This window comes from Cibotium barometz, chromosome 58 (assembly GCF_041138505.1).
Source record: "Cibotium barometz isolate CiBa-2024 chromosome 58, ASM4113850v1, whole genome shotgun sequence".
Taxonomy (NCBI): Eukaryota; Viridiplantae; Streptophyta; class Polypodiopsida; order Cyatheales; family Cibotiaceae; genus Cibotium; species Cibotium barometz.
Window position 1 is genome coordinate 16,391,780 of NC_141103.1, and position 119,235 is coordinate 16,511,014.

General features: G+C 41.6%; 3 protein-coding genes across 8 annotated transcripts; all 3 read left to right on the forward strand.

Moving 5' to 3' along the window:
* Window positions 1-49,399: 49,399 nt before the first annotated feature.
* On the forward strand, window positions 49,400-70,976 carry LOC147605965 (phosphoinositide binding protein). 5 transcript variants are annotated; one of them, XM_086792989.1, is made up of 4 exons: window positions 49,400-49,662; window positions 60,956-61,124; window positions 66,813-68,927; window positions 69,460-70,976. In XM_086792989.1, exons 1-4 carry the CDS (start codon window positions 49,432-49,434, stop codon window positions 70,746-70,748), a joined length of 3,804 nt encoding a protein of 1,267 aa, XP_086649115.1. In that variant the 5' UTR covers window positions 49,400-49,431; the 3' UTR covers window positions 70,749-70,976. The 5 variants fall into 5 exon arrangements, with proteins under 5 accessions (XP_086649115.1, XP_086649116.1, XP_086649113.1 ...); XM_086792990.1 differs by having other exon boundaries at window positions 49,430-49,662; window positions 69,463-70,976; XM_086792987.1 differs by having other exon boundaries at window positions 49,431-49,662; window positions 66,807-68,927.
* A 15,689-nt stretch (window positions 70,977-86,665) lies between these two features.
* LOC147605966 (uncharacterized) lies at window positions 86,666-115,102 on the forward strand. 2 transcript variants are annotated; one of them, XM_086792334.1, is made up of 9 exons: window positions 86,666-86,864; window positions 87,346-87,731; window positions 97,860-98,058; window positions 98,153-98,332; window positions 103,612-103,692; window positions 103,810-103,973; window positions 113,642-113,778; window positions 113,916-114,031; window positions 114,419-115,102. In XM_086792334.1, exons 2-9 carry the CDS (start codon window positions 87,376-87,378, stop codon window positions 114,488-114,490), a joined length of 1,305 nt encoding a protein of 434 aa, XP_086648460.1. In that variant the 5' UTR covers window positions 86,666-86,864; window positions 87,346-87,375; the 3' UTR covers window positions 114,491-115,102. The 2 variants fall into 2 exon arrangements, with proteins under 2 accessions (XP_086648460.1, XP_086648459.1); XM_086792333.1 differs by having other exon boundaries at window positions 86,668-86,864; window positions 114,385-115,102.
* On the forward strand, window positions 103,997-110,330 carry LOC147605967 (uncharacterized). Its single transcript, XM_086792332.1, has 2 exons — window positions 103,997-107,337; window positions 107,423-110,330. The coding sequence occupies exons 1-2, from the start codon at window positions 106,303-106,305 to the stop codon at window positions 109,226-109,228; spliced, it is 2,841 nt and encodes a 946-aa protein (XP_086648458.1). The 5' UTR covers window positions 103,997-106,302; the 3' UTR covers window positions 109,229-110,330.
* Window positions 115,103-119,235: the final 4,133 nt, after the last annotated feature.

Genomic DNA, 119,235 nt, shown 5'->3' on the forward strand with positions numbered 1-119,235 from the left:
GCGCTTGTTGATGACAGGCCCGTACCTGCAAATTGTGCTTTATCTTTTGTGCCATGTTAGAGACCAACAAATCCCCTGGCCATATCAAAGATTCTGCTGGATCTCGCAAGAGAAGAGGGTTTTTCTTCCTATCGAAGGCCAGAGAATCTTAGCCCTTCTTCCATGGATTCCTCACTACTTATTTCTATGGTGGTCGGATTCCTCCAATCTAAAACACTCAATTGAGTACTCGCCAAGTGGCCAGAGCCAAATACTTTTTTGGTAAGAAGAACCTGGGTGATTTGATACACTATCGTCTGGGGGTGAGGTCGTCTCCAATGAGTTTCTCGAACCTCAAGTGCATGAGAATGTGTTTCAACGAGCGAAATCACTACTCCAACCGTTTCACTTGGTTTTTTGCCGAGCTGTCTTTTCTAGCAGATCTCTATGAAACAGCAGACAGTGTTTCACATTGCGACAACTTATGTTTCATGTTTCGAATTTTCAGCTTAGAATTACTTTAATTCGAGTCGGATAGACTCCAATGGTCCAATTAGGTACTCTCTTATCTCTGGTATGACAACCCTTAAAATCGTGAACTAGCAGTCCATTGAAAGGTTATTTTGTGAACTGTTAATACGTGAAGTGTTAGTATGTGAAGGATTAAATTGTGAAGTGTTAACTCGTGAAGTAGTAGGTTATGGTTCACGTCATAAAGTAGACTATGCTTCACGCCGTGAAACATAATGTTGTTCATCGTGAAATGGCTCGTTGCTATTTCATGAGACAAGATTTTTCAATTCATTGCGTCAGATGTGTCAGGATAAGATGCCCTAATTTTAGTAAAGTAATCCTAAGATTCCCGACGCTGATTATGGAAAGTGTTTCACGCCGTGAAGTAGCAAGTTATGGTTCACACCATGAACGATTTCCTGCACTTTCATGTGTTTACAGCCGTGTCGATAGAATGATGATTAGAGGGTGATTTCCCTACCCAAATGATCCCTGGAGAAAGGTTGTGCCAAGGATTAGGAATGCAATACAAGACATGAACACAACCAATGGCTCCTTGTTTTTGTAGTTTTCATGATTTTTTTTAAAAAAAATACAATGCGTGTCACCAACTACTAGCTCATGCTATAGGAGTTAGTGACGAAAAACATCAAAACTGAAGGTAAAACTAAGTGTGGATTTCCTCTAGGTACTACCAAGTACTCAGCCACACTTCTAACACACGATTTTCCAGAACTACTGTAATTCCTTCTCTACCACTCAAACCTTATCTACACAATTTCTTCACAACGCACCTTCCAAAGGCAAAGGCAATATTGAATCTTACATAATGGGAGCTAAATCCCTAAGAGGATGGAAGAAACAATGGTGTTTCCCTAGGTAGCGGTGCCAGAAATGTTATGGACTACCGTACCTCCCACGAGGGAACTCTACCCATTCACAATCAGAAGAAGTAATAGACAACAACTATCGTTGGGTACTTACCAATGCTTCAAGCTCACATCCCTTGTTGAGACTCCCCAAGCTCGCTTTTGGAAGCTCCACTCCTCCAATCTCCACCTCCACTCCTCCAATCTCCACCTCCACGTTGTCACTGTGCAATGGAGTTGCTCTCACCACAATGCAAGGCAATCTACCTCTCACTCTCCCACACACATTGTTGACCCATTCCTAAGGTTAACAAGAGCTACCTTGTGATGTGCCTATCCCCACCGCGCAATGAATTTAGGGGTTCTAGCAGACAGCAGAAGTAGCACTTCTTGCGCAGGGCAGGGTCTCACAATCGGGGCCTCCTAGCGCTTCACTCATAGGCCGCTTCCTTGGTCCCTCATCCACTGTACCGGAAGGTCACCATTTAAATCAAACCGAGGCTGGTGAAGACCTCGACCAACCTTGTTACGTGAGACGTCATCCGTTGACTCTCCGTCATCAGCAGTTGCAACTTTAACAGATAGGTCTCCACGACCTCATTCACAAGACAATCAAAATGCTTCCCCAGCATTCTTGACATAAAACAGTCATTTAAAACGGATTTCACATATAAATATAGTTCCAACAATATTTTCATTTTTTCTCATCACTCCACATCCTTTCACATTAGTCCCCATCTTTTCTCATCTTCCCACAAATTTTTTTTCCATCGATCCCTATCACATCATATCATTCCCACATCAAATCACATTCAATCGCATCATCCACACATCAATCCACATCATCCATACATCCATCCATATCATCCACACCAATCCACATTATCCATACATCCATCCACATCAATCCACATTATCCACACATCCATCCACATCTTCCATACATCCATTCATGTCAATCCACATTACCCACACATTAATCCATATCATCCATACATCCATCCACATCATCCACATCAATCCACACGTCAATCCACATTACCCACACATCTATCCACATCATCCATACATCCATCCACATCAATCCACATTATCCACTCATCCATCCACAGCAATCCACACGTCAATCCACATTACCCACACATCAATCCACATTCATTTGATAAGTATTCCCATTCTCATCTAATCAGATCTTTTTCTAACTCATCTAATCACATCTTTTTCTAACTCATCACTTATTTTCTCATTTATCCTCATCAGATCACATCTACTTGCATCTATCCATACATCTCATCACTTCACATACATTAACATCTATCCAGTTTACATCGCATCTTATCACATCTATTTCACATCACATCTCATTCATTCACATCCCGATTTACATGCTAACACATTCATTCACGTCCCTTATCATTCATTCACATCCCGATTCACATGTTATCACATTCATTCACATCCCTTATTGTCCATTCACATCTCGATTCACATGTTATCACATTCATTCACATCCTATATCATTCATTTACATCCTGATTCACATGACATCACATCTCATCTATTCATTCACATTTATTTGATTCGCATCACATATCATCACATCTATTTACCTTTCATTCTCATCACTTCTATTCTCATCACATCCATCCATCTATCTATCTGATTCGCATTACATCTCATCACATCTATTTATCTCTCATTCTCATCACTTCTATTCTCATCACATTCATCCATCCAGTCATTCCCATCTATCTGATTCGCATCCCATCTCATGACATCTATTTACCTCTCATTCTCATCACATCCATTTACCTCTCATTCTCATCACTTCTATTCTCATCACATCCATCCATCCATCCATCCATTATTCATTCCCATCTATCTGATTCGCATCCCATCTCATCACATCTATTTACCTCTCATTCTCATCACTTCTATTCTCATCACATCCATCCTTTATTCATCCTCTATTCATTCTCATCACTTCTATTCTCATCACATCCATCCTCTATTCTCATCACATCCATCCTCTATTCATTCTCATCACATCCATCCTCTATTCATTCTCATCTATTTACCTCTCATTCTCATCACTTCTATTCTCATCACATCCATCCTCTATTCTCATCACATCCATCCTCTATTCATTCTCATCTATTTGATTCATATCACATCTTATCACATCTATTTATAGAATGTAAGAGAATTCTTATTTTTGATATAAAGATTCTTTACGCATCTATTTATGCATAAGAACAACTTCAGTGGGAAATAACACTTTTATAAAAATCCGTTTATACATCTATTTATGCATAAATTCAATTTTAAGGAGAATAACACTTTCGAAATAAAAATAAATCTTTTATGCATCTTTCTATGCATAAAATCAAAATTGATGAGAATAACTCTTTTGAAATTAAAATAAATTTCTTTATGCATCTTTCTATGCATAAAATCAAAACTGATGAGAATAACTCTTTTGAAATAAAAATAAATTTCTTTATACATCTTTCTATGCATAAAATCAAAATTGATGAGAATAACTCTTTTGAAATAAAGTAAATTTCTTTATGCATCTTTCTATGCATAAAATCAAAATTTGATGAAAGTAACGCTTTTATAAAAAAAATCTTTTATGCATCTATTTATGCATAAATTTAATTTTAATGAAAGTAACACTTTTATAATTAAAAATTTTCTTTTATGCATCTATTTATGCATAAAAATCAATTTTGATGAAAGTAACACTTTTATAATCAAAATATTTCCAATATGCATCTTTCTATGCATAGAAATTAATTCTAATAAAAATAACACTTTTATTATAGAAATATTTCTAATATGCATTTTTCTATGCATAGAATAAAAATAACACTTTTAGAATACACAAGCGGTGGGGATTACTCATTTTGAATAATAAAAGATAAAATTTATTTCACAAAATTTAAGAAAATTTTGCCATAACCTCCTTTGTATGGCTCACCATTTTTCAATTTTTTTCATTATCAAGTTACTTAGAAATTATCCCAAATGATTTAAAGCATTCTAAACTAATCAAATTTTAATTTTTCAAGAGAAACAATATGAAAAGTTTAATTCTAATAATTTGATTACACATCTAGGATAAAGAAAGGCTGAATTCAAGAATGAAGAGAGGGGGAAAGCCTTTCCAACAAGGCATAGCATCATTTTTCATTATAAAGAAAACAAAAATTAGAAAACCATTAAATGGAATAAAGAAAAAGTAGGATTTCTAGCTTACATGAATTTTTATGAGCTTTCCTTTGGCTTGATGGTTTGAGGGATCTACTCTTGTTTGCAACAAGAGTGGCCACCGATTCTTTTGAAGAGGAAATGGTCAAAAACTAATGAATTATCAATAAATTCACTGTTTTTGGCTCTGGGGGAGGAGTAGAGTAACAGTGCATAAAACACTATTGACAATTTACAAAGGGAGAGGCTTCATTTATAGGAAAAGGTGAGCCTCTAACCAAGCAAACTGATTCTCGAATTTTCCGGATCAGTTTGTTCAATTTTTGACCATTTTTAGGCGAGTTTAGCTTACTTTTTGGACTAGTTGAAGCAGGAGAGAGGAGAGATGAAAATATCTCATTATTTGTGAGTTTAAAACTCAACCACACATGTGAAATAGGCGCCTCCTTCATGACGGAAATTCCCCCACACTGAGGTGTCAAAAATGCATCATTTCTTCTAAATATCTCTTCTTTTTTAACTAATAACCTTGTCCTTAGTTAACTCTTCATCTTATGTGAGTATTTACTCATTTTTGGGAGGATTTCCTTTTATTCTTCAATTTATCTCCTCCCTACATTTGGATTAATCTAATTGGTCCATAGGAACCTTAATTCAAAAATTTCAGAAAATCTAGACCCTTAGGCTAAGGTCCTTTTTACCTGATTGGCAATTTATTCCAATTGCACATTGGAAATTTCTTTTTGAATATCTGTTTTAGGAAAAACCATTTTAGACACTAGGAGGATTTTTATATCCAAAAATATCTCAATTTTGAATTATCTCTCTCTAGACATTTTCTCTCTCTAGACCAAAATAGGGTAAAACAAGATCTTTCTTTTATTTCAAAGAGGGGAATAATTATAAGATCAGAAGGGGAGGTTTTTACACCTGCACACCTCAAAAGCCGGAGGGAGAAATCTTACATCCTATCCCACTTAAAAAACGCGAGATATCTTCATTTCGCAAAATTAGAGAAGAACTCTTTTCCTTAAGATCCAACTGATTCTGGGGTTCCTTATAGTCTGGTGAACCCAACAGAATCCTGGGATAAAGATCCCTTATATAAAACTCATCATCAGATAATAATTCACTCAGATCGTATCATTCAAATCCTTATCACAATAATGGTCCATTAGACCGAATTTTCTATCTGAACAGTCCTTCATGGAAATTTTCAGTTATACAGATTTTTAATTTGACATCCCTTAACTTGATCCACTAGGTCAAGTGTTAACAACAGCAATCCGCCAGCACAATCCACTAATCTCATAGTGATTTGCTAAAGTCATTAACGTCATTCCAGACAAACATCATCACAGGGACTCGTCCCATTCATCCTCATTATGGTTTTGCTTAGTTTATTACATTTCAACCAAAATTTAGGAATCTTCATTTTTCAATCAAAATCCAAATCAACTCATCAGTTCTCAACCAGAATTTAAAATCATATCAACCACATTCGAATTCATCATCTGGATAGTATTAATGCTTATAATTTCAAGTCTTAGATTTACTCGTATATACTACCAATAAAGAGCTGCAGTTATACCCTCGGTATATACGGGTAGTCACTCACGGTCCTTGGAACTATAAGGTAAATACCATCATGTCTAGGCTTGAAGCAAGTCAGGGATTTCATACAATTGCGGTACTTCCATCTGAAGACCCAATTACCAATTTACGAATTTCAGTTTGAATATCAATTCGTATGAATTTTTTCACAAAATTACAACCTTTTACTGCTTCTTCATAAATTTTTGACATTTTTGGCTTCTCGGTTGATCCTCATTAGCCAATTCGCTCTGATACTAGCTGTGATGTCCCTATCCCCACCGCGCAACGAATTCAGGGGTTCTAGCAGTGGAAGTAGCACTTCTTGCGCGGCGCATGGTCTCACACTCGGGGCCTCGCCCCACGGATATCTGGACAAGAGACTAATCCATCGGTTCTTCCAAAACCGATTCTGGAAAAACTTCCCTTGCCCGGAAAGCACGGGCGATTCCTCCAGGATAACTTTTCTCTAACGTAATCAAAAACCTTAACTAACTGAACTGATCTGACCGAACCCGTAAGTTCCAAGTCAGATCAGATAGGTCTCCACGACCTCATTCACAAGACGGTCAAAATGCTTCCCCAGCATTCTTGACATAAAACAGTCATTTAAAAACAGATTTCACATACAAATACAGTTCCAACAATATTTCCATTTTTTCTCATCACTCCACATCCTTTCACATTAGTCCCCATCTTTTCTCATCTTCCCATTTTTTTTAAAAAAAAATCCATCGATCCCTATCACAATCATATCATTCCCACATCCAATCGCATCATCCACACATCAATCCACATCATCCATACATCCATCCACATCATCCACACCAATCCACATCATCCATACATCCATCCACATCATCCACACCAATCCACATCATCCATACATCCATCCACATCAATCCACATTATCCACACATCCATCCACATCTTCCATACATCCATTCACGTCAATCCACATTACCCACACATCAATCCATATCATCCATACATCTATCCACATCATCCACATCAATCCACATGTCAATCCACATTACCCATACATCAATCCACATCATCCATACATCCATCCACATCATCCATATCAATCCACATCATCCATACATCCATCCTTATCCATCCACATCATCCACAACATCAATCCACATTATCCACTCATCCATCCACATCAATCCACATTACCCACACATCAATCCACATTCATTTCATAAGTATTCCCATTCTCATCTAATCACATCTTTTTCTAACTCATCACTTATTTCCTCATTTATCCTCATCAGATCACATCTACTTGCATCTACCCATACATCTCATCACTTCACATACATTAACATCTATCCAGTTTACATCGCATCTTATCACATCCATTTCACATCACATCCGATTCACATGCTAACAAATTCATTCACGTCCCTTATCGTTCATTCACATCCCGATTCACATATTATCACATTCATTCACGTCCCTTATCATTCATTCACATCCCGATTCACATGTTATCACATTCATTCACGTCCCTTATCGTTCATTCACATCCCGATTCACATATTATCACATTCATTCACGTCCCTTATCATTCATTCACATCCCGATTCACATGTTATCACATTCATTCACATCCTATATCATTCATTTACATCCTGAATCACATGACATCTCATCTCATCTATTCATTCACATTTATTTGATTCGCATCACATATCATCACATCTATTTACCTTTCATTCTCATCACTTCTATTCTCATCACTTCTATTCTCATCACATCCATCCATCCATCTATCTGATTCGCATTACATCTCATCACATCTATTTATCTCTCATTCTCATCACTTCTATTCTCATCACATTCATCCATCCATTCATTCCCATCTATCCAATTCGCATCCCATCTCATCACATCTATTTACCTCTCATTCTCATTACTTCTATTCTCATCACATCCATCCATCCATTCATTCCCATCTATCTGATTCGCATCCCATCTCATCACATCTATTTACCTCTGATTCTAATCACTTCTATTCTCATCACATCTATCCTCTATTCATTCTCATCTATCTGATTCATATCACATCTATTTATAGAATGTAAGAGAATTCTTATTTTTGATATAAAGATTCTTTACGCATCTCTTTATGCATAAGAACAACTTCATTGGGAAATAACACTTTTATAGAACTCTGTTTATACATCTATTTATGCATAAATTCAATTTTAAGGAGAATAACACTTTCGAAATAAAAATAAATCTTTTATGCATCTTTCTATGCATAAAATCAAAAAATAAATTTCTTTATACATCTTTCTATGCATAAAATCAAAATTTGATGAAAGTAACGCTTTTATTTTAAAAAAATCTTTTTTTATTTTAAAAAAATCTTTTATGCATAAATTCAATTTAAATGAAAGTAACACTTTTATAATTAAAAAAATTCTTTTATGCATCTATTTATGCATAAAAATCAATTTTGATGAAAGTAACACTTTTATAATCAAAATATTTCCAATATGCATCTTTTTATGCATAGAAATTAAATCTAGTGAAAATAACACTTTTATTATAAAAATATTTCTAATATGCATTTTTCTATGCATAGAATAAAAATAACACTTTTAGAATACACAAGCGGTGGGGATTACTCTTTCTGAATAATAAAAGATAAAACTTATTTCACAAAATTTAAGAAAGTTTTGCCATAACCTCTTTTGTATGGCTGACCATTTTTTAATTTTTTTCATTCTCAAGTTACTTAGAAATTATCTCAAATGGTTTAAAGCATTCTAAACTAATCAAATTCTACTTTTTAAAGAGAAACAATATGAAAAGTTTAATTCTAACAATTTGATTACACATCTAGGATAAAGAAAGGCTGAATTCAAGAATGAAAAGAGGGGGAAAGCGTTTCCAACAAGGCATAGCATCATTTTTCATTATAAAGAAAACAAAAATTAGAAAACCATTAAATGGAATAAAGAAAAAGTAGGATTTCTAGCTTACATGAATTTTTGTGAGCTTTCCTTCGGCTTGATGGTTTGAGGGATCTACTCTTGTTTGCAACAAGAGTGGCCACCAATTCTTTTGAAGAGGAAATGGTCAAAAACTAATGAATTATCAATAAATTCACTATTTTTGGCTCTGAGGAGGGAGGAGTAGAGTAACAGTGCATAAAACACTATTAACCATTTACAAAGGGGGGAGGCTTCATTTATAGGAAAAAGTGAGCCTCTAACCAAGCAAACTGATTCTCGAATTTTCCGGATCAGTTTGTTCAATTTTTGACCATTTTTAGGTGAGTTTAGCTTACTTTTTGGATCTAGTTGAAGCAGGAGAGAGGAGAGATGAAAATATCTCATTATTTGTGAACTCAACCACACATGTGAAATAGGTGCCTCCTTCATGAGGGGAGTTCCCCCACATTGAGGTGTCAAAAATGCATCATTTCTTCTAAATATCTCTTCTTTTTTAACTAATAGCCTTGTCCTTATAGTCAACTCTTCATCTTATGTGAGTATTTACTCATTTTTGGGGGGATTTTCTTTTATTCTTCAATTTATCTCCTCCCTACATTTGGATTAATCTAATTAGTCCATAGGAATCTTAATTCAAAAATTTTAAAAAATCTGAACCCTTAGGCTAAGGTCCTTTTTACCTGATTTAAATTTATTCCAATTGCACATTGGAAATTTCTTTTTGAATATCTATTTCAGAAGAAACCATTTTAGACACTAGGAGGATTTTTATATCCAAAAATATCTCAATTTTGAATTACCTGCCTCTAGACATTTTCTCTCTCTAAGCCAAAATAGGGTAAAACAAGATCTTTCTTTTATTTCAGAGAGGGGAATAATTATAAGATTAGAAGGGGAGTTTTTTACACCTGCACATCTCAAAAGCCGGAGGGAGTAATCTTACATACCCCCATTACCTTATATCAAGGAGTCAATGTAGATACACCAAAATGTCATACAATCAAGATATGAAGCAATGGTGTCCAAATCTACAACTTGGACGAGCACCCATAATGGTCCAATGGAATATCTATTGTAATTCTCGCTTCAAGAGTGTGTGGTAGCAAGTTAGTAAGGGATGAAATCCCAAGTGATGTACTTCATGGATATATTATGAAAGTGGTCATTGTGATAGCATTAGGCCTCTTATGAGCATAAAGTGCCCGGCCAGCCTGAACACTTATGGCCATGTATATAAGTGGTAGCAAGTTAGGATGAAGTCCCAAGTGATGTACTTCATGGATATATTATGAAAGTCATTGTAATAGCATTAGGCCTCTTATGAGCCTAAAGTGCCCGGCCGGCCAGCCTGAACACTTATGGCCATGTATATAAGTGAATTTCTCTACGAGTGTGTGTGAGTGAAGTGAGGTGAGAGGAGAGACGAGTACCCGTAGTGCAACACGGCGGTGTGACAATGCTCGTGGGAGGCACGGTAAAATTACTTCTCAAGGAGTTGTAGAGCTCGGTCATTTGGAAAGATCATCACAACAATTAATCTCCTTCAAGGGGAGTTAGGGCTCGGTTAGGGTGAGCCATAACATTTTTAGCATCGTTGGCCAAGGAGCCATCCGTTAGCTTTTTCCATCGTTTTTCTCTAATCTATACATTAATCATTACCCATTTTCTTTATTAATGGTCTTCCATTAAAAAAAATATGTGGATTTGATGGAGATTTGTGTGTGATTTGGTGTAAAATAGCTCTCTTTTTTGTTTTGTAAAGAATGCATTTTTGTTTAATTTTTAGGTTAAATTGTTGTTTTTGTTGTTTGTTAATGTGGTTTTTAATGTTCCTAGGGCTTGCACATAGAGTGTATTAGGTTTAGTTTGCATCCATTGCATCAAACAATGCAATAGAATGTAATTTTTAGTGAATGTTAGCTCTCTTTTGAGTTAAACATAGAACTAGAATCATTAATTTTAGCTTAAATTATGTGTTTCTCATTTTGGGATTCTATGCATTAGAGTATTAGCAAGCATTAGGAGTAGCTTAACACTTTAAAAAATTTCTCAAAACCATAAAAAACCCTTGAAATCGACTAATTTCTCTTAATTGACTGGTTTTTGTCATTAAGAGTAATTAATCCACTTCAAGAGGCAAAAAGATTAGAGAATGTGTTTTTTGGGGTCCAATTTGATCATGTAAGAGGTCGAAATTAGTGTTGGGTGTTTTGGGAGCATCTAAATGCATCAAAACATCTAATTGCATCAATTTCTTCATCAATTGGAGGAATTTGACTCTCTTTTGGCTTAATTTTGCCTTAAAAGAAGAGATCAAAATTAAAAGTCTGATTAATCTCTAATCATACATTAATTTACATATTATTGATACACATAGCTTAGAAATTCCTTACTCTATCCAATGATGTGCTCAATTGTGTGAATTCACTAGTGATTAAGGGTTGATTAGAGCCCTTGATTAGTCTAAAAGAAGGAAAGCTTAGTGAAAGGATTAATCCTTAATTGATTTTTAATCATTTTTTACATAACTAATTAAGGCTAATGAGCATTGAACGAGTAGATACCCATGAGTTGTCAAATTGTCCATTTTAGGGATCATGTAACAAAGGGTGTAAGGGGGTGTCATAAAAAGGTTGCTTTTTTTATTCCCACTTGCCTTTTTGAGAAAATGCCCATATCTCCTTAATTTAAAATTCAAAAATATTCCCCCCCCAAAATAAGGAAATTTGAATTTCCCTCTAAAATCCCAAAAAAAAATTCGATTCACGTCCTAAGCATTTCACACCGTGAACCCCTACTATTTCACGACGTGAAACAGTAGAGGTTCACAGCATGAAACTGCTTAGGATGTGAATTGATTATTTTTTTGGTCGATACATATATATATATATGGCCGACGGGGACTGTTTCATGACGCATCAAAATCGACACGGACAACAAACTATCAAAACCAAGGTCAAAAGAAAGGAACGCGAAAGGAAACCTGTGGAGGACATACAAAAGAGCCAAAAGCTACACATGATGCAGAAGCATCCACCTCAAAGGCTACCACACAAACCACAACACCCAAATGTGCAACACAGAAGATAAAAGCCCAAAAGAAAGTTCGTTCTCGTCGCATGGGCAAACATAATGAAAACCTGGCAATTCAAAGAAAGTCAGAAGATGAAACAAGTTCTAGTACGTCACTAAGTGAGGATGAAACAAGTTCTGACTCAGTGCACTTCCCCAACCACCCCAAATTGAAAAACATGATCACATGATATATGCAGAACGCAAAAAGCAAGCTCAAGATAGCATGCTTAGCATGGTTGAGTGTCTTACAAGATCACCGGTTGTGATTGAACCTCATAATTCTAATCCTAAAAAAGCAAACAAAATATAAAATATGGAGGAGTACCGGTTCCCCTTTCAAGATAGACATACTCTCTATAGAAGAGTCATTAGAGACAGATTACACGAATTATGTGGTTGAAAAAGCACGTGAGGAATTCGATGAATCCCTTACAAAATTTAAGTAGTCTCTCAAATCCTCAATTGGAGGAGTGCTCTTCTCTCATGGGGTGAAGCTAGCATAGCGTCAACACTTGCACCTTTAAATGCTAAACATGAGTTATACAAAGACATCAAGAGCTACATAGAACAAGACTGTGATGATTCACAAGTTTCCAACCAGGCCCAAATTAAAGTTGTCTGAGAACCAAGTGTGCCATTGTACACATTAAGTACTCTTGAAAAAGCTGAAAGCCAAAAAGAGAATGAAAGTGAATGGGAATATGAAACAAAAACAGGATCTGAAAACGGAAACAAAAACTGAAACATCAATGTTCCACTTGAAGATTCTATCATGGTATGGTTGGATTTCCCTACAGGCAATGATGTTAAATGCAAATATGCGTTGATTAGCCCTCGAGGTAGTCATAATATCTTGACAATAGACATTTGGGTGTCATTGGGGCAACCTAAACTCATCCCTAAAGACAATGGTCTTGCAAGAGGAGCCAATGGAAAAAACATTGAAGTTCCAAGTTACTTTAGCTATGCTACTCAAACAACCGGTGGAGATGTGGAATTTATATTCCATGTTACCACAGATCCCCTTGAGTATCATGTCATCCTTGGTGGAACTTGGATACGTGACTTGTTGTATTCATTTGATGAATCCATGCAAACAGTCACCATGAACACTCCTACAGGCATTGTGCAATTGCTCTTACGGGAGGACGAGACCTTGGAGGAGTTGGAACTTCCAACATATCTTACTAAGAATATCCCAAGAATTATGGTTGGATTAGAACTTTCCAATAAAATCACCATAATTCAAGCACAACTTTATCCAACACGAGAGCAGAATCTCATAAACCCTCGAGTTATGGGATTTATTAGGTCAACCAACACTCACAGCTCATCCTAAAAGAATTCCATTTACATAAGATTTGAACATGCCATGTCTGGGGTACTATGAACATACAATGTATATTGAAACTAACCCCCTTACTTGCAAGTTTTTTATGGTTATGTGTTGGAAGCATATTTGATCTTGGGGCATAAATGGTTGAGTATGTGTTGGAAGCAGATTTGATCTTGGGGCATAAATGGACTATTTGTATCCAAGCACCACTGTGCTTTGATAGCGATAGGGTCATCATGGTTGTCAACGACACAAAGTTGACAATACCATATTGCCAGGAAGAGGATCCAACACACTAATGGATTTCTATGATGCTGAACGCAAAAATTTACAAGCCTCTTCCACGAAAGCCCCTCTACACAATGACCAACCATCTACCTCAATGACCGACTCCAATAAAGCATCTACTCCTTCAACTCCATCCTCACCAACAAATTCTAATGCCAAAACCACACAATCAATCGCTATTCCTAAAGAAGATTCCCAAATGAAACCATCTATCTCAAAGAAGGAACTCAAGGGAAAAGCCCCAGAGCAAACACCTCTTCATCAACCAACCTCGCCAAAAGAGGGAGCTGCATGCTCAAAAGCCTCCATATCAACAACCACCACTCTACAAGAGACTCAAGCTTCATCAACAACAACACCCATGAGTCTCAAACCCGTAACCTCAGTGCAAACCAATGTGATGGAGGGTCCCAAACCTTCCACTTCAATTAAAAAGAAAAATCCACCAAGACAACCAAAATCCAGGTATCTTAATGGTGTCAAAATATGTGTGGAGAAGCAACTACTTATAGCTCAAGGCTACTGTGAAGGTGCCAATCAAAATTGGGTGCCTTGATAGTCAAAGCCTCTTCCTCAATGCAGTACTCAGAGGCCAAGGAAAAAGAAAAGTACTCCATTACACCGTCCACAAAAGCCTACGTGAGTTCCTCAAAGAACTCCAACATATCAACAAATGCAGTACTCAGAGGCCAAGGAAAAAGAAAAGTACTCCACTACACTGTCCACAAAAGCCTACGTGAGTTCCTCAAAGAACTCCAACATATCAACAAATGTGGGTACCGAAAAGATTACTGCAAGCACAAGGGTACTACCAAGGCGATACTAAAGCTTAGATTCTCAAGCACATCAAAAAGTCCTCTAAGCCTGCAAAAAGAAAGAAACCTCACCATCAATAACATCAGCCACCAAATTATAATGTTCATCAAAGATGGGTGCCAAAATCGAACCAAGTGAAGACAACCTCACCACCGACTTTAATCCCAATAGCTTCATCTAAAGTTTGATAAGAATGGAGGCCCATAAACACCAAGAAAGTCACTCAACCCCTCTCGTGCATTTAGCACCTACACAAGAGCTTGTGTGCTCATTCAAACCCACCAATGGCAACCAACTATATACCGCTTGGACAACACTTGCACCAAAAGTTCAAGATTCAATTCCCACATTTGCAATGGAGACTTATGTGCGTATCAAAGACAAACTCACGATGCTCTTTTCTCCCCTCTGGAAATGAAGCGTATGTGTAGAAGCTACGCAACAGACATAAGAATCTATTCTCTTAAAAAGGAGAGTAGCCACAAGAACCTATTGCTCGCAAGGTGGTAACTTAAAAAAAAACACACATAGACACAAGGGAGTCACACATATGGCCTACCTACTAGAAGTGGTAGAATATCACAAACAACTCCCAAGGATCTTAAATAGCCATTCCATTTTTGTTAAGCTTATAGCTTACTATTCTTTTGGCTAAGTTAATGTAGCAGTTGCTCCATGAGTATGTATCCATACTCATGCACTGGAAGACATTTGCACCAAACCCTCACCATAAACAATGTTCTAGGTACATCTCTGGTGGATGGGGTGGCCATGGTGGGCAAAATTCTGATCAATGGTACAACCCATCGCTTAGAACTTTCCTTCAAATTGCAAACCTCTATAAACACAAGTCTTCACAACGCATGGGTCTCAAATCCTTAGTGAATAAAACTTAGCCTCGCAAGACGACATAATTCTTTCATGCCTCACCAACAAGTGGCGACATATCAAGCAGTAGCTCCATAAGAGTCTATGTGGCTCAATTCTTATACTTCATGTATATCTACTTTATTAGAGCACTTACATATACATAAAATCAAAAATAGCACTTACATATACATAAAATCAAAAATAGCACATGGGAAGAAGCATGGGAAGAAGCATGTAGGAATAGGTCCTACTCAACAACATTTTACAAGAATGCTGCCTCAAAAAGGGACTTCATCGAAGGCATATTCAAATGATGAATGTCGCTTCAATGAATCAAATGAGGATGAGAATCACCATCTCATTCTCATGCATCATCAAAAAGGGACTTCATCGAAGGCATATTCAAATGATGAATGTCGCTTCAATGAATCAAATGAGGAATTGAGAATCACCATCTCATTCTCATGATTATGTCTATGTTCCTCTGGATTCTTCCCTCTCCTCTCTCCCATTATTAACATCTCTTAGCATCCCCATTAACACAAATCACATGTAACCTTGCTTATGATTGCTAAAAACAAAGTGAGAAAAAACCCCAAAAAAAAAACCATGCTCACAAAAATATAAAAATGCAATCATTTGCAAAAACCCCACTCCTCGAACCCATTAGGAATTCCCAATAAACCACTAACCTTTCATATACTAACTAGCCCTTCTTATTCCTTCTGGAGGAACAAAAGACCATTGAACATCAATCAACATCAAAGCCATCTACAAGCATGTCAAATCTCCCCACACAAAGGTCATCAACGTGATCATCACAGCGAGGACACTATCGCCATCAGGAAGAAGGAGGGAATGTTAACCCATTCCTAGGGTTAACAAGAGCTACCGCCATTACCTTATATCAAGGAGTCAAGATAGATACACCAAAAGGTCATACAATCAAGATATGACAATGGTGTCCAAATATACAACTTGGATAGGCGCCCGTAATGGTCCGACGGAATATCTATGGTGATTACTGCTTCAAGAGTGTATGGTAGCAAGTTAGGATGAAGTCCCAAGTGATGTACTTCATGGATATATTATGAGAGTAGTCATTGTAATAGCATTAGGCCTCTTATGAGCCTAAAGTTCCCGACCAGCCATAGTTAAGTGAGTGTGAACAGTTATGGCCATGTTTATAAGTGAATTTCTCTCATAATACAATAGACTCTCCTATTGTGCAATAGAGTCTTGCTCTTGCTAATCTCTCTCCCTAATGCATGCTAGTGAGTGTGTGTGAGTGAAGTGAGGTGAGAGGAGGGACGAGTACCCGTAGTGCAACGTGACGATGTGACAACGCTCGCGCAAGAGGCGCGGTGGAATTGCTTCTCATCAAGGAGTTGTAAAGCTTGGAGACCTCAAGGGTTATGAGCTCGGCCATTGGAAAGATCCTCATGACAGTTGCGGTTCACCAGCAGGTAATCTCTTGTTGCAAGGGGGGTTAGGGGGTGAGCCATAACACACATGCATAGAAGAGAAACATGTACTAGAGTACTCTCTCTCTCTCTCTCTCTCTCTCTCTCTCTCTCTCTCTCTCTCGACAAAGCAAGAGCTCTCATAGGACAAAGGGGGATTGTGTTCTTTTCAATATGAGAAATTGCCTTTTATACATCTGGCCCTTATTCACACTTGAGCACCCAAAACTTACTAACTAAGGCCTTGGGTGGCCAATATCTCAAAATGTATAACTTTTATAGTGCCTTTACATAACACTTATTAATGTCCTCAATTGGAGGAGCATCTTTGTTAATCCAAAATGGAATTAACAAATGAAAGCAAGGAAGGGGTGTAGTAAGCAAGGTTGTAGAGAGTAGAGGTAGCTAGCAAGCACAAAGTGACAATGACGGGGATGGGGTTGTTCACCTAGACTAAGAGAGGTTCCTCAGTGTGCTGCTGACTATTTGTCCTTGGACCGTGTAGCAACACAATCTTTATGATAGCCCACAATATTTGCTTTCCTCTCATGATGGCTAAATAAATAGCATAAAAAGTATGGAAATGATGAGTGGATAGGGATAGGAATTTAATGATAAAACCATAACTGAAGAAATCACTTCAAAAGCCCCAGTAGGCTAAGCACAAATACTAATCAGAAGCTTGAAACAACAAATAATCAAAGAGGTCGAGGTGAGTCAAATAAAGGAGTAGAAGGCTGAAAATTACCGAGAATAAAAAAGAAGATTCTAAGCAAAAAAGAGACCCTACAAGAATTGACGCAAGTGGCTCAATAGAAGGCATAAGAAAAAGAAGCAAAGCAAAAAGCATACGAAGAACAAATGCTACATAGAGAAAAAGCACAAGTAGAAGCCAAAGTCGAGAGAGCAAGAAAAGTAGAGGAAGAGGCCAGAACAAGAACTAAGGAAAACTCAGAGTTCTAGGAGTCATCACCACACCCTAAGTCAAGCAGGAGACTAAAAGATAGTTTGTAGACCACCTATTTAGACCTTGGAGATATTCCGCTTGCGAGAGAATCCCACAACTTCAACCATCACATAGTGATTAGAATTGTTCTTGAAATGTTATTAAATCACAAATACTTGCAATTTATCATAGATGGATCTCTTTGCAGGGTTCATTGAGGTTGGAAACCCTTCTCACACCACTTCTTTTGAAAAAGGAAGGGTATGCATTATCTTATAGTTTTATAAGATTATTTTCTTAAATCATCCACAATATAAGATTATTTTCATAAATCATCCACAGTGGATCTCTTCTACAGGATTGATTAAGGTTGGAAACCCTTCTCACACCACTTCTTTTGAAAAAGGAAGGGTATGCATTATCTTATAGTTTTATAAGATTATTTTTTAAATCATCCACAAGATACCTTTCTTGAATAAAATTAGGGGATTCTTCCCCTTGATTCTTATGAATAATTCTCCCAACATTAGTCTTCCTTGAATCAGAAGTATAGGTCATATATTACTTTTTTAAGAGTTGAACTTTTGCATGATTTATTCATATAATCTTATGTGCATAACAAGTGACTCTCCTTTCCAATATGTGGGCTAAGTTTCCTTACCGTTAGGTATAAACAACATTTGAATACTCATATTAGCAAATCTAACATCTTATTTAACCATGAAAGGAAATGAACCTATCCATTCTAACTAAGAATTTAGGTTAGCGTCATTGTGTATGTAAATATCATCTTAGCATCATAAACTTAACATTATGTAGTAGGGTTAGCTCCACAAAGATCAATAAATGTAAGATTAGTAGTGTCCTTTAGTTTATGACATATGCTTATTCTATGTATTAACTTTAAAGAATTAGTCTTAACCATAGCTTGTGAATCACATAAATGGCCATTAGTAAACTTTTATGTAAATCCCTCATAAAGAAGCGTGCTTATGACTACTTGCTTTCTCTTAACATCAATAAAACTTAATGAAACCTAAGTTTATTCTTTGTAAACTCTCCTTCACCATCATTGTGGGTCACTAGGTTTCAAGAATAGATCATCTACCAGTAAGAGTAGCCTTATGCAAGTTCTTTGTGAACCAAAAGAGGGCCCTTATCTTAGGGGACAATATAATTTTTCCTTTTCTCCTATGAAAATAAATCAAAAGTACTCTTTCCTGCAATGGCCCCATATACAAGGGAATGTAAAAAGTATCGTTCCTTCCTTTGTTCATTGACATTTATCTATAATATGCAACCTATAGTTCTACTTGATCAACCCAACTTACTCCTTAAAAAGGAGAGATTAAGCTCTTTAAGCTTAAGGACTAAAGCATATTGTAAAAGAGGGAATGCTTAGGATATCATTACCCTAATCTCATGGGGAAGAATTAGAGTAGGCTCCCATTGACTAATTCTCTCTCCTCCAAAGGAGAGACTCAAGCTCCAATACTTATTTGAAAAATGATTATGACTAAGTCTTTTAAGTTTAACAGTTTATGAAAACTTTAAAGAAGGGAGGCCTAGGTTAGCTTTACCCTAGTCTCATGGTGTGGTAAAGAGACAAGGTAGGCTCCCCTATTTGGCAACCTTTTTGATTTTGAAAAAATTTGCCATAACTTAGTTACTATGCCATGATTATCTCCCCTATTTGGCAACTTTTCTTATCGGATGGATTTTTGCTTTGAATTCTGACTGGACACTTAAGTTCTTAAGATCAAGAAAAAGAATCTTGCTTAGGAATACTATCAAAACTCACATTCTCTCTCTATAATGTTTTTCTCTTTCTAGCTTTTTTATAGGGTAAATATAATGTTTTTGGCCAAAAAGCTTCAAACTCACATTCTCTCTCTATAATATTTCTCTCTCTAGATATTTTATAGGGTAAATATAATGTCTTTTGGCCAAAAAGCTTCAAACATTTCTTAATTATATTGGTAATTACAATGTTTTCTGGATAGAAGACTTTGAATATTTCTTAATTACATCAGTAAAGAGTTTAATAGCTTACAAAACTTCAAAGTGATTTTTAAGTAGTCTAATAAAGAAACTATTCCTTATAGGTGGTACTTGTGAGCATAGTCTTCAAGATACGCCTAATTCATCCCTGGTTCTCTATAATTTTCTTGCCGTCCTTTGATTTCCTAGTATCAAAGGGAAACTTTCTATTTAGATAGAAAAAAAACATTTTTCTCTATCTAAGTTACTACTCTCTCTCTATAAAATTGATTATTTTTAGAAGAATTTGGCCATACCTATTGAGGGATTAGGGAGGGATCTTACATCCTCCTCTGCCACAAAAAAATTTGAGATGGCCTCATCTTGCAAACTGAGGATAATTCCTTAATATTTCTTCTTCTTTTTTCCAAGTGACATCCTCTACTATGTAAAATTTCTACTTTACAAGGTATTCTCTTATGATTTTATTCCTACGAGTCTTTTCTTGAACATCTTGAACTATTTTGAGTTGCAATTCCAACTATCCTTGACTGGGGGAGATAAGTTGGTCGTCTTCTAAAATGTGATTAGGGTTGGGACATACCTTTTTAGTAAGCTAACATGGAATACATTATGGACCTTCAAAATGTGATTAGGGTTGGGACATACCTTTTTAGTAAGCTAACATGGAATACATTATGGACCTTCAAATGAGGGGGAACAACTCATATGCTTGGTTTCCTATTTTTCTAGTGATGACCTAGGGTACAAAGTATCTAGGAGAGGGCTTCTTATACTTTCTTAAGGAAATGGAACTCCTCTTAGGTTGTACACAAAGGAAGACCATATCCCCTTCAGTGAATTGTCAGTACAACCTTTTTGGATCTACATATTGCTTTTGTCTATCATGGGCTACTTTGATATATTTTTTAATGACTTGCATTCGGTGGTCCATTTCATCTAGCATTATCTTTGACACCTTGACCTTGATCATTGTATCCAACCATGCCAATGGAGTAAGGAAATCTTGTCCATAGAGTTCCTTAAATGGGCTCATCCCAATGTTGTTTGATGATGCAAAGCATTGTATGCAAAATTCCACTATGTAAGTAACTTATCCACTTCTTAGGTTCTTTCCCATAGTAGGATTAAAGTATATCTTCAATCTCTTGGTTTACCCTCTCGATTTGGCTGCTGTCACAAATGTAGGTAGTATTGAGATCTAGAGAAGTCCCTACTACTTCAAAGAAGGTGGTCCAAAACCTAGAGGTGAACTTGGAATCCTTATTGCTAACACCGCAACAAGTACAGTCTTAGGGAGAGATGGAAGCACGCATCCCCCCATGCTATTTTGCAAATAAGGACATAAGTGTCCATGTTGGCTTGATTACCCATTAGCCAACATGGACATAAGTGTCCATGTTGGCTTGATTACCCATTAGGCAAACATCCCATTGAAGATATCATTGGCTTACCATACTCTTATCTCCTCTCTATGCATTATAATTTTGTTGTCGTTATAATAATCCTTGCTTATGTGCTTTGTTAAAGGGTTCTTAGAGTTCTCAACACCTTGAGACATAAAGAGGTCCATGAAGAGAGGGAGGAAGAGACACTTGTAAGTCTAGGATTGTCACTTGAGGAGAGATCTACATTAAAGAGACAACATGTGGCAGAGTCATCAAATGAAAGAGAAGTGTAAAGTAGACAATCACACTAGATTTCAACTAGTGAGATGAGCGACGTAAAAAATGACCAAATGGTATACATATATATTCACTTTTGATTTGTTGGGGCAAGGGCTTGGGGATGGGCATGGGCATGGAAATGGAAATGGGAATAGGCATGTGTGGGTTAAGCAAGGATTTTGTGCTATATGGACTAAGTAGATTGTTTGCTTGAGGGAAAGGGCATGTGAGCAAGGGCAAGGGCATGGGCATGGCTATGAAGGCTTGGGGATGGGGATGGTAATGTACATAGGAATGCCCACGTGTGGGTTATGCAAAGAGATCGTACTATGGTTTGAGTAGATGATTTTTTTTCTTTCTACATCTTGTAGATGTTAGAGAGTGCACGTTTGTGGATGTGATGGTTGATAGTGTACTAGCCTTACAAGATGAGCCATATATGTAAGTTTTGATAGTGTACTAGCCTTACAAGACGAGCCAAGCATGTAAGTTTTGTCCCAATATTAGTTATTATCATGATGTACTCTTAATACATGTTTCACCTTCAACTTGGTGTACATGTTGTAGGATCAATAAATTTCTATGCAAGGTGAAAACAAATGAGCCAAGCATGTAAGTTTTGTCCTGATATTAGTTATTCTCATGATTTTGTTAACCTATGATGACGGACATTGAGACGTACTATGTTTTACGTCATGTAATTAAATTAAGTATTCTGAGTCATGGGCCAGGCTTGTCGGCACCATATGTAAAGGGATTGGGTGATCGCCGATGAGAGACGCACCTTGAATATCAGCAGGATAAGGGTTAGGATCGGTCGGCCATGTATGGGCGCCCATGTGTGAACGGCTAAGTCACCTATAAGAGTCAAATGTAACCCTAAAACTCTCATTCTCAATGTGTGAATACAAGTGTGCTCTTGCCTTATCTTCTCGGTCCCCTTCTCCTGCGTATGTGTGTGTGTGTGTGTGTGTGTGTGTGTGTGAGAGAGAGAGAGAGAGAGAGAGATCGAGCAGCACTGTGTGGTGGCGAGGCGGTAGAGCGGCGAGACGGCGGCTCCTTCTTCACTGCGATGCGAGAATCCTTCACGACAGTGGTTTGAGTGACACGCCTTTGCTTTCTGTTTGAGCTTGCTAGTTTCTGGTTGTATGCTTGCAGCCATTCGTGGCTCGTATACGGTGTTTGGCAAGTCCCCAGCTCTGACTCGTATGGTAAAAGCGTACATTTTTGGCGCCGTTGCCGGGAAAATGCCCTGCACCAAGCTCCAGTTTATAGCTCGGACTGCTGCATGAAGCGAAATTTACACTGTAGGAAAGGCGATTGTGTGTATGGTGTTGATGTTTTTTGTTTTCTGCAATTTTGTTTATCCCGGTTATTTCTCTGTTCTACGCTGTTTCTGGTTTCTGTGCTATGCGCGTGTGCGTGAACACAAACGAGAGAAATTATGAATCCCCAGGCCTGCGCGCCGCGGCCAAGACCAAACCCTAGAAAACTTTTTCTTTTTTTAAAAAAACATAAATCAAAGGAAAAAAAATAAAAAATTTTGAAAAGAAAAAAAAAACCCGTGTGAAGAAAGAAATTTTGTACTTGAGAAAAAAAATTTAAAAAGAAAAAACCCCCAACCGACCCCGGCCTCGGTCTCCGTCTTTTGATATATATATATATAGGAGAGTGAGCCTCCATAGCTTTCTTTCAAGGGAAAGCTTAAGGGAAGTGGAGCTCTATATGTAGCCCACCCCCCAAGGAGTGGAGTGAGCATCTGGGATAAAACCTTCACCCTTCCCCCATAAACAAATAGACTATTCTGAGGACCACAGGAGCTCCGGATAGGCGAACACTGTGCTGTAAAGCACGCTAGGACCCTTAAAATGATACGCTCGTCTCGAGCTATCACACGCCCTAGTCCAAGTTCGACCATAAGTAAGGGGGTTAAAAACAGGTTGAAAACAATACAAAAATAAGTAAAACGGGGTGCGAAACACCCGAGAAACCACTTGGGTGGGCTTCAAGGGTAGTTACCAACGCCCGTAGGGTACCCACGTCACATGCATCTACGCTCTGGTCGGGTGCTAGAGTCTGAGAAACTAGAAAGCGTTTCAGTTTACGCAGGCTCACACCATCCCTCCACGTTAGCATCTTGGCCTTCACCAAGGAAGTGCGACCCAAGATCCAAGAATAGCGGATAGTGACTCGTCCTCTAACTCAGAAGCCATGGAGGGGCACCCTACCAAGAACCCTGAGGAGGCAAGCCAAAACATGCCAGATTGGGCCCCACAACCCGGATCTAGCATGTTTAGTCGTCTAATAGAGACCTTTAGTAGCGCTACACGCTCTGAACATGCGACAAGCGAAGTAAACGAAGAAGGAGGGGTGGTAGATTCACCATTCACATCTCATGTAGACCCTACCCTCCCAAAGAGTGTCCATGTGGATATTCTACCCACTTCGTTTAATGAAGGCCCTACTGAGCTACCACCTTCTGACGCGCTTCCTGAAGTAGAGGTCCCTAGAAGCCAATCCATAAGAAGTGACATTGCGTCCACTTCAAGAGAACCATTTGGCACTCCAAGTCTAGATGGGATATTTCTCAATGAAATTTGGGAATATGATCTACACACGGAGACTCTGACTGACCTATACACGGGTTACACATACCATGTAGGTTGGTTAGAAGTCATACAATCTACATCTAGGTTGGTTAGAAGTCATACAATCTACATCTAGTGCCACTAATCTAGAGGAGCAACAACAAATGATATGTGAGGTTATTCATAGAATTATCCAATTCGAGAGGCAAAATAGGGGAATGAACCTAGTTTCCACTGGCCTTATGAAATTTTTGGATACGGGAAAGGCCAAACAAACCCTGTCACAATTGAAGACTCCCTCGGTGAGTCCCATAGACCCTTCGTATGTTGTTTCTCCTGGAGTCTCAATGCAGGTTAAGCCCACGAGCAGTAACTTTAGCTTTCCAACCTTGGCTCAACTTTCCATTAGGGAATCCACAATGCCTACTCCGATGATGAGCATGACAGAAAGTGCACCTATTACCACTGTAGTTAGTACGACACCGCTACCTAGTGGAATAGTAGCTACAACAGTGCGTGCAAGTGCCTATCGACCATATGTACCTATCGCTAGTCATGCTCATGTAGCTCCCATGCCTCTTGTTATGCCAATGGCATATGCTCCCATGCCTCTTGTTATGCCAATGGCATATGCTCATGTAGCTCCCATGCCTCTTGTTATGCCAATGGCATATGCTCCACAACCACCTTATCATGACCCTTATCCAAGAGAGCTAGGCCTAGTCACATATCATACCCTACGTCAGCTGCATACATACCAAGACAAACGCCAACTCCTATTAACCAGGCTATCCCAGGCGATCTTGCAACGTTTGCTCAGACAATCGGACGATCTATTGCAGAAAACATGCGGGGCATGCCTGAGAGAGAACCTAGAAGCAAGGCGGTACAAGTGGCCAAGTTCACTCAGAACTTCAGTGGTAACGAAGATGTCAGGAAGCACATTGAAGTTTTTGAACACGTGTGTGATTCCTTGGAAGAGCACAATGAGCTACATAAGTGTAAAGCCTTAGGCTTAACCTTGAGTGGAAAAGCCAGAGATTGGTATCGAACTTTAAGGGTTGAAGAGCGTACTCACTATCCCACTCTCAAGAGATTATTCTTGAAAGAATACATACGTGAGGGTGTGCTTTGGGGAGTAGCATCTCAACTCCAAAAAGCTGAACGTAAGGAAGGGGAGTCAGTGAGAGACTTTATTAGTCGATTAAAGCATCTAAATTCTCGCTGCACTCCCGATGAGCACTTCAATAACAACCAACTGCTTGATAGATTCATCCGAGGATTGCGCCACGAAGACATATACAATGGCCTAGTCATTAGAGGTCTTACGACGTGGGAAGCAGTCACTGCCAATGCAATCCAGTTAGAAGACAACTTGATGATTGCAGGTAAAAAGGTGTCTTCGGAGATAAAATCTGTTAGTTCGCAAGTATCTGGGCACGAGCCAATGACGGTAAAACCTATTGCTAAGGAGCCCACGATATCCAAAATGTCTGTCTGACCTTACTAAGGCTCTCCAAGAATACTTTAGGGGTAATCGAGCTCCTCAAAATAGCCATATGTACCCAAGAAGAGAGCAACAATGGTGTTCGGTTTGCTTAGGACCACATAGTACGAGTGAATGTCCCACATTCAGAGTTGAATTCAATGGGAATTGCAATGCATGTGGTAAGTATGGCCATCAATCTAAGGATTGCCTAGTACTTAAGCGTATGTTGGCAAATCAGGCGCCACTAGCCTGGTCAAACGCACCTCAAGTACCCACGCTGATGCCTGCACCACCTGTCGAGCAACCGTCACAGCACATAGTTCCAAGGAACCCGAATGTAGTCCAGTTTGTGCCGTTACCATCGCCAGTGCTAGAACCATAACCTCCACATCCAAGGATTATCCCTATAAACCAGATGGGTTGTGAGACACATAGTGCGTGTGGGGATTATGAAGAGGAGATAGACCCCACTGTTTCATATGGGATTGATACGTTTGAAATGACTCCCCAGTACTACATGGAGGATCATTTTGGGCAAGTCAAGCCTGTATACCAAGCGGCTGCTCTTGCCCCCACAAGGGGACAAAACCTTAATACCTTGGCGAGGAGACCACCTCTTCAATGCTACGATTGTGGTGGACCGTATCGTGTAGCGGAGTGCCCTAATAGGCTGCAGAAGATCGCTACTCAAATGCAACCAAATCAAGGGAGCACATCGGGAATGCCGGTACTTACATGTAATCGTTGTGGCATAGATCATTTGATTGCTCAATGTCTACATAATCCTAGTGCACCCAAGATTACGCCATTGAATTTGGTTGAGGTCACCAACCAGGCACGAGGAACCACACCCGTTGTACCCGCGAATGTAGTTACACAGTCAATGCTTCAAAATTAAAACTACATTCTTGAAGAGAGAGATACTGCATCAATTGCTCGAGCAAAGAAAAAGAAAACGCGACGGAAGAGATCGCTTAATGCCACGAGCTCCAAGCCTAGTTCAAAGACTAACATAGGGACATGAGACGACCCCGTGTTTATGAATGATCCTGAAGATGATTCCGATTCAATAGAAACCATGGGGACCAAAGCCACTACCTTAAGGGAGGAACCCACTTGAGAACGAAGGAGAATCAAGCGAATACATAAATCAGGGAAAACAGAAGGAAACTTCCTCGGCCCCACAACCAAGTCAGCTAATGCCCTCTCGGCCATGCCCTCTGGGCCACCCAAACTGACTGAGACTCCCCAAGACAAGCCACGTGGGCCAAAAACCCTCAAGAAAAAGATTGGAACTTACCCAAACCCAGTTGAGGAGATTGAACAAGTGCAACACTTAAGGGGTTTGGTGGAAGAAACACAAAGAGAACTGGAGCCAATAGACCCTAGAAGAATCAAAATTCCAGACACAGTGTTTCCTACACAAGTTCAGCCTCACAGGAGCCATAAACCGTTAGCTATACCTAGTATCATTTGGGAAGAAAGTGAGGATAGGACATCCGAAAGTGGGCAAACACCCTTCTTGCTTGAAAGAATGTTTAGTGAGGGAATGCGTGACCCCATCGAAGAGGAAGTGATTCCAACTTCACCAGTCCCTAGTCAAGGGGCGATGTCTCGAAAAGTACCGTTGAATGTGTCCAAGCTAATGGATTTCATGTCCTCTGAAATCAGAACCATGATCATATCCAAGTTATACGGAGATCCTGAGCTATTCTTAGCTCTTTAGGCATTTCTCAATGGAGAACTAAAGGCGAGGTTACCACAATTTGCAAATATGGATAGACCCGACACGCTTCAAGATGAAGGGGAACATTGGGATCTACAACCCAACCTAGATGAAGACTCGGTCGTTGAAATACCTGTTAATAAGTTGGGACAGTACTTTGAAGGTGACAAATCTAATGCAACCCTCCCCATTACTACCAAGGGATTAACTCTAAAGGGAATCCTCGATGGTGGTGCTGGAGTGAGCATTTTGACTAAAAACTATTGGGAATCTATGGGGAGACCTCACCTCGAAGTCACAAACATAGTGGTTAAGATGGCAAACGGAACTATTACTAAACCTATTGGAATGTTAAGGGACCTTAAGATCAAGGTTCTGGGATACAAGATAAGACATACCTTCATTGTAATGGATTTCTCCAAGCATCCTATGTCATATCAAATGATCTTAGGACGTCCTTTCATGAGGGAAGCACAAATGGTACATGACTGGTCAAAAAACCATGTCTACCTACAATTCCAGGACTCTGTCATTCGAGTTGATCTTGAGAATGGTCGCGCGCATCCTTTAGGAAGCAAGGTTATCATCAATAATCGATCGAATACCACTATTCACTCTGCCCCATTAAGGTATTGCTATACATGCAAAAAAGAGACTGATGATGGGAAAGATTCTCCTTATATGGATGTCCTACCGGGTATGACTGAGTCAGATAACGTGGATTGGGTACACGTAGCGGCAACCATAGACACATGGGGAAATAGCGGCACAAGTTGGGTAATGCCTGAGGGGGCAAGATATGCCACTGTTAGTGCCAATAAACATGATAGGTGTTATGCACTTGACTCCTGATGGTGGCGAGAAAGCAGCAAACTCCCTTGATACTGACAGTAATAACGAAGACTCTGACCAATGCAACTCTGAGTCATCTGAATCTCAAGAAGAAACTGACTGAGCCTAATGGGGGAGATAAATCAAATATTTACCTAAGTGTGTAAGCAAGGTGCTCAAGGCCTAGGACAGTGACCTCCTGCAGTTCATCCGAGAGTGAGGGGGACACAAGTGAAGATCGACCAAGTGAGTCTAAATCTGATAGAAACAAAAATCAAAAACTTGGTAAGAAGCAAACGAGACATAAGCGCCAACGCTATCGAGCTAATGTATGAACTGCAATAAACAAAGAGAGATCCACTACAGAATGGCTTAGTTATGTAGGAGCCATTGACGCTCATCAGAAGTTAGCGAATAATTGGGGACAATACCTCCAAAGTGTCATGTGGTATATTCCGCAACCTCATGACGTCGCCTAATTAGAAATCGAAGAGAAACCAAAACTAAGTCGTACTACGAGAAGGCGGCAAAACCAAGAGTTAGCTCAGCAACAAAAAGGAGGCGGAATTAAAAGAAAAAAGCCTGGCACAACAAGAACCAGTAGACTTACACCTTGCACCCGAGCATTTCAAATCATTTACCACAGGGGAACGTAAAGTCATCTACACAAAAGCCCAACGAACGCCTACCAATGGGAGTAGCGGTGTCTACGATGGCTCGCCGATGGTAGTTCAGGAGATAGAACTAGCAGATCCAGGTGAGGAGTCTAACCCAGTTTTTATTGCTCAAGACCTCACCCAGACAGAGGAAGCTACACTCAAGAAGCTTCTTAAGGAATTCAAAGACATATTTGCTTGGACATATCATGATATGAAGGGTTTTCGACCCTCGGTGGTGCAACACACGATTCCAATGATTAGCACGGCTAAACCAGTCCAGCAACATCCCTACCCAATAAATCCTAAGTATGCAAAGATTGTACATTGAAAAGCTTGTAAAATGTGGATTCATATACCCTATTGAGCACTCAGAATGGGTTTCTCCGATAGTCATCGTACCAAAGAAGAATGGAAAACTCAGAGTGTGCGTTGATCTCAAAAAGGTTAATGCAACCACACCAGAAGGGATCATTACCCCTTGCCATATTCTGAACATGTGCTTGAAAGACTTGCGGGCAAGGAGGCATATAGCTTTTTAGATGGGTACTTTGGTTACAATCAGATCACAATTGCAGTAGAGAACCAAGCTAAAACAGCATTTATCATGGAGTTTGGAGTGTTTGCCTTTCGTGTCATGGCTTTTGGCTTGACCAATGCGCCTGCAACATTCCAACGATTCATAAACACAGCCTTTAAGGGATATCTAAGGGACTTTTGTGAAGCTTTCTTAGATGATCTTTGTGCTCATTCCTCTTGGGACGAGCACTTGATGTGTTTACGAAAAATATTCGAAAGGTGTAGATTATATCGAATCTCCTTGAATCCTTTCAAATGCCAATTCTGGGTTAAACACGGAGTTATCTTAGGGTATATAGTGTCCAAAAATGGGATTTCTACCGACGAGAGTAAAATCAAGGTCATTCTAGAATTTCCCCCACCCACTAACTATAAGGGAGTCCAACGCTTTATGGACCATGTTGGTTATTATCTAAGGTTTATTCTATTCTTCGCCGAGATAGCTCGACCATTGTATAAGCTTCTCATCGAGTTTATTTGGACCGAAGATTGTGACCGTGCCTGCATCAAACTTTGCTATTGGATGTGTGTTAACTCAACCTAGAGAACACAAACTAGAGAAGGGTTGGCAATGATATATGCAGTAAGGAAATTTCGTTATTACCTCCTTGCCACCAAGTTTGTTTTCTATGTGGATCATCAAGCATTGTTGTATCTGGTAAACAAACCATGCTCCACAGGAAGAATCACACGATGGTTATTGATTCTTCTTGAGTTTGATTTCACTGTTGTTGTGAGACCTAGTAAAAAACATGTCATGGCTGATCATTTGTCTCGCATACCTAATGGTGAGGCTCCTACGGGAGTTGATGATGACTTACCTGACACTTCCCTGTTCATGGTGGAGACAATGCCTGAATGGAGTGAGAAGATTGTTAATTTTTTGGTTAATGACTTTCTACCCAAGGAGCTTCGTAAAGATCTAACGCGAAAGCTGATCAAGGAATGCGAACCCTATTGCCTGCTCTGCTGATAGCCGGGACTCTTTATTAAAGAGGAAAGGATGACGTTCTTAGGCGTTGTGCCCGAGAGGATGAGTATCTATATGCAAGAGGCACATATGGGCGTAGCTGGTGGTCACTTCTCAGGAGACTTAACTGCGCAAAAGATCTTACAATCAGGGTATTGGTGGCCCACTATGTTCCAAGATGCATCACTTTTTGTGAAGGGTTGCGATGAATGCCAACGATACAAGAAACCCCAGCGGGGAAAGATCAGATGCCCCTACACCCAATTAAAGTAAACCAACCATTTGAAAAGTGGGGTTTAGACTTTGTAGGTCTGATTAGCCCAGCGGCCCGCAACACACAATCTCACTATATTATTGTGGCCACCCACCACTGACTATATGACCAAATGGGCTGAAGCGAAAGTGACACGTAAGGCAGATGCAAGGACAACAACCAAGTTTCTCTTTGAAAATATTGTCCTTTTGAACTTATGAGCGACAATGGTACGCATTTTATAAATGAAGTGATTAAGAAGCTCACAACAAATTTCATGATATCCCATCATAAATCTACCCCTTATTATCCGCAAGCGAATGGCCAAGCCGAGAGTACCAACAAGACCTTAATATCTGTTCTGACAAAAACTGTTGAGGCTCATCGCACGGATTGGGATCTAAAGCTTACAACAGCTCTATGGGCCTATCGCACTGCGTACAAAGTGGCTATTAATTGCACACCATTCAAAATGGTATATGGCCAAGAAGCAGTCATGCCGTGGGAATTCATCATTCCTAGTCTTCGTGTTGCTACTCAAGAGGGTTGGGATGGTAATCCCTTAGTAGAGCGTCTGTATATCCTTGAGCGGCTAAACGAAGAAAGACAATTGGCTGTGTGTACAATGCCCTTGTGGAGAAGGATAGAAGGAAAAAATGGTTTGATCGCCACCTGAAAGACAAGGACATCAAGGTTGGGGATAAAGTCCTGATGTATGGAGTGCGTAATGAAAAGAAGAAGCTCAAATATGCTGGTAAGGGACCGTATAGAGTGTGAAATTACCCCGCAAGGTACCATCCGAGTGGAGACTCTCGACGGAGTTGAAACCATTGGATTCCTTAATGGGAGTAAATTCAAAAGATATTATGACCCCCTGAGCCAAGAGGAGTTACATGCAGTCCATCAGAAGAAGGCAGCTAAAGAACAAGCTGAGCTTAAGAAGATACAAGCAAGAATTGAAGCCAAACAACGTCAACTACGTGCTAGGCGCCAACGAGAAGCCAACTTGGGGATTACGAGAAGCCAACTTGGGGATTACGCAAGTATTTTTTGAGGAGGCAGAGGAGGATTCACTGGAATCTGACCCGCCTCTAAGATACCCAATTGAGTTACAGAGTCCTTATGGGGAGGTGCTGTATAATGCATTATTGGATACAGGAGCTCAACACAATTTGCTATCATATGGCGTGTGGTGTCAAATTGGAAAACCACCTTTATCCAAGAGTGCTATCCAAGTTAAAGGAATCAACAAGAAGAAAATCCCTGTCTCAGGAATTCTTCACACTCTGGTTGCCTATGACAAGGGGACCGTAATTCAAAGCTTTTTGGTTATGCCTGCTGGTACCATGGAGGGGACTGTAAACTTAGGGCGCAAATGGATGTTAGCCACCAAGTGCAATATTGATTGAGCAACCAGGCGAGTTACAACGCAAGAACCCGCTCACGATCTGCTGACCGCTCAAAATCCCGCACCTAAGTCATCAACTCTGGACAAAATGCTAGATAACGAAAAATCACAAAGTCCAGTTGGCAAAACCATCTTTGATTGTTTGCCACCCCTCTAACGCTTTAACGCCAAGAGTGGAAACAGGTAGTGTGGTCTCCAAGGCTCCGCTTACTATGCCAAAGAGTACATACAAATGGGTCCCAAAAGCTTCGTTTAACAGCTACTTCCCCTGCCAATCTCGTTCAGACAAGAAGCCTCATAGAAGGAAAGCAGCTACCCACCCGAGAAAGGGCAATGTAACATCACGATGGATCCCTAAAAAATTATTAGTAGCCCAAGGGTACTACGAGGGGAATGACCAAATTTGGGTCCCTAAACATAAGCTGAATCCCTCTACATCACCTGTAAAACCTTGCAAACCAAATGTTGCCCCCAACGACAATTCAAGACTATGGTAAGGGAAAGGTAACAGTGTGCTCCGCACCACTTCTTCCAGAGCTAGTTTGGATTCCCAAACGATATCGATCAATACCACCTAGCTTAGGAAGCAGGGAGCAACATTAAGCTTCTAGCTCCTCATGCCAGGCACACGTTGATATAGAAGTTTCTTCATGCTCTACACCTACTCTTGTCAATACCCAACAAGAGACCAATGAGTCTATGTCTCCCTTTGTAAAAGTATCGTCGGAAACCATTTCCTCCATTCGTCAATGGGAGCGTACACTACCATCTTTGCAATTTGATGTGGCCACAAGGGTCATAAAAAGCTATCTGCCCATATCACCACCTATGACCCGATGGACAAATTGGTTCCAAGAGGCTACAACATCATTGCAAAAAATATGATCTACCCAAGGAAAGGGGGAGCATGTACTCACGCTCGACATTCTAATGCTTCCTCCCTAACCTTCTCCCCTGACCATGTAATTGCCAAATTCAAGGGGATGTATATATATAGCTTCATACATAAAAAAGAAAAGAAAAGAAAAATAAAAAATAGTAAAAAGAGCAAGAGCACATTAAGAGGAGAAATATCCGTATACAAACAGGAACTAGATTGACCTGTCATAAACCTACTGATGCTATATCTGTGTTTGCGATATGGCAAATGCAAGAGCATCACACACTTCATCCACCTTTGGTGAGAGGTATCATCTGTACCTTTCTCAGATATTTCACATGTGCTATCCTATGATTAAAACCGAATTAGATCATATAGATGTACTAGCCAGAGAGGAAAATGTTGAGGAATTAGAATGGCTAAGTCGCCTATTGACCATGACTGACCCCTACTCCGTAGAGGACATATCCCGGATAGCCCAAAACTTTCCTTTTCCACAAGATGACTATCCTCGCATGGTTACATTCTTGATGAGTTTATGTGGATGGGAAACCGAAAAAGATATATCTGACGACGATGAATGGACGGATGAAACTCATGGCACTACCGAGGCTGACTTTATTTATTTGGATGATGCGGATAGAGGCTTAGCCTTAGGGCTAGAGCCAGGATTCTACAATATCCTCTTATCATATCCTCAGTAGTAGTGTGGTGACTGGTAGGTAGGTTAGTGTTTTCAAGTTTTTTCTAGTTTGGAGTCCTTAAACGAGTCTTTAATTTTTCAGACTGATGTGCCTCTCGAGGTATAGTGCTTGTTAGTTGGTTGTACAGGTTGAAAAGTTTGAGGTGGGTTCGCTTTCAAGTCCTGACATAGCCACAACGCTCATACATAAATATCTCATCAAATTGCGGGCATTTCTCTCACCGAATCAAGGAGATCTCCAAAATACAGGTGTAATTCTTCCATGCCCACTCTCTTTCATTTTTACTGTTCAATTAATTGCATGAACTGAAGGCATGACCACATGGAACTTGTCAAAGTACTACTTAGTTTTTGAAGTTGCCTGACGTGCTAGTGTAAATCATTAATGAGCTTAACCTTATTGGATATATTCTTGAGAATGCATGAAGTCTTTAGTTAACCTGGGAATATGGTTGTCTTAAGTCTAGGGTTATAACCATCTTAATGTTTGAACAACCTGGCTGTGTGTGTGTTGACCTCTAGGACATAGCTTTTACCCCTTTGTCGAAAGGATGTAAGAACACATTATAGTTCAGGAGCGAAGATCAAAATAAATAAATTTAAAAAAAACCTACAATGAATGGCAATGCAAGTCTATTATGTGCTCTAATGTTGGCCTATTGCCTTATTGACACTTGGTAGGTGAGGAGTATTCTACTCCAGACCGATGCCCTGGGTTGGTAGGGGGTAGCCTTGCCTAAGGTGAACTAATAGATTCCTAGAGAATGCCTTGTATTAAAGATGGTACCAGGATCGATGTTAGTTTTACCTTAGGGAGGTCGCCATTACGTGTAAAAATGTCACGTGCATAAAGAAATAAAGGCAAAAGACTCCTGTAACTCTAATGTTTCTTATGTCCCTAGGCTCGTGGTATTAACTTGTTCTTAGAGCAGACACATTGTGGTCATCTGTTTATTTATTAAGCTGGGTAATTTTCCTTGACTTAGGCCAGTTATTATAGACCTTGATTAACCTTCGACACCTTGCTAACTCTTGATTTACTTTCAAAACTCCTATTAATTTGCTATGCTAGCTCATTCATGTGACCCCTTAAACTAAGTTCTCATGGCAACATCCATTGTAGTCTAACATGCTTGAATTGATTACACTTTATATCTTTTGAATTCCAACATACTTTCACTCTACTTCCCTATTTTGCAGACGGTCTACCACAACAAACCCTATCGAGCTTACCATACCATAGATTCCGAGGACGGAATCTACATCAGGAAAGGGGGCATGTTAACCTATGACGGACATTGAGACGTACTATGTTTCACGTCATGTAATTAATCTAAGTATTCTGAGTCATGGGCCGGGCTTGTCGGCACCATATGTAAAGGATAAAGGGATTGGGTGATCACCGATGAGAGGCGCACCTTGAATATCAGCAGGATAAGGGTTAGGATCGGTCGGCCATGTATGGGCGCCCATGTGTGAACGGCTAAGTCACCTATAAGAGTTAAATGTAACCCTAAAACTCTCATTCTCAATGTGTGAATACAAGTGTGCTCTTGCCTTATCTTCTCGGTCCCCTTCTCCTACGTATGTGTGTGTGTGTGTGTGTGTGTGTGTGTGTGAGAGAGAGAGAGAGAGAGAGAGAGAGCGCGCACGATCGAGCACTGTGTGGCGGCACGGCGATGGCGAGGCGGTAGAGCAGCGACAGCGGCTCCTTCTTTATTGCGACGCGAGAATCCTTCACGACGGTGGTTTGAGCGGTGAGTGGCACACCTTTGCTTTCTGTTTGAGCTTGCTAGTTTCTGGTTGTATGCTTGCAGCCATTCGTGGCTCGCATACGGTGTTCCCAGCTCCGATTCGTGCGGCAAAAGCGTACAGATGTACTCTTAATACATGTTTCATCTTCAACTTGGTGTACATGTTGTAGGTGCCCCCCCCCATTTGCGGAGACTTAAGCATACTTTGGCTCTTAGAGGTGGTTCCCACACGAGAGAGTTTTATGCTCATAAAGTGAGCATACGAACTCCGAATTGCAATCCGACTGAAGCATTGTGTTTGCAGCGGTGACGTGAGCTACGAGAAGGTGGATAGTATGGCTCCTCCTTGAAGATGCTGAAATGCTACCTCAAGAAGCGTGCATGACAATAACCTTAGAGGGAATGTCCCCGACGACGCAGTCCCAGCTCTTCCCGTGGGAGCCCGCCGACATGGAGCCAATGGCAAGGTTAGCTTAATAATCATTTACAAAGATGTTTTTTTAATTAATCTTTAAGAATTAGCATTAACTAAGCAAGAAAGAGGGTGCTAATTTTCCTTGTTTTGAATTTACCAAATTTCTTATAAAGTTGTCGCTTTCTTGAAAAGATAATGTGGTTTCTTGTATCCCATGATTTTAGTTAAACAATGGTGTTGCTATCTTCATTAAGTTAAAGTATAGGTACATCTTCTCCCTGCCTTGATGCTAATCCCATTCCTGTGCTTATGTAGTCGGGCGGCAACGTTAGCAAGGTATCCCTCCTACCATTGGGAAGTTGGAACTCGCCGGTTTAGGCGAGTGTTATGAATGCTACCTAGTTCTGTGGGCCCATGCTAGTGTGGTAAATAAGCTCACCCGAGCACGTAAACATTCCTCTGAGGAGCATGAGGATCAAGCGACGGAGCCTCAGAGGGGGAAATAGGCCAACTTGAGTCCTCACCGGCTAACACCAACGACGAGGTATATGGTCCCATATGGATTGCCTAGTCTATGGAGACTGGAAGGCCGAATTCTAGATAATCGGTGGAATAAAATAAGCCTTAATCTAGCTATGGGTAGATTTGAACATTGTATCTATTTTTAATTAATCCCTTGTTTTCTAGTATTGTTGTATCATTGTTAAGTGGTTGTTTTAATAAACGATGTGTAAGGTCTCTAATTAAGGAACTTGTTTATGTATGTCACACAGCCTGGTAGGACTAATTAGAAAACAAAATTGATGCATGCGTTGGGTGGAAAGTGGAAGGATGGAATACCCTAACGACACCATCCTATGGACGAGTGGACCCAATTAGTCGGGTAGCTTTCCAACAAAATTAATTAAAATCTCTACTTTAGGTAAGTAGGTCTCTGGGAAACCTTACTCTAGAGGATTACGCCATCACCTGTGCCTTGCGTAGATGGGAAAAAAAGCGTTATTTGTGGGAATCAAGAATAGAGGTTGCCCAAGTTAAGGTCAATCACTCTATGGGGAATCAAGAATAGAGGTTGGCCAAGTTAAGGTCAATCACTCTATGGGGAATCAAGAATAGAGGTTGGCCAAGTTAAGGTCAATCACTCTATAGGGGATTTGATTTTAAGAGTCATTTAGGAGACCATGCTCCCCTTGTGGGGTAGAACTAGGTCTTACCTCCTCACATCTTTACAAAGTAGAGGTGTCGATGAGTAGGAAGTTTTTCTTTTGTTAGACTTAGTAGACTATCTTAAGGTTTCCCCATTTTAGGTTGGGAGACCTTATAATCGGTATCAGAACCGAGCTTAGTTCCTAGGATTTTTTATTTAAGATTGTGTTGGAATGTATGTTTTACCTAAAATAAATGTTGATTAAAAAAATACCTTTCTAATTGGTGATTGAATGATCGTAGTAGGAAGAGGGAGACACTTACTCAAGGTTCCTAGTCTTCCAGTGCGTCTTTCAGACAGCTTGTCGCTCTTCGAATTTCGAATTCCACGATACGATGGTGCAGATACTTGAGAAGTTATCCCTCCCTCATCGCTCTCGTATCCAAAGAGGGTGGGTTAGAGATCACTTTTGGAATCATGGGCCGAGTTAATTCAACATCCAAGTAGACCAAATTAGGAACCTCACCATCGATTTAAAGTGGGTTCGTTGGATTGAGAAGCTGAAGATGGTCCGCCTATTCTGGTTCATGGGTACTCCCAGACCCGACAGCTATGTAACCATAGAGGGAAGTAGACCGAATTAGGAACCTGACCATCGATTTAAAGTGGGTTCGTTGGATTGAGAAGCTGAAGATGGTCTGCCTATTCTGGTTCATGGGTACACAGCTATGTAACCATAGAGGGAAGCCGTATACCACAAAACTGTTGGGTATATGACCAAGTAATGCAAGTCTTATCCGCCAACAACAAGGTAGCTGTTATGGAACAAAACACAATCCAAAGTCTACCTTCCCTACCATCACTCTTTTGTATCTTAGAAAACACGGCGAAACCCCCAGATTTCACCTACGTGGAACAAAACACAATCCAAAGTCTACCTTCCCTACCATCACTCTTTTGTATCTTAGAAAACACGGCGAAACCCCCAGATTTCACCTACGCGGACCGCTCGAGTCTTATGCCTTAGTTAAGCCTAGGAGTCTCTTTTATAATGAATAAAGACTAAATATATTAGTCTCAAATCTTTGTAATCAATCTTGTCACTTGTAAACATTTAAATTGAGAAATAAAGTGATTTCAAGGTTTTACTTTTAAATCATGAGTGTAGTGTAAAGTATAAATCTCGTGATCCTAAATTTAATCTTGTGATGATGGCCATGACGATCAGCCTCCTCTCCCCAATGTGCTATACATAGATACCCAGAAAAAGAAGCTTCTACTCAAACGGATGCAACCTCCCTTCTTTAAGGGTTCAAAAATTGAGAAGGATGCCAAAGTATAGACTAAAGCAATGGACTATTACTTCTCACTACCGGTACTGGAGCTACGAACCAATCCATGCTTGCACGATTTCGCCTCATTGGGGATGCTAAACTCTGGTGGAAGCAATGGTGCCGTGATAAGGGAGTCATTGAACACTCCCAAACCTGCATGAGATCAAACAAGCTATGAAAAGGAGCGGTATCTCCCCCCATCTCACGAATCTATCATGATGAATGAGTTCTTTAGCCTCAAGCAGCTCAGCTTAACCTTAGAAGAATACCACTCTAAGTTCATCACTCTCTAGAAGTATGCCCCATCCACGACTACCTCCCAGCAAAAGTGGCCCGCTTTTGCCAAGGCTTGAATGAACCTTTGAATTCCCACCTTGAAGTAATGAGGCTGAGTACATTGCAAGATGCTCTCATACGAGCCAAACCTCTTGTGAAGGAGCTAAAGTCTAGAAAAGCTAGGCCCCAAAAGACATCTCACCTTGAATAAGGATCATTCTTACAAGAAGCCCCAACAAAATGCTCCCTACTACAATGGAGTTCAACAAACCAACTCCTTTGTTCCTCGCTCGTATCCTGTTTCTTCTAGAGAGGCCCTTGTGTGTTTTCATTGCAATGAGCCAAGACACTTTAAGGCCAATTGCCCCAAGCTAGCAACATCCTTTCCTCAAAGTGGTCGAGCAAATCAGGGCTATGGAATCCCCATCCACCACCAAGGTGCAAGAGGTGGTGGACGTGGTAGAGGTCACGACTAGCTTTTAACTGCAGCAATACCCATTCATTTCCTTCTCCAAGGTGTTTACAAAAATTAAACCTCGGTCAAAAACCAACTAAGAAAATGGTTGTAGAGCTAGCTAGTGGGAAGGAAGTAGTATCTTACCACTCTGTAAGGAACCTTGACTTTGAATTGGGTAGTGAACAAACTCATAGCCATTTTAGGGTCTTACCATTCGGTATTTATGATGGGATCCTTGGGATGGACTGGTAAATCGCAAACAATGCTAGTATTCATTGTAACCAGAGGAGTATCACTTTTCAAAATGAGCACGGCCAAGTAGTAATAGTTCAGGGAATACAGGCAAACCCAAGTCTAGGGTAGTCAAAGCAAAACATCTTCTCAAGGGAGCACGTAAGGGACATCAATTTTTTCGTGTTAAGCTCAACAAAGCCGCTGAACCTAGTAAAGAATCAGAACCCTCTTTGCTCCAAGAATTCTCTGACATCTTTCCTAATGAGCTTACAGGGCTACCACCTCCTCGAGAAGTCGATCATGAAATTGAGCTAAATCCTGGTGCTCAACAACCCGACTCAAAAACACTCTATAAGATGTCTCTCCCTAAAGCCATTGAGATCAAGGAGAAACTTTTCCAACTCATTGAACAAGGATTTGTACACCCCAATAACTCTCCTCAGGGAGCACCCGTACTTTTCCAAAAGAAGAAGGATGGCACTCTTCATCTCTACATTGATTTATCGGGGGCTAAATCAAGTCACTCTCAAGAACAAGTATCCTATCCCTCACATCGACGAGCTTCTTGACATGCTTCATAGGGCCAAGTTTCTCTTAAAAATAGACTTGAGGTCAAAGTCAAGGAAGCAGACATACCCAAGATATCTTTCAACACCCGTTATGGCCACTATGAGTTTACTGTAATGTCATTCGGGTCCACTACTAGCCTAATCGATTAAGCATCGATTGAGTAAATTTTTTGCCAACTCATCCATGCTCTAGGACTCTCATTGATGCTAGATGGGCACCCTTAGCATTGAGGCTTTGGATGATGCATCACCCATCTTCTGGTTTTAGTGGGGACAACTTCTATATCCTTGTCTTGTAGGTTTTCTCCTAGATCTATAACCTTGCACATTAACACTCATCGAAAGATGTAATGTCTAGAACTATAGAGATGTTCATGAAGCTTCTTGCTCTTGAGGCTGACCATAAATCGTCAATGAGTGATAATTCATCTAGGCTCTCATGGGGACTACATCTCATGTGTGTCGAGATAATTGGTTCTAGCAATGTAGTCTCGTGTTGTCTCTACCTCCTCTTTCTCTTGAGGTTATAGATAGGTGCAATGGGACTCTATCTGGCTCCACTAGATGAGAATACCGTAGTGAGTGTGTTGGCCTTTTCAAGTGGTCTAAGAGACCTAAACCACTGTCTTACTTTACCTTCATGGAAAAGTTCAAATGAAGAGATCTTGGTGGGATTATCAATCCTTCCCATGGCCTTGCAAATTTGATCAAACCTTTCTATGTACTGAATGGGATCTCCAATTTCAACAAATTTGTTCATCATCCTTGAGATGTAGATTGGGTTGGTTTTTTGCCCAACTTTGAGCCCCCTTCAAACACCATCATATCTTTTGCATACTCACATGGCAGTGGAACATAAGGGAGGGGTTGCACCTTTTCAAGTGGTTTTAGAGACCTAAACCACTGTCGTGCTTTACCTTCACGGAAAAGTTCAAAATGAAGAGATCTTGGTGGGATTATCAGTCATTCCCATGGCCTTGAAAATTTGATCAAACCTTTCTATGTACCGAATGGGATCTCCAATTTCAACAAATTTGTTCATCATCCTTGAGATGTGGATTGCGTTGGTTTTTTGCCCAACTTTGAGCCCCCTTCAAACACCATCATATCTTTTGCATACTCACATGGTAGTGGAACGTAAGGAAGGGGTTGCACAAAAACCTTTATTCTCAAGTTTGGGATTTCTTGCCCCATAGGGTTGGGCTGTTGGATTGCCAATGACACTTATCCTATGCTAGCCTAGCTTTGAAGTTATAGGCTCATTTTTCGGTTGAGGACACTATGTGAATGCCCTTGTGGGTCCCTTGGGTTTGGTGTAGTCCCAAACATTGGCACTTTACCCTTCCTAGTTTTCCCTATTCTTTATCCAAACAGATAGGAATTGGAACTTTGTTCCATGGTAAAGAAGCTTCTATAATGGACTCCTTGATGAGAAGGTGCAACTCCTACTCACACTCTCTTACTTGCATGAAAATTTATGAAATACATAAACATAAATTAACTATCCCAATCTAATCCACACCTAATGGAGCTCAATGCTTATGTTTCTAGAGTGGATTCAACTCCTAATCATAATTGCTATGGTATTTCTTGATTCAAACACAATGAAATCTAAGCCTTGTGGGGACCAAAAATATGTAAATCACCAAGAAACCTATGTTTTTCCCTTATAGGATATGAAAATAGAATGCCCTAATCTAACAAGTTTTGAAATCAAATAAAAAACAATAAACTAAACACATCCAAGGCTCTAAAACCATTTGCCTTTTTGGAGTGTGACCCCCTAATCAATATCGAGTAATATTCGATAGTCCCAATAGCTTGGAATGAATGGATGAACAAAGCTAAGACCTAGGCTAGTCCCCGTCTCGGCGGTGCTAAATATGTTTAAGTCAAGAACCTTTCTTGGCCTTTGCTGAATCATGTGTTGTTAGGTCTTTCCTTTGAGCTACAATGCAACTCCCCAATGTGGGTTTGCATGCTCATCCGTACCGTCTTGCGTCCTCACTCCATTGTCACATTAGAATGCTCCTTGCTAAGGGGATGAAATAAGATCTCTATGTGCCTAGATGGAGGCAAATAGAGATTGGCATGTGGTGGTTATCTCTTACAAAAGGTGAGGGAAGAAGTAGCTAACTAAAGAGGGAAAACTATAAACAAACCTATCTAGCATGTATCCATGAAGCAAGCAAGATTTAATAGCACACATGCAAGCTTACGGTGGTAGATCGGGCAAGTGAATATTAACCTATGAATTGGTTAACATAAGGTTTGTAAAACATTCAAATCTTCCATGTTTAAATCCACAATATTCTACATTAGGATTTTCATGGCAAGGTCTAATCCTACAATGTTTAGAAAGTTATTTTTCATAAACTTTACTTAAAGCCTTCTCACAATGGATTGAAAATGAAATTTTTATCAAGCAAGCATTTTCTCTAGATTTTTATTCCATTTTATGAAAATTCTGATGAGTTATTTTTTTTCTCACACACCAACTCGAGATGGATATTTTGAAAGAAATGGGTATGTCCAATGGTGGGCGACTTTATGCCTTGTCCAAAGCCTCATTGCAATAATGTAGTCACCTTTTAACAATAAATATTAGAAAAAACACACTTGTGTGATTATACTTAATCTACCTTGTTGGATGTAATTTTGCACAAAATTCTCACAATGATCTATAACACTTTCTTTATTTGAAATCATGTGGAGCAACTCAATATACATCCTTTAAAAAAGATTATTTTAAATATAACCCAACAAGGCCATCATCAAGATTTTGATTCGGCAAACAATGTGTGCAAGAAATATGTAACTCTATATAGATCACTCCAATCGCACAAGGATTTACCACAAGTGTAAAGAGACACTAAACTCACATCTTAACTACTAATTTTTAACTTTACCTTGGTTATTTAAATATAAATAAAAAACTTGAACATTGATAATCTCATAATATCGAGAATGGATAATATCCAAAATAGTTTATTTTTTATTATTTAAAAAGTTATAAACATCCAAATTTGGAGATTCTAACCACATAAATAGGCACTAAATGTCCAAGCCGTTTATAATTTCACCCAATTCATACATCATACATAGAAGTTATGAATTTTTCATTTGACCTCTTGTGGTAAAAAGCGAGCATGCTAGGGTAAAAAAGTGAGCGCTCTAGCATGCTCGCTTTTTTACCACAAAAGGAAAAAAATAAACAATTCATAACTTCTATGTATGATGTGGGAATCCATTGAAATTTGCACTCAAATTGAATGGTTTGGAAGCTATGAGGCTTGCTTATGTGGTTAGATTCTCTAAATTTTGCTATTCACAAGTCTTACGTAAAAGTTAATACAAAAATAAGTATTTAAGGTTGTATGCTTACATTTATATGCATTAATGCTTAAGAAACACATTCATCATAAAAATAACATATTAACTAGCCTTGATGATCTTGTAAAAAACATTTATTGGTTGTATCTTATGGTTCAAATTTTCTTTAATTAATAAGCTTGAATTTTATCTTAATAACGCATCATACCTTTAACCTTCTAAGTGGTGTTTGAGTTTTATTAATTGAGATAGAGCCTCGAATACTTAGAATAACTTTCATGAATTGAATGAGAGAGAGAGAGAGAGAGAGAGAGAGAGAGAGAGAGAGAGAGAGAGAGAGAGAGAGAGAGAATTTGGCATCCACCTAAGCTAGTACTTCAACTTCTCTCTGTGTGTCTAGTGGCCACTTAGCATAGCAAAACCTTAAACAAATTTTACCTTTGTAAAGCATTAATGAAACCTATCAGCAAAATGAAGCAAACATCACATGTATTTAAAGCCAAAAGTGGCCAATATTTTGGCAAATCGATGCTTTTATCTCTTCTAAGCTCAGTTTGTTTTCTATAATTTTTACTATGTGTAGATGCATGCTTACCAAGCATACTCAAGGAGTGTGATTTTGATTTTATTCATCTTTCCATTTTTTTTCCAAAATTTATAAATCACCCTTTAACCATTTTTCTAACTGAAGCCACTATTATGGCTCAATTACAAGAAGTGTAAAATTCATAATTAAATTTTAGCAAATTGAACAAAATAAAAACTTAAAACATTAAGGTAATTTCATTATAATCACTACTAATGAGTGGAAGAGAGTACATTAGTTCATAGCTCAAGAGAGCACTCCATTGCATAATCTCCAAGTGACACCTAGTGTACCACCTCAAAGTATTAAGGTAATTGCATGTAATTACTACACTAATGAGTGAAAGAGAGTACATTAATTCATAGCTCAAGAGAGCACTCCATTATATAATCTCCAAGTGACACCTAGCATGCCACCTCAACTACCCATGTGCCCATCACATCGCCAAATTTACATAATTTATGACCTTGGGTATCAATATTCTTTTTCACTTTTTTCTCACAAGCTTTTATTCACTAAATTTTCAACCAAGTAACCTTTTACTTTAGGCATCTTTGATCTTTAAGTACATACAATCAAACTCAAGGGTTATGCTTCCCCTCAGAACACTCTTTTTATGATGGTGTTCCCTGACACTCCATCTATTTGTCAAACTCTTGGTTTGTTGTCTCTAGTTTCATAACTTTTCAGATCTCAACCACCCTTATTGACAATGGGACACCCCTAGACTCCAAGTGAGATCAAATTAGATACAGTGAGCCATGCCTTTACATCGCTCACTTGTTCATCGTAACCATTGGAGCACACACCTACTCACCACATAGATAATCATTCAAGATTTTTACATCCATCTCATAGAAAGTGCCTATTACTAACTGCTAAACCTTGTGATTAAGAGTTTAGAAATTGGAATATTGATAGAACCCATTTTGGCGTGATTTTTACATCCATCACATAAAAAAGTGCCTCTTACTAACTCCCAACATGTTTGGAATAGGTCAATTGCTAAACCTTGTGATTGAGAGTTAAGCAATTGAAATATTGATAGAACCCATTCTAGCACGCTTCCAATTATATAAGGGCTATGATGCTACGCATTAGTTGTTTGCTACTATAAGTTATAGTTTCCCTTGCTACTATACGACAAGGAGAATCAACAAGTATTTAGCATCTATTGCAACTACTAGAAAGGGGAATTTAGAGCCAAAGAGAACATTATGAGATTAGAGCCCAAAATCTATCTAAGCCTAAAGGTGGATTTTTGGAGATTATATAATAATCTAGATATTGTATTCATCCTTGATCTAATTGAGCAATTAGCTTTTCTGCAAACAAAAGCAACATGACTCGTTGCTTTGTCTAGACCCACTAATTAGGAAACACACTTGGAGGTGTTTACTACATTCCACTTACTCCATTAAGTGATGTCATTTCCTTGGATTGTTGAACTTTTCACAATTCTTTATAATAAAAAGAGGTATTTGTGAGCTACTAAGTGGACTTATCTAATTTAAAAAAAATAAAACTACTACTTCATTAAAGGTATAAGGGATATCATTCAAACACTTACTAGGATCTGTATAAAGCTCATTGCTCCCAATTAGAGTCAAACAAGAAATCATGGTGTAAATAACTTGAATAAAAACATAATTTACAATTGTCAAGTTTCTTAAAATAATAGGCTCAAAGAAACACATGATATGTGTGTGTGTGTGTGTGTGTGTGTGTATATATATATATGCATGCATGCATGCATGTATGTATGTATGTGTATATGTGTGTGTGTGTGTGTGTGTGTGTGTGTGTGTATATATATATATGCATGCATATATATATATATATGTGTGTGTGTGTGTGTGTGTGTGTGTATATATATATATATATATATATATATATGTATATCACACACGTATGTATGTATATATATATATATATACATACATACGTGTGTGATATGCATATATATATATATATATATGCATGCATATATATATATGTGTGTGTGTGTGTGTGTGTGTGTGTGTGTGTGTGTGTGTGTGTGTATGTATACGTGTGTGATATATTATATATACATACATACGTGTGTGATATACATATATATATATCACACATGTATGCATGTATGTATATATATATATATATATATATATATATATATATATATATATATATACATACATACACACACACACATATACATACATACATACATACATGTGTGTGTATATATATAGACATAGCTCTCTCTCTCTCTCTCTCTCTCTCTCTCTCTCTCTCTCTCTCTCTCTCTGTTGCTCTATACACACACACACACCACACATGTGTGTGTGTGTGTGTGTGTGTATGTATATGTATTTATACTCTGTGAGCCTAGCCCGATAGTACACCTTGGCATGCTTGAGGCCTTACACGCCTTGGAGACCTCTTTCTCCAGGTGGATCCCTAGGTGAAACATAAGTCTTGATTTTTGCACATCACTTGGCAACGATTAATAGTTGCTTTAAAATCTACTTTATAATTTTATGCATGTTATGGATTTGGTGGATGTACCATTTTCTATGAGCTTAGCCCTAAAGCTTTTAAAGGGCTACGAGTTTATGTTACAAAGCTGAGGGCTGCTCTCAATGGCATGCTAGCTACTGTGAGTGTATGCAAGATGTGATTGTGAAGCCCATGGTGCTAATCAACGAGGGACAACAAGAGATAATAGATCTTCTTAGGTGTCTCGAGCATTGCAATTCACCAAAGTGTTGTGAACCTTTGGGAATTTTAGTCAAGGTGATTTTTTGAACTAGTAAGTGCTTTGAGAGCACTGGATTCACATAACCTCTCTCGTGATGGGCAAATTGATGTAAAAGCCTATACCTCAACTACAAAGAGACATTGTCGGTTGTGCAAGAGAGAAGCGAGAAGTACTTCTAGGTTTGTGGCCAGGTACTATCTAAGACCATTTGGTTATGCCCTTAGATGACTCTTGGGACTATAATGATTTCGTGTCTTTGTAATGCGTAAGGTACCCACAAATGTAAGAGGTGCTCTGGCTGTGGACTTGGTTCCATAAAAATCAAATGCTCCAAGGTATGAATTCAATTCCACAGAGGCATGTTATCCCTTGATTTTGGTAATCAAAGTGGGCTTTTGCCTATGTCGCCTATCTCTAATGGGCTACAAATCATAGACTAAAAATGGGAACATAATTTGAACGTTCTAGTTTAGGGGAAGTGTTCTTCCAGTGGTGGAAGAAATGTGTATTTCCATTCTCTTAGAAAGTTGAGAATATAGATAATCTAGGTGCAAAGCTATGATGCCAGGAACATATTGATTAGCTAAATTGTTAGTCAGTTTGCTAGCTTTCGGAAATTAAAATTTCCACACCCATCTCATGAGGGTTTGGTTGGATAATTTCAATCAATTAGTTGTATCTTTGGGGAAGCAACAATCTAAATTGGTTGATATGATTTATTTGACAAGAGAGCTTGTAGTCTTGGAACCCGTTTTGTCACAAGGAGGAATCTCCATGCATCATTGAGCTTTTAGTGACCCATTAACTGAAGGGAGCTTATGAGAGAAGCTTACATCTAGGATTTATAGTGACACAGTGACCTAAGGTAGCTTACCTCTAGGATTCACCCAATTTGGTGGGCCAAAAAAACTTAAAACCCGATTGATCATAATAGTTGGGTTTAATTGGAGAGTTTTCTTGTGGTGCAACAATTGGGTTTTTTTAGTTTGGAGAGGAACCAACTTGTTACAGGGTTGTCTAGGGGAAATTGTGACCATAATAGTTTTGACTTTGGAGGTAATGCTTTATTGGATATGTAGCCCCCTTTAGTTGTCTAGGAAAAATTTCCTTTATGATAGTTCTAGTAACCATAATAGTTTTGACTTTGGAGGTAATTCTTTATTAAGAGGATGTAGGAAAAGTGGTAGAATCTATAAACTCTTAAAGTGATTGACTCTTAAACTTATCTTTAGTTCTAGTCACCATAATAGTTTTGACTTTGGAGGTAATTCTTTATTAAGGGGATGTAGGAAAAGTGGTAGAATCTATAAACTCTTAAAGTGATTGACTCTTAAACTTGACTTGGCTTGTTGATAGAGGGGAGATATTATGATCGGGATTTTGCACCTGCTGCTTGTGGAGAACTAAGGGTCTCTTTCATGTGGTTACTAGATTGTGCTAGAGGACTTTCCTCATGGATGGATGCATGTACCACATGGATTTTAGAGTGAGGCATTGGTAGGTTGTGTAAAGGTCTATGGAAGAGGCATGAAAGTTGGTACGACTTGCTATATATGGGTTGATTTAGTTAGCTCGTGATTGCACATGCATGAAATCTAGGCGCTATTGTGCTTGAAACAAAGTATGAATGGGAGGCATTGACAACGGGAGCATAGAGTTAGATAGTGACTAGCACTGGTATATATAGCTTGGTGTGAGTGTTGAACTATGTAGTGAATTGGTACTAGGGTTGTCCTTGGTGGGACTTGTTACATTTGTAGTTTTTTCTTTGTATCCAACTCCGAACTTTGTGTTAATATGGAATTGAGTTACCGTATAGGGACCCTGTAATTCTAGTAGCAGAGGGATCCATTGGAGGAGTTCCATTCTAGCTTAGGGAAGTCATGTGGATGCCATGGTGGAATAAGAGAATTCAAGATTAGGCTTATAGATGATTGTCTCCTACTTGAATTCATGAGAACATGAATTTAATAGAACCCTTTAACCCCAAGTTGGGATAGTTTGGGGTTAAAGGGATGTGCTAAGCCAGGGATAGGGTTAGGGCTTGGTCGGACATAGGGGGTCATAGGATCCACCCAAGAGCCTAACAACTGGCTTGAATTAGCTTTAGGTTAAAAAAAAGCTAGCTAGAGGCTTATGATGGCTAGAAAAAGAGTAACGGGTAGCTTGGTTGTTATTATATGAGTATTGGGCTGATGTATGATTATTATAAGGAATCCTTGTGGTGGAGGTATCTACCAAGGAAAGAGACCTTAGGGCCAAGGGCAGTCGAAGGCAGGTAGGCAGTTTGGTGGTATGGGACATTAGGACGTGCTGTTGGGGCTTGGTTGACTCAAGACAATTTGAACCTTAGGCTTGGGGTTGGTTTTGGAATGGAACTTATGGTGTGGGAGGAGTGTCGCTAGTCAAATTCTAACGTGATCATCTTCTCAGATTTATTGCTTGGATCTTGAATCCTGTTAAGGGTTTCCAGGTGCGAGGGTCTTACACTTATGGTGGGGGAGGTGGAGTTAAGGGGGACATATTCTTAATGATGGTTGGGGGAAGCTGTACATGCCTCATGGACCCTCATCATTTAAATTCCCATGGCAAAAGTCATCATACTAACCTTGTAAGTTAAAAAAATGAAATTAATGCTATTTACTATACTTATTCTAATCGTGCTAACAAAAAGCTAATGACTTACAACTTACATTATACTAACCTATAGAGTTCTTAGAAGTTCCATCTTAGTAACACTAACCCAGCTAACACTTTGTTCAACCCAGTGGACATCTCACTTCTTCAATCTCTCAAGGACACGCATCTACCAATGGACTCAAATTTGCTCCCTTTCCTTGGTATAAAGATGTGTATGTGTGTCACATATATATATATATATATACGAATGTGATGCTGTATGATTCCTACGAAATCAAAACTCTTTCGTTCAGGCTTTGGACACTCGTTCTCCTGTGCTGATTGGATCGATCTATGCCTTTTGGGCGTGTGTGTGAGAGAAGGTCTGCGCGTGAGGATGCTGGAGAAGATTGGGTTACCGCCAAAGCCAGCACTCAAAGGCAACGAGTGGGTGCTGGATGCCTCCCATTGCCAAGGCTGCAGCTCCGCCTTCTCCTTATTCAATCGCAAGGTATGCTCTTTGCCCCTTTTTATGCTTCTGACGGTTGGGCTCTTTCTAGCTGTTAAGTCGTCGTTGTTTTGTGTGTGTGTGTGTGTGTGTGTGTGTGTGTGTGTGTTTTAAACGCTTACCTAATCATAAACACATACCTCCGTGCATCATCTGATCATATATCCATCATAAGACCATGCTGGGCCAAAAGAAAAACATTGTTATCCCTACCAACTGTTTCTGAGAATGCAAGAGGCTCAGTTGAACTCACTCACAGTTGAAGGGTAAGCCTCCATGTGCTAACGATAGAAGCCCTTTGTGCTGCGTTTTCAACATTGGCTCTCCAATCATATTTTAAAGGGCTGCGGTAATATGTGGAGATGTGCATGACTTTGATTTTACCTTTGGATGACTTGTCTTGTTTGCCTGGACAATGCTTGAGATTTCTGCCTGCGTTGTCCATGGGGCCGGGGACGCCTGGGCACCCTGTGGACGTGTATGTGCACGCCTGTGTGGGACTGACAGGTGGTCTACATGTGTTTTGCAAGTGTGTATGGCCCAATTTACAGCTTTATGATTTCACGTACTAATAATTATGGGTGCAGGTTCACACACACTTATAAGTGACCAGACAACTTATAAGTTGTACACACTGGACAGGACTTATTTAATATAGTGGCGGGCAAAAGACGGGCTCTGGACAATATTTGGGCTCTGGACAATATTTGGGCCATCTTCAAGTAGCATCCCCCCCTCCCTCCCCCCCCCCCCCCTTCCTTCTGGACCTAAAAAGCACACTTTACAGCTATTATTGGCGGTGGAGCTCTATTCTTGAGAAAGACTCCAGATTTATTGTAGGCGCTTGCTTTTTTGGGTGCTTGGGAGCTGGTGGACTGGTTCTACAGGCTGTTTACAGCCATCTACCGCGACGAAAACCCAACAGGTGTATGGGAGATGTTGGACAACTCCTTCTGGATGTTCCGTACTGCTGGCCGACTGGTTTACAGCCCTGAAAAGTGGCTGGTCAGGTCATAAAATAGGGGACAAGAGCTGGTCGAATCATTTGGACAGGTTTCCTATCGATCGGAGACTTCCAGCTTTGTGTACAGCTGCTAGTCACTTCCTTTTGTGGCTACTGAGGGCTGGTCAACTGTTGTAAACAGCCTTTCAAGGCTGGTTGACTTGTTCTGTGAGCCATACAGGAGGAAGGTGAAGAAGTAGGGTTATTCTGGGCTGATGTGGGAGTGCTATGGGCTGTCCATAGTTGTCCTGCATGTGCTTGATGCCGGAAGTGCCCTCTTGTGTTGAGGATTCGTCAGCCTATCTTCTGGTCCCTAGTGTGGTGTACTGTGAAGAGTTGTCATCTCCTTTTATCTGGCATGCTTATGTGTATTTTCAGTTTTCATGATTGATAAGATTTCCGTGTTACAGTTGTCCTTCCGTTTATAGCATCATTTGCATGATGCAAAATGTTCTTTGGGCATCTATCTGAAGGAGTTATTGGTTTTAACTCGTGCCTTGATTGTTTGGAAACACTACCTTCTTGGGGCTGTTTTTATGGTCAAGATTGATCATCAAACCTAAGGTACTGTTTGACGCAAACATAGCTTTCGGAGAAGCATATGAGGATGGCAAACTTCTTGTCTTTGTTTCATTTTCAGATTATGCACGCTCTAGGAAAGAAGAATGTGGTGGCAGATGCATTGTCCAGAAAGCCATATGTAGTTGCAGTGTCAATTGCCTTACATGGGGACTTGTCTGCCATGTGTGAATTGCACCATACAGATGCTGATTTTAGGCATATATGGACTGATTTAGTGGCTGGACATCACATGCCTCTTATGTGATCAAAGAGGGGTATCTCATGAAGGATAATTGTCTATGTGTTGCCTCAAATATGAGGCAAAAGGTCATCATTGAGTGCCATGCTTCTCTGTATGTAGGACATAGAGGTATCATACCTACTACGCGCATGATTGAGCACTATTTCTTTTGGCCAAGCATGTGCAAGAATATTGAGGCATACGTACGTGCATGTATCACATGCCGAAAGGTCAAGTTTGATAGGCAAAAGGCTCCAGGTTTGCTTCAGTTGTTGCCTATTCAAAGTGAGGTTGCAAATTCAGCTGTGTTGGATCTCCTCAAATGTTATGTTGCAAATCAAAAAACAGCTTGGGAGAAGTATCTACCGCTGGTAGAGTTTGCATATAACAACTATCACCATTTGGCCATGCAAATGGTCCACTTGTACTTTCTCATCATGTATGTACATTGGACTGGCATCCATGGCAGTTGTATATGCCGGGGATTAATGCCACTCATGTGATATCGTAGAATTGGCTTTGTGTCTTTGTGTACATGCCCAGAAATGCCTGGTGGATTGATGTTCCATTGGGTTTGGTACCTCGTGTACTTGCTTGGAGCACGTCTATTTTTGTATAGTCTCACGAACGGGGATTGTCCATACCAATGCTGCATTGCATAGCATCTTTATGTGCTTACTTGCAATTGAAATTGCATGCTGTTTTCATGCTTGCTTGACCAATGTGTAGTTTCAGGTAGGGGACGCCCGCTCGTGAATCGTGCATGTGAAACTGTCTGTTGACATGGTTATGTGGTATGTGACAGGTGGTAAGTACTGGTCATAAACCTAGCCTTAGGAATTAGCACTAATTTATAAGTGGGTGTATACACACTTCATTAAGTTTTGGGTGACCAAAACTCATTTATAAATTATGACCAACCTTGTGTACACACACACTGATGTCCCGAGGTGGATAAAACCCAATGTCCACCGCCTAGACCTTATTCCCTTTGTACAAAGGGAGTAACCAGCCATGTGTCCGTTCTAGCTTGCATCACAAAGCACCTATCTTACACCTAGAGTGGACAACTCACCACCTCACTCTTCTCTCTCTCTAGAAGTAGGTGCCTCCTTTATGAGGCCGTCTATATTTTTTGCACTTTCTTCTTCCCAACTCCATATCCAAGCTTGCTAGAGTGTTTCCAATCTTCCAAGAGTGTTTCCGGGTGCTATACACTCTTCCACACACCTAATAACTGAAATCTAGCAAAACAGCTCTCTCATTTTTTGCTGTAACTTCTGGTCTTTTTGTTGAAAACCCTAATTTCAGCTTTCCTAGGGTTCCCTTCATCCTCTTGAAGACTTTTGTCGTGAAGGATTGCGACAAAACGAAGATTTCAACACTCCAAGCACTTCCATCGTGAAGACTTTCGCTGTTATCGACTCTACTTGCAATTGGTAAGCGTTTATGCTTAAATATGGAAGCAAGTAGCAGGAGGGAGGAACCGGACTCCAAGATCATATGTCACCATTTGGTCACCCAATTGGTCCACCCGTGCTTTCTCATCATGTATGTACATTGGACTGGTGTCCATGGCAGTTGTGTATATACCGGGGATTGATGCTACTCATGTGATACTGTGGACTTGGCTTTCCGTTGGGACTTGTGCCTCTGTGTACATGCCCGGAAATGCCTGGTGGATTGGTGTTCCATTGGGTCTAGTACTTCGTGTACTTGCCTGGAGCACGTCTGTTTTGGTATAGTCTCATGAACGGGGATTGTTCATACCAATGCTGCATTGCATAGTATCTTTATGTGCTTGCTTGCAATTGAAATTGCATGCTGTTTTCATGCTTGCTTGACCAATGTGTAGTTCCGAGTAAGGGGACGCCTGTCCGCGAACCGTGCGTGTGAAACTATCTGCTGACATGGTTATGTGGCATGTGACAGGTGGTAAGTATTGGTCATAAACCTAGCCTTACGAGTTAGCACCAATTTATAAGTGAGTGTGTACACACTTCGTTAAGTTTTGGGCGACCAAAACTCACTTATAAATTATGACCAGCCCGGTGTTCACACACACTGATGTCCCGAGATGGACATAACCCAATGTCCACCGCCCAGACCTTATCCCCTTTGTACTAAGGGAGTAACCAGCCATGTGTCCACTCTAGCTTGCTCCACAAAGCACCTGCCTGCCACCTAGACTGGACAACTCACCACCTCACTCCTCCTCCTCTCTCTAGAGAGTGGCACCTCCTTCATGAGGGCTGTTGGGGTGCATTTTTTGCACTTTTCTCCTTCCCAACTCCATTTCCAAGCTTGCTAAGGTGTTTCTCAAGCTTCCAAGAGTGTTTCCGGATGCTAATCACTCTTCTATACACTCCCAATGACTGAAATTCAGCAAAACAGCTCTCTTTATTGCTGTAATTTTTGGTCTTTTTGTTGAAAACCCTAATTTCAGCCCTCCTTTCTCAAGTTGAACCATAGGGGAAGCTTTCCCAAGGTTCCCTTCATCCTCTTGAAGACTTTTGTCGCGAAGAAATGCGACAAATCGAAGATCTCTTCACTCCAAGGACTTCCATCGTGAAGACTTCGGTTGTCATCGACTCTACTTGCAATTGGTAAGCTTTAATGCTTAAATATGGAAGCAAGTAGCAGGAGGGAGGAACTGGATTACAAGATCACATACCTTGTGTAGTGTTCTCTTGTCCTACGTGCTCTCTTGCAGATTGTTACTACCATGTGTTGGTGGAACAATAGAGAGCAGATGGGAACATGGGCACTCGAGAGGGTATTTTGGATTGCAAGTCTACATCGACAACCACTTGTTTGCAATACTGTATTCATATGCATTAGTATGGAAATCTGGTCAGAAATGCCCATGACACTATGTACTTGATTCTCCCAAGATCAATATACTTTATTTGAGGGAGGGGTCGGCCGTTCCGGCTCATTGTGTGTCTCTTGTCAATTTAGCAAATTAGTTCTTGTATTTGAGCAAGTGTCCATCAAATCTTAGTATATTTAAGTGTATTGATTAGCATTGTGTTCAACCAAGTTACATTGGTATCAGAGCATACGGTTCTCTTTCACTTCCATCGTGAGAGACGATCACCGTTAGCACTAGCTATCTCTACACTTAGAACATTATGGACAGCCATACAATGAATGTTGGAGATGCTAACACAAGAGGCAGGGACAATGAAATGCATGCCTCCAATGCTTTATAGGATGAGCAAACTCATGTGGTGCACACAATAGGGAACATGAATATGTGGGACAGCCGTCCCGTGGCAAAGAGAAGATGTAGGAAGAAGAGTCCATAGTCTTGAGGGCTGAACTTACTCGAATGCAGGCTCTTCTCCATGCGCAACAAGAAGAATTGAATCTCTACTGCCGCAAGGATCCATTGGTACATGACCGTTTGAAGGCCAAGAAAGCTGAATCTTATATGGATCATGCAATGGCAATGATTGCTCAAGAGTTGCATATGCAACCGAGGGATACAACACGTGCATACTTGGCTCGATGCCTATGCAGAAAAGGCAACCATCCCACATGTCTTGGAATCCCCACAGGTGCTCGAATAAGAACTTATGTCTAAGAGGATGAATCTCCATGCAATGGGAGAGGAACAATCAGTGACTTCACGCCATGCAGGAATACCTTATGTAGCCCGTGAAGGATACAATCTTTATTGTAGTGGTCAAAATGTATGTGAAATGCCATTGCCGGTTGAAAATGTGCATGTGGTAGCGAGTACTATAATTTATTAAGACAGGTACGTATATGGAGTCCATGGCGATAGAAGAGGTTTATTGAAAATGTGCATGTACAACACATGCAACATGGGCTGCAATTTTCTGTTGGTGCAGGTATTCCACGTATCTCTCATGCCACTCATGCCTTCGAGTGTGCTCGTGAGGGAGAAGCTATGACTGAAAATGTATCAATGCATGTTGAGGGGCCAGCCATGCCTCATGCTTACAGGGCACATGTATCTATATCTTATGCATCACCTTTTGGTCCTGAAATGATGCCAGTCATCACAGGGGTTGTCCCAATGGACAAACATGGGGAAAAACATGTTGAGATGAAGGCACAAGCATGAAAGTCTTGTGACTTCAAAGCCGGAGACAAATCTGTGAAGTTTGACGCATATCATGGGAAATATGATACATCAAAGACACTTACTTTTATTGCCTAGTTTGATGAGGATTTCACTCTGAAATCCATGATCCGGTATGTAAGCATGTTCATGAAAGGCACTGCTGCCCATTGGTGGCTCACGGAGAAGCTCTCACTGAATCCTGTTAGATCATGGGAAGAGTTCAAGGAGAGGTTCTATCTTCAATTCTTGCCTCCCGATGCATTGAATGAGATAACAATGAAGTGGGATTGGGTGAAGCGAAATGAGTGGGAATCAGTGAATGCATATGTACAAAAGTTTTGGAAAGTACTTTTGGAGGTGTCTCCATTTATGCATGTCACTGAGGCGGAAATGAAGAGAAGGTTTCAATCGGGATTGCAACCCATGTACAAAGCGGGACTACAAATGTATCCTGGTCACACCTTACACCAATTAATCGCAACCGCCACTGCCACCGAGCAATTGGAACTCAAATTGAGTCGATCCAATAAGGCTGAACCCTCATTTCAAGGCAAAGAGAGGGTTGTCCAAAACCTGCAAAATAATGGACAGCTACCTAAAAAGGACCAAAACCAAGATAAAAATGGTCCAAAGGTTTAAAATAACACTACCAAGAAGCGTCTCTTTAAACTGAGAGACTATGGTCTCACTCCGGAGCAGAAAAAGCAATATATGAGTGAGGGGAAATGCTTTACTTGTGGTAGCACCGAGCATATTGCAAAGGCATGCCCAAACAAGAAGAAGCGTGATAATGCAAATGCATCAAAGCCTTATGTGCATATGGTTCCGGATGTCCACATGATAGCAAAGACAGGGTTGTACACTTCACATGATAGCAAAGACAGGGTTGTATGTAAAGCTTGGGGACAGCTCAAGGATCAGCCCGCTTTGTTCATGTTTGATGATTGTGCATCTGAGAATTTCATATCTACACAGATGGCAGCTGCCTTGGGTATTGAAGTGGAGGACATGGGTCCTCAAATTGAAGGAGGGGTTATGCCACGTAGACATATTTGTACAGAAGGTGCAGGACCTGGGATGGTGAACTGGTCCCATGTGCGCCCAGTCCAGGACGAGTCAGCCAGGGATCCATCTCAGTCGTCCGAGGTCAGGTGTGCATTGTCCTGCACATGGTCAGGTGTGCACTGTCCTGCACATGAAACAATGCCAGTCCGCGCTGTGAGTCTCCCTCTAGAATGATGTCAGTGGTTCTGTGTATCTGGTTTGGTACTGGATGCCAGATCACTGAGTAGATTAGGTTTAGGACAAGGGGCCAGCCCATAGGGCTACCCCGGATCTGAGTGTGGGCACGGGAATGGTGTAGAACCACCCCCATGAGGGCTAGGAAGGCCCAGGCTGAACCCACCAGCCATGGAGGGGCTGTAGGACAGCCCTAGGGCACAGATCAGGCAATCTCCAGGGGATTACAGCCTTTAGATGGCTGTAGGGCATGTATGGGGCAGCCCATACAGGCTGCCCAGCCTTGGGATTGTGGACAAAAGTGGTGTCTAGCCAATCAGAAGCAAGCGCATCACTTTCAGCCTGTTAGGGAAAAAAGGCAATATTTTTTGGGATTTAATTCAGCATTTATTGCTGAATTTCACCAGTCGACTTCTGAAGGTCAAGGGCAGGATTTTCCAGCCAAGAAAAGGTCAAGTTTTCTGTATTTGTTTTCAGATTTACATCATTCTAATAAAGCAAATACACCATCCGTGGTGGGGGCCTACAGAGGGTAATTGGGACCCAATACTGTGTCCTCTCCATCTCCCCCTTCTCTCTCTATTTTTCTGCACATCTCCTTTCAGTTTGTGCGTTAATTCCCGTCGCGAAAAGAGTGCTGATTTCTGAGTTTTGAAGTACCGATCCTTCTCTGAAGCTTCCGCATATTACAGTGGTATCAGAGCCTACTTCAAGGACAAAGATTCAGCAAAGAAAACCAGAAATTTTTTTCGCTCGTGCGGTTGGTTTTTAGACGCCAGTGGACTACCCCTTTCGGAGTGACTCATGTCCCTCGAAGGACGGTTGGTTTTTAGCCTCCGGAAGTCTCCCACACAGATAGTGGATGGTTAGATTGCGTTTCGGAAAGGAATTGCATTTTCCCGCTATGGCGAGCTTTGGCGACGAGAGAGAACCAAAACCATGGGACCAGAGTGCACCAGGCAGCCCAGCTAGGGCACCCGGCTTGAGTGTCACAGACATGTTCCAGCAGATGATGCGAGCAATCGCAGACCAGACAGCCAAGTTGGGTGAGCAGAAGGCGCGGATTTTGGCTCTGGAGGAGCGTTCTCGCTCTCCAGCGTCGCGTTTTCCATCTCCTCCTCCCTCTCCTTCCGTACCCCAGATACTAGATCCTCGTCACAGGGACCCTCTCGCGGGGTCACAACCGCAGCCAAGCTCCTTGCTTGAGATGCAGATGCGTGCATTGGAGATTCGACAACGAGAAGACGACGCCTTGCGACGAGTGGAACACGAGCGTTACCTCAGAGCTTTGGACGCCAGATTGAGGGCGCCCTTGAATCATTTTCCCGAGAAAATGAATTTCAATAAGTATAATGGTAAACTCGATTCCACAACTCTTTATTCATGGTTACATCAATTTGAAGCTTACTTTGCCGCAGTTAGGAAAACAGATACTGACAAATTGATCTTAGCTAGTTGGTACTTGGAAGGTGAGGCCATTCCTTGGTGGACTCAGTGGGCTCATGCCCACACCAGAGCAGGTATGGCAGCTTATGGGTGGGACGAATTCGTCCGCGAGTCTACACTGACAACCACCTTGTTTGCAATACTGTATTCATATGCATTGGTATGGAAATCTGGTCAGAAATGCCCACGACACTATGTACTTGATTCTACCAAGATCAATATACTTTATTTGAGGGAGGGGCCAGCCGTTCCGGCTCATTGTGCGTCTCTTGTCAATTCAGCAAATTACTTCTTGTATTGAGCATGTTGTCCAATAAATCTTGGTGTATTTAAGTATATTGATTAGCATTGTGTTCAACCAGGTTACAACAACACAGTGTATGCCTCCACAGAAAAGGCCCTGTTTGAGATTGTTTATGGCAAGGTGATATTGCCACCCATCCTACGCACTAAAGGATGAGATCTTTGCAGCGGATGAGTATGTCAGAGATCTTGATGTTGCCTTTGCACAAGTGCGGACAACCATTGCTTGTTCACAAGATAAGCATAAGAGGGCTGCCGATAAACATAGAAGAGAGGTGCACATCAAAGAGTGATTGGGTCTGCTCTGTATCTCCAGAGCTCTGAATTAAACTCAACAGACCTTTGTACGAATGTATGCTGTGTGTGTGCGCGTAGGGTGTGTGTGTGTGTGGGAGCATATATTGATACTAAGTTCTACACACACTATTGGGCGCTGATGATGTTAGTGGGGATGTCGTAGTATCTAGTCCATATTGATACTATGCATGTTGGAGTTGATGGTTTATTGTCTTGTGGGCGTAGGGGGTGTGTGTGTGGGAGCATATATTGATACTAAGTTCTACACACACTATTGGGCGTTGATGATGTTAGTGGGGATGTCGTAGTATCTAGTCCATATTGATACTATGCATGTTGGAGTTGATGGTTTATTGTCTTGTGGATGACTACCATGAGGTTATAAATTGCACTTTCTTATAAGGTGAATTTGGGCATGTTCCTGGATTCATCTAGGTATATCTTTATGCCGTATTAGCGGACATGCAAATTTCACATTGTAAGTTTTTGTCTAGGTTGCAGCTAGTTGATATTGTGTTAATTCTTTTTATCTTTAGTGGTGCATTTTCCCTATCAACTACCTTTTTGTTGTAATAATTCTTTCTATTTGTTATGATCCTTGGTGCTAGGCTTCATTATGGAAGTATGTCTTGTATCTCCAGAGCTTTGATAGAAACTCAGTACATAGACCTTTGTATGAATGTATGCTGTGTGCCTGCGTGGGGGGTGTGTGTGTGGGAGCATATATTGATACCAAGTTCTACACCCACTATTGGGCACTGATGGCGTTAGTGGGGATGTCGTAGTATCTAGTCCATACTATGCATGATGGAGTTCATGGTTTATTGTCTTGTGGATGACTACCATGAGGTTATAATTGCACTTTCTTTTAAGATGAATTTAGGCATGTTCTTGGATTCATCTAGGTATATATCAAAGAGTGATTGGGTATTGTTGCAATTTGAGAAAGCAAGGCTCCGTAAGAGGCCAGGCCAGGAAATGTCCTAAGCTCTCTACTTGGTATTATGGACCTTTTAAGGTGATCAAGGAGATCAATGAGGTTGCTTTCTGTTTAGCATTGCCTCATCATTGGAAGATTCAGAGTGCCTTTCATGTGAGTCTATTGTAGAAGTATGTGGGGCCAGAGCAAGAAGAGCTTGTCATAGAACAGCTGCCAAAGGTTGATGAGCTAGAGGGAGTTCTTCAACCTGAGGAGATTGTGTTTCACAAGGAAAAAGTTGATTGGTTCGAGAGTGTGTGAGGTGTGTAAGTGTGATTGGGTGAGTGTAATTGAGTGTGACTAGGATAGATAAAATTGAGTGATATAAAGGATGAGGTTAAATGTGTGATGCAAGCAATGATGCTGAGCTGAGCCTTTGTGGCTATATACGTTGTAGTTGGCCTCACCTTTTGTGAGAGAGATTTCTAAGAATAGAAGCTTAGTGATATTTTCTTGATTAGTCTCTAGATTAAGTGTTAATTAATTTCACTTTCCAACGATGAGCTCTCTTGGTTGTTTTGGTTTGCGTGTGAGAGAGAGAAAGAAAGAAGAACGAAAGTTCCATTAACATCTACAAAGGACTAAAGAGTCTATGAGACCAAAAGGTTTACAATGTGTCCATGAAGTGACAAAATCATGGAAAAAAAACATGATTAAACAAGTAAAAGCTGAGAGAAGAAGAACCATGTTGCAAGTGCCACTGGTACAATGGTACAATGTGAAGGGATCCAAGCGGGTTCTCGACATCTATGACTATGGAGGCTCTCCACATCCACTGCTTGTGGAGGGGCACTCCTGTTGTATCTCTGGCGGATCTCTTAGATCCGAAGCTGAGGGGTGGAGCATCTCCTTGAACCAATGGGTATCGGCTGTCTAGCTCGCTGCACCTGAATCGCTGTTAGTGTGCGCTGCCTAGTCCATCAAGGGCATCCGGGTCAAGGCTCTCTCATGCCTATGAGACCAAAGTGATACAATAATGTCCATGGCATATCTCATCATGGAATGGAAAATAAAACAGAAAGAAAACATAAACATAGCTCTCTCATTGGAGAGAGAGAGAGAGAGAGAGAGAGAGAGATGCTTTCTTAAATTTATTGAATGTCCAACTCTTGACTTTTATTTTGAGTGTAGCATCATTGTCGCAGATGTGGAGGCATCTTTTGTGGAAATTGCACTCAGCAAAGGATGACTTTACGTGGACAAGGAGAAGGACCTGTTCGTATTTGTGACCCATGCAAGAAATTGGAGGATGCTGCAAGATTTGAGTTGCGATATGGACACCGGAACAAAGCTCCTAAAGGTTGGTTGAGTTGAATTGTTGCAATTGTAGTTAGGAAGATGACATCATCACGCACTTCAGGTTTCATTTGAGTTTTACTCCTCTCGCAATATATTGTAGAGTTGCATGGCAAGGTAAAAAGATTTTTTCTTATAAGGACCAAGTTTTGAGAAACATTCCTAAGCCAGATTGTTCTTGGCTCATAAAGGTTCTTAAACTCACTTCTAGAGGATCAAAGTGCCTCTTAATTTAGGTTCTTTGCCTTGGGTTACGCTTCAGTTATAAACCTTTGCAAAATGTCAAGTGTGACCTACAGTATTGCTGGCTCCAACTGCTAAAAGATGCTTCAGAGTTCCATTTCTTACCATGCAAGGTTGTTAATTGAAATAAAGGATCACCTCTTTCTAAAATTGTGATTGTGTGGTTTAGTCTTAAGTGGTAAAGATAGCTACGAAGGTGGAAAACTTAGATTAAAATTATTACCTCAAGTTCAAACTCTGCTTGAATTGGATTTAGCTTAGCAATGATGCTTCAGCCTCTCATGAGCTTCTAGATGGAAGCTGTGCTTGCAATCTGCTCCACTTCTTTCTACATGATGAACCATTAATCTTTCTCGAAGCTGCCTAAACATCTCTGATGACAGTATTGAATGAAGTGTGATAGAGGCCCAAATACCAAATACTCATGATATCACATGCATGCCGTGACCTGGATGCACACGCATCTCTGCAACTGCCTTTTGGGCAGGGTTTGGGGACGAGTATGGCCAGCCTGGGCTGTGTTTAGGCCGCCCAAGTGTGTACAGACGAGGTGCCCATAGACCAGTCATGTGGTACAGCTTGATGCATTACAATGTGGTTGTAGGATTTGTCCAACTGGCTGACCTGCATTCTGCCAGCCGACCAGTCCCGAGGATATCATAAAAGGGTAGGTCGAGGATCATCTTTAACAGGAAGTGTGCATCTCAGGACAATTAGCCATTAAATTAATGAAACACACTTAATCTTGAAAGATTAAACCACACAATGAAAGATGGGTTGACCGACTCCCCTCCCCCTCTTCTTATGGTATTTTATTACCAAAAGAGTCTCTCTTGTACAAGTTTGGAATGACCGGGAGCTACCTCCACTGGCTCATTTGCATTCCAACTACAGTGTGTTGGTGTATTGGATCATTTGCCACACAAATGATCACACAATCACGGACTTTCCCACCAGTGGAGGCAAATACTCATTCTCATAGGGTAATCCTGTTCTCCCACAAGCCTTTAAAAGCAGTTTCATCGTGTGAAAGTCTTCAAACTTAAAGCGTAAATGGATATGTGCTGAATTTACCTCTTTTCCATGCTTGTGTAGTGGTAGGGCAGCCCCTCACAGCCGCCACTTACAGCCGGAAAGCACCATGGAACCTTCAAATCAGCATTAAAACAGGACAACCAGTAGTAGAGCTCCTCTGTGGCAATAGGACAAGCATCTCGAGTGATTTTACTCAATAAAGAGGCCAAAAAACGGTCCCAGTGTCACAAAATTCCTTACAGCTTCTAGTTTTCTACTGTTCATGTGTGGCATGTGGAGCCTGACATGACATACATGTATGGCTGGTGTAGCCTGACATGGTGTGTCTGTGTGGCATATGGAGCCTGACATGACAGTACACCTAGTGTGTTTGATTGAGTCAAAAGATAAGCCTCTAAGGCTACAAAAGCATTGTACTCTATTGAAGTTGATAACAATAACATCATTGAGTCAGGAGTACACTCTCTCTAGAGTTTGGTGTTTCTCTCTAGCACTCTCTCTCTACACAGCAGCCATGGATATGTTTGCTTTCCATAGCCGTCCCTGCAGCAAACCCATGTAACCATAAACTAGAAATGGTATCAAATCTTTGATTCTTGCATAGCTCCCCCTGGTTGCCATTTGTGCTGCCTCTCCTCACCAGCAGATCTGCCTGTCAGAAGCCTGCTGCCTGTAGCACTGCACCAGTTTTGCCCATCAGTTTCCAGCCCATCGTAGCAGCATGGCAGCCACGTCACTGTTCTCATTTTTTAAAGGATTTAATCATCTTTAATCTGCTGCCCTGTCACCTGTCCTGCCTACCAATCTCCACACCCAAGTGCACCAGCCCTGCTCACAGTTTGCTGCTTGGGCTTCTCCTCCGCCTGGCTCATGGGCCGCGAAGAGTTTCCACAGATGGTGCCATCTTTACTGGCTATCCTGTGCCTTTCATCGTGTGTCTCCCGACAATCACATACAGCCAAGCTCCCGCTCTCTTCTGTGTCGCCTGCAGCCTGATGTTTCACCTGTAGCCTATTTCGACTTAAGCCATGTGGGAAGCTCATCCTTCATCAGCCCACCTTCAGCCTTAGCAACGACTTCAAATCAAGAAAAATCATCAAATTGGATTTTTTGCAATCACAAAGCTGAGGGTTTCATATGAAATCCATTTAATTAAGCCTCATGCATAACCAAAAAATTGGGGCTTTTCTGTCCTAAGGGGAAAATCATCAAATTAAAGCCCTAAAATTCGGGGCTTTTCCCCAAATTGGTATCTTGCATCAAGTTGCAACTGTCGCATCGACAAAAGTTTGGGGTTTTGCCTCTACTGCTCCCAATTTGTGCACTTGTAGGTCCTATGCCTTGGCTCTTGAGCCGAAAAAGATAACCGCTACAAAAAGGGTGACATCACCGGCATGGAGGGGGGATTCTACAAAAAGGGTGACATCACCGGCATCGAGGGGGGATTCTACCTCAACCCTTTGTGTCCAAGGTTCTCTGTCTGGGATGTCCCCTGAAAATAATCATGTGTTATGTTTTCCCACCTAAGTGTTTGTACCGCCTTGTGTTATAAAAAGCTCTGTAATTTTTTTTTTCCAGTTTAACCCTAGATGGGTGACTAAAGTGTTGGCCTTGCTACCTTGGTCTTACCTTCATAGGAGAGATTACCATAGCATGAGAGGTGCTGATGTAGGTGGTAGTAACTTTTTTGTGTGAGGGTCTCACTACATTCGTTCCGAAGGGGGGTTTGTTGGATATTTGAGAGCCTCTCATGTGTAACCACCCTACGTGTGTACCTCCGTCGTCTATGTACCCACTTATGTGTGTGAACAGCCCCCAAAGGTGCGTGAACACTCACTTATGTGTAAGTATTCTTATGTGTGTGAACCTACCCTTAGGTGGATAAGATATTATGTGTGTGTGAAGTAAGCAGTGATGTCAATGGCCATGCCATGTGTCACTCACCTAGTGTGTTTGATTGAGTCGAAAGATAAGCCTCTTAAGGCTACAAAAGCATTGTACTCTATTGAAGCTAATAACAATAACATCATCGAGTCGTGCAGTACACACTCTCTCTAGAGTTTGGTCTTTCTCTCTAGCACTCTCTCACTCTCTACAGAGCAGCCATGGATATGTTTAACCCTCCATAGTTGTACCTGCAGCAAGTGTGCTTATGTGCGCCAAAAATTACACGACAATCATGGTGTGCCACACTACGACAAAGTTTTTGAATTTTTGGTTAGCACTTTTGCAAAGAGAAACAAGAAGCAAGCAAGAGGACAAGCTGGTTTTAGGTGCAATTATTCCAATTTGGATCATATCTTCACTTTGATTGCTGTTATTGAAGAAGCACATGCTCGTCCTCAGAAAGATGGACTTTAGGGGTCCTCCTTTCTTCTAGAGATGAAATTGTAGTTTAGGGTTACACGGGTTTGCTGCAGGTACAGCTATGGAGGGTCAAACATATCCATGGCTGCTGTGTAGAGAGAGACAGAGAGTGCTAGAGAGAGAGACCAAACTCTAGAGAGAGTGAACTGCATGACTCAATGATGTTATTGTTATTAGCTTCAATAGAGTGCAATGCTTTTGTAGCCTTAGAGGCTAATCTTTTGACTCAATCAAACACACTAGGTGAGTGACATATGGTATGGCCATTGACATCACTGCACAAACACACACACACACAATATCATATCCACCTAAGGGTGGGTTCAGAATATTTTAGCCAAAACTTGTGCTCTCTCAATAGTAACTCCCCGTTGGATTTGGCAAGCCCTATCGATAGCAACTCCCCTTGGGCGTGTGCTCATGGTAAGGCACGGGTGTGCCTGGGCTGAATATCCTCTTGCTCATGGGCACACTGTCTGGTCTGAGTAAAGTAAAGTACTCTGTGAGGATTCTCTGTCTGGTCTGAGTAAAGTAAAGTACTCTGTGAGGATTCTCTGTGATGTGTCTCCTCTTGGTCTGTGTGCTTGGCATAGCCTATCTCAGTGGCGGTACATCTCCAAGAGAAATAGGCCTAGCCTCATAGTGCATGATCATGGACAGTAGGCCAAAACGTCCCTGAATAGGCAGTGGTATTTTCCTGGTATCTCATAGTACACTAGGCATCTGCAAATGGAATGCTTCTCTGTCTCTACCTCCCCCATGTTACATCTTTTGGAAATTCTTTGCTCCTCCTCTATGCCCTCGAATCTCCCTGTGTCTATCTTCAAGCTGTGGGATGATACCCGAATTTAACCAATGGGTATCCTCATAGCATGTGACATGTCTCTGTAGGTAGCTTGGCCTCTGTATGAATCCATCTGGTGTGAGCTTGAGGAAGTGCTCTTTGTAGATTATATCACTGTTTGGAAGAGAGCATCTACTACCAGAGGAGCAGCCCCAAACTCTAACCTAACAATATCGTGTGGTGTGAATGCCTTGCTCCAGATCATCCTAGAGAGCATCAGAAATCTTTCTGCCCTAAGTCTGCTCCCCAAAAGGCTATCCCATAAGACACTGCAGGAATGACCAAAGTATCAAAAAGCCATAGTTTTGGGCTGGGTTCTTGGAAATGTGCCCCAAAGCATTGTCTCTCCAACCGAAGGCTGCATGCCCTCGTGTCATGCGTGTCTGTGCTGCTGGCTTCATGGCCCGAGAAGGTAATACCTAAGTATAGGTATGATGAGACTATCTCCACCTCCCCTCCACCATATTGTGGCTAATAAAGAGCTTTGAGAGAGAGAGAGAGAGAGAGAGAGAGAGAGAGAGAGAGAGAGAGTTTATTGGTGGCTACTAAAGACCCATTGGGTCCATGAGACCAGAAAGTGTTACATAAGATCATAAACATGGAGGTGAAAAAAAAAAGTGCCAAAGAAAAATAGACTTGCATACTACGTGGGTCCTACATGTACAATGTGAAGGTTGTTACGACAAGTGGGGCCCAGCCTGTGTCATCCTCATCTATGATGGTATACATAGAGGCGATGCCCACTACTTGAGGCGGAGCTGCTCTATGTTGCTGGAGGATTGCCTCCACGGACCTGATACCCATTGGTGCCTCGCACATGTGGAGTTAGCCAGATCCGGGATCAGGCACAGACCCTTCAGAGAGCCGGATGTCCTCGTCCTCCAAGATCCGGTGTCCTGTCCATGGTCTCCCAGTCCCCTGGAGTGTTGGCGGGGCTGAGGATCTGTCACATCCACCTGAGGACGTCCGAAGTCAGTGATGGCAGGCTAAGTGGTATCCTGCTGAGAGTGTTGGTGGGGCTGAGGATCTGTCACATCCACCTGAGGAGTTCTGAAGTCAGTGATGGCTGGCTAGGTGGTATCCTGCTGAGCAAGAGAGAAAGAAAGAAAGATATATTAAGCGTCTACTAAAGACCCGATGGGCCTATGAGAGGGAGTGAGAGAGTGTGAGAGAGAGTCCTAATATGAAAATCTGAAGTTGCAGGCAACTCGAAATCAAATCCGTCTATGGAGTCTGATTCACTGTTGAAAGAGCTGCTTGGCCATGAATCAACCCCTCAAAGTTCTGAAAAGACTGAATTAATGAATGAAGTTAGTGAGCTAATTGCACCAAGAAACATTGCATCTACATCAATGGACCACTTAGCAGGAATGGAGAACGCAGGGAATCATGGAAATCAAAGCACTCCAATGACACCTGAGATGCTACTTCTTCAAGCACAGGAAGAGAAGAAGCAGTGGCTTGCTTTGAAAAGAGTGGGGAAAGGAGAGGAGGCTTTGCAAGCATTTAAACGAGGAAGGGAGCTGGAACGACAGGCAGAGAATCTCAAGTTGTCTTTGAGGCGAAGCCAGAGAAAGGCAACAGTCAGGAAGGAGAAACACGAGGAGGTTAGTAGATCTGAACGAAGGCAAAAGGCTGGTGAGTTGACATCGGGAAATACCGAAGGCGAAGTCCATGATGGCATCGGTCCCACAAAGTCAAAACGGGTTGCCTCAAAGGAACCCGAAGAGAAGGACAATCTTATGAATGCCCTTAAAGACATGGGATGGAGTGATGCTGACCTACAGGATGCAGGCAGGAAACACAGTAAGGCAAAAACTGTTGAAAGTGAGCTAGCAGAGCTAGCTGCAGCAGTACACCAGGGGGAAGGCAACAGTCGTCAAGGGGCCACCTCTTCAATGGAGGTTCTTGCTCATAAGAGGAAGGCGCTTGCTTTAAAGAGGGAAGGCCATCTGGCTGAGGCTAAGGAGGAGCTAAAGAAGGCGAAGCTTATGGAAAGGCAATTAGAAGAACAACAAATGTTTGATGGTGAGGGTGAGGAGTCCGAAGATGACTTAACTGCACTTATTCGTGGCTTAGATAAAGAGAGCACTACTGATACCATTGACATGGTAGATCTGGACGTGTCCATGTTTGGTGACATTGGCAACTTTGATTATGAGAATGATGATGAGGGAATGGAAGTAACAGATCTAGACATGGATGATCCAGAAATGGTGGCAACTTTAAGGTCAATGGGGTGGGAGGAAGAGGCTGCTGCAGTGAAAAAAAGTATTACCAGAACCTCTGGTAAGCCCAGTGTGGCAAAACATGATGACAAAATTTCATTTCATGGAGCTTCAAAGGGGCAAAAACCTGCTGGAGAGGGCACAGATCTTTTGGACAACATGGAAGAAAGCTTGGACAGTGTGGAGACTACGGACAATGACATGAAAGATCCGTATTTCCTTTCGGCATTAAAGGCTATGGGATTTGAAGAGGAGGAACCTTCAATTCTCATGCAACCTGTGATAGCTTCCATCCCTAAAGCTTATGAGAAGAAGAGCTTGCAGCAAGAAATACTGTTCTTGAAGAAGGAGGCTCTTGTGCTAAAGCGTGCCGGCAAGCTTCAGGAGGCCAAGGAGGAGCTGCGTCGGGCAAAGCAGTTAGAGAAGGAGCTTAAGGAGTTTCAGTCTCAGCATACTGAAGAAGATGTTCTTGCAGCGTTTTCTGTACACCAAGAGTCTCATGGCATTGAGGCAGAAATCATAGCATTACCGGGAGACCTTCACCCTTTTGATGAGGATGCTCATACTGACAATGTGGATGTGACCGAAGAAGACATGGGGGACCCTGAGCTTGCTAAGACTCTGAAATCTTTGGGTTGGCAAGATGATCATGAGAGTGAAGGTTTTACTGACACAGTTGAACCATCTGAACAGCTTTTTTTTGCGTCCCACCAGACAAAAACCAGATCTGAGTTGCAGAAGGAGTTATTGGGTATTAAAAGGGCTGCTCTGAAACTGAGACGGGAAGGGAGGGTAGAAGAGGCAGAGGATGAACTGAAGAAAGCTCACATACTAGAGCAACTTATGGAAGAATCAGGGAGTGCTCCTGTAGCAAAACAGGGAAAACACACATATGAGCAGAAAGTTGACGGGTTTGTCGACTCTGAGAATAATGTCAAGGTATCAGAGGGTGATATGGAGGACCCTACTGTGTTAGCATCTCTGAAAAGCTTTGGATGGACTGAACCTAACAAGGATGTTAAAAGCAAGCGAAGTTCAATCCTACTTTCTTCAACTGATGACAACACATCCACACTAACAGAGAAACCATGTGCGTCACTAATTTCTCTCTCTCTCTTACATTTCTGTATATACTATACGTATATGTGTACATATTCATAGATATGTATGCATGCATGGCATGCACGATACCTAAACATATACATGTACATATGAATGTATGTATGATCGTATATGTGTACATATTCATAGATATGTATGCATGCATGGCATGCACGATACCTAAACATATACATGTACATATGAATGTATGTATGATTGTGTGTGCATATGTATGTATGCATATATACATGTACACGTGTGTGTGCCTGCATGCATTCATGTATGTACATATATTTATTTATCTCTAATTATCCCTCTTATCTGAAAATAAATAAAACAAGTTCTCCATTGCCCTCTCCTTTTCCATTTTTATTGCTTGTTAAGGTTTTTGCAGTCACATTACATTGTCAGTGTATTTTGTCAGGCTTGGTTTAGTGCAACAATGTGTCTCATGTGCCTTCAACTATTGTCTTTCCTTTTTTTGTGTGCATTTTTACCGAAGTTTTACATGATCCATGCAGCAGGTGAGAGAGTTGATTTTGAGGACCTGACACATGGAAAAACATCAATTTATGGAAGGGAAAATAATTCAGATTCTGATATAAGAAGTCGGCAGCCTTTTACTTTGAGCAAGGTCAGGGCTGACTCAAGCTATGGACTCGGTAACATGCAGCCAGCTGACAGTGGGAAAGAGACTCTCAGTGTTGAAGGTGATAAGCTTTCCTCAACAACTGTAGGGGTTGCTCTTGGTGGATCTTTATGGTCAATTGGAGCAGAGAAAGGAAAAGACAAGTCAGACATGCCAGAAGAACACACTTCGTTACCTCAAAAAAACATGACAAAGTTGACAGATGTGGAAGTGAAAAATAATGTGAGCCTAGCCTCTGTAAGAGAACCACCTCTAAATCCAATGATGCCTCCTGATATTGTAAATGATAATGTAGCATCAAAGAGTACTGCAACCACGGTTGCCTCCTCATTACAAGGTTTGCAACAAGAAATTCTTGCGTTCAAGAGAAAGGCCTTGGCACTCAAGCGCGAAGGTAGGCAGCTGGAAGCCAAGGAGCAACTTCGTGAGGCAAAAATCTTGGAGAAGAAACTTGCTTTTGAACAGTCTCAAGCAGAAAATCCTGCAATGGAAGAAGGCGACCTACCTGGCAGAAAAGTTCAGCTAGAAGCAGTATCTTCTCCAGCCTTCTTAACAGATACAAAGGCGGCTTCATCGAAGCAAGTACGCTCCTCGGGGACAAGCGTAGTGGCATTATCCAACATAGCTGCTCAGAAGCATGCTGCAGGAAAAGACAGGTTGAAACTGCAGCAAGAGTCTCTAGCCCATAAGAGGAAGGCTCTTGCTTTGCGACGTGAAGGGAAAACAGAAGAAGCAGACGCGGAATTCGAGCTAGCAAAATCCATCGAGAAACAGATGGAGGAACTAGGAGGAAGTGCAAAAGAGCACAGTGCCATGCCCCCATCATACTCTGGAGACGATGTCGATGACATATTTGATCCACAACTTCTGTCAGCACTGAAAGGGCTTGGATGGAAGGAAACTGATATACTTCAACCAACTCCAAAAGTGGAGCAGGAGGGTATAGAGAAGGCACAAATTGTTAACCGTGGGAAGGCCCCTGACATGGTTCCCGGAACTATTAGAGTCAAGCAAAATGATGAGAAAGAACAGCTTGAGGAAAAGATTAGGTCAGAGAAGGTCCGCGCAGTGCGACTTAAACAGTCAGGACGGCAGTCAGAAGCCTTGGATGTGCTGAGGGGAGCTAAGCAGCTTGAAAGGAAACTACAATCAATGAGTTAAGAGCACGTATGCTTAGGCTGCTATCTATGTTGCATGACCTGCTTATAATAACTAGAAAAGATGATCGTGCATGTAAAGGTCCAAAACATCTAGCAAGAAAACCATCTATGTTTTCAAGGTTTTCTAATGGAAGTAGAGAGGAGCATTTATTCTATGCATTGGGATAAAGGCCAGTCAAAAACATATTCCGCCCTCATCCGAAAAATAAAATGATCCATTCAATGTCCACCATAGATTTAATGTTCTTCATGGAAGGGTAGGAGTCAACCCACTTGTTGAAGTCAACAAAACATCACTATGGACATACTCTTGTTTGGATGTTGAGCTGTCCCTTAAGGTCATTTTCAGCACGTGTACAAGCATGCATGAACAAACACGCGTACAATGTTCATAGAAAATATTTTTCTGTTTGGACTAAAAACCTTGTACCTTGTTTTTTTTTTCTCCCTAATTGATGTAAATGAAAACTTGCCCATTGATGCCTTGCCCATAAGGCCTTCAATCTTAACCTTCGTTCTCTAAATGTTAAACTATAAAAATGACTATTTTATAACTTTTGAAACAAAAGTTACATGCAATTTCATTTGCATAAACCAGTAGATTAAACAAGAAACAAAAGTAAGATACATACAAAACCAAAAAAAAAAAAAACTGTGCTGTATTTGATATCTTCTTTGAAGGAGTAAAATTTAGCATAAAGCCAAGAAGTCTCATTATTAAGATATCCTCTTCACAAGTACAACATGGCACGAGGCGATCTCATCATAAAAACTTGTGCAAAATTCTAAAGCAAATGTTCAAAATCATAAAAAAATTTGCACTAGTGTGCCATAGGCTTGTAAAATCAAATGCTTGCATGAGCAGATCCAAGGTTTTGTTTTTATTAACTTCTTAATTTTCTCTTAATGATGTGCAAATTGAAACCTCTTTGTGTACTATAACATGGAAGCATGTCATTCTCAGCAAGTTGGAGTAGATTAGGATACTTCTCTTGCCAAGACTTGCTCCTACCAATTAAGCACCATGCAGCCTTAAGTGCTTATCTTTTCAAATGTGAAGCACCTTGAACTTAAAAAGCATGAAATTTTCTTAGGAAAGTTATTTCAGTAAACAAAGCATAAACTTGCACACCATCATTCAAAACATGTCCTTCACCCTGATACTTCACTAAACCATTAGATTTCCTCAGCTTTTTCTTAGAGGAAAACATGGTAGTGACAAGTATACCAAAAGTATATAACATCGGTGTATCTGCAAATTGCTTTTCACCTTCATACCGAAATCTCTTTGAAAATCAACAGCCTCTACAAGATAACTACCAATCACACACATATCACCTTTGATAGCTTTCCTCAAAGTCCACAACCATCCATGCTAGCCTCCAAACAAAGGCAACACAAGAAATCCATAACCATCACATCCATAAAAAGCCTTTTCAAAAATCAAGGATGAAGTTGCAAAAGCATCACACACACACACACACACACACACACACACACACAAAATTGGTTGCAGTGAGCTACGCAATTCATTGTTGTTAAAAAATGAATCTTTGTCTTTATAAGAGATGCCAACACATTACTTGTAACCATAATTCTAGAAGCTGCATTTGAGCCAAAGCTGCTAATTTTGCTTCAATCAAGACCATAGTATTCAAACATCCTTACAATGCAGCTTCCAATCCTCACACTTTTGCCATTGATCTCAAGAAGCCCCAAGAACTCATCCATGTAACTTGCATACACAATCCCTTGATTCATCCCCCACAAGAATACCACAAAAAGAGAAGAAGCGTCCGACTTCCTAATTGTGGTGTTGGAAATAGACTCCAACTTCCTAATTGTGGTGTTGGAAATGGACTCACTAATGCAAGCAACAAAGGTTGCAATCCCTAGGGAGGATTTAAGAGATCCATCAAATCTAATAGGCTAAAAACTTTGAAAATGCCAAGTCTTCTTATATAGTGTAGTAAGCATATTGAAATAAGGTTTAAGATTCCTATATCCACATTGCCTCTTTGGCACCCCTATCTATTGTGTTTCTTTTATCGATGTTGCATTGTTTGTACTTTGCCTTTTAGGCAAGTCTCTTTTATTAATAAAAGGATATCTTTTTGGGGAAAAAAACTACTTAACTCAAATCCACCAACATAAACTTAATAGACAGAAGAATAACTCATGATAAGCACACAAGAAAAGATGTAAGATATATCCTTAAACTACACTATAAGTTCACATTAGTTATCCCTTAAATACAATGGTGGAAATGCATTTATATAGGGATCTCAAAAGAGCATCTTAGGTACTAAATTATTTCCATAGATTCCTCCTAAGACTAAGGAATCTCCTACATTCCTAAATCAATGGGATTCCCACAAAATAAGGAGACCTTTACCTTAATGTTACTATCCAATTACAAAGGGTCTTACCCTCTTGAGTTGTAGTGAGTTCTTATGACTTGATAGGCCAACTGTACTAGGTTTTTAAACATGTTTGAATTAGTGGCTTATAGTGGTTGTTGCTACCATGGTTTGAGAGGTTGATGTTGTAATCGTTGATGGGGCACTTTCAAGACATCTATGTCATTATGGGTTTCTTCAATGTGAGATATCAACACATAGCTCTTTGTTCCTGTGACTACCACAGTTTCTTGGGGTGCTTTCATAAAGATGAATTGCCTACTACTAAGCCTAGCTTTACTCAACTCAAGCGCCTCATAGACTATCTCCTCCTCTTGTGTTATGGCTCTACAGGAGCCATTTCCTTTTTCAAAGCATGGTATATTACCTTTGTGAGTAGCTGTGTGTTTGATATCTTTGCCTTGTAGGTCTTGCAAATAGTCATTTGGAATTTTCCATAGAAGTTGGGAGTCCCATTCACAAACTATCCTTGGACAATTACATTACACTTATTGTACTTATCGATTGGTTTTACTATGGTAATGAGTTGAAATGCTTTAGTTGGCACTTGGTATTCATACTTTAAATCATCATACTGAAAGCCTTTCTGTTGCCATATATATAGGCAGTGATGTGTGTGAACACACTTAGGACCGCCGGGGCCCTTTTTTCCTCTTTAGGAGGTTTTTTCCCCCGGCTTGTATATACGCCCATCATTCTAGGGCTAACTTATCTTTGTACATCGACACAATCTAAAAAATTGTGTGTTGTGTGCATTCTTGCTTCTTCTTCTCCAAGCTTTGTGTGCTTTCCTGCAACCCTAATTCTAACACTTTCTACTTTAGTCCTTTTGCTACACATAAGGCTACATAGCCATCTTGTCCTTTTTAGTCAGCTTCTATTTCTTGAACTTTTCATTAATAATTGGTAAGTGCAATGCACTTTTCACCATATCCACATTTAGCATAATTTCCATATCTTTGCCTTTGAAGCAAGGGAATTATGTCTCAACATATGCAGAGAGAAAAGAAGAAGATAAACATAACTTGTTTGTTGTGCATCATCAAAGCAATGTTAGAGTCTCTAGAAAAAAAAGACAAATGGTACATAGATCTTCATGTAAAAATCGCACGACTGGAAGAGAAGACTTGTTTGCATCAAAACAAGAAGTCAAAAAGAAGACGAGTATATCCACTAGAGATGATACACCACATCCTGCTACTCACATTGGGCGTATACCTTTGGAGATTCCCCAAGGAGGAGTTCAACATTTAAACAATGTGCTTCATGTTCCATGCATTACAAAGAACTTGGTGTCAATTGGACAGATTACGGGACAAAATATGCAAGTAACAACAGATCCAAATGTGTGGGTTGTGCAAGACTATAACCACACACTCAAAGTTCTAGCAAGAGGTCAAAAGGTTGGAAGGTTGTTTATTTTGGATGTGATGCTTACATCAGAGGCATGTGTGTATATGAGAAGTTCATCTATGTCAAAGGTAAAGCTTTGGCACAAAAGACTTGGTCATATAAGTATCTCTCGATTGAAGGAGATAGCTTACAAAGGTTTGGTAAAGGGATTACCAACTCTCAAAGGAAAATCATTGTCTGGATTATGTGAACCATGCGAAAACGAAAATTCATCAAGAAAGCCTTTCAACAAAGAAAGATACATTCATCAAAAGCTTTTGAATCTTTTACACACATATCTATGGGGTCCAATACAAACATAACGCATTGGAGAGCAAGATATTATATAACCTTCACTGATGACTAAAGGAAGTTTTGGATATATTTTTCAAAAGCTGAAAGCAAAGATTTTGATAAGTTTCAACAATTCAATGCCGACATGGAAAAGCAAGTGGTCTGAAGATCAAAATATGGAGGAGGTGTGTCATGGGAATTCAACAAATGCTCAAAGCAACAAGGTATCAAAAGGTAGTTGACTCCAAGATACATGCCACAAAGGAATGGAATGGCGCAAACAAAGAATAAGTACATTGCATAGATGGCAAGAGCCATGTTATATGAGAAAAACATGCTATACTACTATTGGGAAAAGGCATGTGAGTATGCAATTTTTTGATTAATCGATCTCCAACATCAATTGATCGAAACATAACTCCGGAAGAGAAGTTCACAGGACAAAGTCCTGATGTGGCAAACTTGAAGATCTTTGGATGTTATCCACATGTGACAGATGAGATACAAACAAAACTCGAGCCAAAAAAATTGAGATGTGTGTGCATTGGAGTTGGTTTACAAAAGGGTGTCTCCAAATGCTATGATCCTACAAACAAAAAGATGTATGTCATCAGCATAGATGTTAACTTTAATGAGAGATGCATGGATGGTATGATAAGCATGAAGAGATCATCGTCAGATATGAGCCAATTGAGGCTCTAGCTTTACAAAAAGATGCAAAAGAGGAGAAGATGTCTCCATGGAAAGGAGTTCTTTACACCATCACTAGTGAACCAAGCACTAGTAGTACTCAAGAAGTGATTCCTCAAACCAATCAAGGGAATGAAGATGTTAAAGAAATTCAACCTTGATGGTCTACAAGGGTAAGACATCTAGTTCAAAGGTTGACCTATGACTCTTTGATGGTTAAACATTATGCTTATATGACATAGGTGAGAGAATTAGAAGAACCAAAAAGGTTTGAGGATGCTATATAAAGCTGTGAGTGGAAAGTGGCTATGGATGAAGGTATTGATGCCCTTCAAGAGAATCGAACTTGGGATCTCACACCATATGAAGATGACATGAAGGTCATTAGATGGCAAATGGGTTTATAGGATCAAATACAACTCAGATGGAAGTGTAAATGGGTTCAAGTCGAAGACTTGTTGCCAAAGGGTGTGCACAAACTTATAGAGGAGACTATGAAGAAACTTTCTCACCCATTTTAAAGATGGCAACAGTGAGAACCATTATTTCTTTAAGAGCGAATCAAGGTTGGATATTTTATTAAATGGATGTGAAGACTGCCTTTCTCGATGCTTACTTGAAGAAAGAGGTTTACATGGAACAACCTCAAGGGTATGAAGACCTACATCATCCCAACACATGTGTGCAAGTTAAAGAAAGCATTATTTGGATTAAAACAAGCACCTCAAGCATGGTTTGATAGATTCTCAAATTATTTGAGAAATGTTAGCTTCAACAATAGTTATGTAGATCCTTCAATCTTTGTAAAGATAGAAGAAAGCAAACTTATAATTTTGGTAATGTGAATGATATTATTTTGACAGGGAATGATCAAGAAGAGAATGCAAAAGCAAAAGCACAACTTTGTGTAGACTTCAACATGAAGGACTTAGAAGAGCTAAGATATTTCCTTGGAGTTGAACTAGTCAAAGGAGGAAAAGCATATGTGCTTTTGCAAAGAAAGTATGGCATGGACATGTCGGAACAATATGGTTTAACAAATTGCAAACCTATAGCTACACCTTTGGAGGTGAATGTGAAGCTTGAAATGGAGAAGGGATCGATCTTTGAAGATGAAACCTTGTATAGACAACTTGTGGAAAAACTCATTTATTTCACAATTACAAGGCCATATATTGCTCATGTGATGGAGTGGTAAGCCAGTTTATGGAAAGCCCAAGGAAACCTCACATGGATGCAATGAGAAGAATCTTAAGATATGTCAAAAGCATGGTACATCATGGGCATCACTATTGGTGTGAATATGAGTTTAAAATTGATACATTCTAGAGTCAATCACTTTAAGAGTCCATATATTCTAATACTTTTCCTACATCCTCTTGCTAGAATCTGTGTTCCTTCTACTAGAGCTCTCTAGTTACCACGAGACCCTTATTCTGCTTTACTAAAATTGGAGCTTTCTAGGCAAATATGAAAAAAAGCAATCAATGTTTGACTTGGATCTATCAGGAAAGAATCCATGACCTATATATATGAGGACAAAATCCCTGACCTAAATCTATCAGGAAAAATTTCCGAACCTAGATCTATTAGGAAAATATCCCACCCATTTAAGGCTTAATTGTTAGCCTTGTCTCCATCTTCTCTCTCTTCCACTAGAACTTATCCTCACACAGAATGTGCTTCCATGTCTCTAGTAGAGATCCCATGACATAGGTAATAAAGCAACATAAGAGAACTTCTAAAAGAATTCATGAACCCTCATAAAGCAGGACAAAAATTTGAATATTTCCTCCTTCCTACCTCTAAGCATGCGGCTCGCAAAAGATAATTTCCACATGAAGAAACTTGCTCGTAGAGAATTATAACATAGATAAGAAATCTTGCAACATAAGAGAACCCTGATAAAGCAAGACTTAAATCTAAAATTTTCTTCTTCCTAACTTTGAGCCCGTAGCTCATAGAAAACAATTTCCACATGAAGCAACTTGTTTGCAAAGAACTCTACTCTCCAAAGTCACACTCAAATCTTGGCTCAAAAGGCCTAATTCCTTGAGTCATCTTGCATTTCCAAAGCAATCCGTACTAAAGTTGTAAGTGCTTTTGGATTCAACTTGCTCTCCAAATGTAAATCATGAGTAGAAAAGTGGGTTCTCATTCCTATACAAAAGGAACCATACACCTCAATGAGATTTCCCTAAAGTACAATAACCACATCCTACACCCCACTATGGAGGTCTATAGTTGGCTACCAAGTATCCAATAGATTTGATATGATCATACAGTAACAAGGTACCTAATTTATTTACACCAAGATGATATGAGCTCCCTTGCGTTAATGGGTCGGTAGAAGCTCAACAATGCACGTAGATTCCTTAGGTCACTCGATCACTATAAATCCTAGAGGTAAGCTTCTCTCATAAGCTCCCTTGCGTTAACGGGTTGCTAGAAGCTCAACAATGCATGGAGATTCCTCCTTGTGACAAAACGGGCTCCCAGACTACAAGCTCTCTTGTCAGAGAAATTATATAAACCAATTCACATTGTTGCTTCCCCAAAGATACAACTAACTGATTTAAATTTCCTCATGAGATAGGTGTGGAAATTTAAATTTCTTAAGGCTAGCAAACTGACTACTAACAGTTCAACCTATCAATATGTTCTTGGCATGCATATTTGCATCTAGATTACCTATGTTCTCAACTTTCTAAGAGAATGGATATACACATTGCTTCCACCACTGGAATAACTTTTCCTCTAAACTAGAACGTTCAAATTATGTTCCCATTTTTAGTCTATGATCTATAGCCAATTAGACATAGGCGACACATGCAAAATCCCACTTTGATTAACAAAATCAAGGGATTACATGCCTCCGTGGAATTCATATCTTGGAGTGTCTAATGTATATGGAACCAAGTCCATAGCTAGAGAACCTCTTACATTTGTGGGTACCTCATGCATCACAAAGACATGAAATCATTGTTCCAAGAGTCATTTTTAAAGGCATAACCAAATGGTCTTAGACAATACCCTAGAAGTACTTGTCGTCTCTCTCTTGCACAACTGACGATGTCTCTTTGTAGTTGAGGTTATGTGAATTTCACATCAATTTGCCCATCACACGAGAGGTTATGTGAATCTAGTGCTCTCAAAGCACTTACTAGCTTAAGAAACCACCTTGACTAAAATTCCCAAAGGTTCACAACACTCTGGTGAATTTCAATGCTTGGGACACCTAAGAAGATCTATTATCTCTTGTTGTCCCTCATTGATTAGTACCATGGGCTTCACACTTCACAAGCACATCTTGCATACATAGGAACTCACAATAGGTAGCATGCCATCGAGAGCAGTCCTCACCTTCGTAAAATAAACTCGCATCCCTTTAAAGCATTTAGGGCTATGCTCATAGAAGATGGTACATCCACCAAATCAAAGACGTGCATAAAATTATAAAGTGGATTATAAGTGATGTGCAAAAATCAAGACTTATGTTTCACCTAGGGATCCACCTAGAGAAAGAGGTCTCCAAGGCATGCATGACCTCAATCATGCCAAGGTGTGCTATCGGGCTAGGCTCACAGAGTATATATACATATACATATACATACACACACACACACACACGTGTGTGTGTGTGTGTATATATGTACGTATGTATGTATGTATGAATGTATGTATGTATGTATGTATGTATATACATATACATATACATATACATACACACACACACACACACACACACATGTATGTATGTATATACATATGTATATTTATATCGTGTGTTTCTTTGAGCCAATTATTTTAAGAAACTTGACAATTGAAAATTATGTTTTTATTCAAGTTTTTTACACGATTTCTCATTTGACTCTAATTGGGAGCAATCAACTTTATATAGATCCTAGTAAGGGTTTGAATGATATCCCTTGTACCTTTGATGAAGTAGTAGTTTTACTTTTAAAAAATTTAGATAACTCTCTTAATAGCTTACAAATACCTCTTTTTATTATAAAGAATTTAAAAGTTCAACAATTCAAGGAAATTCCATCACTCAGTGGAGTAAGTGCAATGTAGTAAACACCTTCAAAGGTGTTTCCTAATTAGTGGGGCGGCTAGACAAAGCAACGAGTCATGTTGCTTTTGTTTGTAGAAAACTAATCGCTCAATTAGCTCAGGGATGAATACAATATCAAGATTATTCTATATATATAATCTCTAAAAATCCACCTTTAGGCTTAGATGGATTTTGGGCTCTAATTGTTACGGTAATTAATTTATTAATTATTGGGTGACCCAACAAGTGAAAAGAATATCTTGGGTGTCCAAGTGAAGTTGATTGTCAAAGTGAATCTGATAAACGGTAACACATGTGAGATGTGCCCAGAATAAGTTGATTGTGAGTGAATTCTATCAACGCTAACACGTGTGAGACGTGTGGTGTTAAGAGTGAATCTGATCAACTCTGTGACACGTGCGACGCGTGTGAAGACATTGTGAGTGAATCCAATGTGGCAGAATCCAATTAATTATGTTTCCTATTAACAAGACCAAGGTACATGGAGATTTGATTATTCTAGAAATTGATTAATAAAGAAAATAAACCATAGACACCATAGCATAACTCAAGAGCATAAAAATCATACAAAAGTAACTATTTTGCACACATGTGCATGACTAGATAATTTCGTCCAATGTCCACCTTCATTGTTCCGAACTTATGATCCACATATACAACAAAGCTTAAACCATAGTATTGAATCTAAATTGATAAGATGAGAATACATTAAAATAAAAACAAAAGATAGAATAGACATCACCTTCACCACAATATTGGGTGCAATATCCCCCCAAGAAGTGTCAGCATCCTCCCACTTCTTGGGTATTTATGTCTTTATTTATAAAAATAGCCCACATGCCAAAAATAGTTGCACGCTTATGCATGGGCTTGCCCTTTACAAAAATAGGAGTTGCCTTTACCAAAAGCTTAGATAAATTCTTTCTATCTAAACCACTAAAGGCAAAATACATAAAGAATCCCAAGGGCTAATTCACGTGCAGCAAAATTAACAGGTCCACGCCCAAGTATAACAAAAGTGGGCAACAACAAGAAGCACCACATACATGTGTTAATCGGGAATGGTTTTGTTTCTTGGACATCAAAGAAACAACCCATGGAAGCCTTGAGTACTACAGAAGTGGAATATAGAGCTTCAACACAAGCGGCATGTGAATTTGTATGGATGTAATAACTCTTAGCAGACTTGGAGATAACCTTGAAAGAGGCGGTACCTATATATAGTGACAACATGAGTTCCATTCACTTGGCAAAGAATCCAGTGTTTCATGCTTGTCGAGACACATTGAAATACATTATCACTTTGTAAGAGAAAAGTTACTACAAGAGAAAAGGTCAAGTTGATCTAATATTTTTGAGCACTAAAGATCAAATTGCGGGTATCTTCACCAAAGCATTGGCAAGAGAAAAGTTTGAAAAGTTTCAATGACTACTTGGAGTTAGACATGAACGTCACCTCAACTTGAGCTTGAGGGAAAGTGTTAAAGAGTGCAAGATCGAGAGAAGTTAGAATGTATGAGAACAAGCTCTTACATAAGGATACCTGATAGGAATAAAGTTATGAAGTGATATTTAACAAAAAGCATGCTTTATGATTTTGAGAAAATCTATGTGCTTTCTAAACTTGAAGGGGGGGAATTTTATAAAGATCCTCAGTTATCAAAGTAGTTTTTTAATCTTTTAAAATTTCTCTCAAGATGCCTTAAGGTTTGGTTATGTTCCTGTCAGCAAGCTTGACCACAAGGCTTGTGCTACAAGTAATAGGCTTCTCCAGGCCTCCCAGCAATCCATGGTTATGTTGACACCAACACCACCATCCAAGATTACTGAGACCATCGTGACTTTATAAATGACACATAACACGATTCTCATCTCATCGCTTTTAAAGCAGTTTAAATTCCCATTCGTCTAGTCGAATAAGTCTCTCTAAAGTTCACAACTTTCTTGTAAAAGAGAACTTACCAGAACTTATACCTCAAAGAATAAGAAGGTTGTGAGGCTTGTTGCTATGTCCCACCAGCGGGTGTGATACTGGCACACTCACTAAGCTTGCACTCACTTGGGCTAGGACGACCTGCTAATGTGTAAGGTATGTATAGTGATCCTTCCCAGGAAGCAATTCTTCTAAAGGGATGAGATAAAGTCATCGCCAAAATCACCTCAGAAAAGATGTTACACTGGCTATGGTGACCCTTCAACTTTCATTTCCTCCCTCACTGCATCTAGCAATGTGGAGCTTGATTGAATTGGATCTAGATACAGAGGATCTGGAACTGGTTCTATTTGTGGCCACTTAAGAATGGATACAAGTCTGTGAAACCTTGGGAAAATTTTGAGGATCCCTTACTGGTTCTATAATTGGATGTGGGTTTATCCTAAGAAGACTATGACCAACAAATAGCCCAACAACTGCAGTTATGGCAAACGGGACATTTCTCCTTTATCGTACAACCATGGACAAATGTTCCACAATAACACAACAGTAAGTGCACACATTGCCAAAGATGTCCTGCTCTCCACAAGAGCCCACTATAGAAGTGACTTTACCACCACAGAACCAAAGTTCTAGTTCTTCTAAGTTTCTTAGTTTGGACGAGGAACATGGAACACGGGGAAGGATAAAGAGCTAATGTTAGGGATTACAAAGGGATCCTGTCACGTAGGCTGTCCGACGGCAGACCAGATGGCCAGACGGGGCTTTAGCGTCAACGCCTCGGTCGAAGCAGTAAGGACGTGGCCATCCGGGGTTCAGTGGGAGAGGACGCCCATGTGGAGTCATGGGCGGCCAAGCTAGTGTGGACGGCATGCCACACACTATATAGCCTGGGGGATGAGGTGCAATCCTCATTCTTCCTCTGTGGGGGCTGGGTGGTGAGCCAGGCCATCCCCTCCTGTGGTAGCGTCCGTAGTGGTGCTACGGTAATCTAACATTGGTATCAGAGCGTCAGTTCCATTTGGTCAGGAACCATTCAATAAAAATCTTACAGTAATCTAACAGATCCACAAGTGCTTTTATAGAACGTGTCGTTAGTTCTGCAAGCGAGCCTATAACCTCAAAGCTAGGTTAACAAGGAGGACAAGTGCCATTGGAAACTATGCAGCCCACCAACCCCATATAGTGCAAGAGATCCTGCCAAGTTGGCAAGGGGAGAACATGTCCTCCCCCGCCAGGTCAACGGGGGAGGACAAGCACCATTGGAAAACTATGCAGCCCAACCCCAAATAGGGCAAGATATCCCGTACCCTAAAATAGAGGGTCTCATGCAACCACCTCCTTATGTTCCACTCCCACATGAATACATAAAGACATGCTAAGGATGGTATTAAAAATGGGAAGGGTGTTGCTACCAACATAGCACCTACTAGAGACTCATATTGGGGGCAAAAAACAAGTCATCCATCCGAACCAAAAGATAGGTGATGCATCATCCAAAACCTCTTTGCTGACCAAGGGTACCCAACCAAAGACAAGTCATCCACCCAAAGCAAGACATAGGGGATGCATCATCCAAAGCCTCAGTGTCATCCACCCGAACCAAGATATAGGGGATGCATAATCCAAAGCCTCATTTTTAGCCAAGGGTGCCCAACTAACACTAGCTAGAGTCCTAGTTAAGGACATGAGCATGGAGAAGGTGACAAAAAATTTCCTCAATAGTTTAGGCTAGTAGCATTGGTGTAGGAACAGCCCCAACAAGGCCACAGCTACTAGCACCTCAAGCAGGACACCCACATCTATTCCCATGAAGAGAGATGTTTTGGTACAAAATTTATAGCAAGAATCATACAAGTATAGACTGTCCATTGATAAGGCCAAGACAACAATAATTTTATGCTCATTGCCAGTGCCACGAGAACCATGACATAGCTCATTGTTGGTACTACCGAGGAAACCCAACTGGGTGGACTCTTGCACAACGATAATTTCTCCATATGTTAAGATAACCATTGGCCTTACAAGCCCCACCAGTCACCCCTTAGCATGCACAAGCTTCAATGCCTACATATCAAAACCCTTTATTACGAGATCACCCCAATTGCCATATCTACCTCGGGTAGTACTACCACCCCATCTGGTTTCTCTAAGAACCGCATGGGTATAATAGTACTAAGTGACCATGCCCTGTGGAGAGCTCGTTGTTGAGACAAAAACCCAAGAACAAGAGAGCTATGAGTCTTATGTGACTAACCAAACCCATATGAGCAGAAATAGTACAATCCCTATGGTATCCTGACCAAGGTTCATCCATACAGTACAATCCTTATCGTATCCTGACCAAGGTTCACCCATAGGCTTCAACTCTCTCTGTTGTTTGAGGCCATGGAGTAACAAAGAGCAAGAGACCTTAACAATATGGTATGTAGGCAATAGATGCAATGTTTCTAATGCAAAGGCCCACACCGTATTATAGAGTGCCCTCACAAAGGCCTTGCATCAAATCTCCTAAGTGCTCCTAGCACTCCAAATCCCGTGCCCAACCCCAATGTAATTCCGTATGGGGGCACATGCTATAAGTGTGTATTTGATCATGCTTATAAAGATTATCCCAATAGAGTGACAATCTCCTCAGCAGAAGCTTATGCCTTCACTTTGATGAGCCTTAACCTGTTAATAAGCATGCAAGGAGGACTCATTCACACATTCTCCCTTAATACAGTTAGAAGGCTCCAAGCCAGAACAAGGGTGGTAACATTGGTAGCACACCAAGGCTTCTAATAAGTAGAAACCTGTTAATAAGCATGCAAGGAGGACTCATTCACACATTCTCCCTTAATACAGTTAGAAGGCTCCAAGCCAGAACAAGGGTGGTAACATTGGTAGCACACCAAGGCTTCTAATAAGTAGAAAGCTTGGGTTTCAACTTCAAAGCAAGAAGCTAAAGAGCCAGAGGTGCAAGCCCTAAAAGCTACACTAGCCCCTGAAAAGGCCAATGATCCAAAACCAGAGATCCAAAAGAAGAAGACCTCAAAGAGAACATGTAAGCACAATGCACGATCAATTGTCAACAGGCAACAATGTCATGACCATTAAAAGTGGTTCAAACAATAGCTTTGAAGATGCCTCCCTTGTGGAGACATCAACATTGATCTCCTACTCAAACCCGCTCTTCTCAAAGAGAAGAAACCGATTGGCTATAAAACCTTCCAAAGAAACTCAAGGAGTGCCCCTACTCGTCGATGTTGGGAGAAAGAGAGAATGAAACAATCCTAACAGATTATGAGGAAGGTATGGGCTAAACTACTTGTGAGGAAGATAAAGATTGAACTAGAGAGAATGAAACAATCCCAAAAGATTGTGAGGAAGGTACATGTTGAACTAGTTGTGAGGAAGCTATAGATTGAACTAGAGCTAGTGTTAGAGCAAGTGGTCAATGTGAAAGATATTACTTCTTGTGAGTGTTCTCTTGTATAACACTGCACATTGTGTTCTCTTACAGTTTTTTGGTTGTTTTTAGATGATTTAGCATGCTTCTACTCTACCAACTCCATAATGTATGAACATATTTTGAAAAATTATGAACTGCATGAATAAAAATTGACAACTCCACCCTAATTCAACCTAATGGAGCTCAATGCTCATGTTTTCATAGTGGATTCCACTCCTAACCATAATTTCTAAGCTAATTCTTGGATCAAAATATGAAATCTAAGTCTCTTGGCCTCCAATTTCATGCAAATCATCAACAAACTAGGGTTTTGCTCTACCAATAGATGAACACAAAATACCCTAATGCAAAATAAACTCCAAATCAAAATCTAACACATAACAAACAAACGCATCTAAGGCTCAAAAACCATAATTTTTTTGGAGCGTAGCCTCCTAATCAACATTGGTCGGCCGTCGCAGCAACGCGCGGGTGCAATACTAGTTAAATGCATCAAAGACACATAAGGAAATCAAGAACAAAGCATCAAAGCAACAAGCAGAAGCATCAAGTGGCATCAGAGATAAAGTCTACACCAAAGGCACAATGAAGAAGACCGCCAAAATGTGGACACAAAGACAAGCAAGGACAAGCAATTAGAGAGCCAAGAGTCAAGCCTAAGATCCAAGAAAGGAGTTACCAACGACGACTACCCTAACCTAATCAATTGATATGTTCTAAGCCACCAAATGAGTAGGCAAATCTATGTGTTTGTAAGCTCGCTTTACCACTTAAGAGTAGCTAGAGAGCACCTAGGGGAAGTGATGCAAATATAAACACACCTGACCACTTGAGAGTAACTAATCAAGCACTCATGAAGGGAGATGTCCCATGTCCAAATCCAAATGTTAATCCACCAAATGAGTAGGCAAATCTATGTGTTTGTAAGCTCGCTTTACCACTTAAGAGTAGCTAGAGAGCACCTAGGGGAAGTGATGCAAATATAAACACACCTGACCACTTGAGAGTAACTAATCAAGCACTCATGAAGGGAGATGTCCCATATATATATAATAATAATAATAACAATATGTAAACATATAACAAGTAAGGATATTAAATAAGTTTGTATATTAAATCTATATTAATATATTATAATATAATGCTTTATATATAATAGTAAGTGTAAATAAGAAAATTATGTATATATATATAGTAAATATATAATAATAATGATATAAAAATCATAGTAAATATATAATAATATTATATATCAACACACACACAGCCACACATGTGCGTGTGGAGGGCGTGTGTGTGTGTGTGTGTGTGTGTTAGAGAGAGAGAGTTTCTATGTGTGTGAGAGTGTGTATGCAAGATGGGTGTAAGAGGGTTGTGTCTTTGCATGTGACAGAGACATAAAGAAAAGAGAACTTATGAGAGAGAGAGACACATAGATATATGTCTATGTAAGAGAGTCTCACATATACACATGCATGAACACTTACACGTACACATATACACATACACATGATAACACATGATACACACATGCACGCAGCGTATATATACAAACACACACCACACATAAAAATACATAAGTATACACACGCTTGCACACACATACACATACATACATGCATACACATTGACATATGCATACAAGCAAAAACTTTATGCCCGAGTGTAGCGAAGGGGCGAGCCACACGCCATTGACGTGCACGAGAGAGGGCGACCCATGACCTTCTTTTTTCACTGTTTTCTAAATTCTAAGTAGCAGGCCATTATTTTCATTGATTTCTTCTTACCTGCTTCCATCTACCTTACAACCCAGCTTTTCTCCCACCTCCGCCTCGGTCTTGGCCACACCAACCAAGGTAACAAACCCTGGATTTTTTCTCTGCCTTTCTTATTTTTACAGATTTATTCCTATGCTTCTCTGATTTTTATTGTTTTTGGTTGCAGATTTGTTTCTGCTTTTCCTTATTTTCTTAGATTGATTTCTATGCTTTTCTTATTTTATTTAAAAAGAGGATTTCTTTGTGATTAAGGGTGTTTTTGCTTCGCTGCCTGATATTTTTTTTTTTGGCTTGAATTGAGAGAAGATCATCAAAACCTGTATATAAGGTTGCCATAGCATAAACCTGATCTGTAACTTAGTATCTTGATCAATTTAACAGTTTCAATCAAGGGTGTGTGTGTGTGTGTGTTTTCAAAGGTTCCTTGTCACTGACTAGCAGTACTAGTTACTGCTAACACAAATTTGATCATTTTTTTCCACAAAGCTTTTCTGTCTTCTGCATTTTTTTCACCAAGAAAGCCTTCCTAAATTCCGTCCCATTGCATTGTATGTAACAGAGGGTTACAGATTCCGGATATCTGAAGTGAATGTTGATTGCAAAGGCTTGCAGACACAGGTTGCGTCTTGGCTCTGCAGCAAAGGCTTTCAAAGCCTCGAACCTGCTGCAGAGCACAAAGATGTCAAGCCTAGAGGAGCCTGTAACATTCGAGCGTATGCCCAGAACCTCACATTTGGGGAAGGCCATTACTCTCTTGTCAAACTTTGGCAAATCAGCCTCTTTTAACAATGGGATAGTAGAAGCAGGTGAAAGACGAGTGTATGATGGCAGATTAGCACCACAATTTGTTGACAAGTGCACTCCCAGCCATCGTGACAACAATTGCGCGAATTTTGTTTTGGCTGAAAGGGACCATGGCCCCTCATGTGAGGGCCTGAATGACAGGTTAGTAATTTCTGCGCATGTGTCTGCCATCGTGTATATATTTTGTGAGATAGGAGGGTATTATGTACATGTTCAAACAGCACGCATGCACACGCACACACGCATGCATGCACACAAAGAGAGAAAGAGAGAGAGAGAGAGAGGGGGGGGGTGTAGGTTTGAGCTCCTATGTTTTAAGGTATGATGAACCATTGATTATGGCATGTTCGTATGTTGATGTGTATACCAGCAGCTCTTAATGTTCCATCATCAATTCCCATGTTTTGACCTCTTTCTACATGCAATCCAAGTGATGTGTATTAATGGAACACAGTGTGCAGAACAGGACAAGGTGGGCCAAGGTCTTTTCCTCATTCTCATACAATGGCAGTTGAAGCTTATAGTGTATGTTTACTAATCAGGCAACAAGCAGAAAAACACCTCAAGAAATTAGGAGCAAAACATGCAAAAATCAGAAGTTGTTAAATACTACTTCTCAAAACTATGTAGGTTGATCACTGCCTGGAAGATTATATCGCCGAGTAAAAGATTGACACCCCAAATATAGTACCTTGTCTAACCTTTTCTGACTTGGAAGACTGTTGACTTTGAGGGACTCTGAATTTTGTTCATGTGAATGCTTTCAGACTAGTTGACTGATAGTGACCATTGATTGCATGTAAAAGGTTTGAGTACTTGCAATGTTCTTTCTGCATTTGAACGCAGCCTGCCAAGCTGTCAAGTTGATTATGAATTAATTGAATGCGATCAAAGACTTAAGTCCATGCACAAATTGCTTCTTCGTGCTCAATACACAGTAGAGAGAGATGACCTAAGCTACCATGTATTACTTACATGAAACATGTACAATTCTGATGTCACCAATTGGCCGACCATTTGGTCCATTCCCACATTTTTGCGTCTCGTTCACTTGAGGCCAGGCCAGTGTCTCGTGTGAAGAGGCCAGTATTTTGCTGACATGGACGGGAGCCAGACTGGTGCCACCCGTGTGTTGCAGGATGGTGTCGTATGGACGGGAGCCAGATCAGTGCCACCCGTGTATGACCTGGACTGTGTTCGATCCATGGGACTGTCACGCCATGGAAGAGCCAGTATTCGTGCCGTGTTTTACCTATGGGACTGTCACACCTAGGGAAACTCGTGCCTGGAACTGTGTCTTACCTATGGGACTGTCACTCCATAGGAAGACCAGGTTTTTATGTAATAAATGTCGTGCCAGTTTTGTGCCGACAAATATTTTGTACATGTTCCATGAACGGGAGATATGTCCATGTTACTTTTGCACATGCACACATATTTTGCATGTTTGAAACTGTTTTCGCATGACATGTATTCGTGTGTTTGCCTGCCTGACGAGTTACTTACTGAGCGGGGACGCCTGCCAGTGAGTCGTGAAGTGTGCCCTGTATTCTGACAAGTTTCAGTGCATGTGAACAGGTGGTAAGTATATGGTACATGTTGTGTTAAATGTTTTTAATACTAACCCTTTGATTTATAAGGTGAAGTGTTCACATTCATTTAAATGTGGGCACCACTTTGGGCACCCACTTTGGGGCCAAGGTGGGGAGCCCCATTTAAGTGAGTGTGGGGGTGGGCAAAGGCACCTACCCAAACTCCCCCACCCTCATGCAAACGTGGAGTTATACTCCACATTAATTTTATTAAAAAGAAAGGGCCTCCTTCAAGCGTAGCATCAAATCGTTTTTTTCTCTTTGGCGTGGATTTTCATCAACCGGCGCTGGCTGCTCTTCCGGCTGGCGACTAGCTTGCTGCAGGCGGCTGAGTGCTGGCAACCACCTCCTACTCGGCTGCTTTCACTCTTATCACAGGCTGGCTGCGAACTGCACAGCAGTACAGGCGGCTGAACCTGTTGCTGCTGCGCCTACTACCCCAGGCGTCTGCTGTACCTGCCCCTCTACAGGCGATTGAGAATTGTTGCTGCTGGCTGCTACTGCCCTGCAGGCGACTCCCTCTGTACGGCTGTACCACCTACAGCAGGCGGCTCTCTCTGTACGGCTGTACCACCTACAGCAGGCGGCTCTCTCTGAACGGCTGTACCTCCTCTGCAGGCGACTGACCGCCACTATTCAGGCTGCATATTTGCCCCTTGCAGGCGGCTGTGCACAGCATCATTACTTGCAGGCGGCTGTGCACTCCATCTCCAGTGGGCTGCTCGTTCTCTCCACAGGCGGCTACGCCTCCTCCTCCACAGCAGGCGGCTGTGTTCTGCACAGAGATAGTTGTTTTCTCCTCTGCAAGCTGTTGTGCCTCCTTTACATAGGCGGCATCTCCTTTCATCATAGGGAGGCTGTTTCTTCTTCACAAATACCTCGGGTATTGGACTTCCTCCTGTCATCCACAACAAGTAAGTGATTTTCAGATTTGAGTAAAGCATTTAATGTTTAAATCTGGTAAAAGAGTCGTCCCGCTCGGCCTACACCCGTTCGGTGCCGGGTTGTCCAAGCTATATGGGCGAACCTCGGTCCAAAGGTGCTGAGATCGGGAGAGCCAGGCGTTAGTACGAGAGCGCCTGTCTGTGCGTGGTCTCGGAACACCAGTGTGGTGCTCTCCGCGGAGTCCAGTGAAAGCACAGGACCGTAGTGATTGGACCACACTAGTGGTCGTTCTGCTCCGAGTTTTTCTACATCGAAATTCGAGTTATTTGTTTAATACTGTTTTCATATGTACATGGACATCATCTGGTTCTCAGAACCCATGGAGCATTGTATTCTTTAAATACTCCCAATAAATATATCATATATTGAGGGGGGGGTCGGCCCGTTCCGGCCCCAGTGCTGGTGTCCATCTTTCCATTTCTGTTCATTTAAATTTCAAGTTGTTTTAAGTTGTCCATTTCATATTTGTGGTTTTAAAAGTTGTGCTATTAAACGTGTAGGTGTCCAACTGAGTCTTTCCCACTTGACGGGATCGGTTTCATTGGTATCAGAGCACGGTTGTTTCTCTCTTCCTAGTGGGGAAACGAACCTGTGTATTGGACATCCCGCTTTTAGCAAACTTTGAACACAATGGACAGCCAAGGCAACCCTTTGGAAGTACCAAATTCGAGGGGTCTCTCTAGTGCTTCTCGTGGGTCTGATGCCCTGCGAGGTAGACACAAGCCTCTTGAAAGGGTTCTGGATAGTGAATCCAAAGGTCAACTGTCTCCAGGAAAGACAGTTATGCTTGAACAAGACCCTGATGCTACGAGGGCCGAAATGGAACATATGAGAAAACTTTTGCAGGCTCAAGAGCAAGAATTGAAGTTTTTGCATGAAGATCCTCATCTGCAAAGTGCTATTGAAGCCAGGAAGGCTGATGCTATGGTTGATGTAACCTTTGAATCAATGGCTCGTGAAGTGGGCAAGAAACCAAGGGAGTTGGCACTTGCCTATCTCCTTCGCAAAGGTGATATCAAAGAGGGGGATGACGGAGAGTTAAAATTCAGAAATCCACCTCGTTTAAAGCATGGAGATCCTGCATCCCAGAGGCTGAAATCTTTTATGCAAAAGGAAGAGGTGACTGTCACCTCTCGTCATGCATCCTCTCCCCAAGGCACTAAGCCTGACAGAAATATATGCCAGTGCTCATGGAGGGCACGAAAGTCACATGCATGCAAGATATGTATCTCATGGTGACAGGTCTGCTTCCAGAAAAATTTTGCCTTCTGAGTTGTCTCATGGAGAGACCATGCCATATGCAGGTAAGTCACATGCATCTGAGCTTCGAGTTCGTGGAGCACATGCCACCGTGCCCCATGAAGCTTCTATGACGGCCCATGGAGCCCATGCAGACAGGGCTACCCCGTTGGATAAGGGGAAAAGAAAAAGAGAGGACCATGAGCCTCATGCCAGGAAGCTCAAGGAGTTCAAAGCAGGTGATAAATCTGTCAAATTTGATGTCTTTCATGGTGAACATGATGCTTCTAAGGTGCTAGCGTTTGTGGCACAGTTCGACATTGCTTTTAGCGATGAAGACTTTACAGAAAAATCGAAGGTGCGCCATGCTAGTATGTTTCTGAAAGGCACTGCTGCTCATTGGTGGATCACCGAAAAGATCACCAAGGATCCCATCTCTACTTGGAAGGAATTCAAAGACAGATTTTATGCTCAGTTCCTGCCACCCAATGCAGAGCAAACTCTCACTCAAAAGTGGGACAGGCTGGAACAAAAAGATAATGAGAGTGTGCAACAGTATGTGAACAAATTCTGGAAAGTGTTGCTGGAAGTGACTCCCTTCATGCTAATCTCTGAGGAGGAAAGAAAGAGGAAGTTTCGTTCTGGATTGCAACCTGCTTATAGATCAGGTATTGAATTGCACCCAAAACATACGTTGCAGCAACTCACAGCTTCTGCCCTTGCTACAGAGCAATTGGTGCTCAAGATCAAGCAAGATCAAGGAGGTTCCAAGGCAAAGGACAAGGCTGCCCCAAATCAGCAAAAGGGTGGACAGCCACCTAAAAAGAACTTCCGGGAGCCTTACAAGGGTGGTAAAGCTGAAAATAAAGAACAGGGCCCAAGAAAGAACAAATTTGGATTAACCCCGGAGCAAAGAGAGCAATATGCTAAGGATGGAAAATGCTTTTCTTGTGGTAGCAAAGACCACATGTTCCGGCAATGCCCAGATCGCAAACCAAAGCACGAGGACAAGCATACTAAAGCAAATGTTCATGCAGTTCCTGATGTGCAAGGTAATACAGGTCATGATGCTAAAGAGAGAATGGTTTGCAAGGCATGGGGGCAAGTTAAGGATCAGCCCGCACTATTCATGTTTGATGACTGTGCAACTGACAATTTCATCTCTATGCAAATGGCAGCTGCATTGGGTATTGAGGTTGAAAGCATGGGACCTCAGATTGAAGCCGAAGCTGCATTCATTGGTAAAGAGGTGCAGGTTACCCCTTTGATTGGGAAGTTGCGTATTCATATACAGGGCTACCTTGACAATGAGCATTTCTTAGTTGCTCCTTTGAATGGATGTGATGCATTGTTGGGCAAGCCGTGGCATCATAGGCTTGAGCCCCGCAAAGACTACAAGTCCAATATGATTTCTTTTATGCATAAAGGCCGCATGCACTTTATTGATGCTGGCAAAGAAGGGGATTCTATCCCAGTTGTATCACACATCCAAATTAATAAAGCAATGAAAAAGAGTCTTTCAGCGTACTTGGTTTTTGTGCGTGATAGTCTTGTGCCAAATCATCAAAGTGTGGATGCTATGTCTAATGATAGGCTGAATTTTCTTAATACATTCAAAGACTGCTTTGCTGACTCATTGCCAGGTGAATTACCTCCCCAAAGGCCCGAAGATCATTGCATAGATCTTGTGCCAGGTAGTTCTCCACCTAACAAACCCGCATACCGAGTGAGTGCTGCACAACAAGAAGAAATTATGAAGCAGGTTAACGAGCTTTTAGAGAAAGGTTTGGTTCAGCCCAGTTCCTCACCTTACTGCTCTCCTGTGCTTCTTGTTCAAAAGAAGGACGGATCATTCCGTATGTGTGTAGACTATAGAGCTTTGAACAAGCTTACCATCAAGAACAGATTTCCTATTCCACGTATTGATGATATCTTGGATAAGCTTGATGGCTCAGCTTGCTTTAGCAGACTTGATTTGAAGAGTGGTTATCACCAGATACGCGTGGTGCCACAAGATGTCCATAAGACTGCATTCAGGACAGCCTTCGGATTATATGAATTCTTGGTAATGCCTTTTGGTCTCACCAATGCTCCTGCTACTTTTAATCGTATGATGGATAGGATATTCCGATCCCATCGTAAGTTTACAGGAGTCTTCTTTGATGATATCTTGGTTTTCTCCAAGAATGAGCAGGAACACAGAACTCATTTGGTCACAGTGTTCGAAGAGTTGCGGAAGCATAAACTTTTCGTCAATGCCAAGAAAAGTGAGTTTTTCCTTTCAGAGATTCATTATCTAGGACATATTGTATCCAAGGATGGAGTTACAATGGATCCTGCAAAGATAGAGACTATTCGGAATTGGCCCGAACTGCAAAACGTACATCAAGTACGAAGTTTTCTGGGATTATGTTCGTACTACAGGCGTTTCATAAGGCATTTTGCTATGATTGCCACTCCTCTACATGATCTCACGAAGAAGAAAACTGTTTTCAAATGGACTTCAAAGGAACAGGATGCTTTCTTGCAGCTCAAGCATGCGATCATATGTGGTCCAGTATTGATAGTTCCTGACTTGCACAAGTCATTCGTGGTTGAATGTGATGCTTGTGGTGATTGCATAGGAGCTGTCCTAAATCAAGAAGGGCATGCAGTTGCATACGAGAGTCGTCGTTTGCATGATGCTGAGCTTCATATGGATATCTATGAGAAAGAGCTCTTGGCTGTAATTCACGCCTTAAAGATTTGGAAACACTACCTTCTTGGGGCTGAATTTGTGGTCAAGACAGATCATCAAAGTTTGAGATACTTTCTATCTCAAACCAAGCTTTCAGAGAAGCAAATGAGAATGGCGAATTTTCTTTCCATGTTTCATTTTCAGATTGTTTTTCACAAGGAGAGAAAGCTACCTGCAGGAAAGCTTTCCAGGAGATACCTTGTGAAGTTTAAGAATTATTTGCCTATTGATGCCAAGTCGGTAAATGAGGATTATTTTGCAGATTATCCGCAATTGTTGCAGGCATATCTTGAGGCTTTTAAGTTGAGGTCAACTCTTTAGAAGCCCGGGGGGATGTCACCAATTGGCCGACCATTTGGTCCATTCCCACATTTTTGCGTCTCGTTCACTTGAGGCCAGGCCAGTGTCTCGTGTGAAGAGGCCAGTATTTTGCTGACATGGACGGGAGCCAGACTGGTGCCACCCGTGTGTTAGCAGGATGGTGTCGTATGGACGGGAGCCAGATCAGTGCCACCCGTGTATGACCTGGACTGTGTTCGATCCATGGGACTGTCACGCCATGGAAGAGCCAGTATTCGTGCCGTGTTTTACCTATGGGACTGTCACACCTAGGGAAACTCGTGCCTGGAACTGTGTCTTACCTATGGGACTGTCACTCCATAGGAAGACCAGGTTTTTATGTAATAAATGTCGTGCCAGTTTTGTGCCGACAAATATTTTGTACATGTTCCATGAACGGGAGATATGTCCATGTTACTTTTGCACATGCACACATATTTTGCATGTTTGAAACTGTTTTCGCATGACATGTATTCGTGTGTTTGCCTGCCTGACGAGTTACTTACTGAGCGGGGACGCCTGCCAGTGAGTCGTGAAGTGTGCCCTGTATTCTGACAAGTTTCAGTGCATGTGAACAGGTGGTAAGTATATGGTACATGTTGTGTTAAATGTTTTTAATACTAACCCTTTGATTTATAAGGTGAAGTGTTCACATTCATTTAAATGTGGGCACCACTTTGGGCACCCACTTTGGGGCCAAGGTGGGGAGCCCCATTTAAGTGAGTGTGGGGGTGGGCAAAGGCACCTACCCAAACTCCCCCACCCTCATGCAAACGTGGAGTTATACTCCACATTAATTTTATTAAAAAGAAAGGGCCTCCTTCAAGCGTAGCATCAAATCGTTTTTTTCTCTTTGGCGTGGATTTTCATCAACCGGCGCTGGCTGCTCTTCCGGCTGGCGACTAGCTTGCTGCAGGCGGCTGAGTGCTGGCAACCACCTCCTACTCGGCTGCTTTCACTCTTATTACAGGCTGGCTGCGAACTGCACAGCAGTACAGGCGGCTGAACCTGTTGCTGCTGCGCCTACTACCCCAGGCGTCTGCTGTACCTGCCCCTCTACAGGCGATTGAGAATTGTTGCTGCTGGCTGCTACTGCCCTGCAGGCAACTCCCTCTGTACGGCTGTACCACCTACAGCAGGCGGCTCTCTCTGTACGGCTGTACCACCTACAGCAGGCGGCTCTCTCTGAACGGCTGTACCTCCTCTGCAGGCGACTGACCGCCACTATTCAGGCTGCATATTTGCCCCTTGCAGGCGGCTGTGCACAGCATCATTACTTGCAGGCGGCTGTGCACTCCATCTCCAGTGGGCTGCTCGTTCTCTCCACAGGCGGCTACGCCTCCTCCTCCACAGCAGGCGGCTGTGTTCTGCACAGAGATAGTTGTTTTCTCCTCTGCAAGCGGTTGTGCCTCCTTTACATAGGCGGCATCTCCTTTCATCATAGGGAGGCTGTTTCTTCTTCACAAATACCTCGGGTATTGGACTTCCTCCTGTCATCCACAACAAGTAAGTGATTTTCAGATTTGAGTAAAGCATTTAATGTTTAAATCTGGTAAAAGAGTCGTCCCGCTCGGCCTACACCCATTCGGTGCCGGGTTGTCCAAGCTATATGGGCGAACCTCGGTCCAAAGGTGCTGAGATCGGGAGAGCCAGGCGTTAGTACGAGAGCGCCTGTCTGTGCGTGGCCTCGGAACACCAGTGTGGTGCTCTCCGCGGAGTCCAGTGAAAGCACAGGACCGTAGTGATTGGACCACACTAGTGGTCGTTCTGCTCCGAGTTTTTCTACATCGAAATTCGAGTTATTTGTTTAATACTGTTTTCATATGTACATGGACATCATCTGGTTCTCAGAACCCATGGAGCATTGTATTCTTTAAATACTCCCAATAAATATATCATATATTGAGGGGGGGGTCGGCCCGTTCCGGCCCCAGTGCTGGTGTCCATCTTTCCATTTCTGTTCATTTAAATTTCAAGTTGTTTTAAGTTGTCCATTTCATATTTGTGGTTTTAAAAGTTGTGCTATTAAACGTGTAGGTGTCCAACTGAGTCTTTCCCACTTGACGGGATCGGTTTCATCTGAATAGAGATACTCACTTGTAGTATTGGTGAGTTGGCTGTCAACCCTAATAATAATGTCCAACTAAGTGTATTCACACAATAACCCAATAACTTTGTCCACACTGAGTTGCTTATTGGGCACCTAGACAATATTACAAATATCTAGCACAATAGCCCTTAAAAACACATAAATCCGGCCGCATTCTCGACGTCTAAGTTGGCCAATGGGTAGAGGCATGTCCACGTCGCACTCAGGTGAGTGTGCCCTTTCTCTCTCCAGATCTTGTCCCTAAAGGTTGCCTCGTACATGGGGGGCTGAGTGGGCCAATATTGTAAGAACTTCATTTGTGAGTTCATTTCTGGTCTGAGAGAAGAAACATCAAGTCAAGCAAAAAAAGAAGTCCTAGTGTTCATCTTCTATGGCACTAGGCGATGCAGCATTTACAGCAATGCTAGATTGGAGGTTGTCAGATGTTAGTGAGACTATGTCAACAGCAAGTGCAATTGGACGAGTAGGTGATTTTGGATTGTGAAAATTCGAACGAGGGCTTTTCCATTGCAGAAAACAACACATTTGCCTTCTTTACGTGCAGCTTGAACTTTAGTAAGTTTGCTTCCTTTTTGCTTCGATGGAGTGAGAGAGACTATTGAACGTAGTTGGTTTAAAACTCGTCCCAAATGAGGTGAGACTTATGGTACAACCCGTATCGTTTCTAAAGTATAATACCTTAGAAACTTGGCATTTTTCCACTCACATATACACACATACATGCATACATACATACGTACATATAGTACATATTGTATGTGTGTATGTATGCATGCATGCATGCATGCATGTATGAATGTTTGTATGTATGTGATGTATGCATGCATGTGTACATAGTACATACATACATACATACATACATATAGCACATATTGTATGTGTATGTATGTATGTATGTATGCATGCTAATATGAATGTTTGTATGTATGTATATATGTACAAGCATACAGTACCTTGCCTTTGGGGATCGAAACTTTCGAAACTCCTGCTGTTCGCACGTTTTTTAAGGTTTTGTCAACCCTGCTACTGAATATATGTTTCCACCTACACTGTAGAGTGTATGGTACAAAAAGTGTGTAGGCACATTACAACTCATGTCTTAATACGAAACATTGTTTTTTGGTGTTATTTTAGTTTTTAAATTTTTCTAATAGAAAATTTTTGTAACAATTGAAGTGTTTTACAAATAATCTGTCTTTCTGGGAATCCAGGTCACATTTCTTTTATAGGTGTATGAACAGATGCAGTGAATTGATAAAAATGCAGGATGCCTAATGGTAGCACGTTTGTCCTCTTGCGATTGGTAGTTGTTTTTTTTCAACAGTGGAGAATGGGAGGCAGCAAACATGGAAGTCTTCTTTCATCTGTACTCCAAGTCCGAGGATGGCGTGTAAAGTGAAAAGGAACTACTTGGAGCTTGACTCTGGGCATATGCGGGACAATTCCAATGGTTCATCTGATATTTCAGGAGTCAATGAAGCGGGGTTGAAACATCTAGCTCGAAAGGTTGTCTTTGATTCAATGATAAACATTTTCTTTTTTCCCATGATCAAGGTTACAATTCAGCAATGGTAATTAAAATCTTATTCTTTGTGTGCAGGTCACTAGGGGTATTCCTAAGTTTGTAAAGATTGTGGAGGTTGGGCCAAGAGATGGTCTACAAAATGAAAAGACTGCAGTTCCCACTGATGTGAAGGTTGAGCTCATCAAAAGACTGGCCGATGCAGGCTTGATGGTGGTAGAAGCCACAAGTTTTGTGTCACCCAAATGGGTTCCTCAGGTAGCTTAAGTGACTTCCTTATGTTGCTTATAGAACTTTGGAACATGTTTTTGTAGACTTGTTGCTATAAGCTGGTCCAATAAAACGTGGATTTGGACAAGGTCAATATTTATAATCATAATTAAATATGTTCTTTTAATTATTAGTATAAATGCGTTTTCCCCCCACAGTTCAATAGTCAGGGTGAAATCTTGCTTTTTGACTACCATTCATTGTGCAGGGATCAAATTTGCGGTCTCACTTACCTGACTTAGGGTTTCATGTGTTACATAGCCATTTTTTCAGCTGCAAATTTATTTTATTTTTTGAAACTTTACTCAAATCTTCATTGAGAATTGAAAATCTTGAATCAGGTTTTACAAAGCAAATGTTTGGTTTTATGATCGAAAATGGCAAAGATCAGAAAATTTTACTTGTTCTATACGTGCATGGCAAATTTAGAATGTTTTTAGGCCAATTATGGGATTTTTCAAGGACTTTACCATCCCCCCCTTGTCACGTGCACGCCCGTGCCATAGCCATCAGCAGTATTAGCATCAGCATCAGCTTTGTCACGTGCACGCCCGTGCCATGGCATGAACAGTGTTAATCCTTGATTAGTTTAGCAGTTAGGATAAACATTTAGGTCACCATCAATAGCATAACAGCAATAGAATCCTTATCATCATTATCAGATAAGCAGCCACATCATCATCAACATCATTAACATCATCATTGGCAGCATCAATAGCATCATTATCTTCATCATCACCATCATCACCAACATTTGGGGGTATGGAACCCTGTCAGCAGCAGCACAACATTAAAGAGAAGCAAATCTGAATATTTGTCCAGCATAACTGGCCAACAGCAGTAGGGACAGCTAACCGATTGCATCCTCCAACATATATATAAGCATAAATCAGATTTCAGCATAAATCAGATTTCAGCATTGATTAAGTTCATGCAGCATTTTCATTCTTCTATAGCATCAATAGAAATTATGTAGAAGGGCTAGTGTTCAACCCTTATGGGGCTGACCAAGGCTTAAACCATGTACAAGCATTTATCAACCTTTTTGTGCCATATATAAATAGAGAAAACCCTGACACCCAATCTCTCTCTTCTTTTCTCTCCTTTGTCTTAATCATGTTTATTTAGCATCTTGTTCTTAATCAGGCTTAGGGATTTAGCAGTAAGGCTTCCGTGCATGCAACATTGGTATCAGAGCATTCAGCAAAGAAACCAGAATGTGATTGGTTTTCAGACGTCGGTGGACTACCCCTTTCGGAGTGACTCCTGTCCCTCGAAGGACGGTTGGTTTTCAGCCTCCGGAAGCCTTCGGACCTCTCCTACACACACAGTGGATGGTCAGATTGTGCTCCGGAAAGGAAGTGCGTTTTCTTGCTATGGCGAGCTTCGACGATGAGAGAGACCAAGAACCTTGGGACCAGAGTGCACCGGGCAGCCTAGCTAGGGCACCAGGCTTGAGTGTTACAGATATGTTCCAGCAGATGATGCGAGCAATCGTAGACCAGACAACCAAGTTGGAAGAGCAAAAGGCGCAGATTTAAGCTCTAGAAGAACGTACCCGTTTTCTAGCGTCGCGTTTTCCATCTGCTCCTCCCTCTCCTTCCGTATCCCAGATTCCAGATCCTCGACACAGGGACCCTCTCGCGGGGTCACGACCGCAGCCGAGCTCTTTGCTTGAGTTGCAGATGCGTGCATTGGAGATCCGACAACGTGAAGACGAAGCCATGTGAGGCGTGGAACATGAGCGTTACCTTCAAGCTTTGGACGCCAGATTGACACCAGCGGTGCCCTCGAATCATTTTCCCGAGAAAATGAATTTCAGTAAGTATAATGGTAAACTTGATCCCACAACTCTATATTCATGGTTGCATTAGTTTGAAGCTTACTTTGCGGCAGTTAGAAAGATAGATACTGACAGAGTGATCTTAGCCTGTTGGTACTTGGAAGGTGAGGCCATTCCTTGGTGGACTCAATGGGCTCATGCGCACACCAGATTAGATATGGCAGCTTATGTGTGGGACGAGTTTGTCTGCGACCTTAAGCAGCGGTTTCTACCGCCCCACTACCTTGAGCGACTCGAAGACGAGTTCAGGGGAGTGTGTCAGAACGCGCAACCAGTCCTTCAGTTTGCCAATAGAATTTCGACTTTATGTCTGCAATTAGGCTTATCTGATGCGGACAAGAAAGGGCAGTTTTTGTATGGCCTGGACATGCAAATCTAGTGGGCGGTGAGTATGTTTAGGCCAGCCACCTTTGAAGACGCACTCTCGCTTGCACAGAGTGCACAAATGAAGCATAATGGTGGCAAGCCCAAGACTTCCTAGCCGGCTACTCCCAAGGCTACCGCCTCGGGGGGAAAAGGCCAGAACCAGACGGGGTCTTCCCCAAGACAGAGCTCGGGAGCCTCTGGCTCCAAGAACTTGAACAATGCGTCTAAGCTTGCTCCAGACCAGAAAGCGGAGGCAGGCAAGACAGGTGGCAAGTTGAGTGCTAAGGAGCTTTCTCAGTACAAGGAGGGAAGATGTTTCTTTTGTCACACAAAAGGACATACTTCTTGGGAGTGTCCTAAGACTGTGTGATGGTCCGCACAAGCACTGAATGCGCCTTCAAATCGCGATTCTCCTAGTCTTGCAATTCTGCAAGGAATTCATCCTCTTGATCCTGAGTCCACATCCTAGAGTTCTAAGGATGCTTGGGCTTCTTCTCACTGCGTTGAACAATATCCCACAAAACCTTGTGGATGAACCAGTTCCGCATTTGCAGCTTCCAATGAGCATAGTTGGGTCCGTTCAACTTGTCATCCTTGTGCGTACAGGGGGGAGCCATATCCACAGCAACAAAGTACACAAATCTCAGCTCTCCAAAACTCCTCTCGAGTGCTTTCCAACGAAGTGAGGCACCAGGACCAATCAACCCCCTCTCAAACCTGAGAGAGAAAGAGGCTAGACAGCAGCAAAACAGTCCTAGAACCATTGGGAACCTCCTACCAGAACAGCAGGGACTCGTGGAAGAGGAAGAAGATGTACACTTGTCTGGCAACGCCTCATGCAAGAAACTCACCACCAAGAGATGCTGAAGCAGAAAACGCAGCCAAAAAACTTCACAACCTGCCTCTGTAGAGCAAAACGCAGCCTTGAGGGCTGGCCGACAGCAAGAAGAATGTGGCTGGACCACAAAACACAGCAAGGTACTGAAACGCAGCCACTATAGGAGACTGATCTGCAGCCAGGAGAAGCTATGGAAGCAAAACGCAGAGCACAGTTGAATAAAACAGCGAGCAGATTGCAGACATGGAGCAGCCAGAACCTAAGAGAATGATACCATGTTGGAGAATGCACAGGAGGAAGCATAAACTGAACATGAGAGAGAGTAGAGAGATCTTGTGGACAAGTTCACCTTTTATAATAGCAAACAGCTTTACAATGGCAATAGCCAGCAAGAGATGATGAACAATGCGCACGGGATTGGATGATGAAGTGAATAATGGGGAGGCTCCTTATATAGCTAGTTATTGACTTGTCAATCCCACCTTTACCATAAACTGCCACTTCCGTTTCACAAGGCTCCAATTCGTGTTCATTTTTTCCAACGACTACTCATCTAAATTATTGCTACCATCCGGCTCAAACGATTCTCATGGGGTTTTAGGCATAAAGTTTTGGATATTTCTGGATACTGAATGATCCCTTACATAGGAAGTGAAACTATTTGAGAAATACCGGTGGAATCCACGACAGCTCCATATTCCAACTCTTAACAATCTACACTCCCAATAAAATCTTCGTAGAGCCATTAGGCGTAAACGTCCATTAACTCCCAGAGGATTAGTAACGTTTGTCCTAGTAATAGCTACTTCCAAAGAGTTTTTTGACCGCTGAACACCACCATGATATCCATGCCAATGAAATAAAGTTTGGGGCGGAAACAGTTGTCGTGAAGGAATGGCAAGGGCGGACTCATCAGCTATCTCGAGACGGAGCCGTATGATGCAGGAGTATCACGGCCATTCTTGACAAGACTGGGTCTTAGGACCAAACTACTCTCCAGGAATAGATAGATGAGGCCATTCAGGTGAGATCTCATGGGGATTCAACCTCCCATTCACTCATGGGATTCGGGTATATTCGCTGGGATAAGGTCCTCTGCGGAGATAGAACTAATCAGAGACCTTCCTTTATTGTTCCGGGAAGGTCTTTCAGTCTAACTAATCTTCATGTTCATCGAAAGGGTCTCTGAGGATGTGAACCTGGCCAACTGCCTCTGGAACAGGCCGACCTGCTCACGACTCATAACACAAGGAGAAAATAGATAAATCCCCAATAAATAGGGACAACCCCATAACACTGAGATGCACTAATTCTAAAACGTACAGCTGCTCAGCTGTGCTGCTGTTTTCTCACCATATAGACGTGCCTGTGCCAGGGCGGTCCATAGAACTGCAGGCCTTGAGTGCTGAGGGTGCTGCTGAGGGGAGGGCTGATTGCTGGCAATGGTGCCAGATGCTTGCAAGGGTGCAAGTTTGTGATGTATGTGGGAGGCTGACCACTTTTCAAGAAGCATGAAAAACAGAAAGCTTATACTTACAATCTTACTTATTGTATAAAATACTATCAATTTATTAGCTTTTGCACACATTATTACTCATAAGTTTCGGGTGCCAAGGATGGTCAGTCCCTTCTAGAAATGAAATCACAACCAATAATTTTAGGCAATATCCATGGGCAGCTAGATTCCAATTTACAACTCACTATCATGCACGAATCAATGACAATGAAGATCTCTTTGCAATGCTCACACACACACACACACAGATTTCCCATCTTACAAAGCATTGTATCCAATTGTCCATTCTCTAGTCTCATTTCTAGACGAGACATTAAATCCTCTTACCAGATTATAGTGTCCCTACTGGTGACCCTTTTTTCCACCACCATGCGATGATAGGGATCAAACTTACGGTTTTATCTACCCTACTTTTTAGTGTGTTAAATTTTATGTACATATGCTGTTTTCACCTGGTATCCTACTATCAGAATTTAGATCTTGTTCTTGACCATCCAATAGCAGGGATCAAATGTGTGGTCTCACCTACCCTACTTTTATTATATATAGTTATAGATGCTCAGCTGCAAAGAGAGATTGTGAATCACCATTCAAATTTATCTTTTAATTGTTCATATCTTGTAAGCAGTAACCTACGTATGCAATTGTAGGCAAAGTTTCCAAAGTAATTAAGAGATACTTCTATTTTGTGCCATTTGCTACAGCTTGCAGATGCCAAGGAGGTCATGGCCAGGGTTAGGTCACTCAAGGGTGCCCAATTCCCTGTTCTCACTCCAAATCTCAGAGTAAGTGCTCACACCATCTGTTTCTATTATGTATAATGATGCTACTGCAATGCTAGCGTTAAAAGAAAAGCTACCATTACCATGCTGCATAATGGAAAGTTTTTTGATGACTTGCAGGGCTTTGAAGCTGCTATTGCTTCAGGTGCACAAGAAGTTGCTATATTTGCATCTGCTTCAGAGATTTTCTCTAAGAAGAATATAAACTGCAGTATTCAAGATAGCCTAAGACGCTACGAGGATGTCATGGATGCAGCAAAAAGACAATCACTACCAGTCAGAGGGTAACGTGGCTTTACTGAATCTGTATTGTGTGTGTGTGTGTGAGAGAGAGAGAGAGAGAGAGAGAGAGAGAGAGAGAGTTGTATTAGTGTTTACACAAGGCCAACGGGTCTGTGGGACCAAAAGTGTTACAATACAATTTTGTGATGGAATAAAGGTAACACAATCTGGCTAGAAAAATAAAAACATCCATGAGTATGACAATGTTAGAATGTACCCGGTTGTTGTTTCCGAGCAAAATTTTCTACTAAGTTTTGATTTTCTCAAAGGTTTGTACAAGTTTCTTGTCATTTCTGTTTCATGCAACTATGACCGTAGCCAAAATATGTCGTGAGAAAAAGTTCCCAGCTAAAAGAAAGGAGGACCCAACATCTTAGGTACAAGCCCTAATTTGTGCCAATAAGGATCAATGTGTCTCCTCCGCATTTGATCTCATACAAACTGTCTACATCTTGTGCCTGTGGTGGAGCACTCCTGTGTCTTTTAAGGGGTCTCTCGGATCTTGAGTTGTTGTGCAAAGGGTGGTTGCGGTTCATCTGGGACACTATAACTGGAGTGCCCTCTCCAATGTAACCCCTAGGAGGCATGGTGGGCGAGGTATATCTAGTGCTAACATTATGTGCCACGAGTGAGAGTAATGTGGCTTTTACTTGGCCATTGTGTTGAATTGACCATGATAGTGCGGTCATTTCCAAAGTTCATTCTTCCTTTCCTCTTTGATCTAATTCAGTGTCCAGTTGTCACGTGCATCCCGCACTTGGATGCCACGTAGACATTTCTGTACAGAAGGTGCAGGACCTGGGATGGTGAACTGGTCCCATGTGAGCCCAGTCCGGGACGAGTCAGCGAGGGATCCATCTCAGTCGTCCGAGGTCAGGTGTGCATTGTCCTGCACATGAGTCCAAGGTCAGGTGTGCACTGTCCTGCACATGAAACAGTGCCAGTCCGCGCTGTGAGTCTCCCTCTGGAATGATGTCAGATGTTCTGTGTGTCTAGTTTGCAACTGGATGCCAGACCTCTGTGGGCATATAGGTTTGCATGTAGAGATGGGGCCAGCCCATAGGGCTACCCCAGTGCGAAGGTTTGCACTTGTAGTGTGGGCATGGGGGAGGTGTAGAACCACCCCCAAGGGGCCAGGAGGGCCCAAGCTGTGCCCACTAGCCATGGCATGGGTTGGAAGGGCTGTCGGCCAGCTTTAATGCTGCTGGACAGGCAGCCAACAGGGTTAGAAACCCTACCCAGCAGGTCGGCCAGGTGTAGGGGCAGTCCCACACCCATGCGCAGAGTGCCCAGCAGCCGGGTACTGTTCTAGCAGGCATGCGCAGTGTGGCCAGCTTATTGCATAGTGTGAAAGCACATAATTTCTAAAGACCTAGTCGTGGGGCTGTAATAAAGCTGGCCGACTGGATGAAAGGGGGAGTATAAATACTCCAGCCAAGAATCAATGAAGGCATCTCATAATTCACCGAGTGCTCCAAGCAAACAAGGGCCAGGACAGCCAAGAAGTTGCTAACGCAAAGGGATGAAGGACTGAAGGTCAAGGGCAGGATTCTCCAGCCAAGAAAAGGTCAAGTTTCTGTATTTGTTTTCAGATTTACATCATTCTAATAAAGCAAATACACCATCCGTGGTGGGGGCCCTACAGAGGGTAATTGGAACCCAATACTGTGTCCTCTCCATCTCCCCCTTGTCTCTCTATTTTCTGCACATCTCCTTTCAGTTTGTGCGTTAATTCCGTCGTGAAAAGAGTGCTGATTTCTGAGTTTTGAAGTACCGATCCTTCTCCGAAGCTTCCGCATATTACAGTGGTATCAGAGCCTACTTCAAGGACAAAGATTCAGCAAAGAAAACCAGAAAATTTTTTCGCTCGTGTGGTTGGTTTTTAGACGCCGGTGGACTACCCCTTTCGGAGTGACTCCTGTCCCTCGAAGGACGGTTGGTTTTTAGCCTCCGGAAGCCTCCGGAAGTCTCCCACATAGATAGTGGATGGTCATATTGCGTTCCGGAAAGGAATTGCATTTTCCCGCCATGGCGAGTTTTGGCGACGAGAGAGAACCAGAACCATGGGACAAGAGTGCACCAGGCAGCCCAGCTAGGGCACCCGGCGTGAGTGTCACAGACATGTTCCAGCAGATGATGCGAGCAATCGCAGACTAGACAACCAAGTTGGATGAGCAGAAGGCGCGGATTTTGGCTCTGGAGGAGCGTTCTCGCTCTCCAGCGTCGTGTTTTCCATCTCCTCCTCCCTCTCCTTCCGTATCCCAGATACCAGATCCTCGTCACAGGGACCCTCTCACGGGGTCACAGCCGCAGCCAAGCTCCTTGCTTGAGATGCAGATGCGTGCATTGGAGATTCGACAACGAGAAGACGACGCCATGCGACGAGTGAAACACGAGCGTTACCTCAGAGCTTTGGACGCCAGATTGACACCGGCGGCGCCCTCGAATCATTTTCCCGAGAAAATGAATTTCAGTAAGTATAATGGTAAACTCGATCCCACTACTCTTTATTCATGGTTACATCAATTTGAAGCTTACTTTGCCGCAGTTAGGAAAACAGATACTGACAAAGTGATCTTAGCTAGTTGGTACTTGGAAGGTGAGGCCATTCCTTGGTGGACTCAGTGGGCTCATGCCCACACCAGAGCAGGTATGGCAGCTTATGTGTGGGACGAGTTCGTCCGCGACCTTAAGCAGCGGTTTCTACCGCCCCACTATCTTGAGCGACTCGAAGACGAGTTCAGGGGAGCGCGTCAGAACGCTCAACCAGTCCTTCAGTTTGCCAATAAAATTTCGACCTTGTGTCTGCAATTAGGCTTATCTGATACGGACAAGAAAGGGCAGTTTTTATATGGCCTGGACACACAAATCCAATGGGAGGTGCGTATGTTTAGGCCAGCCACCTTTGAGGACGCACTCTCGCTTGCGCAGAGTGCAGAAATGAAACACAATGGTGGCAAGCCCAAGATTTCCCAGCCGGCTTCTCCCAAGGCTAACGCCTCGGGGGGCAAAAGCCAGAACCAGACGGGGTCTTCCCCAGGACAGAGCCCGGGAGCCTCTGGCTCCAAGAACTCGAACAATGCGTCTAAGCTTACTCCAGACCAGAAAGCGGAGGCAGGCAAGACAGGCAAGTTGAGTGCTGAGGAGCTTTCTCAGTACAGGAAGGAGGGTAGATGTTTCTTTTGTCACACAAAAGGACATACTTCTCGGGATTGTCCGAAGAAGCCTCCAAAGGCCGCCGCCGTCTCCACAGCTTCCGTGGTGAGCACAGCTCCCACACAGACCCCAGCGGCCACCCCTAGTTCTTCAACCCCCGGTGCTTCAGTTGGAGCAATTATTAGCCGGGAGCTCGAAGATAAGCAGAAGGTTGCCCATGACCACCCCTAGTTCTTCAACCCCCGGTGCTTCAGTTGGAGCAATTATTAGCCGGGAGCTCGAAGATAAGCAAAAGGTTGCCCATGACCAGGAGTATGAGCGCAACGAATTGCTCAAGTCCTTTGGCTACATAGGTGGCCAGAGAGTCGTTGTCTTGTTTGACAGCGGCAGCACGGAGGATGTGATCACGGAACAGGCTGCTAAGCGTGTCTGTTTCGAGCTGACTCCGGTGGACAAACAAGTTGAGGGTTTTAGCACAGGTATGACAACGAGCGTCAAGTATGAAGCTCTAGGTGCTAAGTTAGTGATTCAGGGCATAGAGTTTGTGCGTGACTTTATGGTTGCCCCTCTTGTAGGAGCAGACATAATTTTGGGTATCCAGTGGTTTCACAAGTTTCTTTCTGATGTCAAGTGGGACAAGTACACGTTCCAGATCGATCGGAATGTGTCAAACACCCCGGTGACCATTAAGTGTGAGCCAGGCATTCCCAACTTTCCGCTCATAAGCCACTTGCAGGCTAAGCAAGCAGTCAAGAAAGGCGCACAATGTGCGATGATTTACATCCAGACAGCCCAGACGGTGGCCAGTGCTTCCGAGAAGTACTCGGTTCTCCATGAAAAGTTTCAGAAGATTTTTCTTCGGGACAGTCTCCCTCCCCAGCTCCCCCCGTTTAGACCGGAGGATCACAAGATTGACCTCCTCCCAGGCTTGGAACCCCCGAGCAAGTTTTCGTATCGCCTTTCTAAGGCAATGGAATCGGAGTTGGACCGCCAACTCCAAGAATTGTTGCAAGTTGGCTTCATCCGCCCCAGCGTGTCGCCATTTGCAGCACCGATCTTGTTTGTCAAGAAGAAAGATGGGTCTTCTCGGTTGTGTGTCGATTATCGTGCACTCAACAAGCTGACTATCAAGAGCAGATTCCCGATGCCTCGAATTGACTATTTTCTGGAGAGGCTGAATGGAGCTAAGGTGTTCTCCAAACTGGATTTAAAGAGTGGGTACCACCAGGTACGGATCGTAGAGGGGGACATCCCCAAAACAGCCTTCCGTACAGAACGGGCCCACTATGAATTTGTGGTCATGCCATTTGGATTGACGAACGCCCCCGCTACATTTAACCGCATGATGATGCGTATTTTCCGGGAGTTGATTGGAGAGTGTGTGTTCATATTTCTAGACGACATACTCATATTTTCAGCTACAGTTGAGCAGCATGACATTGATGTGGAGAAAGTCCTTAAGTTGTTGGAAAGCAACGAGCTCTATGTCAATGAAAAGAAGTCAGAATTTTATCTGTTCCAGGTACATTACTTGGGATATATAATTAGTGCCGAAGGCATTCGACTTGATCCGGCTAAAGTGGCCGAGATTGTTAACTGGGAAGTACCTCAGACAGCTTATGACATTAGATCATTTGTGGGTATATGCCAGGCATATTCCACCCACATTGATAAGTTTTCTGATCTCTCGGCAGATCTCACCGATCTCCTAAAGGGAGTGAAAACACGAAGGCAAAAGATTCGAATGACTCCACGAGCGTTGGAGGCATTTCAGAACCTCAAGGTGGCTTTGTCAGAAGCGCCTTGTTTAGCCCTTGCCTCGTGGGACGAACCATTTCAAGTGATCACCGATGCGAGTAACATCGCAATTGGTGTATTGCAACAGAATGGTCATCCGGTAGCTTACATGTCTCGTAAGTTACTGCCCGTCGAGAAGAACTACTCAGTCTATGATCGTGAACTCCTAGCAGTTATACAGGCCTTGAAACATTGGAAACATTTCCTGTATGGCCGTGACTTCGAGGTTCGCACTGACCATCAGGCATTGCGCTGGATTCAGACGATGCCAAGTGCACAGTGGAGTGATCAACAACACCGCTAGAGTCAGATATTTCAGCAGTTCGGTGGTATGATTGAGTACCTTCCAGGAAAGGCCAATCCAGTGGCCGATGCTTTGAGCAGGAAGGGACAAGTATCTGCGATTCAGACCACTAGACTTGACCTTGTTGGTACAGGACTAGAAGACATGAAGCACACGTACGCGGATTCCGAGGAATTCGGTACACAGTGGGAACAGGCATTGGATGCCACAGGACCATGCCATTTTCTGATACGCGATGGTTGGCTTTTCTACAAAGACCGACTATGTGTCATGAAATCATTCCGGGCAGCTCTTCTCCATGATGTCCATGACGCCATTACAGGTGGTCATAGAGGCATGAATTCGACTCTGGAGAAATTAGAACGGCAATACTATTGGCCAAAGATGAGGCGTGATGTGTTTACATATGTACAACGCTGTGACATTTGTCAAAAGGTGAAAGCTCCTCGTGGAAAGAAGATAGGGTTGTTACAGCCTTTGCCAATTCCTGAGGGTCCTTTCTAGGACATTTCGATGGACTTTGTCACAAATCTGTCTCCTAGTCTGAGTAAGCGTAATACGCGGTGCTTAACTATTGTTGATAGGTTTAGCAAATTTGTTATGCTTATTCCTTGCAGGGCCAATGTGACCGCCGAGGATGTTGCCCAGTTATTTATTCGGCATTGGTACCCGATTGGCGGGATTCCTAGGACCATAGTGTCAGACCGAGATGCCAAGTTTACCAGTCATTTTTGGAGGGCATTGTTTGATAATTTTGGTACTAAGTTGAATTTTTCCAGTGCATTCCACCCACAGACAGATGGCCAGACAGAGATATACAACCAGTTGGCCTTTGATGTGCTGAAGTGTTATGTCCACGATCAGCAAGGTAAGTGGGAATCGTTTTTGCCTTTAGTTCAAGCTGTTTTGAATGACTCTTTTTCTTCAGCTATTGGCAGGACTCCATATGAGGCAGCGTTTGGAAGGCCTTTCCAGTCGTTGTTAACCAGGACTTCGTCTTCAGTATCGGAGGCGAACAGAGTGACGGAGTCTTACCAGGAGATCCTAGAGTCCGTTAAAGACAGATTGGCTAAAGCGCAAGAGGCCTACACTCGACAGGCCAATAAAGACCGAAGGGACATGAGGGGATTGGGTGTATCTTCGGATTATGAAGCAAAGATTGAAGCAGGTGGGCAAGCGATGCCCAAAGTTGTCTTTCAGGAGCTTCGGACCACTTCCCATCCGGAAAAAGATTAATGAGGTGTCTATGCAGTTAAAGCTACCTCCGAGTTGGACTATGCACGATGTATTTCATGTCAGTTGGTTAAAGCCATATGCAGGTCCACCCCCTTCAGAGGTTAAAGACGAAGCGGAACCAGACATTATTGATGAAGCAGAAGTAATGGTTCCAGAACAAATCCTTCTGCACTGTTTCAAGCATGGCTCAGGCCGAAGACTACGATAGTTTCTCACGAAGTTTCAGGACCGAGGAACTCATGAAGCGGTATGGCTCGACAAAGAATTTTTTGAAGACTATCCGACATTATTGACGGATTATTTGGAGGCTATGCAGCTTCCGTCAAGTTAAGCAGAAGGGGATGTCACGTGCATCCCGCACTTGGATGCCATGTAGATATTTCTGTACAGAAGGTGCAGGACCTGGGATGGTGAACTGGTCCCATGTGAGCCCAGTCCGGGACGAGTCAGCGAGGGATCCATCTCAGTCGTCCGAGGTCAGGTGTGCATTGTCCTGCACATGAGTCCAAGGTCAGGTGTGCACTGTCCTGCACATGAAACAGTGCCAGTCCGCGCTGTGAGTCTCCCTCTGGAATGATGTCAGATGTTCTGTGTGTCTAGTTTGCAACTGGATGCCAGACCTCTGTGGGCATATAGGTTTGCATGTAGAGATGGGGCCAGCCCATAGGGCTACCCCAGTGCGAAGGTTTGCACTTGTAGTGTGGGCATGGGGGAGGTGTAGAACCACCCCCAAGGGGCCAGGAGGGCCCAAGCTGTGCCCACCAGCCATGGCATGGGCTGGAAGGGCTGTCGGCCAGCTTTAATGCTGCTGGACAGGCAGCCGACAGGGTTAGAAACCCTACCCAGCAGGTCGGCCAGGTGTAGGGGCAGTCCCACACCCATGCGCAGAGTGCCCAGCAGCCGGGTACTGTTCTGGCAGGCATGCGCAGTGTGGCCAGCTTATTGCATAGTGTGAAAGCACATAATTTCTAAAGACCTAGTCGTGGGGCTGTAATAAAGCTGGCCGACTGCATGAAAGGGGGAGTATAAATACTCCAGCCAAGAATCAATGAAGGCATCTCATAATTCACCGAGTGCTCCAAGCAAACAAGGGCCAGGACAGCCAAGAAGTTGCTAACACAAAGGGGTGAAGGATTGAAGGTCAAGGGCAGGATTCTCCAGCCAAGAAAAGGTCAAGTTTCTGTATTTGTTTTCAGATTTACATCATTCTAATAAAGCAAATACACCATCCGTGGTAGGGGCCCTACAGAGGGTAATTGGGACCCAATACTGTGTCCTCTCCATCTCCCCCTTGTCTCTCTATTTTCTGCACATCTCCTTTCAGTTTGTGCGTTAATTCCGTCGTGAAAAGAGTGCTGATTTCTGAGTTTTGAAGTACCGATCCTTCTCCGAAGCTTCCGCATATTACACCAGTTCGAAAGGATTTAGACTTACAAAGCCAAATTAAACATTTGGGGAATGCACCAATTGGCTATGTCTCGCTGGTCCATTTGAGTAGTCTTGATACCTTGGAGGTCAGGGGCTTTACATATTTTTAAAAGGGCGTGCCTCACCTCTCTCTGTTGAGGGAGGGTTCAGCAAGAGTGCGGAACCGAGGCCAAGAGCACCAAACTTAGGCATGGATCCTGCACCCTCCTTTAACTAGAGTGTTTTGCGTGGTTATTTATAATTTGCAAGATGAAGTCTACCAACTTCTTGCCTTAAGTATTTGGCCAGATTTTCCCACTCACTCTTACCTTTGCCTGTGTCATGATGATTTGAGTGGACCTGGTGTTGTCTTCTCTTGATAGTATTTAACGCTCTCCTAGTAGCTCAATGCAGATCTGCATTTTGTGTGTGTGAGAGAGAGAGAGAGAGAGAGAGAAAGAAAGAAAGAAAGTTGTATTAACGTCTACAAAAGGCCAAAATGACCTATGAGACCAAAAGGTTACATCATGTCCTATGAGAGAGAGAGAGAGAGAGAGAGAGAGAGAGAGAGAGAGACCTTTATTAATGTTAGCTGGAGGCCACAATGACTGGAGGCCAAAACAACCTATGAGACCAAGTACAAACATGAGAACATTCAAGGTACTTAGTTGAGTCAGAAATACTAAAAACGGAAATATTGGAAGTGGTTAAAAAATGGAAGTCCCTACAATTTACACCTCTTGTATGCTGGTAAGCTGGTTCGACCTGTTCCACCACCACATTTATGCAGCCCAACCTACCTTTGCCCGACTGTCCGGCCCCAATTTACTGGAGAATTGTCCATGCTGCTGATCTACACCTCTGGTGACTTACTGTCCTATGGGTGTGCCGCATCCCCCCCCCCACAAAGTTGTTCTTCTCAGCTGTACAGTACCCATGTTGGTGGCCCACATAAAATATGATAACTCCAATCGGGGGTCACCCAAGAAACTGGGTGTCCTGAGCACTGTCAGACGACTTCATGTCCTGCTGTGAAGCTAACATTCTGTCCTCGCCTTATTAACAGGAATCTACAAATGAGTTTCCTTATGAGGCCACTGATCTTTCATGACTCCCCAACTAGAACTGTGCTTACCCTCTCTGTGGCCTTAACAACTCCTTCCTTGGAAGATTCCTTGCCCTTGTGTTGCTGGTGTTGTGTTTGGCTTTGCATCTTTTGGAATCTCGAGTTTTGTTGCAATAAAAAATGTGTCAAAGATATTTCGGGGCTGATGCACACAAATGAATGTGTGCAAAGATGGCTTCAGGCCATCCATCCACGTTGATGGCAAAATGGACTTATGGAGCATGTGAAACAGCTTCCAAAGTGGGTCAGGTGAAAGTGCCAGTTCGCACCGGATGCAGGAAAACTGTCCAGTTTGAGGATACCTTACCGAAGAGGCGTGAATACATACTAGTCCGCAAGGAAGCTGCAACCGTTGCCCGTAATCAACAGGGTTGAACTCCTTTATGCCTGCCCGACGGCAGTCATCCCATGTCAGAATCCTTGGGTGCTTCAAGTAGTTGCCCCACCATAACAATGCTGCACTGGGCAAGCTCTCCAGACAATGGAACCAATTGAAACCAATTGAAACCAATTGCTACCTCTCGGTCGTCTGGCCCTCTGCATCTGGAATGCTCTCCCAATGGAGAGAGAGTTCAATTTACTTCGGTTGAAGGCCAAAGTGGCGTATGATTTTTTAAGTTAATAATCTTTTTTGCTGTGAACAGGTATGTTTCTTGCGTCGTGGCATGTCCAGATGAAGGGCCCATCTCTCCATCAAAGGTGGCGTTTGTTGCAAAGAAGCTGTTGGACATGGGCTGCTATGAGATCTCCCTTGGTGATACTATTGGTGCTGGAACTCCTGGTATTCTAGATTTTGAAAATGTTATCATAAAAGTTTACTCGAGCTTAAGTTCAAGGGCCATTTTGTCAGCTTATTCTAAGAAGTGCAGGTATTTTATTCTCCTCAAAGGTTTCTCATGGAAGAAAACGTCACTGCAGGGAACGTGTTGCCTATGTTGGAAGCTGTGATGGAGGTTGCACCTATTGAGAAAATTGCCGTGCATTTTCATGATACATATGGCCAAGCATTGGCCAATATTTTTTTGGCTCTTCAGGTATGGGGTGGCCACTTTAGAAACCTGGATAGCAGCTTCTTATGCTTGGGTGCTGATGAGAACACACCGTATTTCTTTGCTTACGTAAGGGTGCTGATGAGAACATAAGGTTTCTCTTTGCTTACCTATGGGTGCTGATGAGAACACACAAAGTATTTCTTTGCTTACCTAGAGCTTTAGTTGTTGTTGTCTCCTCTCTCTCTCTCTCTCTCTCTCTCTTTTCCCCCTTCAACCACCCCCCCCCCCTCCCGCATGTTTGTTTTAGACCAGTTTTCTTGAATGTAATCTTGTGACGGTAAATACAGTCTTTCTTCTGATGATTCATCTCATGATTTCTGATGGTCTTTCTTCAGATGGGCATCAATGTTGTGGATTCATCTGTGGCAGGCCTTGGTGGATGCCCATATGCAAAAGGTGCCACTGGGAATGTGGCAACGGAGGATGTTCTGTATATGCTAAATGGCCTTGGAGTGCAGACAAATGTGGATATAATGAAAGTGATAGCTACTGGGGAGTACATCTGTCAACAGATAGGACGCCAGAACACCTCTAAGGTAGCTGTTGCTTTGAGAAATAAAATTCCCACTGAGCAGTCAAAAATCTGAATTCTTTTGCAAAAGATGGATGCGATATTGTGATTACTTCTGTAGTATTCATTTCCCTCAAGTAAAGTATACGATCAAGGAATGCATTCCTAAAAATAGTGGATTCTTTTCGTGGCTCAAGGCTAAAGATAAATCACTTCTGGAGCATGTATATATAATTGTGGGAAACAGCCTAGAGGTAGGTCTCCAAGGGGACCCTGTGCCCAAAATGTGTTTCAGCTGGTAGCAGCGTATAAATTAGAGAAAGAAGGCCAGAAAAGTTATTTTTGGAGGTCTGTAGACTTTAATTTATTGTAATAGCAGACTATAATGGATTGAGAACAAGCAGCAGCTGGAAGAATGTCCACATCACCCTCCTCTAATTTCTTTCATTACTGTGGGAATGTTGGGGTTCTCATTAGACTTTCTAGGTAACACTATTTTATGGATGAGAAAGAAAGGACCAATATACATGGTGGCTTGTTTTTTTGCATGTGTGTGCACGAGAGAGAGAGAGAGAGAGAGAGAGAGAGAGAGAGAGAGAGGCATGTGGACTCCAAGTAACTTCAGAGTATATAGTAGGATGGATTTTCTCTCAAACATAAATCAATAGAAAAATAGCGTAACTTATACATATTACTTGTGAAGCATTACAAGCCTAGTAAATCTCTGTTTTTTGGCATAGCCTATCTCATTTAGCTCCTCCTCCAACCTCCCAAATTCCCCCCTCCAATCATACCAGTCCTAAGCTCTCCATTCTCTCACATCTGTTTCTTTCTTTCCCTTCTCTCAGGTCTTCCTCTCTTGGGTAGTAGCTCTCTTCTCTCTTTCTCTATTTTCCATTACCTATGAAAGTTCGTCTACTTTTGAGAGGGTTTGTGAGCTTTGTGGCAATTCTTCTAGTTATGCATCATCCCTTAGCCAACATGTGAGCTAAGCAACCCCCTTTAGCTCACCTACGAGAATTCCGTGGACCATTTGTGAGCTCTGTATATAGCATTTTCCAATCCCCTCAGCTCACCTCTGTGCACTCCTTAGCCCACCTCTAAAGCTGTGAGCATCTCTCAACCCATCCCTAAGACCTGTAGCGCCTCTAAGCTTTTGCAACACCCCTTTAAGCTTTGTAGCACCCCCTTTATCGAGATCTACATCATTTCATTAAGCTTTTGCAAAACACCTTGAAGCTCCAGAGAGCACCTTTGAGATCCACAACACCTATTTGAGTTTTGTAGTGCTCCTTTTCTATCATCTCTTTTCCTTCTTCTCTTGACAAAATTTCACATTGCTTCCACGTGCTAAGGGAAGGCTCAAATTCACTATTGGTTCCATGCTCTAGAGCAATATTCGAGATAGGGATAAGCAATGGGTGTCTATGGAATATACTAGGGTAATATTGGTTACCATGCAACCGCCAATGAAGGGAGTATATAGACAAAGATGATGTTTCTCATCTCCTAGCCATTATTGTTGAAGGGTTGACCCTTGATTTTTGGATCACCAAGGATGGGCATGGACTTGTGAGGTGAGCAAGAGTGGTAACAAATTGTAAAAAGGTGATCTTTGAGCATGCTGCTTGTTGATGGTTATATGATGCTTTTAAGTGGTTCTTGACATTTTGAGCATTTTTTTTTGTCATGAACCCATTGAAAGTTGGTTTTTGTGCCATTCTTGTTTTCATCTTTTTTTTTTCATACATTTTTCTCAATTGTGTAGATTGGGGGTCCTTAGAATGCTAAGCAATGTTCTTCATGTTCCGAGCGTTACAAAGAACTTGGTGTCGGTTGGACAGATTGTGGAGCAAAATATGAGAGTAACAACGAATCCAAATGGGTGTGTTAGGCAAGATTAACACACTCATGGTTCTAACAAGAGGTGAAAAAGTTGGACGAATGTTTATTTTGGATGCAATGCCTACATCAAAGGCATGTGCATATACGAGAAGCTCATCTATGTCAAAGGTTGAGCTTTGGCATAAAAGACTTAGTCACATAAGTATCTCTCGTTTAAGGAGATAGCTGGTAAAGGGAATGCCAACTCTTAAAGGACAAACATTGTCTGGATTATGTGAACCATGTGAAAAAGAGAACTCATCAAGAAAGCCTTTCAACAAAGAAGGATATACACACGAGTATATGGGTTCCAACACAAACACAATAAGCATTGAAGGAGTAAGATAGTATATAACCTTCAATGATAACTATTCAAAGGACGGTTTGGATAATTTTTTTGAAAGCTAAAAGCAAAGCTTTTGATAAGTTTCAACAATTCAAAGAAGTGGAAAAGCAAAGTGGTCTTGGCCAGAATTGATAGTGGAGGAGAGTATATGTCATGGAAATTTGACAAATACTTAAAGCAACAAGGTATCAAAAGACAGTTGACTCTAAGATACACGCCATAAAAGGAATGGAGTGGCAAAAAGGAAGAATCAGCACATTGTAGAGATGGCAAGAGCCATGTTATATAAGAACATGCAAGACTACTATTGAGCAGAGACATGTAATTATGCGATTTTCTTCATTAATTGATCTCCAACATAACTCCAGAAGAGAAGTTCATAGGACAAAAACCTAGTGTGGCAAACTTGAGGATCTTTGGATGCTTGTGTTATCCACGTGCGAGATGAGATACAAACAAAGCTTGAGCCAAAATCTTGAGATGTGTGCTCATTGGAATTGATTTACAAAAGAGTGTCTAGAAATGCTATGATCTTACAAACAAGAAGATGTATGTCAGCAAAGATGTTTACTTTAATGAGATGCATGGATGGTATGACAAGCATAAAGAGATCACGTCAAATATGAGCCAAGTGAGGCTCAACCTTTACTCAAAGAAACAAAAGAGGAGAAGTTGTCTCCATGGAAAGGAGATCTTCACACACCATCACTAGAGTGAATCAAGCACTATTGATACTCAATAATAAGTAATTCCTCAAATCAATCAAAGAAGTGAATATGTGGAAGAAATTTAAACTCGAGGGTCTACAAGGGTAAGGCATCTGGTTCAAAGGTTGACCTATGACTCTTTAATGGTTGAACATTATGCTTATATGACAAAGGTGATAGAGTTGGAAGAACCAAAAAGGTTTGAGGATGTTATACAAAGCCATGAGTGGAAAGTGGCTATGGATGAAGATATTGATGCTCTTTAAGAAAATCAAACTCAGGATCTCACACCATACAAAGATGACATGAAGGCCATTGGATGCAAATTATAAGATCAAATACAACTCGAATGAAAGTGTAAATAGGTTCAAGGCAAGACTTATTGCCAACAAAGGCTATGCACAAACTTATGGAGTAGACTATGAAGAAACTTTCTCACCCATTTCAAAGATGGAAATGATGATAAAAACCATCATTGCTTTAGGAGAAAATCAAGGATGGATGTTTCATCAAATGGTGTGAAGAATGCCTTTTTTAATGGTTACTTGAAGGAAGAGGTTTACATGGAACAATCTCAAGGTTATGAAGATCTACATCATCCAACACGTGTGCAAATAAAAGAAAGCTTCATATGGATTAAAGCAAGCACCTTGAGTGTAGTTTGAGAGATTCTCATTTGAGAAATATTGGATTCAACAATAGTTATACAGATCCTTCACTCTTTGTGAACATCGAAGGAATCAACATTATAATTTTTGTGCTTTATGCGGATGATCTTATTTTGACAGGAAATTATGAAGAACAGATGCAAAAGCAAAACCACAACTTTGTGAAGAATTCAATATGAAAGACTTGGCAGAACTAAGATAATCAAAGGAGAAAAAGCATATATACTTTCACAAGAAAGTATATCATGGACATGTTGGAACAATATGATTTGACAAATTGCAAATCCATAGCAACACCTTTGAAGGTGAATGTGAAACTTAAAGCGGACTAAGGATCGATATTTAAAGATGAAACCTTATATAGACAACTTGTGGGAAAACTCATTTATCTCATAGATATTGCTTATGCAGTTGGAGTGGTACTAAGACAATTTATGCAAAGCCTAAGAAAAACTCACATGCTTGCAGTAAGAAGATCTTGAGTTATGTCAAAAACATGGTGAATCATGGAGTTCACTATTGGTGCGAAGATGAGTTTCATATATTTTGTGATGCAGATTGGGTAGGCGATCCATCAACAAGAAGGAGCACTACAAACCTATGTTACTCAATTGGAAATGGTTTTATTTCTTGGCCATCAAAGAAATAACCTACTATAGCCATGAGTACTATAGAATCAGAATATAGGGCTTTAACACAAGCAGCATGTGAAGTTGCATGGATGCAATAACTCTTAGCAGACTTGGAAATAATGTTAAAAGAGGCACTACCTATATATAGTGACAGTTCCATTCAATTGACTCCAATGTTTCATGCTCGTACGAAACACATTGAGGTACATTATCACTTTATTAGAGAAAAAGTGCTACAAGGTCAAGTTTGGAAAGACTGAAGATCGAATTACGAATATCTTCACCACATGGATGCATGCTTGAGTAGGTTTGATTATAGGCTTCACTCTTGGATTAGCTTCTTTTTTTCCTACTTTTTTTTTGAAAGAGAGAACCATCATGAGGGATCCTCTCTTCTTGCCTGCATTTGGGCACTCCCTTCGCCCCTTTGGTAAAGGA

Coding starts and splice junctions, on each gene's coding strand:
- LOC147605965 (XM_086792987.1), top strand. CDS start 49,432: ATGATTCCTACGAAATCAAAACTCTTTCGTTCAGGCTTTGGACACTCG. Junction 61,125..66,806: donor CCGGAACAAAGCTCCTAAAG/GTTGGTTGAGTT, acceptor GAAAATCTGAAG/TTGCAGGCAACTCGAAATCA. Junction 68,928..69,459: donor CACACTAACAGAGAAACCAT/GTGCGTCACTAA, acceptor TGATCCATGCAG/CAGGTGAGAGAGTTGATTTT.
- LOC147605966 (XM_086792333.1), top strand. CDS start 87,376: ATGTTGATTGCAAAGGCTTGCAGACACAGGTTGCGTCTTGGCTCTGCA. Junction 113,779..113,915: donor TATTGGTGCTGGAACTCCTG/GTATTCTAGATT, acceptor ACGTCACTGCAG/GGAACGTGTTGCCTATGTTG. Junction 114,032..114,384: donor ATATTTTTTTGGCTCTTCAG/GTATGGGGTGGC, acceptor GTCTTTCTTCAG/ATGGGCATCAATGTTGTGGA.
- LOC147605967 (XM_086792332.1), top strand. CDS start 106,303: ATGCAGATGCGTGCATTGGAGATTCGACAACGAGAAGACGACGCCATG. Junction 107,338..107,422: donor AGCTCGAAGATAAGCAGAAG/GTTGCCCATGAC, acceptor GATAAGCAAAAG/GTTGCCCATGACCAGGAGTA.